This window comes from Syngnathus floridae, chromosome 1 (genome assembly GCF_059516105.1).
Source record: "Syngnathus floridae isolate MCC-2025c chromosome 1, RoL_Sflo_1.0, whole genome shotgun sequence".
NCBI lineage: Eukaryota > Metazoa > Chordata > Actinopteri > Syngnathiformes > Syngnathidae > Syngnathus > Syngnathus floridae.
The window spans coordinates 257,857-385,302 of record NC_142413.1 but is presented as its reverse complement, the minus strand read 5'-3'; the positions used below and the strand labels follow the sequence as shown (position 1 = coordinate 385,302).

Sequence of the window (127,446 nt, the reverse complement as noted above, 5' to 3'; positions counted from 1 at the left end):
AGATGCCACATGAAGAGATTTTTTTTTCCAAGTTACAACAAGAATGACAATAACACTCGAATAGTCTTTTCTCCAGGAAAAAAGAAAAAAGTGCATTTGTTTGATTTTTGTGAGCATTTTGTGTGCGTTTGGCTACATTGCAGGGTCACACCAAGGGTCCGTTCCTGGTCAGCGCCCCGCTCTCCACCATCATCAATTGGGAGCGCGAGTTTGAGATGTGGGCGCCCGACTTCTACGTGGTCACCTACACGGGCGACAAGGACAGCCGAGCCATCATCCGGGAAAACGAGTTCTCCTTTGACCACTCGCTGATGATGAAAGGCGGCGGCGGCGGCGGCGGCGGCAAGAAGGCCTTCAAGACGAAGGCAACGAGAGGCGACGCCGCCCGCCCGTGCGCGGGACGAGATGATGACCATGATTTTTTTTTTGCTCCAGAGAGAGACGCCGATCAAGTTCCACGTGCTGCTGACCTCCTACGAGCTAGTGACCATCGACCAGACGGCGCTCAAGTCCATCGACTGGGCCTGCCTGGTGGTGGACGAGGCTCACCGTTTGAAGAATAATCAGTCCAAGGTGATTCATTTAAAAAGCTGCGTTCTTTTGAGAGAGAAAACCAAACGAAAAAAAGTCCAGCAAAGAGATGCTGGGCCAAAAAGCCAAATAATTGCCAGCGTAGGCCACAAGGTGGCGGCATAGCGCCACTTTGCTCCGAACGAAAAAAAAATGAAAGCGTTGGAATTTGTTGCGTCTTCTTTGCGAAAGCTCCATTCAAAAAAACAAAAAAACAACAGCATTTTTGGGGGGGGGGGGGGGGGGGGTACGCCTCCCTGGTTGTCCTTCTTTGATTGTTTTGGCCTGCGGGCAAGCACAGCCAAGGGGACGGCGTCCAAAACCACCCAAGCAAGCACAAAGCCATATGTTTGTGAAATCAATGTTATTAGCTAAATCAAGTTGCAAAATTGTGACATTAAAGTCCAACTTGATGTCGTGGCAGTTTTTCCGGCGCCTGAACGACTACAAGATTGACCACAAGCTGCTGCTGACGGGAACGCCGCTCCAGAACAACCTGGAGGAGCTTTTCCACCTGCTCAATTTCCTCACACCCAACCGCTTCAAGTAGGTTGCATTTTCTCCAAATGGAAATTTGCCACGTCATTGGGCGCGTGCGTCCCCGCCGCCGCGCAGCAACCTGGAAGGCTTCCTGGAGGAGTTTGCCGACATCTCCAAGGAGGACCAGATCAAGAAACTGCACGACCTGCTGGGGCCTCACATGCTGCGGCGGCTCAAGGCCGACGTCTTCAAGAACATGCCCGCCAAGACCGAGCTGATTGTGCGAGTGGAGCTCAGCCCCATGCAGAAGTAGCAAATTCCCACTCTCGTCCATTGCTTTTTTTCCTTCAAAAATAAGAAAAGTGAATCCCGATGCCGGCCGGGCCTTCTCGTTGTCTTCAAACCCAGAAAGTACTACAAGCTGATTCTAACCAAGAACTTTGAGGCTCTGAACTCAAAAGGCGGAGGGAACCAGGTCTCCCTGCTCAACATCATGATGGACCTGAAGAAGTGCTGCAACCATCCCTACCTCTTCCCCGTGGCCTCCATGGTGGGCAAAGTCCTCAGCTTCCGTCGAGCGGCCGCCGCACGCACGCACGCCCCTCTGGCAACGTGCTACGGTGTCGCTCGCTCGCTCGCTCGCTCGCTCACTCCTTCGGTTGCAGGAGGCCCAGAAAACGGCCAGCGGCGCTTACGAGGGCTCGGCGCTCACCAAGGCTTCCGGGAAACTGACGCTGTTGCAGAAGATGCTGCGCAAGCTGAAGGAGCAGGGACACCGAGTGCTGGTCTTCTCGCAGGTGGGCCCGTTGGGCCTCGGTCCGTTGGGCCTGTTTGCTGACTCTCCTCTTTGCAGATGACCAAAATGCTGGACTTGCTGGAGGACTTCCTGGATTACGAAGGCTACAAGTACGAGAGGATCGACGGCGGCATCACCGGGGCGCTCAGGCAGGAAGCCATTGACCGCTTCAATGGTGAGTCCAAAAGGAGGAGTGAAGAACTTTTTTGCCAGATTGACAAAGGTAAATGACATTCCAAAATATGCAGCCACGATATTGTCAAGTTCAGCATATAATAAATAAGCAACAAGTCTTTTGGATGTTACCTTTGGATATTTCTTTCGTTCTTTATTTATTCATCTTGATCGCTTCGTTTCATTTGGTATATTTTTATTTGGGATTTTGTTGAAGCTATTTTTTATTATTATTTTTCTAATATTGCGTCTGCAGAATATGGAAGGGGAAAAAAAAGAAAGTGCCCTTTTCCATTCCCAAAATACACTCTCCTTTTTTCTGCTCCAAATGTCCTTTGTGCAGCTCCCGGCGCTTGTCAGTTTTGCTTCCTGCTCTCCACCCGAGCCGGAGGCCTGGGCATCAACTTGGCCACGGCCGACACCGTCGTCATCTTTGACTCGGACTGGAACCCCCACAATGACATTCAGGTTGCGGGGGGGGTGGGGGGGTCACGTGTCGGCCGGCCAAAAGCGTTGTTGTCTTTCTCATTTTTGCCCTTCAGGCCTTCAGTCGGGCTCACCGCATCGGGCAGGCCAACAAGGTGATGATCTACCGCTTTGTGACGCGAGGCAGCGTGGAGGAGCGCATCACGCAGGTGGCCAAGAGGAAGATGATGCTGACCCATCTGGTGGTCCGGCCCGGCCTGGGCTCCAAAGCCGGCTCCATGACCAAGCAGGAACTGGACGACATCCTCAAGTTTGGAACCGAGGAGCTCTTCAAAGACAAGGGAGAAGGTGAGCGAGCGAGCGAGCGAGCGAGCGATCGCCAGAAATGGTTACAATGTTGAATCGAATTTTACGGCTTTCTAGGAAAAAGGAAATGATTCTGAAAATGGTCTTTTTTGGATTGCTTCTGAAGAAAACGTTCCCATGCTATTGATTCGATGATATTGTTGTTGTTGTTATTATTATAATTACTATTGGAGAGAGAAAAAGCGGTCACAGTCTTATTTTTGTCACGGAAAAGTCACCATTTTAATACCAACAAGTTGTACTCTTCTTATCTAGAAAATCAAGTTGCAAGTTTAGAAGTTAGTTTTTGGGCATAAAAAAAAAGTCACGATACCGCTTGAAGTCAATCCGATTTTTTGGGGAGCAATAAAACAGCATGACATTATTTCGTTTTTTTGGGGAGCAGTAAAACAATATGACATAAATGAAGGTGGGTTGTTTTTTTTGGTAATAAAACAATATGACATAAATGACATTTTATTTACAGAAACAATCGTTTTTTGGGGGGGAAATATTACAAGACTGAAATTGTCCATATGGGTGGTTCTGTTTCACCGGTCCCCGACAGGTATGAAGAGCTCGTCGGGGGATAAAGTTGAAGACGAGGGCAACGTGATCCACTACGACAGCGTTGCCGTCGAGAGGCTGCTGGACCGAAGCCAGGACGCCACCGACGACTCGGACGTCCACAACATGAACGAGTACCTGAGCTCCTTCAAAGTGGCCCGCTACATGGTCCGAGAGGAGGACAAGGTAAGAGGCCGGGCCGAGAACGTTGAGCAACATGGGCTTGCTTTTGTTTTTTCCCTTGCCTGGATTTCACTTCCAGCGTTACCTTTTTTGGACACTTGCTGGGAAAGGGGGGGGAAAAAAATTGGCAGCTCTGCTACATTCATCTCGCCAAAAAAGCGGTGAAATAATGAGCCGAGAGAAGCGGAATAGCGCTGCCGCCGCCGCCGCCGCCGCAGATAACTGGGCCGATAACTCCCGCTCGCATTTCTCACCGGAGCTGAATAAATATATTGACGGGCGCGGCCGCTTTAATCCGCCAAGAAACATCTGCACTTTGCCACAGCCTTAGCTAGCTAGCTAGCTAGCCTCTAGCACCAAGTATTTGAGCACAAACCACAGAAGAGCACCGATACTTTTTTGGCACCTTCTTGATCATCCATCCGCAAAGAACAACTCAAATGACTTGAGGAGTCGCGATCATCTCCTCGTTTCGGTACGGCCGCAAAATGAAGTGGGGGGAAAAAAACGTTTCTAGTTGGTTTCCGTATTTTTTGGTAGTATGTCCTAACTGCAACGTTTCTAAACGGCGTCTTCCGTTGCCTTTGTTTTTCCTGACAGATTCCTCGTATGAAAGAAAAATCGGAAAACCGGCTAACTTTGAAACGTGTAAACCAAGGATTTTCAGGACAAGCAATGAAAACAAAATCAAAATCAAAAATCCAAGTTAACCGACGTGCTGCGTTTTGTGTTGGTTTGGTTCTCTTCTTTTCCTCACCTACATTTGGTACTCCAGATGGACGAGATGGAGCGAGAGATCATCAAGCAGGAGGAGAACGTAGATCCGGACTACTGGGAGAAGCTGTTGCGCCACCACTACGAGCAGCAGCAGGAGGACCTGGCCAGCAAACTGGGCAAAGGCAAGCGCAACCGCAAGCCCGTCAACTACAACGACGCCGCGCAGGAAGATCAGGGTAAGATGAGGACGAGCAAAACAAGGAGTTGTCTGCCGCCAAACACATTTGTCCTTCCAGAGTGGCACGCCGACATTTCCGACAACCAGTCCGAGTATTCCGTGGGCTCCGAGGAGGAGGACGAGGACTTTGACGACCGTCCCGAAGGTCAGTTCCAAACGTTAGAGCTTCAAAAGCATCCTTCCTTCCTTCCTTCCTTCCTTCCTTCCTTCCTTCCTTCCTTCCTTCCTTCCTTCCTTCCTTCCTTCCTTCCTTCCTTCCTTCCTTCCTTCCTTCCTTCCTTCCTTCCTTCCTTCCTTCCTTCCTTCCTTCCATCCATCCATCCATCCATCCATCCATCCAACTCAGGTGTGCTAGCTTCATGCTAACAAAGCTATCATAGACAGGCCACTGGAAACCAGATGTGCGGCTTTCACACACTCCGAGCACCGTAAAGAAAACAACAAAAGAGAATTAAATCTGGAAATCCCACCAAACCATGTCTTGTCAAAAGCTGGTCCATTTGGTGCAAAGTTACATCAATCAGGCTCAAGGAAAGTAGCATTTGATTAAGATTGGCGCGAGCTACCCTGCAAGCTACGCTGCAAGCTACGCTACAAGCTATGCTACAAGCTACTCTGTTGAGCTTAACTCAACTAAAGCTACGTACCGGGAAAACCGCGTAAGCTAGCTAAGATACTTCTTTCCCCTGTGCTTACTATCGCTAGCTGTTTGTTAAACATGTCATTCACTCCAAACTATTTGCATTTGTTGGATTTTTAAAAAATATGTATGTATAATTCTCAAAGATTTCACAAGATGGCGTCAAAGCCTTGAAAGCGCTAGCAGCGATATTTCAGGGGGGGTAGAAAGTATCTGTCTGGTGTGGAAATTGCTCCTATTTTGCATGCGTGTGTGTGTGTGTGTGTGTGTGTTGAGGGGGTCATTTGGTTTTAATGGGTTTTTACATTATCGTTAGGAACCACACAGTTTGACTATCATCTGACTTTATTCAATCAGCGTATTGAATTGGGCTGTAAATGATTTGCAGCAGCAGCAGCCCCCCCCCCCCCCCCCCCGCGCCAATAAAAAAGCAAATTTTGATTTAGCGGATCCAGTTGCCTGGCACGCTCGCGCAAAGCCCTTTGCCAAAACATACAAATCCAGACGGCCATCTTTGAGAGCAAGGAAGGGGGAGAAAAACTCGCTCGCTCGCTCGCTCGCTCACTCGCTCTCCTTTCCTTACCTCGCCAAGAAGCTCAATGTTTTCGTGAAAGGCGAGCATGCGATACGAGATTGAAACCGTGCCTTTTTTTTTCTTCTTCTTTTTTTTCTTCTTGTTTCTTAACCCGTTGCTTCCCTGCAGGCCGGAGACAATCCCGCCGCCAGTTGAGGACCGAGAAGGACAAACCGCTCCCTCCTCTTCTGGCCAGAGTGGGCGGCAACTTGGAGGTCCGTCCGTCCGCCCGTCCGTCCATCCGTCGGGCCGCACGGCCCAGCCCGCTTTCTTGCAAATGTCCCAAGATGGCAGCGAGCATTTTTGTTTTTGTTTGCCAGGTTGTGGGCTTCAACACACGCCAGCGGAAGGCTTTTGTCAACGCGGTGATGCGCTGGGGGATGCCATCTCAGGACGCCTTCTCCTCTCAGTGGCTGGTCCGAGACCTCCGAGGCAAGAGCGAGAAGGAATTCAAGTAAGCATCGTGAACAAAAGCCAAAGAGGCCTTCGAGTGATTGAACGACGCACTGTCCGTCGTCCGTCCGGGCGGCCAGGGCGTACGTGTCGCTCTTCATGCGTCATTTGTGCGAGCCGGTGGCCGACGGGGCCGAGACGTTCGCCGACGGCGTCCCCAGGGAAGGCCTGTGTCGACAGCCGGTCCTCACGCGCATCGGCGTCATGTCGCTGGTCAAGAAGAAGGTGGCGCTCTTTTCTCTTCTGCGAGTATCGTATTTCCCAGACTATAAGTCGCTCCGGAGTACAAGAAAGGAGAAAAACAAGCTGTATGAGTCGCAGTTTGGGGGGAAATCTATTGGACAAAGTCCAACACCAACAACAGACATGTCCTCTTGACAGGCAATTTCAAATAAAAATAGAAGAGGCAACAACAGGCTGAACGCCACGGTATGCTAAGTTAGCAATACCTTCCCATCACGTCAGCATTGCTAACGTCACATAAACGAGGAACTGAGAATGTGGCTGACGTAACATATTAAGATAACTACAGCGCAAATAACATGCGAACAAGTTTAGCCACGCATCCGCGTCACTCCAAAACGTTAAATCCGACGAAATCTTCATTCTCTGTGGCTCTTATAAACAACTCCGCTAACCCTGAAAGTAGAAGACGCAGTGCTTTTGCTTCTACGCGGCTTACGTCAGACTCATCGTCAGTTGCAATTATTCCATAGGCCTAGAGGGCCTTCTTGCGGTTCAGTGTGAAAGTAACGTGAAATGATACGTGTTCACAATTTCGCACACAAGTCGCTCCTGAGTATAAGTCGCACCCCCGGCCAAACTATGGGGGGGGGGAACAAACCCTGCCACTTATAGTCCGGAAAATACGGTATATGTATTTTGTTTTGCTGCTAATGGCATTTAGCAGCAGCTCTTCCGATGAAGCCGGCAAGTAGCCGCTTGACCTTTGGGCCCAGATTCAGGAATTTGAGCACATCAACGGGCGCTGGAGTCTTCCGGAGCTCAAGCCCGACGTCAGACCGGACAGACGCCCCTCCAGGGCGTCGTCCCCCGGCGGCGCCGAACCAGCCACCCCTGACGCCAGCTACGGCAACACGCCGTGCGCCTCCAAGCCAGGTCGGTGCGGAAAAATGGCAAAGTTGAGCGAGCGAGCGAGCGAGCGAGCGAGCGAGCGGCCAACTCGTGACCTTTTGTCGTCAACAGCGACGCCCGTGCCGACAGACAAGGACAACGGCGGCGGCGGCGGCGGCGAGAAGGACCAGGATGAAGGGGAAGAGGTGGGAAGCCCAAGAAATGTCCTCTCCATCGCACTTTGCTTGTAATGCAAGGTTTGCATTGGAAGTGCCGGCCGGTGGTGGCCCAATGGACATCTGCTGTTTGCCCTTTTTTCAGGCACATTTGAATGAAGCCAGTGAATCTCGGTACTTCTCAAAAGAAAATGCTCAACCTGCGCATGTTTTCTTTTGATTTCACTTCAGCTGGATTTCACATTGAAGTACTTTACATTTTTTAAGCACGTCGACCTTGATAAAATACTTATTTTTATACATTTCAATCAGGTTTATTTCTTTCTTTCTTTCTTTCTTTATGTCTTTATTGACTTATCTATTTATATTATTTATTCGTCAGTCTTGACATTTTTTTCCAAAACTTGAGCTTAGTTGTAAAAATACTTCAAACACTTCTTTTTATACAATTTAGTATGCTTAATTGATTGATATATTTTTGAATTTCAATTCCAAAACTTGAGCTTAGTTGTAAAAATACTAACAATATACAATTTAGCATGCTATTTTTATTTTGTTTTATTTATTTATTTATTTTTATTTTTTATCTATTTATTATTTCTTTTTCTCGAATTTTTTGTCCAAAACCTGAGCTTAGTTGTAAAAGTACTTATTTTGATATGGTTTCTTTTATTTTTAAATCAAAACAAAACATTTTTTTCATTTCTTGTCAGTCTCAACAGGGTTTTTTTTTTTCTAAAACTTCCAATCAAATGTGGTCCTTTGTCGTTTCAGCTTTGCGCAGTGCAAAGCGTGGGTCCCCCCAGTCCCAAAACAGAGGACAAGCGTTCATGTACGGAGGAGAGAGAAGAGGAGGGGAACGGGCAAGCGAGCAGCGCCTTGCCGCAGGAGAGGAATTGGCCAGACAAGAGCGGTGCAACAACCGAGCGTGACGGGAAGGTGCAAGGTGGCAAAACGGGTACCCCCCTCCCCCCCAATCATAATTCACCTCCTTATATTTGATGGAGCTAGTCACATATCGAACTTTGGGCTAAAGCTCTGCGTGGGTCTCTTAGATGGCCAAAAGGTGGATGAGGAGCGGCAAAAAGACACGGCCGAGCCGGAAGCGGCCCGGTCCCAGGAGCCCGCCCAAACCAAGAAAGGTGCAGCGCTCGGCTCGGCTCGGCTCGGCTCGGCTCGGCTCGGCTCGGGGCTCGCCTCGGCTCGGCCCGGGGCTCGGCTCGGCCCGGGGCTCGGCCCGGGGCGCAGCTGAGCCGTCTTTTTCCGTCCTGCGCCTTAACCTGACCTTTCTTGTTGTCAACAGAGGAGACGCAAAGTGAAAAGGACGCTGCCGCCGCTGCCGCCGCCGCCGCAGCCGCCGCCGCAGCCGCCGCCGCCGCTGCTGGCAAAGAAGTGCGAGAGGTGAAGGCGGAGCTGGCTAAGCTGGCTAAGCTGCCTGTGGCGCGACCTCGCTTCATGTTTAACATTGCTGACGGCGGCTTTACTGGTCAGTACGCTATGATGCAACTCTCATTTCAAATAACCTACGTAGGTACGGAGTATATTATATGAACTGAGTGAAGAAGGTACAGTAGGTAGTCGGCGTGAAGAATTTTGTAATGACTTTTTTTTTTTTTTTTTTCGGTCGATATTCTCATTTCATATTTGATTCGTTTCCCATGTACCGTAATTTCCGGACGACAAGTCACTCCAGAGTACAAGTCGCACCAGCCGTCAAATGCATAATGAAGGAGAAAAACACATATCTAAGTTGCACCGGAGTAAGTACAAGTGGCACTTTCATATGAAAATAGAATAGGCAAAAACAGGCTGAGCGCTATGATATGCTGAGTTACCATTACGTTAGCATTGCTAGCATTACATAAACACGTAAGCAAGGAACTAAGAATGTGTCTGACGTAACATTTGATTCAAATAACTATCGCATAAGTAAGTTCATCAAACCGTCTGTGTCACTCCAAATCATTAAATCCAATGAAATCTTCGTCTTCTGTGTCACTTATAAACAACGCCGCTGCTGACTCCGGAAGTCAGTGAATGGATTCAGACTCATTGACAGTTGCAGTTGCAATTATTCCACAGGCATAGAGCGCCCTCTTGCGGTTCAGTGTGAAAATAACATATGAAAAGATATATGTTAATCATTTCACAAATGAGTCGCTCCTGAGTATAAGTCGCACCCCCTCCCCCGGCCAAACTCTGAAAATAAACTGCCACGCGTAGTCCGGAAAATACGGTATATCTTTCTGAGGTGTGTACTGGATGGTAACACCTGCATCGAAACGAATCCCTGTCCCTGCCTCGATTATTTATAGAAAGGGAAAATCAAATGGGGCTCCAAATTGACCCTACTTCCAGAAATGCTCAGTTACAGCTGTCCAATGCGACACGCCGTTGTTGTTGTTGTTATTATTAAGGAAGGAAAGTTCAGTAGAAAGGGAGGGAGGACGCGCTCCATGGTTGGACTTGGATAAATAACCATATATGAACTTGGAAACTTGGAACTGTGTGTGTGTGTGTGTGTGTGTCCCCCGCAGAGTTGCACACTCTTTGGCAGAACGAAGAGCGGGCCGCTATCTCCTCGGGAAAGATGAGCGATATCTGGCACCGCCGCCACGATTTCTGGCTCCTGGCAGGAATCGTCGTGTATCCTTGGCGACGCAGGAAAGCGGCCAGCCCTCTGAAGCCCCCCCCCCCCCCGCTTTTTGACAGCAAACCGAAACATTAAGAACATGTCGTCCTCAGCGTTTAGCGACTCAACGGCATAAATCTAGTTTGATGACGCCCGCCATGCAGACTTCTTCAAAAATCCAATTGCCAATTGTGCTAGCACCTTTCACTTTGACTGCGTGTTGGGTTTAAGAAACCCCTGCAAAATCACTATGATGGCGAGGTTTCCTAAATGTCCATTTTTGGACAGTTTTGTCCTTGACCCGGGCCGGGCTCCAGCCACGGCTACGCTCGGTGGCAGGACATCCAAAACGATCCGCCGTTCGCCATCGTCAACGAGCCCTTTAAGTCGCGGGCCGACAAAGGCAACTTCCTGGAAATGAAGAACAAGTTCCTGGCTCGCCGCTTCAAGGTCAATCTCATTGTGGCCGTTTGAAATGAGCTCTCTCTGTCAGCTGACACACCGGTGGTGACTGACCGCAGCGTTCCTCATCCTGTTTGCTTGCGGCCTGGCGTGTGGCACCACATCCTCATTTACGCAATCTCTTGCATCACTTGCTCGGCGCTCCAGACCAAACGGTGTCGAGTCAATAAATAGCAGCGTTCTTGATGATTCTGCAACCTCGGCGCTCGCTACGTGTGCTGTCGAGGGACCGGTCCGTCGCTTGCTCGCTTCCTCGATACTGCGCTGGGCTCAATCAGCAAACGCGATACGGTTTCTTGTCTTACGCATTGCTTCGCCCCGCTTCTTTTGTGTTTGTTTCTCGTTTTTTTTCTTCTCCAAAAGTTTGCCAAGGACCTTGAAAATAGGATTGTATCATTCTCCCAAATTGTAGCAAGTTAGCATCAACGCTGCCATTCATTCCCTCCCTCCCGCTCCCTCCCTCCCTCAGCTGCTGGAGCAGGCGCTGGTCATCGAGGAGCAGCTGCGGCGGGCGGCCTACCTGAACATGACGCAGGAGCCCAGCCACCCGGCCATGGCGCTCAACGCGCGCTTCGCCGAGGTGGAGTGCCTGGCCGAGGCGCACCGGCACCTCAGCGAGGAGTCGCTGGCGGGCAGCAAGCCGGCCAACGCCGTCCTGCACAAAGGTCCGTGGCGTGAGATCTGTCGCTGGGAACGTTTGGAAAAGGCACGCCGAGGTCCAAGGCGCTGGTGTTGTTGTGCTGGCAGTGCTCAACCGGCTGGAGGAGCTGCTGAGCGACATGAAGGCCGACGTGACCCGGCTGCCGGCCACGCTGTCCCGAGTGGCGCCCATCGCCGCGCGCCTGCAAATGTCGGAGAGGAGCATCCTCAGCCGGCTGGCCAGCAAGGGCACGGAGACGCACGCGCCCCCGGTCAGCCCACTCGCCACGCCAACATGAAGAATGAGGGCGCCGCGCTTGGCCAGTCAAAACGCACACGGCCCGCCCGGCAACCTGCGCTCGCTCTTTCACGCCGCAAGCGTTATGTCCATCAGCGCATTCTCCTCCCTCGCCACCTTGAAGCACTTTACGATCTTCTTCTCGCCGCCCACATCCTTCCGTCTCGGTCGATGCCGTCTTGCCTGAACTCGTCGTCCTTTTTCTTTCCAGCCTGTCCCTCCCGGACCCTACGCCACCCCTCAGCACTACGGCGCCCCCTATGCTCCGGGGCCAATGGGCGGGGCCAACTACAGTCAGATGCCGCCCGGCTCCTTCATATCAGGTCAGTGAGTCTCTTTGAAAGAAGACGAAAAAAGAAAAAAAAAGTCAATCGATGAAGGGCTAAAAATCGCTTTTGGCCATGTGCCAAACTTGTTCTCCGCTGGAAAGTCAAGATGAATCTTTGTCAGCATATTTACATGCTGCATTTGGGAGCCGTTTCGTTTTTCAAACACGAATCATTTGGCGCTTTTCGCGAGGGTCCCCATACGGACGCATGCGGGCACCCCTTGATGATTTCCTGCCACATCTGACCCAACCCCATATCTTGGGTCGGATCGCAATGGAGAACAAACGGCACGGTCCAAAAAAAGGCGAGGGGGGGATTACAGTAAAAACGTCCTTCATTTTTGTTCCGTAAATGAGCCATTCGTTAGACTGTACGGCCGTTGAGCAGAACTTTACCAATGACTCCATTTCAGCCATTTTTATGGAAACGAACAAACCGGCTGGAAAAAGTCAAGCGAATTGAAAAGAGCCAAACAAAACACACCACCACGATATGAGCACGCTGTTCTGGACTCCATTAGCGATTCCACCGTCCGTCGGCGGCCTTGTGCTGGTGATGCGGGCAAAAAGCTGCTTCTATTGCTTCTATTTCAAGACTTCATCTGAGGAATTCCATCCTTATAGCGCGTTCATCACACGGCCACCCAATCTGGACTTGAGCGTGGATGTTGAGGCTCTTTGAACCGAATGACGACTCATTTTGCCACTCGGGAATGTGCACGTTGCGATTTGGCCGCGACGTCCCTCCCGATGCCGCCGCCGCCACTGCTTGTCAATTGCCGTTGAGCGTGTCATGTGCTAGCCAGACGCGCTCTGTGGCTGGCTGGCTGGCTGGCTGGCCGGCTGGCCGGCTGGCCGGCTGGCTGGCTGGCCGGCTGGCTGGCTGGCTGGCCGGCTGGCCGGCCGGCCGGCTAGCCGGCTGCCTGGCTGGCTGGCCGGCCGGCCAACGTGCTGCCCAGATGCGGCAGAGAAAAGTGCAAAAAGATGCTCTTGCCACAACGACTCAAGTTGTGTAATTGGAGAGAGAGAGAGCGAGAGAGCGAAACATCTGTCAAAGGCATTGCACGACGACGCATGGGCGAAAATGTCATTATCCCCCGGGCGGTGCGCCAAGAAAACACGCAGGAGGTATTTTGAGAGGGACGCCAACCGCAGCGCAGATGCGCTCTGCTGGCGTAAATGCGTGACCACGGAAATAGCTGCCAGTTGCCCCTCCGAGCCCGTCCCAGGCCGCGTCGCCGCCCTCGCCCTGATTGGCGTAGCGAGGGAGAAAAGCAACGCAACGCAAAGCAAAGCAAAGCAAAGCAAAGCAAAGCAGCTGGCTGCTGGACAAGAGTTAAAAAGAACAAATCCAAAGAGTTGGCCACCCTGGAATAGCACTGCCTGTCCTCCCAGACATTCCTATGTGCATGAAACGCAAATGCCGAGGCTCCCATGCTGCTCGCCAGCCATCCCACATCTCGTGAGGCGCCCTTTTGTCCAAACCTGTCAGGCCTTCCTCACCTGGACTTGCCACGGGAGAGAGCATGTGGGTCCACCAGACCATCGCCCCACCCCAGTAGCCGACTGATTGAATCCTCCTCGCGGCGAGTGTCCCGTTGCGGTGCTCCCCCCTTCCTTCCTTCCTTCCTTCCTTCCTTCCTTCCTTCCTTGCTTCCTTCCTTGCTTCCTTCCTTGCTTCCTTCCTCGCTTCCTTCCTTCCTTCCTCCCTCCCTCCCTCCCTCCCTCACTCACTCACTCCCTCCCTCCCTCCCTCCCTCCCTCCCTCCGCAAGCCTCGGCTACAGTCTGCCGCTTGTCTGCCCCCACAGAAGCTGCTTGGGGGCCGGCGGGCACCGGCGCGTGCCAGAAGACCAAGGAGCACGATGTGGTGCAGCGCCAGCGGGTGGTGGACCTGTGGAAGGACGGCAAGTCGGAGGGGGCCATCGGCCTGGAGCTGCGCATGCCCAAGTCCACGGTGCACAGCATCATCGTCAAGTATCGCCTCAGTAACACGGTGGAGAACCTGCCGCGCAACGGTCGCCCCAAAAAACCCTGAGCGCCTGCCCGCCCAAAGCCAGGACTGTGCCAGCCGCCGGCCGGGACTGTGCCTTGTGGAATACCCAACCAGAGAGAGACGACTTGCATGGGGGGAGGGGGGAACTACTCTGAGAAGACTGAAGGTTAATCCGGTGGCAGGTTGTCAGGAATTCAGAGCTGCATATAAATTCCTGATTTCCTCAGGTTTTTACACTCCCCCCCACCCCCCCACAGACAAACACACTTTTGGGAAAAAAAAGAGCTCCCCTAGGATCAATTCTTCATCCACCGGCAGACTCAAGGAGCCTTTCTCCTCGCTTTGACCCGATCCTCCCTCATTCCTGCACAGTCTTCCATCTGGACACGCTCGCTGGAGTTCTGTCTGGAGCCCACACAGATTCCGGCAAAGACCTCGCGGTATCTGCGACGGTGACCGAAGTGATCCGGGAAGGGAACGGGGAGCTCCGTGAACACGAGACTCCATTACGTATCTGGCTCCGATTGCATTTTTGGGCGACAAAAGGTGCCGCGGATGCTTTTGCTTCAAGGCTTCATTAAAAGGAAGCTGTGCGTCCTCGTCGGCCTCTTTCTTTTTTTCTTTTTTTTTTTTTTCTCCGTGTTGCATAGCATTGGCCATCAAACACCTTTCCATTTTGCTCGCATGCCTTTCCATAGTCCAAGGACAAACGAGCAACTCGGCAAATTGGCACGTTCCAATATCCACGTCCATTTTCGATCGCAAGTTGGGGCCGCTTGCTGGATTCTATTTGGAGCGCGGTCCGTGCTGCATTCCCAGCAGCAACATTTAGCGTCTGGCTTCTTTTTTTTCTTCTCTCTTTTTTTAGCCGCTAAAGAAGCAGATTTCCTCATGTGGGATTGCTGGCGAGCAAAGGCCCAAAGAATGGTGCTGTTGCTGTTGCTGTTGCTGTTGCCGTGTCATGGATGTGTGTCAAAGTGGCGCTCAGACGCCCGCGCAAATCATTTCCAAGCTCTGATTTGGATGGAGAATGCGTGGCTTTCTGAAAGGCCGGCCTGAGCGACTCTGCTGTTGCACGCGCGCAGGCACGCACGCACGCACGCACGCACGCACGCGGGCCCGCCTGGTCCAGAATAGAAGGCTTCGGCGCGGCTGCCAAGATGGCAGCGTTTTGCATGCTCGAATAGCAGACGGTGTTTTTTATGATCTGTTCGATCCGTCTCGCTTCATCCGCTGCGGTGCCGAGTCGCTGCGGAACAATCCCGACCGAGCTCAAGGGGTCTGTATTATTTCAAAACAAGCCCCCCCTCCCGAACCCCCTTTTGATAAATGCTCTGGTGACTTTTGCTTGGGCTATCCACCCGTCCGTCTGATCCTCGACGTCGTCGCATTTGTCCTCACGAGCCTCCGTCCAAGCTGTGTCAGGCCTAAAGGTGGCCGTTTTGGGGATGGAGAATTTCGCACACGCCCTCTGGTGGAAGAGCGGTGCACCGTGCTGTGCGATTCTCCTGGCCTCCGTTTGTTTTGCTTCTCATGTGATACTCTCCCTTCTCTTTTTCCGTTCCCTCCGCTGGCCCCGCGCTGGCAACAAACTGAGTCAGTCCCCCCCCCCCTTTATCGCAGGGCTGATCTGGAAGTGCTGTTATGACATTTGAGCCGCGGTGCGAGCGCAGCCGTCGTCTATTCCTGTCTTTTGTTTGGAAAAGGTGCTCTTAAACTGGCCCCCGGCCGGCCGGCCGGCCGAGCACGTTTGTGTCAAATGAGCCTTACTTTTGGAGTGCCACAAGGCTCTATGCTAGGGCACTATTGAATGTGGTGCATCTGTTTCACTGCTGAGCACTCCATCCATCCATCCATCCATCCATCCATCCATCCATCCATCCATCCATCCATCCATCCATCGCTTGTCTTTTTTTTCTGGCCGCCTTGCAGTGCTCAACGGACCCCCCTTGTCCTTGTCTTTGTCCTTACCTGTCAAGAAGGAACGGGAAGGAGAGCGGCGACGGGAGCAACGCGGTGGTGAGATCATCTGCATTGACGACTAGACTGGGTGGATACGCACGCACGCACGCACGCACGCACGCACGCACGCACACTCACACGCAACGTATTCAAGCTACAGTGAAAAGTACCAATATTTTATTGAGAATGAAGTCATTGTTTGACTGACTCTGGTCGAGCAGACAATTCTTTTATTTGTTTAAAAAATGCAACATGAGAATGACCAGTTTTGACTTTTTCCAAAGTAAAGGATAACTTATCCCCAAACATAGTTGATTGATCAAAGTTTCATGTTCTCGTTCCAAACATATGAGTCATTTTGGCGAGATAATGCCTTTGATGCTTGAGAAAATGAATATTCCTCTTTTCTTAATGTTTCACAAAAAATCTGTCTTTATTCTCTTCAAATTACATTTTCAAGAAATACAACTTTATTCTCATGAAATGAACACAACTTGATTCTTATAAGATCAATTGTTTTCTCCAAAAGCTCTTGTTTCTTCAGTTTGATCCCAACTTTTTTCCCCAAAAGAATCCGATTTTGTCCCTCCCAAATACTTTCTTCTCCAATGTCTTCATTCTCACAAGACTTTATTCTTGTTCGACATTCTGCAAAACACATTATATTCTCAGTATTTCAATTGAAAAAAAAGAAAGACTGATGATGGCACGACTTGATTCTTGTATACTATTTACTTCTTTTTAGTCTGGCCTTAACACACACATACTTATAATTTATAGACACACACACACACACACACACACACACTTGGAGTTCTCCCAACTTCCCATGCTTGTCTGCGTCAAAGCACACTACTCCTCAATGAACGTCCTCTTCGGGCACGCACACACCTCTCGGCATCCTGAAATTTGCGTCGGTCTCAACACTTTTTTTTTGCTACAAAGCTCCCTATGAACGTTTCTGACATTTTGCAAACAAATCAGTATTAGTCGATGCCCCCCCCCCCCCCCCCCGCCCACACACACACACGTCTTTGTCTTCCATCAAGAAGATCGTAGTAAAATTTCATTTTTCATGCTTCCATTTTAGATTTGCGGATGACTTTAAAGCTTTTAAAACATCTGAAGTTGAAACGGCAGCAGGCCGGTGCGAGCTGCCTGGTTTAACAAAACATGGAATGTGATTGGTGAACACTCGAGCAAGCAAGCACATTTCGTTTGAGTCCCCCTGGCAAAACAATGTTTTGTTTTTCTCTTAAATGGACTTTTTTATATCACAAAACCTGGCATTGAAACAGGGGTGTGTAGACTTTTTATATCCACTGGAATATGCTAGCCAGAAAGCTATACGCAAGTCAAACTAATTAGATTTGTTGAAGACTAGTACAACAACCAAAAACGGACATATTTACACATAAGAATGAACAACGTGAGTAAAAGAAAAAACGTGTATTTCATTTCTTGTTTCCGGGTGAGAATGTAGCCCCCCCCCCCCCTAAAAAAAAAAAAAAAAAAAATCACGTTACTTTATCCTTTTTTTTTCTTTTTTTTATCTTTTGTCACTATGCCTATCAAATGTTGGCTGGCAATGAAAGTATTTAGAAATAACACATCTGTTTATTTTTTGTCTTTGTTTGTAATAAAACAGAACAAAATGAGACACACATTCTATTGGAATACTTTTTGGTTGTTGTTGCCGTGAAAGGACGGGAACCAACACGTAGGCTGTCGACTGGATAGCTAGCGCACTGCCACAAGGCTCAATATTTAGGGTACCATTGCTTCTCGCTGTACTTTGGATATCCTTTCAAGAATGAGAATAATAACAAATCAAGAAATACGTAAATCATTGTGCTCCTGAAAACTTGACACACTAAACCCCGTATTGTGAAAATGATCACGATTCATAGTAAATGTATTTGATTTATTTTCATTTGATGAAAATACCTGATTCATTGATTCGCTGGAATTCATCAAAAACAAAATATTAACCAAGTGAAACTCATACTCCAAAAAAAAAAAGATTTATCATTAGTCAATAAATACATGACAGATTCAATTTAAGTTTATTTAAATCACATATGATACAATCACAATGCATTTTTTTTTTTACATTTTTTTTTACGAATGACTTGACCTGTATAGCCCGTATACAATATCAATGTAACTAATGTATTTAAAACGTTTTGGCTTCCCCAAAATGACCCTGCATTGGCTTATTTCGGTTTGCCTTGCCCTCCCCGAAACGCAAAGCATCCATCCAGGCTCACAAGGCACCGACACGTCAACTTTGACCCTTAGCAAAATCGAAATATGAGCAAGGAAGTGTGTGTGTGTGTGTGTGTGTGCGTGTGCGCGCGCGTGCGTGTGTGTGTGTGTGTGTGTGTGTGTGTGTGTGTGTGCGGCAATGTTCCAGCTTTGCATGAGGAAGTGAAAATGGAGATGGCGGGCGGCTTTGGTGGAGCGAGCGAGCGAGCGAGCGTGTGTGCTGACAAGGGGGAAATGTGAGGCAGCCAGGGGGGCTTACTTCGAGGGGGACGGGCGACGGCGGGCAGGCGGTCGGTCGGTCGGTCGGTCGGTCGGTCGGGTGAGGAAATGAAAAGAGGATGAAAATAGTGCCACGTTCCTTTTTGCAACACGCTGGCAAGAGTTAGGAACCCGAGTGAGTGCCCCAGGCAAAGCAAGCAAAGCCATGCGGCCAGCCCACAAAAACGACTCATAAACAAAAAGGCAACCGCGCGCGGCTGCAAATAACACACTTGTTGGACTTGCGCAAGGCGGGCGGACGGACGGACGGACGGACGGACGGACGGCACGGCCCAGCCCGCTTGGCGCTCGCTTGTTCTCCCATTAGCAATTTTGCCGGGGAAAAACATGATTGGAATGTGGCTAACTCTGTGTTCCAAATTATTATGCAGAGATTCAAGTTCTATGCACGGCTAACTTGTCTTTTTGTCTTTATTCTGACGAGTGTCTATTTTGCTTTAAAACAAATCGTGTTGATTGTAATCTCAAAATGAGACTTTTTTTTTCCTCCTCCACTAATCCACCAATGTCTGGATGCTCAAGCATGTGACATTTTCCTCCAAAATACGACCATTTTCCTAAGCTAGATCCGTTGTTTTTTTTCCTGATAAAAATCGGACTTTATTCTCATTCAAATTGTAGCTTTAGTCAACATTATTCTCTTAACATTGCGAGTTTTTATTTTTTAAACAAATAAAAAGCTTGTTTTGCCAACTTGTTTTGGACACCAATGAATCTTTTGCTGCATATGGGCTTTGACATCAGGCAAGCAGCAGGGTCACCATCCCCTGACTTCAACCCTATTGAGAGTCCATTTAGGAAAACAAGCCACGTCGTATTTTGGAACACAGCGTTCCATGTCTTTGTAGCCCCAATGAGATTTTGAACATGTCAATGATTTTTTTTCCTTTTGTTCCACCGGATGATCCAGACAATAACTCGCGGTTGAGTCTTTGAAACGACAGATAGCAAAAATAGCAAGAAAAAGTACAGAGTGACTACTCCAAGGGGGAACAAAAAAATGCATTAAGCAGTCCATTTTCATGTTACAAAAAGGCTTTTTAAAGAAAAAAGAAAAAAAATCCCATCTTTGCGATGTCCAAAAAGTTCCCAGGTTATGCACAGCACGGCCCAAAACGCGGAAGCCCAGTCTCCTTGCGGTTCTCGTCCGCCCCCTTGGCCGGGTCGCGTCGCCGGCTAAACGGCGTCCGCGCACCGTTGGCTTTGCCCAAAAAAGGATCGTCCGTGGGAAGAAGCGGCGCTGGGGGTGAATGCGGAGGGGCTACAGTCCCCCCCCCCTCCCCCCCTTCGGAGGCCAATGCGGAGGGAGGGGCTACAGTTCCCCCCCCCCCTCTTTGGAGGCCAATGCAGATGAAAGGGCTACAGTTCCCCCCCTTTACAGATGGGCCTACAGTCCCCCCCTGCCCCTTTGCGGAGGGGCTACAGTCCCCCCCCCCCCCCCTTTGGGGGCGAATGCAGAGGGAGGGGCTCCAGTTGCCCCCCCCCCCCCCCCCGTCGTCAGTTGACCTTGAAAATGCTGAAGATGTGAGGCGAGGCCGACGGGTTGCCCAACGTGTGCAGGCGGAAGGAAGGTCCGGTGACGGCGTGCAGCCGGGCGCCCTTGTCCAGGCGCAGGAGCCCCGACACCTGGCAGGGCTTGAGGAAGTGCGATGGGTGCGGGCCGGCCGACGGGGTGGTCCCGTAGCCCTCCATGCACTGCAGCTTCTGGGGCCTCTGGCCACCGGTCACCACATCCAGCTTAACGTACTGCGACTTCTCCTCGTTGAATAGAACCTGCATTTGTATATTATTTTACATGTCACTCTCAACCGCACGGGGGCGCTCCAGGCAACCGATCATAAGTCTGACGGCAGCCACGGAGACGAGAAAGCGCCGCGTCTTCTCCTTGCGGCGTTAGCGGAGTTGTTTGTAAGTGACACCAAGGATGAAGATTTTGTAGAATTGAATGATTTGGACTGACACGGATGCTTGGATAAATTGATTGTAGCTATTTGAATAACTCTTAATATGTTAGCTCACTTCCTTGTTGCCGTGACGTTAGCAATGCTAATGTTATGCTAAGGTAATGCTAACTTAGCATACCGTAGCGTTCAGCCTGTTGTTGCCCATTCTATTTTTATTGTCCCTCCAGTGCGCACTACGCTTGTCGGACTCGCGGTTGAACGTGCGCCTTTGGGGGACTGTTTCAGCTAGGTTGCGGCGGCGGCGGCGGCGGCGGCGTACCTGACAGAAGAGGAAGTAGACGCCCGGCCTCTCCACCACAAAGGTGCCTTCCTCCTTGTCGTAGCTGACGGCTTTGCTCATGTTGAGCGCGCGTTCCTCCCAGCCCTTGATCACGCCGCCTTCGCCCACTGCGGAGCGAGGGAGGGCAACGTGGGATGAGGAATGAGTCGCCCCCCGCCCCGCCCCGCCCCGCCCCGCCCCACCCATGCACCCTTCCTTACCTTGCTGAGAGGAGACTTTGGTGACTGTCAGGAAGAAAAGGCAAAGTCAACGGAGGCTTTTTGGCGGCACGACAGACGCTAAGGTGAGACGAGGCATCTGCCAGGCCACTTACTCTCAAAATGAGACGCCGCTTTCTTGCCGTTTCCGTGCTTCCCGCGCAGCGTTGCCCCTTTTGGTTGGCAGACACAATGTGAGTGCGACAAAGAAAACATTGGTGCGCTTCCACAATCTGTCTCCAAACGCCGCCGCCGCCGCCGCCGCGCTCATTTGCCGCCCATCTCGTGGCTGTCTTAACGGGTTTAGCAGATGGCCAAAGGATTTCCCGTCACGTGCTTTTCATAGATTTCCCTCAAACTGTTCTTTTCATCATGGGAGCGTGCCGGCAGCCGCTCGCAGGGAATCCAAAAAAAAAAAAGAAAGGAATGTGTCGAGGAGACCAAAGCATCCAACATAAACGGAACGAGAGAAATGAAGCGGTGGAAAGAAAGAGACGAGAAAAGAAAGGAAAGGGGGCTGCAAAGGTGCCATCGATTCTCCAGCGCTGCTTTGCCCCAAAATAGAAATATCGATTGACCTCCTCCGCTCGCTTTTGGCTATCAGCAACCTGCAGCTGGCAATGCTAACGTCAAAAGGATGCCGAGTTTAAGCTCGCTTTTGCTAGCACTTAACGTTCGGAGGCTTCCCAATTTATTACCCGTGACTATCGGTGCCGCCGCTGCCGCCGCGCTCGGGAATCTTTTGGTGATCGAAGCCCCCAATTCCACCCCTTCATGCTGAGTGCCAAGCAGGGAGGCAACGGGGGTCCCATTTTTATAGTCTTTGAACCCACAACCTTCCAGTCTCAGGGCGGGCGGACGGACACTCTACCACTAGGCCACTGAGCTGGTTCACTAAGTCAAGTCAAGTGAACCGAGGACGTATTGTCCACAACTCTCACAGGCGTGCTTGGCCTGCGGGTAGCAGATCAACTTCTAGTCCAAAGTGCCGTTTTGCTGACGGTGCCGTTTTGTTTGTCGTCGCCTCGCCTATCGCGTCCGTCCGTCCGTCCGTCCGTCTCTGTCATTGACCCAATTGCATTTGCCAACGGGAGCCGACAGCGTTTGGCAAACTGCCGTTTGTTGAAAAAGCAGCGTGTCAAACACAAAAGCGCAACGCTCAACTTTGCGTCCTCATTGCTGCCGGAAAGTATTGGCGGAAACAAAAGCCATTCAAAACAAAGCCCCAAAGCTCCTCAATTGACAAAGATGACGTTTGCGCTAGAATTGTAGTTGCGGATAGCTATCGTTTTATTTGATACTTTTGCTTTCATTCGTAAACATTTTCTCTGACCCATTTTGTTTTTGTGAACTACAATCATGCGAGCTGGTCAATGATAGTATGGAGCTAGCAGGGGCATCGGTCGTTTCAAACGCCCCAAGTGAAATTGCTTTTCATGTTTAGTTTGATACTAAACATCATCTGGAAGAGGCATTAAAGCAGCTCAACAATTGCCCACCCCGTGGTCCTGAGGCTTCACTCCCGGACATAATCATCAAGCCGCCCGCACGAGGGCTGCCATAAATTCCGCAATGATAGGTCATCAAGTATCCCTGCTTTCACAACAAATCAAAGCCCCCCCCCCCCCCCCCCCCTTGACCCAAAAAAAGAAATTGACAGTGCAGCCAGAAGCGTGCAACAAGGCCCGGTTCCCGAGCCAGATGGTTTTCTAGGCTGTGAGGCCGCTCTGGTCAGACCTGTAATTTGTGCCACAGCAGCCCGGCTGCCTACTGCTTCCTGTGTCGACTTTTAGCTGCAGCCCAAAACGCCGTGCGTGCGTGCGTGCGTGCGTGCGTGCGTGCGTGCGTGCCTGCGTGCGTGCGTGCGTGCGTGCGTGCGTGCGTGCGTGGGTGCGTGCGTGCGTGTACCGTCTCGCTTGACTCTCTGGCCGACCAGCAGCTCCCGCTTTTCCAGTATGAGCTGCACAATGGCCTTCCGCTGCATGTTGACCTGTGCAAACACACGCACACACGTGTGAGATGAACGAGCGTGCATCCCACACTCGGGTGTCCCTCCCCCTCCCCCCCAGCACGTTTTAGTGCTTGGCCTCGCTGGCTGGCTTTCTGGGAAAGAAAGGAGATTTGCGGAGCCAGCAGAGTTTGAAACGCTTGGCGGGGGGGCCCCGCTGGAGGAGAAGCGTGTGTGTGTGTGTGTGTGTGTGTGTGTGTGTGTGTGTGTGCGCATCTGTTTATGCGCGCGTGCTTAAACGGCACGCTACTGTTGCCTCTCCTGGCAACAAATGTTCCAAGCATCAGCACTCCACGTGTCCTTAGCTGCGGGCCACTATCCCCTCCACCCCCCCCCCCCCCCCACCCCACCCCCCCCAACCACCACCACCACCACCGCCACATCCAATTGAACACATTTGTTGATTGGAAAAAAAAGAGAATGCCAGGGCAATGCCAGGGCAATGCCAGGGCAATGCCAGGGCAATGCCAGGGCAATGCCAGGGCAATGCCAGGGCAATGCCAGGGCAATGCCAGGGCAATGCCAGGGCAATGCCAGGGCATCCCTAATTGTGTCAAATCTTCAATGAACTTGGGAAGGCGTCATCATAAAAGAGCAAGGGAAAGAGCAAGACAAAAATGCCCTTCCGGAACATGGAAAGACTTTAAGGACTGAGCATCCCAAAAAATGCCAGAGAAGGAAGGCATAGGAAGGAACCAAGAATCAACAGGCAAAGGCAGCAGGAAAATACTGAATCTTTCCAGACCTCGCTCACAAAGGCGTATTAAGGAGCGCTTTTCTTGCCACGCATGCTCCAATTAAAATTCCCTCTGTTGAGTTATGCCAGGGCGTGATTATTGCAGGAGAATCATCAGAAAGGGACGTTATGGAAAGTTTGCACTTGCCACAGGTGCTTCGTGAAACGGAAGCTTTTCTTCTAGAGAGCAAGGCAGAAAGAAAACCCCAAGCCAATCCGGTCGTCAACTCACATTTTTCACCTCAGTGTGCGTTGACTAATGAAGACGCCACACAAAAGGAAGTAGACAGGGCAAAAATCTCACTTCAGCAGCAATGAATCAATGATTGATTGGCCTGGCCGTGATTCTTGTTCTGGCAAAACATGAGGTTACATTAGGCTTCTTCGTTAAGTTCAAACGTTGGTGGTGGTCGTTTCTAAAATAACATAAAAGCAACGGCTCCAATGTCGCCACGCGAGCGTTTGACAAATGCTGGCTAACTTGCTAGCTTGTAGCGATGGTGCTAACTGTTCCGGTGGTCAAAGCGGGCAACTGTGGCCAAAGCGGACGGACACAAGTATGAGCTCATCTTAGACCTGGATGCAGAGGAAAAATTCAAACAACTTCCTCAGATCAACTCAAATAATGCGCCCGACATCATTCAAGGCAACTACATTTTCATCGATGAAATCAGCATATCAAACAGGGGGGAGGAAATGTTTGTCCTGACTGAAACGGGACTAAAATGCTGCTGACAGTGCCCTTTGACCCAAAGGAAACCAATTCGGACCGGAACGAACGTTCTCCACTTATCCTCGACTAAAACTTGACGAAATGAAATAGGGACGAGGGGTGCTCCAAACTAACAAGCCAGACTGAAAGTACATTCCAAAACGGCTGCTAAAATCATGCCAGTTTGTCAATCGTTTTGGAAAGGAATACGAGGAAAGGTTGCTTGGCGTTTGCCACCGATGCTCCATTCAAAATTACATGTGAGGCGTGAGGAGAGAAAAAAGCAAGAATGAAAGAATTTCAGGGTTTCCAGTAAGCTGCTTGTTTGTTTGTTTGTTTGTTTGTTTGCTTGTTTGCTTGTTTGCTTGTTTGTTTGTTTGCTTGTTTGCTTGTTTGTTTGTTTGTTTGTTTGTTTGTTTGTTTGTTTGTTTAGCAAAAGACAAGAAAAGTGTGGCTTTGAGAGAGAGTGGGAAATTCAGATTTAAACACCACCGCACGTCCCGTCCCCCACGATGATTCCCGTAACCGCATGCACGAGTTAAGTTGCATAACCACATTTCTTTTTTTTTTTTTTTTTTTTTTTTTTTCGGCGTGGGGGTGGGGGTTACTCGTCGTCTTTTTGGTTGTTACTGCTGCTCCGACCTGCTCGAGGCGCTCCTGGAGGATGTGGAAGGACTGGGACAGGTCCCGCGTCTGGCGCCAAGTCCACGCCGTGAAGAGCGCGCTGCAGGCGGCCACGGACAGTGCCAGCAGAGCCAGCGAAGCCCACAGCGCCCGGAGCTTGCGCCGCCGCGGCGCGATCCGATGCATGCTCACTCAGTCAACGCCGCCGCCGCCGCTGCCGCCGCCGCCGCCGCTGCCGCCGCTGCCGATCATCCCACGGTGGTGCGTCTTGGTTGGTAACATCCACGGCGCACTCGAGCCCCCCACCCCCCACCCTGGCCCGCCGCGGCTGCTTAATGAACACGCGCGGTCCGCTAATTGGCGCGTCGCATCTCGCCGACTGTTGCATCCGTCTCTCGGCGTCTCGGTTGTCCCTTCGGGCTTCTCTAGCTGGGGGGGCGGGGGGTGTTCCTCCTCTTGTCTTTATTAAGACTGCGCGCGCGCGCATGAGTACCGAGCGAGCGAGCGAGCGAGCGACCGGGGGGGCTCCCGAGTTGAGATCTGACGCCGAGAGCCTCGTTCTCCCCTCCTGTGTCTCTCTGAGCTGCACTTTTCTCTTTTTTTCTGTTTCCTTTCTGGCTTGTCTTTTTTCTCTCTTCTGTTTAATCATATCAAGCGGTCTCGAGCTGGAGTGTTGGACGTTTCCTGGGGTGGCCACACGAGGGCGACAGAATGCAAGATAAGAATCTCAGTTCGCCCACTTTTCAACGCTCGATTTCTCGTCATATTACGGCTTTTTCATCCAGGTTGAACTCTTGTCCTCGCAAGATTTTAGAGGTCGGAGGACATTTTCTTCGAATACACTTTATCCCTATGAACGTGAGCGAGCTTTAACTTTGATCTTCAAATGTTGGCCTTGAAGTAAATGTTTTTTTTCCCTAAACACTTCGTTTTGTTATAATTCTGTTAAATGTTTTCAAATTCCAAAGTAATCTCTATCATGATAGGACTTCTTGTTCGTTTTTGTGCCCTGCAATTGACTGGCAACCGGTTGAGGGTACCCCCCCGCCGACTGCCCGATGACGGCTGGCCGGGATCGGCTCCAGCACACCCGCGACCCTCGCGAGGCTAAGCGGTTCACATATCATGGACAATAGAACGAGGCGGGAAGGCTTTATTGTAAAAGATCAAGTGCTTAATGTTGAATAGAGGCTGTGATGTACCGAAGTCAAATTTCTTCTTTCTTGGCACGCTCAAACATTGTGTGTGGGACTCTATCCTCGTATTGAAACTTTATTTTGCTTTTTGGGGTTGTATTTTGCATCAACGTAAGATTTCCCTGTGGAACATTCAGTTGAGCTTTTGTAATGCGCAGTAGTTCCGTAGAAAGTGTTGCTGTTGTTGTTTCAGCCGCTAGAGAGCACTGTAGCCGTGGAAACTCCACGTACGCTCAATTGAGCCACGGCATGCGCAGGTTCTACTTGACATGCGTAGGCTTTTTTTCTTTGGTGTCTTTCGCTCAGTCTTTTTGGTCCTCCCAGCCTTGCCTTGCTTCCCACGTTTTTTCCACCTCTCTCTGTACAGGAGTACTTCTCCCCCTCTGTGGCCCCTCTCTCTTTTTCCCGTCTCCCTTTCGCTCATCCTTCTCTTTCCATTCCCCGGGGCTCGCTCCGTGTCTCTTACCTGCCTGCTTGCTCCTCTCTCTCTCTCTCTCTCTCTCTCTCTCTCTCTCTCTCTCTCTCTCTCTCTCTCTCTCTCTCTCTCTCGCTCTCTCGCTCTCTCTCTCTCTCTCTCTCCTGGCCATGTGTGTGACGGAGAGAATGTGTGTGATCGAGTGTACGGCAGAGCAATAGCGGTGTGTGATCATAGCCCCTTTAAAAGGTTAAAAGGTTGAGGTTACAACCACTTGTGCGCGTGCGTATGTGTGTTGCGTGTCGGGCGCAGGAAATGAGAAATTGTGTAAGGCTGCCTTCATTCCTGCCTAACCACTTGCCTGGCTGCTGCGTGCGTGTTGCTATTCATAGCTCGCGTGTGCCTGACTACTGAAGGCCGCCGAAGTTGTTGTTTTTTCTTTTTTTTTCTTTCCCGCCTAATCGGATGTCAGCGATGACGCACGCAGACCGACGCACTCACTCGCTCGCTCACTCGCTCACTCACTCACTCACTCACTCACTCACTTGCCGCAAACGTTAGTCAGACAGAGATTCAAATGACCGTGAGTGATGCAAGCACGAACGGCCGGTCAGCCGGCCGGCTTCGTCAGATCGTGTCGTTGGTTGCCAAGACCTCTCGACGCCTCTTCTTCCTGTTTCGTCTGGTTTCGAATAGCCCCGCCCCCTACGCACAACTCAGCCAGGTGACCTCCATCCGCAAAGGCACCTGCTGCCCTTACCGAAAATGAAGAATAGATAGGATGATGGTTGGGGGCTTCCTTGCATTCCGTGACGTCACTTGTCACGTACAGCCCAGTATGCTTGAGTAAATGTGTTCAGTTGGGCGAAGGTGTGAAATGAGGAAATGAGCTCATGTGATTCTTTTTTCTTTTTTTCACTTTAACGCACTAAAAGAGGGGGTAGAGGCAAGCAGACATGCTGTCACTCTATAGACGCCGCGTACGCCCTTATTTGGACATCTGCGCCTGCCTGTTTTCACTCTCAACCCTGTGTGAGTCATGTGATGCCATGGGAGGAGGAGGGGGAGGAGGAGGAGGAGGAGGAGGAGGAGGAGGAGGAGGAGGAGGAGGAGGAGGAGGAGGAGCACAAGAGGAAACGCCTCATAGGACCACAACCAAGTTGTAGGCCACTTTTCAAGTTCGCTCATCATATGAACTTCTTCCCTGGTGAAATTTAGACGAATTGAAATGGTAAAACTAATATCAAAGAAAACTCGCAAATCTTCAATCAAACCACAATATAACTCAAGTCAGCTAAGTTGATGCTAACATATGACGTGACCATCTGATGGAAATTAGCATACCTTACAGAAATTCTAAGCCTTCAAACAAATGCTTCCTTTCACACACTAGACAATCTAAAAAAGGCAGGCAGGCAGGCAGGCAGGCAGGCAGGCAGGCAGGCAGGCAGGCAGGCAGGCAGGCAGGCAGGCAGGCAGGCAGGCAGGCAGGCAGGCAGGCAGGCAGGCAGGCAGGCAGGCAGGCAGGCAGGCAGGCAGGCAGGCAGGCAGGCAGGCAGGCAGGCAGGCAGGCAGGCAGGCAGCCACGCAGGCAGGCAGGCAGGCAGGCAGGCGTGACGTCCGAAGGCCTCAACTGTTTTGCCGCCGGGAAAAAAACACAGGAGCTCTACTGTTTGACCGCACCAGGCACACAGAAAGGCAGCTCAAATGTAATGCTCATCAAAATGTTTCTCTGGACACTAAATATAGATGGCAATTTTCCCTCGGGTTTGTTTGTCCTCATTGGGGTCATAGGTGAAGTGTAGCCTATCCCAGCTGACTGGGTTAGAAATAGGGTCCGACGTGGACCGGTCAGTCACTGGGAACATACGTATAAAAAACCATTCTCATTCTAGAGACAGTCTTAACTGGCGTAGCCTGCGAGCAGACTTTGGGCAAAGTATTCATGTTGTCAAACAAGGGGCATTACCTTTGTTACAGATAAAAATGCCACCTTTTGTTTGTTCCTTTTTTTCAACACGCCACTTTAAGTATCGTAAAAAAGAGCTCAGTCAGCTGATTCCCCCACCCACCTTGCGTCGTATGCTGAAACAAACGTGCCATTTATAGCTTCGCCGCACCCCTCCTCCCCGCGTCCCCTTGGTTGCGCCCGTCCCTCGTTTCTCTGACGCGGGTGCGCGTCCTCTCGTGACGTGCGCGCGCCCGACGCGCCTGTCGTTTAAAACAGTCGCGAGCGGAACCGAGTCGCACACAGGAGCGTGAAGATGGCATCGCGTTAGCGTCGAAAAGCGTAGCGTGCGTTTGTAACCAGGCCCAAAACGGAATTTTACTGTCCTCCTTCGAGTTTTTCATCGTTTCCTGGCGCGATTTAGCTTGGCAGTGTACTCCACGTTTCAGCTGAGGCGTTCACGGACATCGCTTGCATGAGACTCCTGCTGCCGCCAGGTAAGAGCAACAAAGCAACCGAAGCCAAGCCAATCCAAGCCAAGCTAAACCAAGCCAAGCTAAACTAAGCCAAGCCAAGCCAAGCCAAGCCAAGCCAAGCAAAGCTAAGCAAAGCCAAGCCAAACTGCACGTTTCAACACTTGCTCGCTTGTTTCTCGCACATGTTACACCATTGACTTTTCACCGTGAGCTCTACTGGCTCGATTGTCATAGATGCAACGTGAAGCTGGACTTTGAGTGTATTTAAATTTGTAAGCAATTCCTCAATTTACTGGCACCTAGAAATGACCAACACAGGCCGATTTGAAGCGAACCTTTTGCATATTCTCCGTTCTGCATGAGTTGGAAAGTTAAATCTCGACAAAAGCCGTTCGTTGTTGGCATTTTGTGGCGCGGAACTCTTTGTGAAGTCCGTGTCGGGGCAAAGTAGACCTGGACCCAAGCGTCCTATGCAAGTGAGTTGAGAAACTCCAAAGTTTGTTTGACTTTGCTTCTATCTCAGTACCGAGGTATTGTGGAGAAATGAGCTTGGGTGACCACTGCCTTGACGTACTGAAGAGCAGGAAATGAGCAGCACCACAGCTGTCCTGTTGTGTCCAAGTGTCTTCATGACTCGCAAAAGCACGTCATTGTGCGGGGAACGCAAATATTTCAGGACTTTGGCTAGGGGGCAGGGCCACGCCAAGCTGTTTCCTGCACACACACACACACACACACACACACACACACACACCCCTCTCCACCAACAATGGTCAAAGGCTCGAGTATGTGCTCTCTCTTGAGGAGGGACGTCGGCGGGAAATAGGAACAAATAGGAACCAACGTTACAGCGACACAATGGAGCTGGCCAAACAATAGCCGTGTGATGGCCTGAAAGCGTCATGCGCTCATCAGTTCAGTGCAGCCTCCCCTCGAGTCATTGACGACGGGTTACCATTGCGTGCGTATACATGCAAAGTAGTAGTGTGGGCTGCATGAAACTCCTCCCCTTGAAGACTGTCTCTAGCCTGACCAAGGAACGAGGTTGAAGTAGGGGAGGTAGCTTCAGTCACTCAGTCAGGCCACAACAGACCTCGTCACTCAAACTGCAGTTCCTTTGAGTGAACTTTCTAAAGCTGGAAATGGTTTTGTTTGCTCCCCCAGCAAATGCTGACCGTCGTGTGTTTGAAGGCCGCCGTCGTCGCTCTGCCACTTGAAGGAGACCAATTGGATCTTCCTCCAGAGACAAAGCAGCCAAGGCGACTTGCGCAACTCCGTCCGGAGAAGGAAGGCTGACCACGGGCGGCGTGGACACTTTGCTTGGGGCGCCATGTCGGCGGGCCCCTTCCACCTCATGCAGAGCCTGAAGAACTCGCCGGCCGCGCTGCGCCGCCACTTCCGCCGCGACCGCACCGAGTCGCTGTCCCACGGCGACCCGCTCTTTAAGGTCCACTACCTGGGCACGGAGAAGATCTTCTCCCTGGATCGGGAGCAGGCGCGGGACGCCATCGGCCGCCTGCTGGCGGGCGCGGCCGGCGCCAAGAAGCTGAGCAAAGACCACGCGCTGGTGGTGCGGCCCCGCTACGTGGAGGTCAAGGAGCTCAGCACGGGCCGGCAGCTGGCCAAGACGTACCTGCGGGACATCGCGTACTGCGCCGCCGACGCCGAGCGCCCCAACGTCTTCCTGTACATCTGCAAGCACCAGGGCCAGCAGCTGCAGTGCCGCGTCTTCTGGTGCAAGCGGGCCGAGCGGGCGCGGGACATGACGGGCTGCCTGGCGCGCTCCTTCCAGCTTGCGCTGAGCGACTGCCAGAGGGAAGGCTCGCCGAGCGCCCGCGACGCCGCCCCCCCCGCCAAAAGCTGCACGCTACCTGCCGCCCTGGGCAAAGGTGAGCTGATGTCATTCCTTACAAACGTGGCTTTACCTGCTTGATGGCTTTGGACAAAATTTCATCAAATACGTTTGTCAGGAAAAAAGAAAGGTCTTTTGACGGCAACCCAATTGGAATTAGCGGTCGATTCTTTTCCAAAGGTCCGAGCGCTCTACCGCTCACCCAATCAGTCATAAGTGCCTGTGAGCAGAAGCTAGAGTGGAATTGCAATCTCGCTGGCAGTGTCCCTAATTATCTGTCGTCCGTGTGGTTCCGCACGCAGTCCGCTGGCGGAGAAGCGTGTCCCGAAGCCCTCTCCGAGCCCGAGGCTCCGTCTCTGACAGCTGGAGCTGAAGCCTCAAAGGAGCGCGTGTCCCGAAGCCATCGGAGCTTCCAAACGGGCGCCGGAGCGAGCGCCGTCGTGCTTTTTGCTCCTCCCTCAAAGTGACTTGCGTCGAGTTTTGCCATCCCACCGCCGCCAAATAATGCTCAACAGTCCACATTGCAAATTTGTAAAGAAAAAATTAGCAAGGTTTTTTTTTTTGGGGGGGGGGGGGGTTGTGATTTCCTTCACACAAGTGACTGCTCAAGGGAGTATCTTTTGTATTTTAATTTTTGTACCGCACGTTCTAATGTACGTCTTTAATGAAATATGCATTAAAAGGATTTTACACACATTAGATAATATTGGCTTGGCCTGCCTGCAGTGCGCGCAAAAAAGAAGAAGAAGAAGAAGAAGAAGAAAAAGTTCTCAAAATCCCGCAGCAGTTTTGAACTCTGTCAGCTCCGAAAGCATCTTGTCCCGCCTTTGGATGCAAAAAAATGAACGTCAAAACCAAGTCCCCACCCCCACACACACAAAGTCCTCGCTGAGTTGGCGGCGGACTCCAGTCGATGAAAACGGGGACGGTTGGACATGAGACGGCAAAGCAGAGTTGCTCAATTTCAACCGAGTTCACGGAAGCCGTGTCACCACGTCCACGTCCACGTCCACGTCCACGTCCACGTCCTGCTTTTTCAGCCGCTGTAGCTCCAGAAGGGTTTGGACGTGCAGATGGCGCAGAGGCCGCACTTCCTCCAGCACTGAAGAGGAGAAAGCCGTTACAACCAAAACCAACTCCAGGTCTTTTTTTGGGAGGTGACACCTTTGCCGTAGTGCAGCTCGTCGCGGTTGCCACAGACTGCGTACGTCTCCAGGAAGTTGAGGAGGGCTCCGGTGACCAGGAAGCGCTCCGGCACGGCCAGACTTTGGATGTAGCGCATGTCCAGAGCCAACGGGTTGGAGGGGAAGGGCATGGTGCAGAGACACACCAGCTCGCTGACCACGTCCCACACGCGAATACCTAAAAAAAGGCCACAAGTGATCTCCTGAAGAGACCCTCGCCTCGGTTTCCGTACCTCCGCTCTGCCAATCAGCGATGGACTTGAGCTTCATGGGCGTGTCCCTGACCAGGGAGTGGCCGCCCGGGATGCTGACCAGGCGCTCGTGGTTGGAGCGAATCCAAGCGTGCGGGCGCCCGTACTTGACGTAGCCGGCCACCAAGAACAGGGTGCAGTTCACCTCCTGTTGCGTTGCGCGGGAAGCGTCTGCAAAAATCAACCGGCACGAACCTCCGAGGACCAAGATCTTTTGTTTACTGTAATGTGTTTGTTTCGATCAATGTTTGTTCAAAAACATACTCGGAAAGACAAATGGAATCGCAATCGAATTCAATTGGTCGTGTCATTTTGAGGCTGTACGAAGGTGAGCTCTCGTGCAAGCAGGTTGCAAAAGAGCACCGTGGACTCGACATCGTGCAGGGTATTGCGATTAACGTGCGCCTGGAACTCGAGCTCTCTTACAGGCACTGCCATCTCGCGCTCGCTGGGGGAGGCTGGCAGCAGATGCTCCTCGTCCCTGAGGGCAGCAAAGCACCAAGTGCTCAAAGTGGACGGCTCCAAATGATCAGCAACCCAGGCGGGAATGAGCGCACGCACCCGAGAGGGAGCTGGGCCGCCGGGCCCCGGGGCTCTCCGGGCTGGGGGGAGCCCGCCCGGCTGGCTATGCTGGGGGAGCTGCTGCTGGGCGAACAGATGTCGCTGGTGCTGGAGACGCTGCCGGAAGAGGCTCTGGACACGGCGAAGCCCGGCGAGCGCCATCCCTGATTGGTAGGTAAGGGAAATGGCTACTTGCGCGACGACTCGACGCGAGGCTTGTAGTACGTCCTTCGCGGCGGGCGCACGTTTTCCCAACATTGCCGATGACTGACCAGATCTTCATTGACCACAGTCAGCAGCAGCTCCTCTTTCCCTCTCAACCAAGGCTGGAAGTACTTAAAACCCTAGGAGAGAAGCGGACAAGCGGTCATTTGATGAGCAAACCGCGGGCCCGTGTTTGACGCCATTGCACCTGTAAGGAACCCAGTAAGGCCAGGTCTGCTAAAAATTGATGCAGCTTCCTCCGCTGCTCCCGCTCTCCTTTCTGGACACAGCAATGAAACGGCTCATGTGAAGTCTTTCGGAAATCTGACAACTCACCCCGCAAACTGACTTGGTCTGTGCCAATGCTGTTGACTGAAACTTTATTGATTTGCCCCGAATAAGAGAAAAAAGGATATGAAATATTAGTAGAAAATTCAAGCTATTAAAAAAGTCAAAAAAAGTGTGACTTAAGTCCACCGGCTACCGATCCGTATTTGGAAGTGCTCCGTCAGGTTACCGACCGACGACGGTATATACCCTTCCAAGATGGCGGCCAAAGTACGCATGCGCACTGTGGCGCCGTTGCTTACAGCCGCCCGTCTTTTTCTTGCTTCACAAGGCGTTAAATGCAGAGCAATATGCTGTATGACAGAAAAACTATAATAACCGCTGTAAAATGTACGAAAATCAGGGCGAAGATGCTCGAGTGTCCTGGCAACGCCGCTGCCTCACTTGAGTCATTCAAAATTGCTGCACCTTGCGAGTATTTATCTAAAAAAAAAAAAAACGCGCAAATGTATGACTCAGACTTATAAATTATTTTTCGTGCAATGAGCAAACCATAAATCAATAAATAGGCGACTTACGCTGGCTGTGCTCATCACCGTGCTGCAGGTTGCCGTTTTCAGCTTCCAGTGTAGCGCCCCTAGAGGCCTGGACGGAAACGCGCTTGTTCAAAAGCACCTCCTAGTATTTTGTCTTGAGCACTGCAAGTAAAGTGCTGTTGTTGTTGCAATTAATACTGGCATTACTCGAATGTGAATCAAACAATTTATTAATAATAATGATTACTCACTCCTCATATTGATTGCTTTAATTTATTGATTATATCAACACATTACAGAAGGCTTAGTCGCAAATGCTGCTTCGTCGTTGGTTCATTCGCAACACGGGTACGACTCAAGTTTGTAGTTGGAGGAGTGAATGAAAATACTGTCGGGCAAAAAAAAAAGTCTGAGCGTATTTTCACATATTAGTCCAACGACGATGTATTTTAGGGACACCTAGGGCAAAAAAAAAAAAAAAAAAAAAAGAGACGAGACGACATTAGAAGTCGGCATGACGAGATTACAAGTCATCACAATGTGATTAAAAGTCATCATGCCGAGACGTCCATGTGGGATTACAAAAATTTGGGTTAGGTTCATTTGTATTTGCCAATACATCGTAGCAGAAAATCAAGTAAAATATGTGTAAAAGATGCCTTTTTCTTGATAGATAGATAGATAGATAGATAGATAGATAGATAGATAGATAGATAGATAGATAGATAGATAGATAGATAGATAGATAGATAGATAGATAGATAGATAGATAGATAGATAGATAGATAGATAGATAGATAGATAGATAGATAGATAGATAGATAGAAGCGAGTCCCGTCTCCAAACAGCCCCAATTTTTAGATTATAGAGGCTATGCACTGACGTCACGGAACGGGGCGGCCATTATTGTTTGGGTGGCAACGTTCCATAAACGCGAACCACTACGGAAAGCCAGAAAGGACAAGTGCCGGAGTTGAATCCATTTCCTCTGAACCCGGAAGCAATTGACTCAAACATTGCGGACTTACAGGTGAGCGTAGCGGCTCTCCTCGCCGAACGACCAAGAATAATGTCCAAAAACCACAAAATCGTGTTCATTTTTGGAGGATTCATAACAGCCGTCGCTGCTGCGTTCTACCCCATCTTCTTCTACCCGCTCACTCACAAAAATGAGTACAGTAAGTGGCTAACAATGACACTTTTTGCCCTAAATGTCGAGTTGGTTGCAACGTGTGAATGAGTTTGGCTTTAAAACGTTCCTTCCTCGTGTGTATTCTTAACATTGGGTTCGATTTCCCCGCTCCCCGTCCGGTGGTCCTGATTAAAAACTGAACTGGTCCCAAAACTGCTTTGATTACGCCCCTCACCCCCGCCCCCTCCACTTCAGGAGAAGTCCAGAAGACGAATCGCTCAGGAATCGAACAGGCCGACGTGCAGCCCCTTGGTACGATCTCAGGATCATTCATCCATTTAATGAGAGTCATTTACACAGCCCTGGCACAAATAGGCAAAATCCACCAGGAATTGAGAGTTTGTTTGTTTGTTTGTTTATTTTCTTCCACCACAGGTGTGAAAATTTGGTCCGATCCGTTCAAGAAGTGATTGCCGATGGACGTCGCTCCGCTGGCGTGTGAGTCCACCAAGGATTTGACTTTGTATCCATTATGCGAAGGGGACCCACAATGGAAAAACGACTTTTTAAATATTGACCACAGCACGGCTTGCACGTCTACGTTGTAGGATTGAGGGTTGGAGTCCGGTGTGGAGTTTGCATGATTGACCTGTGCCAGCCATTATAAAATAAACCTACTAAAAATATTTTTAATGATAAAATCTGACTTTTATTCATATATATACGTATATATATATATATATATGTACGTATACATATATATATATATGTATACTTAAAGAAAGGTTTCGAAACAAACGTGCAAATGAAGACAAAAAAATCCGGTTGTCTTCAGACGGTCGTTCTTATCTGTACCACAAGAGGGAGCCCGCGTCTAAGTGAGGCCGAGGAAGCGACGCTTGTCCTCTTTTGTTTTGTCCACTGGGGCGAGCCCTTCTCATTGAAAAACAATAGCTGCTTCTTGGCAACTTGTTGGGTCAAGGCCCCGAACTCTGGTGAGCAAATGTTGTGAATAATCAAGTCAGATTATTTTTTTTTAGATAGTTGAGCAGCCAAAAAGGAAACAGAAGTTTCTCTAAAGGCTCAAAAGACGTTTCACGGTGTGACTAAAGGCAGAAAATTTCCAAAATACCACCCCCCCCCCCCCCTCGCGTTTCTGCTTTTGCGGTTTCCTGACATTGAGCAGCATCCCTGGGAGGAAAGAAGGATTGGAGAGCGATGAAGAAAGTGCTCAAGCATGTGTTTATGTTCCATCTTTCCGTGTAGCCTGTACTTTGGGACTCTCTGGCCGGCCGCCAGCCCGAGCGAGCGAGGCGAAGGAAGGGCCACTGCGCTCCTCGTCGATGGACAAACAGCCCCGTTGTCGATGCGAGCGTGTTATTGTTGGGCCGAGCTCCGAAAGGAGAGAAAACTCCAGAGCCCGGCCTGAAAATTCCTCTCATTCCCCCGCTGGTGTTTTCCAGATTCCTTAAGCGACGGCTCCCGCGAGCCGAGGGGGAAATTGAAGCGAGCGGCCAGAGGAAGGGAAGTGCATTCTTGAGGCCACGCGTCACGCACGCACACACGCAGGCAGGCAGGCAGGCAGGTAGCCAGGCAGGCAGCCACGCAGGCGAGCAGGCAGGCAGGCAGGTAGGCAGGCGAGCAGGCAGGCAGGCAGGCAGCCACGCAGGCAGGCAGGCAGGCAGGCAGGCAGGCAGGCGAGCACGCAGGCGAGCGGCCTCCAGACGCGTGCGCGCTCTCGCCTTCTTGCGATGACGTCCCGCTAGCAGGAGTGACACTTGAGTGAGTTCGAGTAAAGGAGGTCAACAGCAAATGACACAAATCCAACGAGAGCGCAACAGTGTATTGGTTCGGCACCGAAATGGCAGTATCAGACAACGCAATTTCGACATGGTCAAAGCTACGATTTTATTTTATTTGTTGTTTTTTTTTTTAGCCCCCCAAAGAAGCGCTTGGGTGTACGTACAGTCGACTTGTCACCAAAATCTGCGTTGGGGAGGAGAGCCAGGAGAAGGAGACAAAAGAGAAATTTCCCATTGCAATAAAAACCTATTCCGACTGCTACATTGGCAAGCGCCGAAAGATGCTAAATGCGCCAAGTTTAAGCATCTACTCAATCAGGATCAAAATGATTGACATTCAAGCTAGATTTGGTAGGGACTGTTTTTTTTGTACTCTTATGTTTTTTTCCTTCATTTTTTTGGGGCACTTTCTGAGCCTTTCAACTGGAAACATTTGAAAGAGCCAATCAGAAACACTCTCATTATGATTTTTCGACTGGCCATTGCTGTCAGGACCTAAAGACTCAATTGATGGCGTGAACTGAATTTCAGGCCTCCCTCCATCTTTATTTGAAGTCTGCTCATGGATTCCGATCTTTTTTCGTTCCCAAATTTAGCTCGGAAAGCCGCAGTTGTCCGACGCTCTGTCGCGCCGACGGCCGTCGACTATCTTGCACGTGCGTCTCTCAAAAGAAACCAAAAATCTGTGTGGGAGGGAGCAGCGCCTCGCTTACAAACTTTGGCCGCGGTAGAGCAAGCTCCAAATGAGGTGAGCAGGAAATTGCCGAGCACGGTGCGGCCGGAGCTTGCCAGGATCCTGTCGCACGCGGACCCGCCGCCGCCGCCGCCGCCGCCGCCGATTTTGGAAATGTTGAAGCAATTAGTTGAAAATCTTGGAAAGGACTTCTTATTTCCGCCATTTTCTTTGGGCTGTACTCACCGCAGAGGAAAATCTTTGTCCCGCACAGACCTCATCTTCCCAGTCTTGCACAAGCACTCTTGCATTCCCCCCCCCCCCCCCCCCCCCCCCAATCTGGAGGCGCGCACGACGTGGTGCAGAACGTTCTTTGCGTGTTGGCAAAAAGCAGCCCACTCGCGCAGCTTGTGCGGCGTTTCCTTCTTTGGGCTGGGTTCGGGCCTCGGCGTTTGCTTCCTTTTCTCGCTCGCTTGCCAATTTGACTTTGTCGTGTGTTTGTGGCGCTCGGTCTGCTGCTTCTGCTTTTTCCACTTCCCGGTGATCCTCGCCATTGCCCCGGCCGACCTCCTGTCTTCTTTCTCCGGGATGGCCCAGAGCGTGCAGAGGATCGGCGGGATGCCCGAATCGGGAGCACGCGGCCAGATTTGGGCTGGCGTCAGTGCGCCCGCCGAGCGACCAACGTAGTCGCCAAACAACCTTTGAATGGAAATCGAGCGTCGCACCAACGGCCGACTCGATGGATGGCTGGCTGGCTGGCTGGCCGGCCGGCCGGCCGGCTGGCTCGCTCTCTGGCTTTTGCGGTTTTCCTCCAATGAGCTCACCACCCTCTTAAATATAACAGCGGTGACCTCACTGTTTCTGGCCCAGCCGCCTGTCAGCTCGCCATGAGCGGAAAGCAAAAAAACAAAAATATAAGCCGGCTAAGATGGTTCTCATTAGAAGGTAGAAAGGTTGCTTCATGGGCACGGCGGCCAGGGGAAGGAGAGGGCGGGGCCGGACGGCCGGATGGCGTGTGGACTAGCCGCCGCCGCTGCAGATGGAAGCTGGAGTGAAGCTTAACTTCTGCCATAGCGGACCGCTTTTCCTTGCACGTGCGGGCCGTTGGCAGTCTCGCATCATTCATGATGGTCGGCCACCTTTTCACAAGCAGTTTCTTCCTGCGCCGTTGTCAGACGGAATCCCCGTACGGTCCAAATGACATCTTTTCGAGGGGTTTTGTTCAAGTTGTATTGGACCTTTCGTTGCTCATTTGCATCAAGGCAAAAAAAAAAATCCGACACTTGCGATCAAGAAATCGAGGAACCAGCCCACCCAGCCCAAACAAGCGACTGAAATGTGGCCCGTCATTGGCGCCAGAACGAGAACCCCAGGCGACCATTCCGCCACGCGGCTTCCGCAGGAAGTTTGCAACCCTTCTCGAGCGCAAGTTTTGTTTTCATCCCTTCATCAGCCGCTAGGCTGGCCGGGTGTGTCACCAACGGCAACAGAGGAGGGTGAGATCCTATTTGTTTGTTTTGCCCTCCAGACGTGTCCGAGAGCAGATTAAGGGATTTGGCTTGGGGGGGGGGGGGGGCGAAAGATACGGGTTGGGGGGGCTTGAGTCAGGATACGCCCGCTTGACAGTCACGCAGGAGAAAAAGACACGACGAGCGATACCTCGCCCAACCCGTCCGTCTGATCTTCTCACTAATCCCCGACCCCTAAACGTTAGTGAGAGAATTAGGAGCAGGCCACTCTCGCACGCAAGCAAGGGGGGAAAAAAAATAAACAAACGCTTCCTCAAGAGCAGCTTTGCGAAATGCGCTCGCTCGCTCGCTCGCTCGCTCGCTCGCTCGCTGGCTTCTTCATCCGTCGGAGGAAGCAGAAGGCCGCTGGGTCCGAGGTCAAGCCGTGAAAAAAAGCCGTGCCTCGCCGAAGACGCGCCGCCAGAGAATTCAAAACATACACTCGGGCTCCACTCCATGTCTTGTATCGCCATTTGATTTCTTCTTGAGCCAGTCCTTATAAATGCTGTTAAAAATGTGTTTGGACATTTTTCAAATATTTTAGAAGTCAATGTTTCAATCTTTGTTTTTGAAAATGCAAAGCTTGTGAATGACCACGTGAAAATGTTTATAGATTTGATATGTTCTTTCCTTCTTTTTGCTGGAGCGGCCGGCAGTCGTCGCGCTTTCAAGCTCCAATGCGAGCGCCGAGGGAGGGAGGGAGGGAGGCAGGCACGCTGCTGTGGCCCTTTTGTGATGTATATCAAGTTCACCGGGGTCCTTTTCATCTGACAGGCCATTGTTTTGGGGGGGGGTCGCCCGGCGTCGCACTCCCCTCCACACGGGAGCATGTCGGACGGGTGTCTGCCGTGCGAGGCTGGAAGGGCGGGCGGGTTGGGCGTTTTGTGTGAGTGGGGGCGGGGGCGCTTGTGCCATGTGACGCCGACCCCGGCAAACGCTCCTGACCCCGAGCAGATGGTGAGGCAGGGTTTCTCTTCTGAGGCGGAATGAATCGCGTGTGCCGTCTCGCTTTATTGTCCCGAGCCCACCCACCCCAAAACAAACCTCATCATTTCCCCAAATCCCTCCCTTGCTTGCACACCTTGGCTTAGACAAAGAAGAGACATCCATTATTTGTCCTTGACACGCTTGATTTTCTTCTAGAACCATGTCAAGGACGGCTCAAAAATCATGTCAAGAACCTATTCAGCTAGGACTCGGTCAAATCCAACGAGAGCCGAGTCAAGAACGCGTCAGAAGCTAGATCAAAAACCGCTGGAGAATCCCTTAAGCCGTGTTGAAACCATTTAGGGCTCAAGAAGAAAGGAAAGGAAAAAAAAAAAATCACAGTCGCCAACCAAGTCACGGGGCCGTCAAGAACCGAGCCGAGAATCAAGTGACCGTCCCGAAACACCCAATGACCTGTTAAGAACGGAATCAAAAGCAACGGAGAAGGTGCCAAAGACGAAGCAATCGGACTCCAAAAAACAGAAGACAAACAAGCCAGGCGAGAATTCACAGAGAGCCAACCAATCAATTGAGCTTGGTTTGTTTCCTCGCATGGCTTCTTGACTGGATTCTAAAGTGTTGTTTTGGAAGTGCTCTCGCCTTGTGCACATCTGCTGAAAGGCTCTACCACGGCAGTCCATCCGTCTGCCGCTCGGTCCGGTCCGGTCCGGCTTCCTCGTCCTACGCCGGTCGTAGGAGGCCTTTTGCATCCGGGTGGGGTCTCCGACTCCCCCTTCGACCGTTCGGCCCGTCGTTCATTTGTTTGCTCGACCGTTCGTTCATTCCTTCATTTGTCTGTTCATCCGTTCATTTGTTTTGTTGATTCTTTTGTTCCTCTGTTCATTTGTCCGTTCGTTCCAGCATCTGTTTGTTTGTTCGTTCGTTCGTTTGTTCATCCATTTGCTCGTTCGTTCGTTCGTTCGTTCGTTCGTGTGTTCATCCATTTGTTGGTTGGTTCATTCATTCACTGGCGCTTCCATTCATGGCTCCTTTTGGCCGCACGCACATTGAGAGGCTGGCCCACTCGCCGAGGCTTTGTCGGGGGGACAATTAAGGCACCTGCCGCTCTACAGCAAGCCCCGCCCGGACCCTAACCCCCCCATCCGTTGAGTGGCCACCGCCCCGCTTCCGCGCCGCGACGCCATTCTTCACATTCACTTGGCCAAACGCAAATGTAGTGAAGGGAATTGTCGTAGAAAATGCCATTTTCTTTGTTTTAATCCAACGTGAACAACAGTTGAAAATGTGGTGTCATTTCAAAAGTCAAAGTCAGCTTTATTGTCAATTTCTCCACATGCCAAAGACACACAAAGAAAGGGAAATTTCGTTCCCCGCTATCCCACGGTGACAAGACACGGCTCACGATAGACAATCAAGTAACAAGTACACACAGCGTGCTGAATAAATAATGAATAAATAACATAACAAATAAATAAATAAGAGGAGCAAAAAAGGAGCAAGTGACGACATCGCTCGCCATGCCCTGGCTGCCTGCGTGGCTGCCTGCGTGGCTGCCTGCGTGGCTGCCTGCGTGGCTGCCTGCGTGGCTGCCTGCGTGGCTGCCTGCGTGGCTGCCTGCGTGGCTGCCTGCGTGGCTGCCTGCGTGGCTGCCTGCGTGGCTGCCTGCGTGGCTGCCTGCGTGGCTGCCTGCGTGGCTGCCTGCATGGCTGCCTGCATGGCTGCCTGCATGGCTGCCTGCATGGCTGCCTGCATGGCTGCCTGCATGGCTGCCTCAATTGCATCCAGCAGCCGTTTTACTGCAAATGACACAAAAGCAGATGGCGGCGAGTCCACAACGTGATCTGGACGCATCACCCACCCCCAGGGAGCACGCAGACCAAGATTTCAGGGCAGAGGGAGGGGGCACCGATTAACCGCAAGGGTTTGCTGTGTAATCTTGATATTGGTTCTCTCAATCAGTGTGGATCACGCAAGGGTGCACGCGGGGGCAGCCCCCCCCCCCTCTCCTTCTGGACAAAAGGTCAGGGGTGCCCTCCCCCATCTAATCAGCCGTCCTCTTCCTGCGAGAGCGTCATCCACAGCCCCCAGACAGACGGCCCGGAGGGCGGGGAAAGGACTGCACGGAGGGTCACGACCTCAGCGCCGCAGTCACTTGGCCAGAGATAGAGCGTGTGTCGCCATCATCGTCGTCCCTGACACTTCCTCTCAACTCGGGGTGGCCAATTATCTGACATGTAAGTGCATCGAGAGAGAGAAATGCCTTTCGATGAAAACAAATGGAATGGAAGGCAGGAAAGTGTCGGATGAGACAGTTGATGAGTCGGCATTGATCGAATAAGATGGAATCAAACGGCAAGCTTAATTTACGGGTGCAATTATTATTATTATTATGATGATGTTTTTTTTATTATTATTATTGCAATTATCTAACAGGTAAGCATCGCCTTGCAGTTGCATGGCATTTAAAGCAAAGTGATATTTTTAGGAGGCATAAAAGCAGCAGAAGTAATTGTTGTTAACTTTGTTTTTCATTTGATGTTTGACGGTATTTTTCTTTTTGAAAGCACGTAGCAACAAAATGATGCTGGTTTGGGGGGCTGTAAAAGATGAATGACGTTCGAATTCATGTGAGTGGGGCAATGTATTGGATCCAAGTCGGCAAGAAGCGCCGATGTGTGATTTCGAAGCAGAGTACACACGTGGGAAAAGCATCGCGGCCAAGTCTCGCGAGAGCGGGCGACCCCTCAGCGCTGTCCTATTGTGAGAGTTTTTGCAGCTCTCGCGCGATCTCGGAAGTTTCCCACGCCTGTTGTTGTGGCGTCTGCCCTTTTCGCCTCCCCCCTCCCGCGCTCCCTCCCTCCTTCCCTCCCCCCACCAAAGTGTGGCCTCCCTCCCTCCCCTTCTCTTGTGTCTCCTAACCAGCCAGCCAGCCAGCCAGCCAGCCAGCCGAGCAGCCAAGCAGCCAAGCAGCCAAGCAAGCAAGCAAGCAAGCCACCCCCTTTCCCCCTTTCTCCCTTCTCCCTGGTCCCGACACCTCCATTCGGCCTCTTGTTGTCTCGACGGATTGCCGGGGTTGCGGGGAGAGGCGCCCCCGCGGAAGAAAAAAAGGATTTCAAGAAGAAGAAGAAGAAGAGAGAGGAAAAAAAGGATATCGCGAGTATTGGAGTTTTGGTGAGAGTTTGTGGAAGATGGCGCCTGTTGTGACGGGGTGAGTATGAGATTCGGGGATTTGCTGTCGGTCGGTCGGTCGGTCGGTCGGCCGGCCGGCCGACCGGGGTGTTCAAGTGAATCCGAGTCAATAAGCGTGGTTTTGCCGTGCCGCCGCCGCCGCCGCACATTGCCGTGCGATCGCCCAGCTGGCTCCGCGGCCACTTTTTCCGCCGCGACGCGACGCGACGCGACGCGACGCTCACCGCGCAGCCTCGTTTCTTTGTTCCAATGTGTTAAGCGGGTTTCGTTGTGTTTTGTTTTGCTTTGCTTTCTGCGCTGCGCTGCGCTGCGCTGCGCTGAGTTGCCGTCCGTGTTTCGTGGGCTAGCTTCACGCGAGCTATTAGCATGTGTGGCAGCTAGGCAGCTAATGAAAAGCACCACAAAATCGAGAGCAGACTGCGAGCACGCGCACTGGGAAGCGTCCGGACCAAAACGCCTTCTCCTCGGCTTGGTTTTCCGTCATGGGCCGCCGCAACGTAGCCGGGGAGCGAGGGGTGCTCGCTTCGGGCGGGCAGCGAGCTGTCCGATAATGGACGCCGGCTAGCAAGATGCCAGTGAATCACGTTGCCGCTTTGTCAACCTGACAAAAATTGACTCGCACTGTCCAAGAAATAGGAAAGTCATTGCCGCCGCGCTTTGGCAAGGACAAATGGGGCGATTTCACCACAATCGACTCGTGTTTTGTGTCTGCGTGTGTGTAGTTGTTTGTACGTGTGTTTGTTTGACTTTGTGGGTGTGTGTGCGGCGGGGGGGGGGGGGATCTACGACTGAGAATAAAGTTTAACTTCCAGGTGGAAAACGAAATAAAAGTAAACATTTTGAGAGGGTAAAAATAAAACTGCTTTTTCCAAACAAAATAGTCATCTTACGAAGCAAATACACAGCCTCTTTTAATATAGTTTATTTTATTTGTTTGTAAAACACAGCTGCACATTTTAAGACCAAAAAATATCTAATATTTCTTGTGGGGAAAATGCAACAATCTTAGAGAAAGTTTTTTTTTTTCCCCAAAAACAAAAGTCTTCGATTCTTTGTGGGGCGGGATGGAACCATTTTAGAAAAATGAAGTTGTGAGATTAGAGAAGAAATATCTTCAAAGTGAGAGTAAAGTTGTCTTTCTAAAAAAAAAAAAAAAAAAGAGTAGGAATCTGAAATTCATTTTGGAAAAGAAAAGTCGCAATGCTTTAAGAATAATGTGTCTTTTCTTAAAAACAATGATGATATATGGTTGTTTTTCCTCTAAGGAAGTAGTCGAGGTTTTTGAGAGAACGAAAGATATTGTTTTAAAATTAAGTTGTTATTCAAGACTAAAGCCTTATTTTTCGAGGCGAAAATAATGAAGTGATCATGAAAATTTTTTTAAGGAAGGAAAATGTTGCGTTTTTGTGCGTTCAAGCAGTAGAAGGCGAACACATGGGCACAACCACTGTGTGACAAAATTCCTTCTAGGCGTTTGCGCAGACTGGTCGTGGCAACCGTCTCGTCCGGACCATTTCCTTTACCGCTGAATCCAAAGCACGAGCGGACGCATCGCCTAGTCGTCATCGTGAGCTCGCTCGCTGAAAGCCAATTCAAGTTGATTGGAGACATTCAAAGTGCAATCAAAAGTAACGGGCTAGCTATTAGGAAATTCTTTGTCCAGATTTAGCTTCTCGATGAAACACCACACGGATCGACGACTTCGTAGTGCCGGCTGGCATCGATTTGACCGACGTATGGTTACAACCTTTACCAGCCCAAAAATACGAAAGCTACCGGCACTTGACTTCACGCTTTGATGCGGTATCAAACCTGGAAATTGTGGCAGATGCAAATCCGGACATGGGCAACTTTTGCGTGAACTTGTCATCACTTGTGGCATCACCTGTAGTCCCCTTTGTCTTTGGCGCCAGCCGGCCGGCGGTTTTGGCCCACGTGGATGCACGTGGACGAGGTGTGTCGCGGTGTTTACGCGTGCGTTTGGACGTGTGTTTGTGTGCAGAAGGTTTGGGGGGGCAGCTCTTAGCGGTGTGGTGGTATTGTGTTGTTATATTGCAAAAAAAATCCAATGCTATGAGATAAAGCATCAAAAAAGGGAGTTTTTCAGAAAATGGAATCATTTTTCTCCCTTCTCATGTCCCCCCTAATCCAACAAATATACACCAGAACAGCCTGCCTGCCTCTCTTTGGTGACAATGTGTTTGCGTCAAATCTTTCCTTGAAAGGAGCGCTTCTGAGGGAGCGACAGATGTCGCAGCGCCGACCTTTATGGTGGCCCAAAGTTGTTAGGCCCCCCCCCCCCCCAAGTGTTGGAAGACGACGGCCGTGCCCGAGAGCGGCTCCTGCGCTCTGCAAATACAAGACTTGCTTTGTTTTGAAAAGAGTGCCGGTGCTAACGCTAACTAACGTACATCAATGTCAAATCCCATTGGCATGCTAAGGGGGAATTAGCATCAAGCCCCAGGAGCAATAGAAATATGATGCGAGCCCAGATGGCACCACAACAGCCAAATGACTTTTGAATGAAATTTGGGGCTCTTAGTCGGCATGCAAGGCATTGAAAGGTTTCCTGCATTGGCCAATGCTATGGGAGGAAAAACAAAGACGTTGTCTCCGCTCTTGGACGCGCTCGTCTGAGCACTGCGTGCTTTTGTCTTTTTTTGGGAGCCCAAAGGTCTGGATCGGGACGCGCCAAAATGAAAGGGGGGGGGGGGGCTCCGGGAGAGACGCGCCGCATCTTGCGCAAATGGCCTGTCTGGTTTCCAATCGCCACTGTTTCCTTTGCTCCTTCTGTGAATTTGGACGCTCCGGCAAGAACAAGCGGCGTGCCTCTAGGTAGGGCTGGTACTGGCCGCCCTCACCTCATTGGCTGGGTGCAATTTGAGAGACAAAAGATGCAATTGCGAGCGTTTTTCACGGCAGCGAATGTGGCCTTCTCGGTGGGCCAAACGCTGGCACGGACTCTGCGAGGTTCAAAAGAAAGCCCGCCAAGCGTTTGCGACCTTGAACCAAGCCAAAGTGGAAAATGTCCAAATGAGACCTCCGGAGCCATTTGGCCTCCTCGGACTCGTCTCCGCTGTGATTTTCCTCGGCCGTTCAAACTTGCGTCGTCCGCTCGAGTCAAAGTTGCCGACTCGTCAGCTCTTCTCTCGGCTCCAGCCAAAATGCAAAAGGCGAGTTGGCGTCGCGACGGGCCCGCTGGACCGAACGGTGAAGGGCAGCACATCTGAAAGCGGGAACGCGTCTTTTTGGAAATCTGCCGCCTGCCCGCTCTAATGTTTCTCGGGCGCCAGGCGTGCGTCTCTTCCGCTTCCTTTGAAGCAACGTTTGAGCTCCTCCCAATGTTTGGGGCCCTTGAACCAGAAGAGCCGGCTTGTCGGAGGACGTTGCTGCGACGACGCGTCCAAACTTAATGGCAAAGTGGCGAGATTTGTCGGCACGGATTGGGATAGTCGGCGGCCGCGGCGACACGTTTCCGGCGGCCCCGCCGGGGAGCCTCCCGCAAAATCTTTTGCCGGGGCCAAAATCCGAGCACGGTGGATTTTGTTTTCCCCTCCCCTGGGTGCGCTCTGGTTCCAGTGGTGAGTCATCAGTTCAGCCGTGAGCGAGTGAGAAGCGGGAAAAGTCTGGTTCATTCAGGGTTCAAGTCCCCCCTCCTCCGTCTTGACAGCAAAGACGTGCGGCATCTTGGACCCCCAACCACATATTTTCCCCCATCACACGGCCGTGGTCTTTTCTCCCGTGGCGTCTCTCCAATGCCGGCCGGGAGGGCGGCCAAACGTGGGCGAGGAGGAGGGCATAGACGCCGAACGTGCGCCAAGTCCCGCTCAAGGAGTGCTGGTACGCGTCGGCGACAAAGAGAGGCGTCTCGCGACGCGCCCGCTTGGGCTTTTTGGGCTCAGATGCGTTTCGAAGCGTGAATGTGTGCTGCGCTTGAACCCAAAAAAGCCTTTGTGCTCACTCACGTTTGGCTTTTGGGGAGCTGCTGCTGCTGCTGCTGCTGCTGATGATGATGATGGCTTAAGGCTGCTGCTGCTGCTGCTGCTGCGGCTGCGGCTGCTGCTCGCTGGCCTCTGGCTTCTCCTTTACCTAAAATGTGTCCGTCTGGACGCTACCTCCACCCTCAACTCCACGTTGCGTGACGGCGCGTGCCGTTAATGTGTCTGCCCGGTGGCGCCTTGAGCATGTGCCAGGCCCAGAGCAGTCCGTCCGGAGAGCAGATGGCGAGCGCGTGCGGTCGGGTCGGGGGGGGGGGGGGGGCAGAATGGCCAGCCCGGTCTTTGGCTTGTCTGCCTCTGTCATTAAGGTTTCCCGTGTCAAAGCCAGATGGAGCGAGCTGGTGTGCCCACTGCGACCCGCCCAGCGACGCACGCGCGAGTCAGGGCCCGGCCCGGTTCGGTTCGGTTTGGATGGTGGTCGCCTTCTTCTGCCGCTCTCTCTCTCGTCTTTTTTTTTTTTGTCAAGTTGGGTGCTGGCTGGGTGCGGATGTCCAGCCGTACTTGGGCCTAACACTTGATCACATTGAAATTGACTTCAAAGTCCGAAGCAATTTTCAAAAGGCAGAAGCAATTTTCAAAAGGCCAAATGCTGCAATTTGGACAAACGTACGTGTGTGTGTACGTGTGTGTGTGTGCGTGTGTACGTGTGTGTGTGTGTGTGTGTGTGTGTACGTACGTACGTACGCACGCACGTGTTCGCTTCTCTTTGCGGTCGTCCCGTCGCGCCACGTTTTGTTACAGCTGCAGCTGTATTGAATATTTGGGCTGCGACTGATCATTGAAACGATCAATTCATCTGTCAATTTTTTTGCTTTCTTTGATTTCATATGATTTCAAGTTAACAGTGCAGGACGCAGCAATTTCACTCATGCCCAAATGTTGATCATGGCTTGAACGCAAATGTTTGCCCTTGTCTTGCCGCCCCTTTTCACGTCCCTCGCCCATCCTTCGGCATCCGTTCGCTTCCATAGACGCCGCGGGAACCTTAGCGGTCGCCCACCTTTTGTGCCGATTGATTCCGAGCAACGGCGTCTCTTCCCCCGTCGGCTTGGCCCGGTCGGGCGCCTTTTGGCGCCACCTATGTAACTCGGGCGCGTGCGTCCACGTTCCGAACGTGACTCGATTGGAGTCGGTCCTCCGCGCTGGCTCGCCGCTGTCGTCTGCCGCTTTGCCTTTTCCAGGATGTTGTCAGCGTGATTTCTAAGAGCATCCCGCCTTTCTCTTTTGTTTCTTCTGGCTTCAGGAAGTTCGGGGAGCGCCCTCAGCCACAGCGCCTCACCAGGTGAGACACACGCCGTTCCGCTCGGCTCCTTTGCTTCACATTGAGAATTGGGCTTCGTGGGCCGGACTTTGTCTTTTAGCTGCCCGCGCTGTTGCCCGACTGCAAACAGGCCAATTCTAGCTCATTTCCGTGGCGCCGCCGTTTTTCCGTGGCGCCGCCTGCAGGCGTAATCGTGGGCGTGGCACAAACCCGCATGACGTTGCCAAGAGTCCGACTTGGGCCTCGGATGGAATGAAGCGGCTCCACGTTGTCGTAGCGAGGACATGGGAGGAGCTCACAATGACAATGTGAAATATTCTGTTCTGTTGGAAAGTGACACCTCAAGGAAGGCCTGGGCAAGAAATCTATTTTGCAATTTCTTCTCCCGCTTTGCGAACGTGCCGTGCGGGCAATGGCGGCGAGATGGTGAGGAGCAAAAGTTGCATTTGTACCACCAAATGTTTGCTCCAGTCCTGGATCCAAAAACACCTAATGAGAATGTTGCCAACAAGTTGTTCAAAAAGTACTCCAACATGGAACAGCTGCAGGTGCGCCTTGCAAAGTCCGGACGGATATGCCAGCTGGCTTCCGGGTTGGCTTCAAAATGCAAGCCGGTCAAAAGACGCACTGCGCGAGACTGAAAAGGAAAAAGCGTCTGACATTGGCACTAACGGAGGAAGGAGCGTCTTGATTTCAAGAGCACCATGAGGTCGTCATTTGGCTGGTGGTGCATCACGTGTTCACGCTGGCAAGGGGGCGGGGCGGGGCGGGGCAAGGCGGGCCTCTCGCTTAGCATGACCTTGTGGAAGCGTCAGGTGTGACTGGGCCGTGCGCGTGTACGGTGAACCCTGCCGCGCCCCCCCCGATTGTCCGCAATAGCAGGAGTTGGTTTCTCTCCGTCTCCCCTTGTTGTGTTGCCCTTTCAGAGAAGCCATGAGGAATTACCTGAAGGAGCGAGGGGACCAAACCGTCATGATCCTGCACGCCAAGGTTGCACAGAAATCCTACGGCAACGAGAAAAGGTGAGCGAGCGAGCGAGCGCCTGCCTGTGCAGAGTGTGTCCCACCACCACCGCCACCGCCGCCGCCTTCCGGAAGGTGGTTTGTGACAAATGAAGCCCATGGCCCCTGCTCGGTGGAGCGTATGTGAAGAAGAACTCTTCCAAAGTATTTCAAGAATCCAAATGAGTACCGCATTGCAAGCGTGTTTTTGTTTCCTTTCCCCGTCGGTGCCTGGGCGCCCTCTGCTGGCGGCGTTTGAGAGTTTTTGAAGGACGTTGCAGATCATTTTGTCTCTGTTGTCAAGGTTCTTCTGCCCGCCGCCGTGCGTCTACCTGATGGGCAGCGGCTGGAAGAAAAAGAAGGAGCAGATGGAACGGGACGGCTGCTCCGAGCAAGAGTCGCAGCCGTGCGCCTTCATCGGCATCGGCAACAGCGAGCAGGAAATGCAGCAGCTTAACTTGGAGGGGAAGGTAGGAGGGAGGGCCGTGGCCATCGTCGCCGCCGCCGCCGCCAATTGGCCGTCGCGCCTGCCTCAATAGCCTCGTCCTCCCTCGGCCAGAACTACTGCACGGCCAAAACCTTGTACATATCCGACTCGGACAAGAGGAAGCACTTCATGTTGTCCGTCAAGATGTTCTACGGCAACAGCGCCGACATCGGCGTCTTCCTCAGCAAGAGGATCAAGGTCATCTCCAAGCCCTCCAAAAAGAAACAGTCCCTGAAAAACGCCGACCGTAAGTACATGAATGGATCATTCGAGGAAGTACGTTGATTTACAAAGCCAGTATTAGTCTCAAATAAAATTTCAACTTTCATTTTTGACTATGCATCACATAAAGTAATAGATTATTTTTTTTATGTTCAAATCTTTCCATGGTAAAGTTTTCTTTGGATTAATTGAGCATTTTTCAAATAAGTGTCGAGTAGATGTCAAGCTTTTGGGTTTCGACGAAGCCATCATTTCGGCTCATCAAATGAAGATCATAAAGTATCATCAGAATAAAGTATGCTGAGGTCAAATCTCGACTTTTGGAAAGAGAAAGTCAGTTGCGCTGTTGACACCAGCGCCGTTGTCGTTGCCGCCGCCGCAGTGTGCATTGCGTCGGGCACCAAGGTGGCGCTCTTCAACCGCCTGCGCTCCCAAACGGTCAGCACGCGCTATCTCCACGTGGAGGGGGGCAACTTCCATGCCAGCTCCCAGCAGTGGGGAGCCTTCTACATCCACCTACGTAAGAGACTGAGCGAGCGAGCCAGCCAGCCAGCCACTTGCCCCGCGCGCGGCGCCCTAATCCGACCCGATCGCCGCCGCCCTTTGTGTTCCAGTGGACGACGACGAGTCGGAGGGCGAAGAGTTCACCGTGCGCGACGGCTACATCCACTACGGCCAGACGGTCAAGCTGGTGTGCTCGGTCACCGGCATGGCGCTGCCCCGACTGGTAGGCCCCGTCCGTCCGTCTGCCCGCTTTGCTCCCTCCCTGGCTCATTGTGGCCCCGCCTCTCGCCAGATCATCCGTAAGGTGGACAAGCAGACGGCGCTGCTGGACGCTGACGATCCGGTGTCCCAGCTGCACAAGTGCGCCTTCTACCTGAAGGACACGGAACGCATGTACCTGTGCCTCTCCCAAGAGAGGATCATCCAGTTCCAGGTGGGTGACCCCCCCCCCCCCCCCAAGCCGAAAACAGGTGCACACCAACGCTGTTTGCCCCCTCTGCCAGGCCACGCCCTGCCCAAAGGAACCCAACAAGGAGATGATCAACGACGGCGCCTCCTGGACAATCATCAGCACGGACAAAGCCGAGTACACCTTCTACGAGGGCATGGGCCCCGTGCAGGCGCCTGTCACGCCCGTGCCCGTGGTGGAGAGCCTGCAGGTGGGTCCCTCCCTAGCTCCCTCCCTCCCTCCCTCCCTCCCTCCCTCCCGGTCCGCTGGCCGCTGCCGTTTGAGAACCAAGCCATGGCTATTGCGTGTTTGCAGCTCAACGGCGGCGGAGACGTGGCCATGCTGGAGCTGACGGGCCAGAACTTCACCCCCAATCTGCGAGTGTGGTTCGGAGACGTGGAGGCCGAGACCATGTACAGGTGCGCCTTTCGCAACGGGCCGGGATGACTTGAAAGGGGTTCTTCCCTGAGCCTGTTTTCACCCGCAGATGCGCCGAGAGCATGCTGTGCGTGGTGCCGGACATTTCAGCCTTCCGCGAAGGCTGGCGCTGGGTGCGGCAGCCCGTCCAGGTGCCCGTCACGCTGGTCAGGGAGGACGGCCTCATCTACTCCACCTCGCTCACCTTCACCTACACGCCCGAGCCCGGGCCGCGGCCACACTGCAACGCCGCCGGGGCCATCCTGCGGGCCGGCAACTCGGCGACCCTGCTGAGCGGCGGCGGCGGCGGGCCGGAGGCGGCCGTCTACGGGAGCGCCGTCACGTCCTCGTCGGCCACCGCCGCCGTGGTCTCCTAACGCTCGCTTGAAGGTAGCGCCAGCCAGCTCGAGAACAATTTGCAATAGTTCAACAAAACACACACACTAAAATTCTGCGTTTCGGTCAACTGCTGAGATGAAAAATGTTCCGGGCAAAAGAAGAAACGCAGTGAAATTCTGGAGGAGCCGTGTCACACGTCGGGGCGCGCTCCGTGGCCGCCGGTCGGTCCCGACGCCGATGGCGACGGCGGCCGACGTAGCCGCGTTCCAGAAGCCGCTTGCCCTTCCTTCCCCTTTTGCACTGCCCTCCAAATGCTTCCCAATCCCGAGTATTCCTCTGGCCTTAGCCGCGCCGCGCCACGCCACGCCGCGGGGGATGTTTCAAGTTTGGCGGGCGGGCCGGCAGAGGCGGCGCCAGGACGTAAAGGGACACGCCGGCGTGACGTTAACTTAGTTTTAATGGACCAAGGAATTTGTATAAGCTTTAGCAAAGGTACACCTTTTCTCCATACCTTTATTAAACCTATTGTACACTTTTGTTACCAAATACTTTGTATTCCTCCTATAATCTTGTAGCCCCCCCAACTCCTGCCCTTATTTTCCCCTCTCCTGTGAGGGTGGGGGGGAATCTAAAAGCAAATATGTGTGTGTGTGTGTGTGTGTGTGTGTCAGGGCAACCACCTCAGAGGGCCTATTTTTGAATCTCATTGGTTTTTATGAAGTCTTTAAAGGAAAAGCTTTAAGCAACGCCTCTGCTCTGCCTTGCCTGCAATACGTGCGTGCGAGCGAGCGAGCGGAGCGCCGCCGCCGCTGCCGCCGCCACGTCTCCTTTTTGGAGTGCCACTCATCACTGGAGCCTTTGTTTTCACCGACAGAGGACGGACTTGTGAGAGAACCTTCGTACTGTGCAAGAGAACTGTGTATGCAGTCCATATCATCCGGATCACGTGGAGCCACGCGTCTTCCAAGCGAGCGTGACAAAAGAACAAACAAAAGAACGAGTGAGCGAGAGACACTTTTCTCAATTCAATGTGGCCTTACCGAAGACTCCGGAAAACAAGATCACGAAAATCGCTCGTTGTCCAATTTCTCCAGCGGTACTGTCACACAAGAGCCTTGTTTTTTTTCTTTCTTTCTTTCTTAATTTCTTCCCACGGTCGCGGAGCAGCAATAGTGTACAGCTCATCGGCTCGGCTCGGCACGGGCTGATGTTCAAACCATACGCCAAAATCCACCACTCCGAAAGAAAGCGAGCCAATGTGGCTTTCTCATTCGGAGGGAAAGAAAAGACAACCACAATGAAGTTGTGCCCCCTGTTTGTCGTGAAATGTTGTATATTTTAATATTTTAAATTATTGTTCCCCATGTCCAAAAAGTGCATTTATTGCCTGCGCTGCCTGCCAGCCAGCCATTTGTCTTGTCCTCCTTCTCAGAATGGGCACCAAACACAAATAGCCTTTAGCGGCCAGGTCCGGCCGGCCCTCCTTCGCCTCCATCCTCTGGCGGGGAGTTTTTTTTTTTTTTTCCCCTCTTTTCTTCCTCCCTCTCCTCTCTCTGTTTCCCGTCCTTTCTTCCTCCTCACGTCGCTTGGTGCAACTCCGCCGCCGGGCTCCGGGCTTCGTCGACCTTCCTTTCTATGTACAAAGGGACTTTGCAAAAAAAAACATGTTACACGCCTTCTTATCATGACCCCCCCCCCCCACTCTTGTGCAAGCAGCTGTTTTTGTGATTTGTTTTTTCTTTTCACGGTTATAACGAGCGCCGAACAATGTATGTAAGCTCTTTCAAATGCCAAAAGTCTGATAGTGTAATTTTTTTTATTTTTTTTTGGGCGCACTGTGCTGTGAGGGGTGGGCAGCTTTAAACATAACTTTTTAGCAAAAGGTTCAAAAAAGGAAAGGTAGCTCTCAGCCTTACGTGTCACAGCTAACTATTTTCTTATTTAATATCAGCGTCAGCATCCTTGCCTTGCTTTGCCTTGCTTTGCCTTGCCTTGCCTTGCCTTGCCTCGCCTTGCCTCGCCTTGCCTCGCCTTGTGTTCTTCATTGGCCGGCAAGCTTCCAAAGCAAGGGGATGCGCTCTTTCTTTTTCCCTCTCTCTCTCCATTCTTTTTTGGGAATAGCATCGTTTTTGTACATATCGCAGCTCCGGATCATGCTCCAATCTGTATGTCATGGAAAACAAAAAACACGAGGGGAAAATGAGAATTAAAAAAAGTGATATCAAGTCTCCCATTGTATGTTTTTTTTTGTGTGTGTCGATTGGGTCAGCACAAGCACAATAATCAAAAATCTTGCAACCCAAGAATGTCTCCTAGGTGCCACGCACACCGGGACTTCTCTACGTTGAGTCATGTGTAAGGTAAAAGGCCTTGTGCGAAATGTTGTGAGTGACCTCATTCTCACTGCTGTTTGTTTGCAGATTGAGCTGGCGCAAGTTCTGGGAAACCAAAGCGCAGGTGTTGCTGTTCCCCACCCACCCACCCATCCCATCCCACGCTCGCTCGTCCTTTCTCACGTTGCACTTTCTTCACCGCGTTTGCTTTTGGCCTTTGCATTTCAAGTGAGCATACAGATGTGGGCTCCCTCTTTGGCAGCGTGAGCCCCCGATTCCAACGATCGACTGGCTCATCAGCGAGCTCCGCAGCAGCTTGTTAACGACCTGGATCATTTGCATCAGGTGCACGCGTGAAGAAGGTCAACCTTGAAAACGAGCAGGACCTAGTATAAGGAAGAGAGAATGTTGCGGCTTCTGCGGAGCTTTGAAAGCTCGTACCCGGGTGTTGCGCGGCCTTAACGTCCGCGTAGCCTCGGGCCACGTCCCATAGTCCAGAGTTCCCAAATGAAGCAACCTGGGTCACACTCCCAACCCTCCCAAAAACAGTTGCGTGATGACTGAAATCCACTTCAGAGCACCTCCGGCGGCGAGGTGACGCTGGAGGCGGAGCCAGCCGCCGGGCCTCCGGGATACGGATGGACGTAGAGCTCAACGAAGGTTTCGCCCATCTCCCCGGCCGACGGCCCGGCTTCGGGGTGCTGCTCCGCGGGGGTGGGCCGGGGGGCCTCCGGCGCCTTCTCCGCCACGAGTTGCTCGGCGTGCCGCCCCGACCTCCGTCGGTCCTCGGCCCGCCGCTTCTCCTGGCCCCTTTGCCGGCACCTCGGCTCGGGTCCCCGGCGGCATTTGGTCCAAAGGTGGACGGCGGCGCGCGCCTTGAGCCGCAAGGACGAGAAGGTGCTCGCCGCTCCCTGGCGGAAGCGCTTGTTCATGAAGCAGTAGACGACGGGGTTGACGCACGTGGACGTGTACGACAGGAGGTGGATGAAAGAGATGGGCGCGCCCGTCAGACGGGAGACCACCTGATGGTCAAAAGCTTTCCACGCGTTGACCACAAAGATGGGGGTCCAGCAAACAAAGAACAGGCAGACGATGACCAGGAGCATGCGCACCACTCGCTTCTTGGCCAGCAGTTTGGCCGTATTGCTGGAGCGGAGCATTTGCGGCCCCAAATGAAGGTAGCAGCCGTCGCCGTTGCTGGCTCGAAGGCTGCCGAAGCTGGTCGCTCTGTCTGCAAAGAGGATGATGTCATTTGACGGTGGGCAAAACGCTTGCGAGGGACTAAACCCGTTTCCTGTCGCAAAGGGCTCGGTCGGGGCTGTGGCGCCTTAACGGCGGTCAGGCCTCACCTCTGGCGCGTGTCCCGTCGGACAACTGGATCCTGAGCCCCTTGTAGAGCTCCAGCGAGATGAGTGCGTAGGCAGTCAGCATGACGGCGCCGGGCAGCAAGAAGAGCAGCAGCAACAAGGACACGTACCTGGGTTTCGAAGCAAAGGCCCGCAATGGGCGGGCGGTCGGTCGGTCGGTTGGTGTCCACCCCACGCCCTTGGACCTCCTTCCACCCAACCACCCAACCAACCAACCAACCAACCAACCAACCAACCAACCAACCAACCAACCAACCAACCAACCAACCAACCAACCAACCAACCAACCAACCAACCAACCAACCAACCAACCAACCAACCAACCAACCAACCAACCAACCAACCAACCAACCAACCAACCAACCAACCAACCAACCAACCAACCAACCAACCAACCAACCAACCAACCAACCAACCAACCAACCAACCAACCAACCAACCAACCAACCAACCAACCAACCAACCAACCAACCAACCAACCAACCAACCAACCAACCAACCAACCAACCAACCAACCAACCAACCAACCAACCAACCAACCAACCAACCAACCAACCAACCAACCAACCAACCAACCAACCAACCAACCAACCAACCAACCAACCAACCAACCAACCAACCAACCAACCAACCAACCAACCAACCAACCAACCAACCAACCAACCAACCAACCAACCAACCAACCAACCAACCAACCAACCAACCAACCAACCAACCAACCAACCAACCAACCAACCAACCAACCAACCAACCAACCAACCAACCAACCAACCAACCAACCAACCAACCAACCAACCAACCAACCACCCACCCACCCACCCACCCAACCAACCAACCAACCAACCAACCAACCAACCAACCAACCAACCAACCAACCACCCCCCACCCCACCCACGCGCCTTGTTTTCAGCGCACCAATATGCCAGCAGCTTTTGGTTCTTCCACGTCATGCGGCACATGAAGCCGTCGGTGTTGTCGCGCCGATTAAAGGCCATCAGGGAGCTGGAGTAGATGTAGGGCACCATGAGCGACAGGGACGTCAGCCAGGTGGCGCCGATGACCTTCATGGCGTGCGATTTGGTCTGCCACGTCCTGGAGCTCAGCGGTCTGCAGATGGCGCTGTAGCGTTCCAGCGCGATGGCCACCAGGTTGTAGGTGGAAACGCTCACGGAGACCGCTGCATGCCAAAAGAAGAGCAGCAAACGTTCAAGTTTGCGCATAGACGGCGGGGCTGGGTTAGGGTTAGCGCCATACCCATAAAGTACATGACCATCTTGCACGTGCCGTCGCTGAAGATGAAGGTCCGCATGAGGTTGGGAATGAGAGTGAAAGGGATGCAGACCAGGGAGACCATCAGGTCGCTGACGGCCAGGGAGAGCAGGAACAGGTTGGTGACGGTGCGCATCCGCCGGTTCCGAGAGAGAACCGCGATGATGAGGCTGTTGCCCGCCACGCCGATCAGGAAGATGACGCAGTACAGAAAGACCCGCACGCCGTCGCCCAAATCTACAGCGACGAGACGAGACGAGACAGGACGAGACAAGACAAGAAAAACACTCCAACGGGGACAAGGGGGGGACGCAGCTTCCGCTCCGCTCTCAAAACGGCCCTTGATCAATCGTGACCCAAATGGACTTTCTATTCTGAACATATCAGACCATAGCACTTGACCGACATGTCGTCTTTTCCTCACCAAGCTGCTGTGGCTTGGCTGCAATGTCCACGACACGATTCTTCTCATACGAGCAGCGCTCGCTCGTTCGCTCGCTCGTTCGCTCGCTCGCTCGCTCGCTCGCTCCGACATAAATGACGGCGGTGTCGATTGAGCCCCAAGTCACCCAGGTGACTCGAAGCTAAGCCGCGTCCATCAAATCCAATACTGGATTGCTGGCGTCATTCTCAGATTTTCAGACCTTGAGAGATTGGCCGCGCGCAACGTTGACCAGCACATTTGACTAGACTGCCCACCCAAGTGAAACACCAGGGAGGCTTAGTGGTGGAGGCGCGCCAGCGTGCGCAATGCGCAATTACGCGGAGGGTACGTCTATTCCAGGTTGAATAGGCGACAGTTGGAAGGCGGCGAATGAATAGTCAGTCGATACCTTTCACGCCGACGTCGGCTGCTGCGACTCTCCAAGGCTCACAGTCCGAAAAGTTGCTGACGCCCCATTTGCACAAAAGCGCGCTCATTTCCGTGGAGTTGAGCATTTCGTGCACGGCGAAGGCGGCCATGGTTGGAGAAGAAGGGGACGAAAAGCGAGACAGAGACAAAAACACGCAGCGATGTATGATGGCCCCTTCCGCACGACCTTGCGCTCCGAACTGCACTGCTCTGCTCTGCTCTGCTCTGCTCTGCTCTGCTCTGCTCTGCTCTGCTCTGGTGTGTCTTGTGGCTTCAACTGGCCGCCTCGCTTTGCACGACCCCCCCGGGGCTCGTCGTTGGTGATTCGTGACGTCACACGCCCGTGTATTGCCACTATTTTCAGGGTAGGACCACAGTATGTTTTCTTTTTTGTTTTCATTCTGTTCCGTATTTTCACAGTGACATTCATCAAAGTGTCACGAATCCAAAGTATAGCTTTTCCTTCCATCCGTCCATCCGTCCATGCGTCCATCCGTCCATCCATCCATCCATCCATCCATCCATCCATCCATCCATCCATCCATCCATCCATCCATCCATCCATCCATCCATCCATCCATCCATCCATCCATCCATCCATCCATCCATCCATCCATCCATCCATCCATCCATCCATCCATCCATCCAAAGTATAGCTTTTCCTTCCATCCATTTGACATTTGAGAAATATTACAAAATAAATTCTAAATAAGAAACCTTTAGCAAAACACGCTGAAATAGAAACAAATAAGTGACAAGTTGTTTGGCTCGTGGAGCGCGTTTCCCAGCAACCTGGCGATATCGTCGACAGATTGTTCAAGCGGACTTGCCGTAGCAACCTCGGCTCGGCTCGGCTCGGCTCGGCTCGGCTCGGCTCGGCTCGGCTCGGCTCGGCTCTGTCATTGCCGATTCAACGTCTATTTGGTGCTTTCCGACGCGACGCGGCTCCGTCAAAGAAACATGGACGACGAAGGCGCCGAGTCGTCACTGACGATTGTTCAGCTCGTCCAACGCCTGAAAGGAAGCCATTTGCACGCTCAGATGGAGCGAGAAGCTCGGGTGAGCATGCTAGCATTAGCTGCAGGCTACCCCCAACGCTCAACCAAGCGAACCCCAACACGAAGAAACGTCCTGCAACCGGCATCTTCTCCTTCATTCTTTTTCTTTTCTTTTTGATCGCAGGAGTGTTTACATCAACCCGAGATCCGTCTGGACTCAATAAAGGACGACGTGCGGAGTTTCCTCCGAACTTCAGGTGCGGCAAGTTTTGGGGGTTTGTTTATTTTGCTTTGCCTTGACGTTGTTGTGCTCTTTACAGGCTGGGAAAGAAAACTCCAGAATGCCGTGTATCGAGAATTACAAGTGTAAGTAAGTAAAAACAGGGACTACTGCTGCACATTCCTCAGAAAGGACATTTGAGCCCACTTGGACTTTTTCCAAGCATAGCTTTGTGGTAATCCTTAGTTTCTTCTCAAGGTTTGACACCTGGAGCCCGTTTTTGGGACGAAGGGCCATAGAAATAAAGTTGCGCCGACCGACTCCAATGCAAGCCAGCGTGCGGAGCTTCGGTTCAAAAGCACAAGCACAAAGGCCACTTTTGATAGCACCTTTTCTTTCTTGCTCATTTGTATACAAGTGGCGCGAGACTTTGCGAGGATGAAAAGAATCCCCCGACGGTTTGGGTTTACATCCGATAAACCTTATCAGTTACTTGTCAGTGACGGAGGCCGTAGCTAAGCGAGCGTCCTCAGCTGTCTCCCGGATGAGGACGCTGGATCGAGTGCCTCCTCCTGCTCCTCCTCCTCCTCCTCCTCCTCCTCCTCCTCCTCACTTGGGATGAGCCGTTGTCGTTAACCACCGCCCAGCCCTCCCTTTGAGAAGAAAAGGTTGACGGCGGGCGGGTGCCTTTGTTTGATTCCAGCCAGCGACTGGCCTCGAGTCTCACGGCGGCGGCGGCGATGCCGCTGGAGCATGTCAAGGAGCCCTTGGCCTACATGCGCAAGGCCCAGGTCAGCTTCTGAGCCGCCGCCACCGCCGTGGTGTCCATCCGGTCAGTCTCTTGGAAGCTTTGTGTGTGCCACAGGCCGGCTGGGAGCGCCGCATCTTGAAAAGCCTGAACGGCATGAGCACCGAGCTGGGAGTGCCTCTGGCCCGGATGGTAAAAATCCACAATTGGCGGCGGGCGGGCGGGCGGGCGGGCGTTCAGGCGGGCGGGAGAGCTGCGCTAAGCGATAAGCCATGAATGTTTGTGCCGCAGAGGACGGCGGCCGAGCAGCGGGAGCTGAGCAGCAAATGGAACGAGATGGGCACGGACGAAGCGGGTATTTCTCGCCAACGGCGTGCTGACTTTGTTCTTTCCATTGGCCTTTGCGTGTCTGGCTAATGTTGGGACACCGCCGTCCGTGCCTTGCAGATTTGAGCGGCTTCAGGCCCATCTACGCTGCCAAAGACTTCCTGGAGGTGAGTGCGCGGCGGCGGCGGCGGCGGCGGTCGCGGACTGCGCTTGATGACCTTCCGTGGCGCAGGTGGTGGTGGCTTTGCGGAGCCCCAACCACAAGTGCGGCGGCGGCGGCGACGACGAGGAGGCGGGCACCAGGAGCCACTGGGGCCTGATCCAGGTGCCCCTGGACGTCCAGGACATCCAGCAGCTGGTAGGCCCGCTCCGCCCTGCCCCGCCCCACCCGGCAGCTCTGTCTTGACCTTTGACCTTTGCCTTTCTCTTCTTTCAGAGAGGAGCCTACGCCGAGCTAAACCTGGCCGCCGGCCAGCTGGGCATCGACGACGATGCGCACATCCATCCAGGGAGGCGCTTTTTTAAAAAAAAAATTCCCTGTCACCTTTATCTAAGCGTCGGTCGGTCGGTCGGTCGGTCGGTCGGTCGGCCGGCGACAGAAGCTTGACGACGCCGGGGCCGTACGTCGGAATAGTCGAGGCGCGGACCCTCTTCTCATTTCTGCCTCCTTCACCTCTGTATGGCTTTGCAGATTTCTTTGAGAGGGACTACGTGGAGACGGCAAAGAAAGGTAGGAGAGCACGGCCCGCCTGTGGCCCGCCTGTGGCCCGGCCGCCCGCTTGTAGCCCGGCCGCCTCCTCCTCATCGTCCTCCATCTTGTGCCACCGCAGTGCTGGGCGGGCAGGACAGCGCAGCGGCGCAGCAGTACAGCCGTCGGGGCTGCCCCACCGGCCTGCGGGCCGACCTCTGGGCCCTCATCCTCAATTCTGTGGACCGGCCGCAGGTTGGAAGGCTGTGCGCCGCCGCCGCCGCCGCCGCCGTGTTTGTCTTTGAGCGGATGAGCCCAAAACGCGTTTCGGCGATCCTGGTTCCGGCTGTCCAAAGAGAAGATCCAGACTCCCGCCTCTGACATCAAGCGGGCCATAAAAGTGCCAGATGGCTGTCTGGAGCGCGTCTCAACCGCTTCATCCCAAGCCAACAGATGAGATTCTTGTTTGGCAGCCAGCGAGCCGGCCCAACTTCCGCCGTCCGTCCCGCTGGCTTTTGCGTGCGCGCTTCCGCCGTGCCGATCCATCAGCTCGCGAGGGCGACACTTTTACACTCGTCGACACGTGCTCACCGTGCCCTTTCTTTCTTTCTTTCTTTCTTTCTTTCTTTCTTTCTTTCTTTCTTTCTTTCTTTCTTTCTTTCTTTCTTTCTTTCTGGGCTTGGGTCGAGCGATGCTTCCAAGCGTGCTTTCGATCCTGTTTGATGTTCCTCCCTCTATTTTAGGACGCCATGCATTTTGAGCAGCTCAAGGCGGGAGTCCTCCAACACGACCTGCTGGTGGACCACTTGATCCGCAAGGTAAGCCGCCTGGCCCGGCCCGATCCGGTCCGGTCCGGTGAGCTTCTGGGTGACGTGCGGCCGGGCGCCTCGCCTCCTCCTTGCAGGATGTCAAGCTGACGGCCAGTAACGACGACTACTACTTTGTCTTTGAAGACTTCGTCTACCAGGTATTTGCTCACCAGCCTTCCCTCCCTCCCTCCCTCCCTCCCTCCCTCCATCCATCCTTCTCCTCCACCTGACCTCCAAATGGCTCGCTCCGCAGGTCTTGTTGTGTTTCTCCCGGGACGCCAGCGTCTTGGAGCACTTCAAGTACAACAGCGCCACGCCGCCCAAATCCTACATCCGAGGTGAGCAGCACCTGCCTGGAAGCTCAAAAGCCGCCCGCCCTCTACGTCTGTCTATCTGTCTGTCTGTCTGTCTGTCTGGCAGGCAAAGAAGGGGACGAGGCCTACGCTGTGGTCTATCCTCCCAACGGTGAGCCTCCATCTTGAGCATGCGTCTACGCTCGCATTTCACCCAGACAAACAAACGTTGACAAATGACGCGGTCCGTTCCGTCGCCATTGTTTTCCTCCATCTTGACCGAGGAAGGAAGCTTGATTTTGACGCCGCCATTTATGAAGCCAGAGTCCGGATGAGTCGGTCATCGTTTGGTGAAACGTTGACGCGATTGGGCCGCATTTGGTTGCTTCGTCCAATACGTAGAGAGCCTTTCTTGCTCTTTTGTTCCCCCCCCCTACCGTTTTTCCATTTTAAGGAACGGGCAGCTAACACAAGAACCATTTTTTTTTTTGCAACAGGCGTGATTCCCTTCCACGGCTTCTCAATGTATGGTGAGTCAAAGGGCCGCCGCCGCCGCCGCCGCCGCCGCCGTGCACTTGTGGAACGCTCCCGAAAGCAAGCCAGCTAGCTGCCCACCCGCGCCTGTTCCAGTGGCCCCGCTGTGCTTCCTGTACAAGGAGCCGTCAGAGCTGTACAGCGTGTTCAGGGAGATGTACACCCGCTACTTTTTCCGCCTACACTCTGTGTCCTCGGCGCGCTCGGTAAGAAGGCGGCGCCGGACGCCCTCACCGCCTCCGCCGCGGCGCCTCATTGGCCTCCCTGGTGTTTGCGTCTGGCCGGCAGGGTATCGTGTCGCTGTGTCTGCTTTTGGAGCGGCTCCTGCAGACGCACTTGCCGCGACTCTTCCACCACCTGCGACGGATCGGAGCTCAGCCGTAAGTTGTCCGCCGAGCTGAAATGTCGTCGAGCGAGGTAAGCCGCCGCCGCCGCCGCCGCCGCCGCCCGGGTTGGGATTTGCCTTTTGAAAAGCCACGGGTCCATGGAAAATGAAGTTTTAAAACAACCCAATGAAACTGACTAGGGCCCGCCCGGTCAATTCAGTGTTCTACCGATCAAACATCAGTCCACGTTTGCGCCCACTATGATCTCGTGCTGCCACCTTGTGGCTGATGCTCTCACGACAAGAGCAGCACCTTGGGCTTGAGCCCGATTTTGTTGTTGTTTGTTGCGGCTAGGTTACGCATCGCCTTTAAGTGGCTGCTTCGAGCTTTCTCAGGTTATCTCTGCACCGACCAGCTGCTTTTCCTTTGGGACCGAATCCTGGGCTACGACTCCCTGGAGCTGGTGGCGGGTAAGCTACGCCGCCGCCGTTTGGTGCCCGCTTTCTCGACGCCGCTTTCTCGACGCCGCTCTCATCCCGGCCGCTGGTTCACTAGTCCTGGCGGCCGCCGTCTTCGCCTTTCGGGCCGACAACCTGATGGAAGTGACGTCTCTGGCTTCGGCCGAGGTACGGCTCGTGCGTTCCCCGGAGATCCATTTTGAAGAAGCAAACATGCGCGCGAACGAAGTTGCCGTGTGTTCCGCTGCAGGCCGTCCTCGCCGACCTTTCCACCCTCCGAGTCATGCCGCTCATCCAGAGCTTCCTCTTCGCCATCTAGCGACGAGTCCATTTCACATTTCACACTGTGGGCCACTCAGGGCCTCGCGAGATGTCGAGTGGCCCGGATCATTAAAATGATACCATACTCTGCTGTAAATAACCAAAATGTCATGTCTTTCCTTTTTTTTGGTGTAAAGACGCTTAAAGATTATCCTGCGGGCCTGATCGAACCTCCTTGGGGGCCTGTTCCGGCCCGCGGGCCGTATGTTTGACGTTGGATTCTTTATTTAAGTGTTTATGATTAAATCTGTTTATTTAATTGGATTAGATTTAGACTCCTTCACGAAAAGCACAGTTCCCTACATCCTTTTCAAATTTCGTCTTCAAACATTTCTTGATTGGGTAAATATTACTGATCATTTGAAATGGAAGTTCCTTGGTTTTTGGTGGGACCGGAAATTTCAAATACTTGCATCTAATCACTTTTATATCTCCTGAGCTGAAGCCTTTCAAAATATCATCCCCACCAGCCATCAAAGCAGCAGAAAAAGAGTTTTCCAAAAAACAGCCTCGAATCAACTTGTTGGCTGGTGTGTGCTCACATATAGTGAACAGATTTTTGAAGGATTCACTGTGCTTCTTGATTTTTTGATCTATCATCCTCAAAATCAATCCCATCAACATGTAGCAGCCTTCATACATTTGATCTTGTTTAACCATGTTAATCAGGGATAATGGGAATGTTTTCACCATTTGTTTATACTTTTTGGGAGTCCAATAAATCATAGATCTATCACAGAAGTCAGTATGACGCAAGATTCCTCCCTCCTCGTCGGCCCGGGTAACACGCGAGAGCTTTCAAAATCGGGCAAAGCTGACGGTGGTGGCTGAGTTCCACCCCGCGTCCACTAGACGGCAGTAGAGAGTCACTGCTATCAAAATCGGGCAAAGCTGACGGTGGTGGCTGAGTTCCACCCCGCGTCCACTAGATGGCAGTAGAGAGTCACTGGTTAAAACCTTCGTAAGGCAAGGCACGCCAATAAGCTCTTTTCACTTCCGGTCGATGCGTGACGGAAAGATGGACAAAATAAAAATGCTCACTAGAATAGTTGTAAAATACAAATGAACGTTTTTGTAGGCCACCGTGCAGAGGCGCCTCGAGAGCGAGCAAATTTGTTTTGAACTCTTAATATTCCAAGGTCGTAAAACTGCTGCTTTTTGTTGTTGACACCTCCTTCTTCCGCCCGCCAGCCCGCCAGCCCGCCCACGGAGCAACAAGCGTCTGTCCTGGGTAGTTTGCTGAACTTTCTCTCGACTCACACACAGTTCGCTCCCTCGCTCGCTCGCTCGCTCGCCCTCCCTCGACTTTCTCAGTCGGCCGGTCGGTCGGTCGGTCGGTCGCTCGGCCTGTGCTGGCACTTTTTCCATCGGCTGGACGTTGCGGGAGTTTTTGTTTTGCCCCGCGTCGAGCTCCCGAGAAAGCGTTCAAGGGCAAAAGTGACCAGGAGCACAGCGAGAGAGCGAGACAGAGACAGAGAGAGGGAAGGAGGGAGGGAGGAAAGAAAGGCGGCGTTCTCTCGCTTCAACAAAAGTCACCATGGAGGTTCCTGGCATGCAGGTAAGTAAGCGCGGAGGTGGACCGGCCTTTCAAAAGCCAACTGAACCAGTTGATCAAGAAGCGAGGCGAGGCGAGGCGAGGCGAGGCGAGGTGGCACTGCGCGAGAGCCACTTTTGAAATGGGACTTGCCATACTCGAGAGTCGAACGACTTCCGCACGTCGAGCAACAAAACACGCCGCGTTGCGTTGCGGTGCGTTGCGTTGCGGTGCGGTGCGGTGCGGTGCTGCCTCTTTGCGGCGGCTATTTGCGTGGCCATTGGATGTTGGTTGACAGATGCAACAAGTTGCACTGTGAATGATCGCAATATGTTAACAGATGTCTTAGAATGTGCTATCGTTTTGCACTTTCACACAAACGAGCGTACATATCATTCATTTTTCAGTCGTCTTCAATGATTGCACTTAATAGTTTAATGACTCGTATTTCTAGTTGTCATTGGCTGGCTGGCTACGTCTGGCTGTCTGTCCGTCTGTCTGTTGGGAGGCTCCTGCCTGCCCGCCCGCCCGGCCAGCCAGGCGTGCCGACCTGTGTAACCTGCCTGCCTGCCTGCCTGCCTGCCTGCCTGCCTGCGTGGCTGCCTGCCTGCCTGCCTGCCTGCCTGCCTGCGTGGCTGCCTGCCTGCCTGCCTGCCTGCCTGCGTGGCTGCCTGCGTGGCTGCCTGCCTGCGTGGCTGCCTGCCTGCGTGGCTGCCTGCCTGCCTGCCTGCCTGCCTGCCTGCCTGCCTGCCTGCCTGCCTGCCTGCCTGCCTGCCTGCCTGCCTGCCTGCCTGCCTGCCTGCCTGCCTGCCTGCCTGCCTGCCTGCCTGCCTGCCTGCCTGCCTGCCTGCCTGCCTGCCTGCCTGCCTGCCTGCCTGCCTGCCTGCCTGCCTGCCTGCCTGCCTGCCTGCCTGCCTGCCTGCCTGCCTGCCTGCCTGCCTGCCTGCCTGCCTGCCTGCCTGCCTGCCTGCCTGCCTGCCTGCCTGCCTGCCTGCCTGCGTGGCTGCCTGCCTGCCTGCCTGCCTGCGTGGCTGCCTGCCTGCCTGCCTGCCTGCCTGCCTGCCTGCCTGCCTGCCTGGCAGTGCCTGCCTGCATGGCTGCCTGCCTGCTACCTGCCTGGCTACCCGCCCGCCCGCCTGCCTGGGTGTGCTCGTTGTTTTGTTTTCGGAGGCGCGGGAATGATCGCTCGGGCTTCTTTGCGGTCCGTCGAAGGTTTAGCGTGCCTTCTTCTGCCCGTACGAGCCGGGATCCAACCTGCCTAGCAGTAGTTGCGTGTCCGAATGGATGCTTGCAACGCTCATGATTGGTGACGACTGAAAAATGATTAGACAGCCGTCGTGCGCGCGGCGTGAGGGAGGAAGGAACACATGCATGCGCCCGTCTTTTCCTTCAACGCGCTCAAGGGAAAATGGCTCAAATTGGAGGAGGAGACCACTGGCGTTCAGATCGACGGCTGCGTTGTGATGTGTTTCCTTTTCTCCCTTAGAGTTCTCAGATCGATCCGGAGGCGTTGTTCACCAAGCTGGAGCGCATTGGCAAAGGATCCTTTGGAGAGGTGAGCTTCTTGGCTGCCTGTTGACGAATATTCATTTCGGAGATGCGTTCGGAAAGTCCGGTTCCTCTAAGGCGCGTTTTTTGTTCTCCTCAATGGGCGCTCAATGGGCCATTCCAATTTCCATCTAAATTTGACGCCTTGCGTTCCAAAACAAGCCATTTGTTTGTTACGTCAAATGATGGAATTCTTTCACGTTTTGAACATTTTATTTGCGAATGAATCGGCGCAATGGTTTTCAAATCACTTTGAATTGCGTTCCTTTGCAAAAGCCATCGGCCGCGTTTGAAGCCGATGAGAAAGAATCGATTTGTTCCTCGCTTCATTCGGATGTCGTCGAGCTCCAAGCGCTTTGCCGCGTCTCTCCGCCCGCCAGGTGTTCAAAGGCATCGACAACCGCTCGCTCAGCGTGGTGGCCATCAAGATCATCGACCTGGAGGAGGCCGAGGATGAAATCGAGGACATCCAGCAGGAGATCACCGTGCTGAGCCAGTGCGACAGCCCTTACATCACCAAGTACTACGGCTCCTACCTCAAAGTGAGACGGAAGACTCGGCGGCGGCGCTCGCTCGGCCCGCTGACGCCCCGCTGACGCCCCGCTGACGCCCCGCTGACGCCCCGCTGACGCCCCGCTGACGCCCCGCCGCCTGTCTTTCAGGGCAGCAAACTGTGGATCATCATGGAGTACCTGGGCGGAGGCTCTGCGCTCGACTTGGTGAGCCTCCTTCCTTCCGTCCGAGGAAATGGCTTGGGAGCGCAAACTAATGGCTTCCAAAAGTTTGCATTTTGGAATGTGAAATGGACAAAAAAAATGTCATCTTTGAAACGCAGCTCCACGCGGGTCCCTTCGATGAGTCGCAGATCGCCACCATGCTGAAGGAGATCCTGAAGGGGCTGGACTACCTTCACTCGGAGAATAAAATCCACAGAGACATCAAAGGTGGGCTGTCGCAGCCCAACAACAGGGATGGATGGATGGATGGATGGATGGATGGATGGATGGATGGATGGATGGATGGATGGATGGATGGATGGATGGGTTGGATGGATGGATGGATGGATGGATTGTAATGTGGAGCTGTCCCCCCCCGCCCTTCTAGCCGCCAACGTCCTTTTGTCGGAGCACGGCCAGGTGAAGCTGGCCGACTTCGGGGTGGCCGGTCAGCTGACGGATACGCAAATCAAGCGGGACACCTTTGTGGGAACGCCCTTCTGGATGGCACCGGAGGTCATCCAGCAGTCTCCGTACGACTTCAAGGTCAGATTATTGCCACACGCGTCGTCGCTCGCCCGGGCTCCGACTCGGCGCCCGGGCTCCGACTCGGCGCCCGGGCCCTGACTGCTCCGACTCGTGGCGCCAGGTGGACATTTGGTCGCTGGGCATCACCGCCATCGAGCTGGCCAAGGGGGAGCCGCCCAATTCGGAAATGCACCCAATGAGGGTGCTCTTCCTCATCCCCAAGTCGCCGCCGCCGACGCTGACGGGCGACTTCTCCAAGAGCTTCAAGGAGTTCACCGAGGCCTGCCTCAACAAGGACCCTGGCTTCGTAAGGCGCCGCTTTGTTCTTATTGTTTTAGTATGTTTTATTATTGTTTTATTGTTGACTTTCTCGCCTCGACGTTTGACTTGGCCTTCCTGGGAAAAAAACAATTGCGTTGGTCTGATATCTCAATTGGACGGCGGCGAGCCGCGCCGGCCGGGCTCACGGCGTTGTCTCCTCGTTCAGCGTCCCACCGCCAAGGAGCTGCTCAAGCACAAGTTCATCATCAAACACTGCAAGAAGACGTCCTACCTCAGCGAGTTGATCGACAGGTACCGAAGGTGGCGGGAGCAGGGCCACAGCGACAGCAGCCCTGACGACTCGGACGACGGGTAAGTTGCGCAGCCTAGCCGAAAGCTTCCAGCCGCCTCCCTGGTTTGACCGGCCTCGCCTGGCCTGGCCTGGCCTGGCCTGGCCTGGCCTGGCCTGGCTGCGTTCAGCGAGTCCGGCGACGGGAAGGACGGAGAGCCCCCCAAATGGAGCTTCACCACGGTGCGCAAGCGCAAGACGGACCAACGGCCCTCCGGTCTCGCCGCCGTCATCTCGCCCGTCTTCTCGGAGGTGGGTCCGCTCGTGGCTGCGCCCACCCGTCGTCGCTCACGACACGGTGCCGGCGCGCTGTGCGCTCTCCTTTCTGCAGTTGAAGCAGCGGCACAAGGAAAAGCCGTCGGCCATCGAGGAGCTGGAACGTAACGTCCGATCGGCCGAGGACACCTGCCCGGGCATCGCGGACCAGATGGTGACGCACATCATTGCCAGGTAGGCCATTTTCTTGTCTGGATGGTGATGGGGGTGGGGCGGGGCGGGGCGGGGCGGGGGGGTTCAAAGCCCCATCTTCATCGTGTCTGACACCAGGACGAGATTGTCCTCTCCTCACCGAGCTAGCTCCCAGTAAAACAAAGTCGCCTAAGATACGAGAGTGTGTAGCAGTACCACCTAGTGGCTGTGAAATAGAACTGCGCTTGTGACGTTGTGCAAAAGTTTGCCCTTTGGTCCGCTTTCATCTTGGTGTGGTCCCGCTGTCCTCAGGTTCAACGGCAACTGAGGACAGGCGGAAAGAGGACGCGGCGATGCGTGTCAAAGCGCCGCCGCCACCGCCACCCAAGCTTGCAATTTGGAGATCTGCTGTGCAACGTCTCTGCACCTTCACCACTGCTGGTGGTCTTTTGCGCTGGTTGTCATCCGGCAGCGCCGCTTTAGCTTTTGTAGATATTTGCTGGGCAGCACTTGACAAAGATGACATGCCAAAATGATTCTTCTGGTTCTGATGTTTTGTTGTGCTCCGTAAGAAGCCGTCAGCGCCTCCCTCCCTTTCCCTCCATCCCTCCATCCCTCCCTCCCTCCCTCCCTCCCTCCCTCCCTCCCTGCCTGGGGTCGGTGGGAGCGGCGCGCTTCTCCAGTTTTACTCACCAAAGACAATCTGCAACTTGGCTATCTTATTGCAATATATCATAAGGGATGTTTACTCAGAGGGAACCAGCAACCAAAAAAATGTTCGTCTTTAGCGGGACGTAGAGTTTTATGAATAAATATTTAAGATGCATTCCAAACGTTGTTTGTCCGGGTTTATTCCACTCGAGTCTGGGCTAGAGCGTGACCTCGGCGGCGCCTTTCCTCTCCTCTTTTGTCTCGTCCTCCTCGTCCAGCTGGAGGCTGCCGGAAGAGAAGCTCATCCGGGCGGCTCCGCCGCCGCCGCCGCCGCCGGGCCTTCCGTAGCACGGCCGCCCAACTCGGGGCTCGGAATCACTGCGGCTCCGCGCGGGGCCTCGAGGCAGAGGGGAGGCGGCGTTGAGCGGCAGGTACGTGGGCCTGCTTGGTCGCGTCAAGTGGGGATAGTAGCCCAGGGGACGCAATTCGCACGATGGCAGGCGAAACTCGCCGTCCGCTTGCCGTCGGCGAGGCAGCCCCGGGAGGAAGTTGCAGTCGTCGCTGTAATGTCCCGCCTCCGTGCCGACCGGCGGGTACAAAGACGGCCGCCGTCGGCCGTCCCGCCTCCTCGGCTGCGGCAAGCACTCCAGCGAGACGGCGCAGTCGGAGGAGAAATAGGGCTGGGGGAACGTGGGGAGCACCGGGTGGTACTGGTAGGCGGGAGTGTGGGGGTAGAGTAGAACCAGCTGCTGCGCCACCTGCGGGACGGGCCGGCGGCGTCCGACGGCGGCCGATATTCGCGCTCGCTCGTCCGCCTGCTGCGGCCGGAGGGGCGTGACCCGGGCCAGGCTCCGACACCTCGGGGGGGCGGCGGCGTAGGGCCGGTTGAGCTCTGAGGAGCGAGCGGGCCGGGCAAAGGCGTCCTCGTACTGCTGGGCGACAACGGCGCAAAGCCATGAAAAGAGCGAATGGAATGGAAATGGATCGGGTTTAGGTTTCGTGCACACCTGTTGGGAGGCGGCCAGGAGATCGGGGGAAGATCGGCACTGGCGGGAGTCGGATTCTGCCCGGCGGCGAGTGCTGCGTGGAAGAATAGCTCGAGTTGGAAAAAAAAAAAACCTCCTGTTGGCTGAACCCAAAATTTGAAAGCATTTCAAGTCGGCCAAATGGAGCAAACGTCTCTGAGTTTGTCTTTTGTGCATTTCAAAACAAGAGCACAACCCTTTTCTTCAAGCTCAACTTGAAGGTAGGTAAAACCAACTTGGAACTGTATGTTTTGCGGTTGTTTTTTTTACAATGTCGGATTTGAAATGAAACCCTAATCCCTGAACCCCAACCTAGTTTGAAACCCCAATTGGAAACTGTAATCCAATTCAAAACACGGTCATTGTTTTTACAACATTTTTTTTTTAAAAGTCTTACCATACGCAATTTGAGATTGATAGAGCAACGTTTTTTGATTGGCTTTTCATCTTTAGAGCCATAACCCTAATTTCAATTAGGAAGTGAACAAGTTCATTTTAAAATGTGTGAACTGAACTTGGAACTAATTTGTGTAGTAAATGAACTTTTCCAACAACCCTACTTTGAATCGTTAAGTCTAATGGTCTCATTTGAAAGGCTAAACCTAATTTAAAGCACTCATTAGAAAATGTTAACTGAATTTGAAGTCCTACTTTAAAACCTGTTTTGCAACATCCGGACTAGTCGCAAGCAGTGGCGGTTTGACACGGAGTTTACTCCCCGGCTGACTATTTCCGAGCGCCCCTCCCCTCCCCTCCCCCCCCTCCCCTTCCCTGTTTGTGTGACTGCTGACGAATGTGCGTCGGCACGTGTGTAAAAACACTGGCTCTGATTGGCTCCCATGACGCTCCCTTAGCCAATCGCTCAGTGGCTTGTTACGTTGGCGCCACCTCGGGATTTCATGGAACCCACCTGGCCGATCGCTGAGGCTTCTTCTGGCTGGATCCCAAACATTCAAGCAGCTGCTTCTGTGTGCGCCCGCTGTCCACGTTCCAAAAGCAAAAGTCAGCCTCCTCGGAGAATGCAAAGAAGAAAACGTGCGAAGAAAGTCGTGGTCACCTGTATCGGAAGCCAGAGCCTTTGGTGGACAGCAGCGCGCTCCTGGGTGCTTCCCCGGGCTCCTCGGCCAGCCGGAAGAAGGCGTGGTATTCCACGCACCTTTTCCAGAAGGCCTTGCACACGTCCCGAGTGGCCATGCAGAACTCCAGCGTGTCCTTGCGGGACGGCTGCATGGGCGGGGCGGGGCGGGGCAGCAGAGCGCAGCGCAGCAGAGCAGAGCACAGCGCAGCGGCCAGCTTAACGTGAGCCCCCCAAAGTCAATGCAAACAAAGAAAAGCCTTGGACTCTGACCCCAAGAGTGGCATGCAGCTTGATGAGGAAATGTTTGCGCTTGAAGCTCAGCTTGCGAATCTTGGCCCAGCTGAAAGCGTTGATCCTGGCGTTTCCCTGAGCAAAGGCGTGCAAAGTCGGCGTCTGCTACAGAGGCTCGTCGGAAGCCCCCGCTCGCCCGCCGGCGGCTACCTGGAAGACCAGCACGCCCGAGTGCGTGACGGCCAGATTGATGCGCGCGCCCTCGCCGTCGCTGGCCGACTGCGGCCGGATGCCGTACATGTCCAGCTTCCTGGCCAACTCCAGCAGGTGGACGTCCGACTCGGCCGGGGACAAGCCTCTGCCGGGGCCGAAACAAAACCAAAAAAACAACAACCAATCATAAAAAATAAATAGGAGGAGTACCATGCTGCTATTTGGGGCCATCTTGGTGCCCCCAACCAAATGAATGGGCCGGGGAGTTGTTTGGGATCAAAAATTGTGCTTTGCTGCCATCTTGTGGCATCCATAGGCAACTATCAAGATTTTCAATGGGAAGGCAGACTGGGTGGGATTCATTGTACCGGAGTTTCTTGTGGAAGCCGAGGATCTTGTGCTCCAGGTACTCCTGGTTGGGGACGTAGCGCTTCATCTGTAGGTGCTGACAGTCCAGCTCCTCATCGTAGTCCCCGAGTTCTGCTGCGAGGAGACACTGTCGGCTGGTAAAACTAGGAGTGTACGACAATGAATCAATCCCATGTTTGTTTGGTCCTTACACTGCAGTATGTGGGAGACCAGCAGGGCGGCGCTGTTGTCATTGCAGGTCAGACTGCCGTTGGTCAGGTCCTGCTTGACCTGCAGGGCGAAAAGGTACCTGTAGGCGCACAACATAACGGCATCTGTGACAGAACGTATCCCTGCCATGCGATCAGATGAGATGAGATGCGATGCGATGCGATGCGATGCGATGAGATGAGATGAGATGAGATGAGATGAGATGAGATGAGAAACGGCGCCGTACCGAGTGAGGCCCCTTTGTAGTTGGCTGGGGTCCGGAGTGAAGAACTTAACCATGAACCTGAAGAGCAGATCGGGGGTGTCTTCAAAAAAAAAAAAAATCAATCAATCCCACTTGTTTTGCTTTGGATGACACTCTCCCAAATGGCTTTGATAAATAGATAAATAAAGAATGGACACCATTTGTTGCGAATCCATAAACACTTACCTTTAATCTGCTTTGCGAGCGGCTTGAGCAGCTCCAGCCAAACCTGCCAAAGAAGCCCGAATGAGCCCAAAGCCATCAGGCGTGCGCGCATGCGCCTGATGAGACCGACTCACGTAGTTGCCGCCCTGGTGACGGTACTCCAGTCCGAAGTATTCCTTCTCCAACAGCGTCAGGTGAGCACACACTTTGTTGAAGAAGTGGCAGCCCAAAATGTTTGCCTAGCAAATGGAAGCGACACTTTCAACACGTTCCTTCCCGCATGGAGGGAGGGATGGATGGATGGATGGATGGATGGATGGATGGATGGATGGATGGATGGATGGATGGATGGATGGATGGATGGATGGATGGATGGATGGATGGATGGATGGATGGATGGATGGATGGATGGATGGATGGATGGATGGATGGATGGATGGATGGATGGATGGATACTCAGTGTCAAGTGGCGCTTGTCACACGTACTTTGACAAATCAAATAACGCCAGTGGAACGAACTCACCTCCACCTCGAAGGTGCGTTCGCTGTCATCCAGGAAAAGCACGCGCAGTCTCAATTTAGTCTCCTTGCACACTTTGCGCCCCGTCCATGAGCACGCCGGCCGCTCGTCCATCTCGTGCCGCGCGTGCCACACAGATTGAGCGGAGAAATAAAGGAGGTCCGTCCGTCCGTCCGTCCGTCCGTGTTGGCGACTTTTCATTCAACGCACGCACGCACGCACGCACGCACAGCATCGGAGTGTATTCAAGCGCGTGTGTGTCGCTTGGAATATAATAAAGCTTTCACCGTGGCTGCCGCTGGATGCTTTCACGGAATACACAAGTGACCCACCCGTCTTTGAGGAAAGTAGGCTAGTAGTGCAAAAGCATCCCGTAGCCTCCAGCGCCTATTCTGTGTGTGTGTGTGTGTGTGTGTGTGTGTGTGCGCGCGCGCGTGTGCGTGAATGAGTGCGTGAGTGAGTGAGTGAGTTTTGTCATTTTAATTTTCGTGCTCAGGCCAGACCAGTCACCGAAGAAGCAAAAAAAAAAAACAAAAGCGCGAATGATAGTCAAGACAATTTAGCAATGCACGGAGGCTTCCATGCCATGCATGCGAGCCCAGCATCCCGACCGTCGCTGTGCACAAGGGGGTAGGTAGCTAAGAGGGAGCCGTGGATGGACAACTGAGAGAATACACTTCTTCCTTAGGTTAGGGTTCTCACCCTTTTGCCAAAGCTGATTCATTGCAGTTGCCCCCTCCCCCTTACTCTCTTTTGATTCAATGCGCCTCTCTCACTGTCATCTATTTAAATCAAAGCTAATACTCAACTGTTCAAAAGTTACATTTATTTGGTTGTCTTTTTTTTTTCCCATAGGTTCAAATCCATCCCATCTCAATTGTCAAGAAATAAAAAGAACACGTTCGCTCACACAGTGGGTCGAGAAAGAGCCCTCCTGACACAAGACAATAAGATGCCCGGCGCAGGCCACATTTCTCAAGTTCTCTGAGGCCGAAATGCAAAGATGGAGGGCAAGAAAAATAAAAAAGGACAATAAAAACAATCATTTACATGATCCTGCAAACAACACACAACCAAAGGCTAAACAAGAGATAAGGACAATCCAATCCAATCCAATTCGATTTTTGTTTTGTTTTTGACAGAAGCTGTCACAAAGCCTTTCACGTATCCCGACGGCACACAAGCAGAGACGCTGAAAACGCTCCATCGAGGTACACAGTAGCAGAACAGTAAGAGTCGCAAATCAAGTTGAAAAATACAAAAGGCAAAGAAAAAACATCCTATTCATGATTGGAGAGATTGTCATGGTGAAGATGCAAAGCACCCGTACAAACATGTTCAAATAGTCCAGTGGAACTTTGTTTTCATGCTCCTGATGTCCCAACATTTTCATCCAGTGTGTGACCGACCGCCGAAGCCATTTGGAAATAAGCCCCCCCCCCCCCCCCCCCCATACGCAGACACGCAAATGTGCCCGTCCGCGCTAAAGTCCATCGTTTGGGCGGCTGCCGGATATTCACAAACGCATCGGTCGCTCGGGACCCGCCGGTCACGTGACCCACAGGCCAGCCGGGAATTTGGACTCGCGCTTGGCACGGAAGCGGGTCGGAATGGGGGCAAATAATGCCCCGTGTTGTCACAGTGGCACTCTTTGGCGTTTGGAATCGCCGCCGTTGTGCTGGAATGCGAGCAAGACGTACGTTATGTCCGGGCGGGCGGAATGCGCGGCTCGCGGGGGTGCGCAAATCAGGCGGTCCCTGAATGCGGCAAAAGCAGGCGCTCCGCACACAAAGCGGGAATCGCAAAATGTTCGTTCAAGAGTCCCTCATCTGCGGCCCGCCGGGACGTTGCCTTCTTTGCCAGAGCCATCCCCCCCCGCCGGCCGTGCCAAGGAAGGCGTCCACGGGAATGACAAGGAAGCCTTAGGCACGGCACATTTTCAAATAAAACACTCACTCACTTTGGTTCTGAGCCTGATAGGAGAAGTCAAATGTTCTGGACCAGAATACTCACATTGTGCCCGGCCGGCCCCCTGCGCTCGCTCTAAAGACGCCACTCGGCTCAATATTGTCTTAGTGGGATACCAGTCAAGCAGCGAAGTGGACCCGTTTTCAATCCATGGGGATGGGGAGCAGGCATTTTACTACCACTCACCAGTGGCTGAAAATGATATTTGCCGTCAAGACCCTTGGCAGTTCAGCTTCAGCCGGGACCAGTCGGGACAAATGTCATTTTCAGTCAAGTGGCCTGTTTAAGATTTCATATTCGGCAAACAAAACATGACTCAGAACCGTCTAATTGGGCTGCAAAGAACAGGGTTTAATTCTTTGAAGGGGGCCTCCGAATGCTTCTGGTCCAGAGCGCCAGATCAAGTTGGGGAAAAAAAAAAAAAAAAAAAAAAAAAAGGCCCTCCTGAAGTTCAAAGGGCTCAAAAGCAAAAAAGGAAACATCAAAACGAGACCTGGACTTTCAGGGGGGCAAACCGGGCAAAAAGGTCCTCGGAAGGCCAGAGCGGGTTTTTGTGGACTTCAGAAGCGGTCGTCTCGGAGTTGCGTCGGCGACTTGAAGGGTTTGAGCCCCAGAGTCCTTCGGGGGCGGACTCTCTCTTTGGTTGCGTCTGGGGTCTTCCCCCCGCACGCCGCCCAGCCCAAGTCCGCGAGCGACGAGTCGGGCGGGTCGAGCGGCGCCGCGCGGAACGACGGCAGCGTGGGCGAGCCGCTGGCGGAGCACGGCGCCGAACGCGAGGTGGGGAAAGGCGGCGAGAAGGGGTCAAAGGGCGACGCTTTGTCCCAGGCGCCCGGCGGGAAGGGGTCAAAGGGCGACGCTTTGTCCCAGGCTCCCGGCGGGTCGGCCCTGAGAGCGAAGGGATCGCAGGCGGGCGAAGGGAAGGGGTCGCAGTTGCCGAAGGGGTTAGTCGGGGAGGGGCGGAACCCCGCCGGGACGCCGTCCGGGCGGCTCCAGTTACGGCCGGCGCCTGCCGAGACGAAGCTCCACGCGTCGATGCGGGGCCGGATGGGGGAGGGGCGAGGGCGGGGGATGACACTGACCTCCAGGCGGCAGCAGGATTTGGGGCTCCAAAGGGCAGCGTCCAGGCCCAGTGAGCCGGCCGCAGCGGCGGCCGGCTGTTCTTCGGCGTCCGGCGTGTCTCGGCACAGGGGCAAGTCCAGAACTGCAAAGAACGCAAACGAGTCGCTTTCAAGCGGCCATAAATGTGCCGGCGCATTTGAATTTTTTCTTTTTTTTTTTCTTTTACGCACCGAGCCGGGAGCTTCGCAGGCCCGGACTGGACCTCCTCCTCCTCCTGTCGCCCGCACGGTCCGAAGCGACCTCGGGGAAGCCGGGCTCGGGTTCCCCCGGCTCGGGTTCCCCCGGCTCGGGTTCCCCCGGGGGCTCGGTCGGATCCAAAAGCGGCCGGGAAACGGGCTCGACGGCGGCGGCGAAAGTGATGAGGTCGTCCACGAAGCGGGGCGGCTTGGCGGTGCACTCCTCCAGGGATGGGGGCTGAGTTCGAGGAGGCACTTTCGGGGAGACGTCCAGGCATCGACCTAAGCCCACAGAAGCCAGGAGAGCGCCGCTGGCCAGCAGAGCGCGGCGGCCGCTCTTGAGAGAAGAGCCTCCTTCTTCGCCGCCCGAATCGCCTTGCTGAAGCCGCCAGGTGTCGGGCTTCAGCCAGGAGCCTGCCAAAAACATTAGTCTTTTCATTTGGTCTTCTGTGATAGCTTTGGATATTTCAAACGTGTCTCTTTGGCTTTAGATGTGAGCTGGCTGTACTTGGTGCTGCATGCGCACAACAAAGGAAAAAGAACGGACCTGCCGTTGTTGTCTGAGCAAATCATGTCCAAACATGTAAGTGAAATGATCACGGTTGAAGAACCTTTACAAAATTAAAGCAAGCGAGGCTCGGTTACCGTCGTGAGGCGGGCTCGGCGGGGCTGTGTACTCCTCAAAGTCGTCGGCGTCTTCTCCATTGTGGTCGCGCTGGGACACCAGCAGCTTGGCTCTCATGGACAAACTGTGAGAGCAAACGGCAAGGCCTGAGCAAAAGCCGCTGCTGTCGCCGCGGTAACTCGGGCGACGTACCTGCTCTCCTGAGGGCTCAGGCGCAGGACTTTGGGGCTCTTGGGACTTTTGGGGCTCTGGGACTTGAGCTCTCCGTTGGCCTGCTTAGGGGACGGGACCTCCAGGGGCCACGCCGGGCTCAGACCAAATGCCCTGCCTCCGCTGCTGCCGCCACCGCTGTCGCCGGGACTGACTACAGGCAGACGAGAGCGTCACAACAAATACGACTCAACGGCGCTCTGAGGAAGCGCAAGAGCGACTGGTGAGGGTCATTGGTGGCGTGAGGGCGACGGGAAGTGGAAAGGGGGGGGGGCACGCACACACACGCTCGGGGAAGGAAGGACACAAGTCCAATCCACTCACGCTGGATGGCGCGGAAACGCGGGCCGAAGGAAGGCGAGGAGGCCGAGCCCAAATCGGGCGAGTTGCGTCTCTTCTCCAGGCCGGGAGATGCCTGCACCGTGATCTTGTGGATGAAATCTGAAAAGACGGGTCCAGCCGTGAGTCCACTTGCGCACAATGGTGGAAATGCGAGAAGCTAGCTACCTTGGGGCATGCTGATCTTTTCGCCGTTCTTGCTCTTGAGCTTGTGCTTCTTGAAGGTGCCCTTGCGCTTCTTGACGTTGGGCTTCTCCTGGTTCTGGTTCTGGTTGAGGTGCAGGATGAGGAGGCTGAGCTCGCGCTCAAACACGTCCTGTTCCCACTGGGCCAGCTGCTGCTCGCGCTGGCGCAGGAACTCCTCGTGGGACTTCTGCTCCAGCGCCGCCCGCTTCAGCTCCTCCTCGCGACAGCGCAGCTCCTGAAAAACGGGGGTGAGGAAAAACAGTCAGGACCCAAGTGGTTCATTTGCACGCCAAGTCCGGCCTACCTTTTCCTTGGCGCGCAGCTCGTCAAACATGTCCTGGATCTCCAGCTTCCAGTCCTCTTGCAGAGAGTGGAAGGAGTCCTGCGGCATCTCCTCCTTCACCTGCTGCTCCAGCGCCGTCAGCTGAGCCAGGATGGAGCCAAAGTTGGGCCTGCGGTGGGGGTCCTGGTCCCAGCATTCTGCGGGACAAAAATCCAATCTGCTGGAGCTGGGGGGGTGGCGCCAACGCGACGTTGCGTACCTGCCATGAGCTGCGCGAAGGGTTGGGGGCAGGTGGAAGGGATGGGCAGCGTCAGCTTGTTGACGGCCACGCCGTAGGCCACCGCCAGCCCGTCGATGCCTTTGTAGGGCGCCTCTCCCGTCAGCAGCTCCCACAGCAGGACGCCGTAACTGCGCAAGCAACCACACGCGCAACGGCAGGCGCGGCTCACTCCTCTGCGGCCGGCCAGCGCTCGTATGGGACGACTCATCGTTGTGCATTTGCGGAAGAGGAGAAATGCCGCGTTCCATTGCGGAAGAGGAGATATGACATTGAGCCGCCGGGTTCAATTGCTAACGTTGCTACTTTGGTTTTTCATGGCAACTGGATCCAATTGCAGCCATCAAAACTTGGATCTCGCACACCGTCAATTAGCTTTTGTCCCAGCACGCGGGAGGTGGAACTCAACTCCAGGCCCAAATCCCCCCCCCCCCCCCCCCCCTTCTTATTTTGCGCTTTAACAACAACTTGCGAGGCGGCGGCGGCGGCGGCGGCAAGCGCAACGCGCTGTTCGCTAAAGCAGCGGATGGAGGCTGCAGAAAAATCCCACCTCCAGACGTCGCTGCCCTTGGAGAAGGTGGAGGACTTGATGACCTCGGGGGCCATCCAGGCGTAGGTGCCCGCCGTGCTCATCTTGGTGGTCTTGTGCCACTCCCTGGCAAGGCCAAAGTCGGTGATCTTGAGCGTCAGCGCCTCCATGCGTTCGTTCTCGATGGGCTGAGCCAGAAGGACTGCGGAGAAAGCAGATGTCAGCAACGAACGAGCGCACGAGGACGCTCAGGCTCCGCCCCCGCCCGTGCGTAGCTAGGACCGCGAAGATCAGCTAATTGCTCGTCAAGAACAATCGATCGTGCACTGGATGGACAGGCTGAACCCTTTCGGTCCATTCAAAATGGACATTGCGAGCGTGACAGAGTACGGATGGACGCTTCGTCAAAAATGAAAAGTGAGGAAGCCACACGTGGCTTTGCGTTTGACCGAGGCAGATTTCCGCAGGCCCTGGGGATGACATTCTCCCAATTGCATAAGAGCGTGATCATGAAGAAGGGAAGTGTGGCGTCATCGCCGCCGCCGCCGCAATGGAGGAAGTGGAGCGCAAAGCCGGCAGGGCGCCGCCCCAATCCGTATGGCGTCTTCTCTCCGCCTCAAAACCTTTCGCCCGTCCACGTTGCGTCGTTAGTTGTCGCCGAGACTGAGAGGAGCCTCTTCCCAGCTTGAGGCCATCACGGCACGGCACGGCACGGCACGGCACGGCACCTGAGTCAGTCCCACACGTTTGCCCAAACAAAAGGTCGTGATGTAGAATGGCAAAATGAATTCTAAGAAATGTCTGTGGCAATCATCATGTTCAAGAGGGGCAAGCGGACCAGCCAGGACAGTCAGCGGAGACAAAACGCAACCCAAAGAGGCATCGCAAGCCACCCCAAAAATAATCAAATCAATAAACAAATAAAGAGAGTAAGGCTTTGGCCGCCCGCCCGCCCGCCACATTTTGTAACGTCTCTTCTCAGACAAAAGGTACTCTGTCCCAATACTTTTGAAGGACAATTATTATTATTTTTTTGCCTGAAACTCATTTACACTACATTGATGTTCCAAGGAGCTGGAAAGGCAGGAACTGGGTCAAATGGTTTTTGCACAAGGTCACCCCGGACCGCACGGAGTACTCGGCACTTGACATCATGGCCAAAGGCAATGACGTGCATTTAACCCCCCGTAGGCGAGTGGCGCATTCCGGCAGGGTGGGGGCGGGGCTCTCCCCGGGAAGAACGGCAGCTTTGTCCACGGGCTGACAGAGGCTCGCTCGCTCGGACGGACGGACGGACGGGCCGGCAACCTTTGCCCGCCGGCGCCAAAGTCTATAGACGTTGCCGTGATTCCCGAGCGCCGCACCAACCATCCAATTTCATTTCATTTCATTTCATTACATTTGGATGGATGGAGCCTTTCAAGCGATGGCACGAGTACCCGACAGCCACCGTAACAGCATGGGTGAGTGTCATTCCTTGCCGCTGGCACTACAATATATTGAAGGATATGATATGGTGAGGAAGGCTCCTATTAATGATTCGGGCTGGGGCGAGGTTGCCTTCCAAATGCTCGGTTACTTATTAACGAGCCCGTGAGCCCAAACATAAGCTTTGCTGGAGACTCCCCCTCGCTGGGCAAATGCAAGACTGCAAAGAGCGGAAAGTCCCTCCTTTGCCACATCTGAAGAAGCAGAAGGCCGCTGGCACGCTGGCACCAGCTCCTCCTCAGTTGCTCACATAAAAAAGGAAGCGCCACGGAAGCAAGCAAGCAAGCAAGGAAGGAAGGAAGGAAGCGAGCAAGGAAGATCAGTAGGAGGAAGTCAAAGATGAGGCCCGCAAACAAAAGGCTCCTATTTTTTTCCTGCTCATGATCAATTAGCAATATAAAAGTCACGCTAGGTCAAATTACAAATGAATATTTTGCTACACATCATGTGTGTCAGAGAAACACTTTTTTTTAACAATCCAAAATTACTAGGGAAAGAGTGAGGCTCGGTCGCAGCTCTGGAAGTCGGCACGCTTCAACGTTAACGCACGCACGCACGCACATGCACATGCACATGCACATGCACATGCACATGCACATGCACATGCACATGCGGGGGATGTTTGCAACTGCTGAACGAAAACATGCGGGCGGAGGCAAGGCTCATGCCTGTCCAATCGCGGAACAAGTCGAAAAGAACACCCCCCCCAGCCCAAAACAAGGCGCGTTGATGGCCAGCATCCAACTGACAAAAAAAGAAAAAAAAAAAAGGGGGTCACTGAGTGCTTAGCGTGGCTTCTTTTTTTTAGCAATGAGCTATTTGGGGCTTCAAAGAAGGTTTCGCAACGCGGTATCTGACTCGACTTCTCGTCTTGTGCTCAGAAACGCGCCGAGTCGGCACAGGCAGGCGCGCCTCCGCCACCTTTTTAAAAAAGCCAAGCCAGGGGCGGCCACGGCACGGCGGCCGTCGCTTGTCTCACCTCCTGGAGGAGGACGTACTTTTGGTCCATTTCCCGAGTCTCCTTTTTCAGGCAAATAACATGTCATTTGGAAAGCGGCGGGCGGTGGAAAGAAACCTGCAATTTAAGCAAAGTCCAGCTTAAAATAAGATCGGATCCTTTCGCTCGGGGAAGACACGAGATGCCCGAGCACGACCCGGATGGGACTTTGGATGGCGAGAAGCCACGTGACTGTCAAGCTCAGGTCTCAAAGGGCGCAAAGAGACGAAAGACGGCCGGATGGGAACGACCGGACGCTTTTTTCTGGCTGTTTGGGCACGCTCGCCGCTGTCTATTCTCTTGGCTTTGGTTCGATAGCGCTTCTCGCGCGACGACCTGCTCCGGGATCTGGCCCGACAGACGTGTCGTGGCAGGCCCGCAACCAGAGGAGAAAAAATAGGAAATCAAAAGCATGCAGGTGATAGGATCTGGCAGGCACCCAGCACAGAGAGGGATTGTGTTGGCCTACGGGCCGGCCTACGGGCTGGCCTACTTACTGTTGTTGGACTTGAGGTCCCGGTGGATGACGGGGACGATGGCCTGGCTGTGGAGGTAGAGCATCCCGCGGGCGATCTGCACGGCCCAGTCCACCAGGACGTGAGGCGGGATGCGGCGGCCGGCCAGAGCCCGGCTCAGAGGCCCGCCCGAGGCGTACTCCATAATGAGGCAGAGGTTGGGCTCCTGCAGACAAACGCCTTTGAGGGCGATGATGTTGGGGTGGGTGAGCATGGCAAAGAGTCGGGCCTCCTGCCGGACGTTCTGCGCCGTCACGCTGATGTCCTCGTCGGGGTCCTGGCGCGCCGCCTTCACCGCCACCAGCGCGCCCCGCCACGTGCCGCGGTACACCTTGCCAAAGCCGCCCACTCCGATCACCTCCTGGAGGCTGAGTTCGCGGAAATTCACCACGGCGGGTTCCGAGGCACCCGCCGCCACGGCGGGGCCCAGCTCGCCCGCCGCCACGGCGGTGGCGCCGCCGCCGCCGCCCGGGAGCTTCCCGTACGCCCCGGGCTTGAAGGAGCCATAGTTGGAGGGGAAGATGCCCACCTTGTTGTTAACCTTGCCCGCCCACCAACCCTCATCGCCGGAGATCTCAGCGTCCAAGGAGAGGACTTCCACCAGGTCGCCCTTCCGTAGGGTGAGCTCGTCTTTGCAGGCCGCCTCGTAGTCAAACAAAGCCGTCCACACGGGGTTGCTGAAGCTGCCTTTCTGCGATTGCTCAGAGTTCTTCCAGGCGGACAGCGGGCCTCGGCTGAATATGTTCTTCAGCGGCTCCATGGAGCCTCCGACGCTCGCTTTGACCCGACGGGACCCCGACCGAGGCTTTGAAAATCACGTCCAAAGGCGTAGCGGACGGCGCCTCGCTCCTCTCTTGCCCTTCCGTCCCGCTGGGTCATCGGGGATGAGTGGAACGTTCGCAAGGAAGGAACGGCGGCGGGGCTGATTCCACTGGAGGGGAAACAAAGGCGGGTGGCATCTTGGTGTCGGGGTGACCGGCAGGTCGGGGCGGTGGGAATTCGGGTCCTTGCCAACTGGCTCTGGAGTCATGCGCCGTGCGCTTTGTCAACAGGTGGTTCGAGCTCAATCAAACGTCACGAGAGCATCGCGGAGGGCACCGAGCGGCTCGCCGCCGCCATCCGAACCTCGCAGAGACGAAAAGCGCCTGTCCGGCTTTTCTGACTTGCGGGTCAAATGGATTGGAGTTTAACGTCGTGCCGTGACACGCACAAATCAATCTCACCAGGCCAAAATAGTCCAGGTGCTGACTACGGGTCAGCGAGGGAGGCTTCCTGACTGGACTCTGTTGTCCAGACCTTTTAGCCATTCGCTAGAGTCCAAAAGCGCCATTGGCGGCGAAAGACAAGAAGCTGGCAAAGTTCCTTTAAGGCTTTCGGGCTGGATTTGAACAACTGCCTTTGCAGCCATGAAGGAAGTCAAGTCAAACGCTGCGACTGAAGAAGCATTCCAACGACGAGAAGCTGACAAAGGCTCATCCGGGCTTCCCCACCGGACCCTCAGCTCTGTTTTTAAGTATTTTTAGCCATTAAGTAGAGTGGGCCAGCACAAGCAGGAAGCGCAGAGGAGTGCGGAGAAGAATAGCAGGAAAGGGAGCATTGAGTCGAGCCGGCCCGGCCCGGCCCAGTGGTTCGGGACTGACTGACTGACCACCGCTGCGCATTCCGTAAACTCCGAGCAAAGCGCTCAAAACTTCAAGAGAGATCCCACAAGAGACACACGAGCAAGCCAACTCTTTCCGAGCAACGTCCCGCCGGCCGGCTGGCCGGCCCTTAGCGGCCCAAAGTAGTGGTCATGGTTCTCGCCCTCCTCGTCGTAGTCGTCGTCGTCGTCGTCGTCGTCACGGCGTCACGGCGTTGGTTCCCGAGCAGTTTCGAGCGGCGGCGAGTCCGCTCCCTTGCGTCACTCCGACGGACACGAAGGGACTTTCCCGTGTCGAAAAGAGCGATATTCCCATCGAGCGCGGGCTATTAGATTCCGTTTCCTCGTCCTCGGACCTCGAAACAACTTCTACGTCCGTACTGGAGACAGAGGGGTTGGGTGCGTGGGGGTGTCACAACTTTTCCTCTCCTCTTCCCGACCGGAAGTCAGGTGACAAGACGTACGTCAAGTTGAGCGTGCTTAAAAAGAAAGCCGCGCTTCCGTCGCCGCCTCACAAAATAAAAGACAGCAACGCAAAGAAAGCGCTCAAACGGAAGTCCCGCCTGCAAGTTACTTCCTGCGGCTGCTGAACCACAAAAGGAAAGCAAAACATCCAAACATTTGGCTTTTCAAACTGTTGGAAGACAAAAACGTTACAAAAAGGATTCGGAAAGGTATCCAAACAACTATCAAGTTGTTGTTTTGATGGAATTTCACCACATTGGTCCTAAAATGGCAAATAATGTTGCTTTCTTTTTCTTTTTTTTTTTTAAATCCGTCTATCCCATTCCGGTGACACAACCAGTAACGGAAATTGCCATTAACGTTTGCATCCCCCGAGTGTTCAGTATACAGGCGTCCCTTGTTATCAATTATTTCACCTTTATTTGGCCAGTTTTGATTTGCAATTTCTTGCTTGCAACAGGGAGCAAAAAAAGCAGCTTCCCCTGGAAAGACAAATGTTCCCTTTGGCCCCGCCGGCTGCCACTGCGCGTTTCCTCGCAGAGGCCCCTTGCCGGTGTTGTGCTCGATTTGGTTCCCCCGTGAGATTTTGTTCCCCCTGCCGCGGGAGCGCGCACAGCTTGTTTGGAAAGCGAAAAACCGATGCCGTACGGCGTCGTACGGCGTCAGCACTATGTTGTTTTCAATAAAAACATGAAGAACTCACGTTTGCGTCAGTCAATTTTAATTTTTATAAGGGATTATTGTCATTTGATGTCTTTAAATTCATCCGCGTTCTGCCATTGAAGCGGGGTGCATTCAAAGACCAGTCGTAAAGACGGAACACTCACTCACTTCACCAAAAAGCAAGGATATAATTACGTGAGCTCTTTGCATAAACCTCGATGCAAAGAAACTCCTCCTTTTGGGTACCGTTACATGCTACAAGGAGTATATATTACAAAGGAGACTTTATTCTTAATTGTAATCATCATTCATCCATCCATTTTATTACTCAGGTATTTTCAAAGCAAATTAATATTGTTGCATTTATTAATTTGCTTTAAAATGACAGCGCAATATAATTAAAAGCTGACACTCTAGCAATGTCAAACGTGTTAGTTTAAGAAAAAGCCAAGATTGTGATCAAATCTTTCATAACGACAATGATTTGAGTGAATTGATTTGAATGAATAATTGAGAAGACATTTCAGTTCTGAAGGCTCCTTTTGTCCCAAGCAAAGTGAAAGGTGGTGGGATAAAAATTGTAACAGGAACGCTATAAAAAATGTCAAGCCGTGAATATTTGTGCCCCCCTCCCATTTTGAGAACGGTGAGTCCTGGACATCGACTGGCTTTTTTTCTGTCTTCCTGGGGGTCTGCTCAGGTAGTGTGGCAAATTTGAACAGGTTCCCTCATTCCTGGCCCAAGTTACAGGGGGGGAACAAATCCTCACGGGTGCCCCGTGAGGATATGTTCCCCCCCCTTATTTTGAGAACGGTGAGTCCTAGACTCCAGCTGTTTTTTTTCTGTCTTCCTGGGGGTCTGCTCAGGTAGTGTGGCAAATTTGAACAGGTTCCCTCATTCCTGGCCCAAGTTACAGGGGGGGAACAAATCCTCACGGGGCACCCGTGAGGATTTGTTCCCCCCCCTTATTTTGAGAACGGTGAGTCCTAGACTCCAGCTGTTTTTTTTCTGCCTTCCTGGGGGTCTGCTCAGGTAGTGTGGCAAATTTGAACAGGTTCCCTCATTCCTGGCCCAAGTTACAGGGGGGGAACAAATCCTCACGGGTGCCCCGTGAGGATATGTTCCCCCCCCTTATTTTGAGAACGGTGAGTCCTAGACTCCAGCTGTTTTTTTTCTGTCTTCCTGGGGGTCTGCTCAGGTAGTGTGGCAAATTTGAACAGGTTCCCTCATTCCTGGCCCAAGTTACAGGGGGGGAACAAATCCTCACGGGGCACCCGTGAGGATTTGTTCCCCCCCCTTATTTTGAGAACGGTGAGTCCTAGACTCCAGCTGTTTTTTTTCTGCCTTCCTGGGGGTCTGCTCAGGTAGTGTGGCAAATTTGAACAGGTTCCCTCATTCCTGGCCCAAGTTACAGGGGGGGAACAAATCCTCACGGGTGCCCCGTGAGGATATGTTCCCCCCCCTTATTTTGAGAACGGTGAGTCCTAGACTCCAGCTGTTTTTTTTCTGTCTTCCTGGGGGTCTGCTCAGGTAGTGTGGCAAATTTGAACAGGTTCCCTCATTCCTGGCCCAAGTTACAGGGGGGGAACAAATCCTCACGGGGCACCCGTGAGGATTTGTTCCCCCCCCTTATTTTGAGAACGGTGAGTCCTAGACTCCAGCTGTTTTTTTTCTGCCTTCCTGGGGGTCTGCTCAGGTAGTGTGGCAAATTTGAACAGGTTCCCTCATTCCTGGCCCAAGTTACAGGGGGGGAACAAATCCTCACGGGTGCCCCGTGAGGATATGTTCCCCCCCCTTATTTTGAGAACGGTGAGTCCTAGACTCCAGCTGATTTTTTTCTGTCTTCCTGGGGGTCTGCTCAGGAAGTGTGGCAAATTTGAACAGGTTCCCTCATTCCTGGCCCAAGTTACAGGGGGGGAACAAATCCTCACGGGTGCCCCGTGAGGATATGTTCCCCCCCCTTATTTTGAGAACGGTGAGTCCTAGACTCCAGCTGATTTTTTTCTGTCTTCCTGGGGGTCTGCTCAGGAAGTGTGGCAAATTTGAACAGGTTCCCTCATTCCTGGCCCAAGTTACAGGGGGGGAACAAATCCTCACGGGTGCCCCGTGAGGATATGTTCCCCCCCCTTATTTTGAGAACGGTGAGTCCTAGACTCCAGCTGATTTTTTTCTGTCTTCCTGGGGGTCTGCTCAGGTAGTGTGGCAAATCTGAACAGGTTCCCTCATTCCTGGCCCAAGTTACAGGGGGGGAACATATCCTCACGGGTGCCCGGTGAGGATATGTCCCCGCCCCCACTCATTTTGAGAACGGTGAGTCCGAGACTCCAACTGTTTTTTTCTGATGATTTGTGCAGTGATACTGTTATTAATGCACTTTATCAATGTCTTTGGCCTTATTTTGGTCAAACAACTTTGTTTCGTTATCATATAACATACATCAAAAATAATGACTTTAAACTTTATTAAAAAACATTATTATCTATTTGTTTATTTATTTATTTAACATCCAATATTGTAAAGTTATCAGTGCACAAATCATTTATTTACATTTACACCGTTTTAAATGGGGGGGAACATATTCTCACAGGGCACCCGTGAGGATATGTTTCCCTCCCTGTAACTTGGGCTACAGACTCAAGGTCTGTCTGTATTAGTACTGTTTATTGAATTATATCTTGCAAAATTATCAATGAAGTTAAGACGTTGAATATCTTAATATTGTTGTCGGGCCAATTAGTGGCCCAACAACGTTATTAAGAGATTATAACTGGCATAACTCAATTGGCATTAATTTTGTTCTTTACACATTTTATTGAAATTATTGAAGTTGTCAAAGTTGTTTGACCCAAATAAGGCCAAAGACGTTGATAAAGTGCATTAATAATAGTATCACTGCACAAATCATCAGAAAAAAAACAGCTGAGGATATGTTCCCCCCCTGTAACTTGGGCCAGGAATGAGGGAACCTGTTCAAATTTGCCACACTACCTGAGCAGACCCCCAGGAAGACAGAAAAAAATCAGCTGGAGTCTAGGACTCACCGTTCTCAAAATAAGGGGGGGGAACATATCCTCACGGGGCACCCGTGAGGATTTGTTCCCCCCCTGTAACTTGGGCCAGGAATGAGGGAACCTGTTCAAATTTGCCACACTTCCTGAGCAGACCCCCAGGAAGACAGAAAAAAATCAGCTGGAGTCTAGGACTCACCGTTCTCAAAATAAGGGGGGGGAACATATCCTCACGGGGCACCCGTGAGGATTTGTTCCCCCCCTGTAACTTGGGCCAGGAATTAGGGAACCTGTTCAAATTTGCCACACTACCTGAGCAGACCCCCAGGAAGACAGAAAAAAATCAGCTGGAGTCTAGGACTCACCGTTCTCAAAATAAGGGGGGGGAACATATCCTCACGGGGCACCCGTGAGGATTTGTTCCCCCCCTGTAACTTGGGCCAGGAATGAGGGAACCTGTTCAAATTTGCCACACTACCTGAGCAGACCCCCAGGAAGGCAGAAAAAAAACAGCTGGAGTCTAGGACTCACCGTTCTCAAAATAAGGGGGGGGAACAAATCCTCACGGGTGCCCCGTGAGGATTTGTTCCCCCCCTGTAACTTGGGCCAGGAATGAGGGAACCTGTTCAAATTTGCCACACTACCTGAGCAGACCCCCAGGAAGACAGAAAAAAAACAGCTGGAGTCTAGGACTCACCGTTCTCAAAATAAGGGGGGGGAACATATCCTCACGGGGCACCCGTGAGGATTTGTTCCCCCCCTGTAACTTGGGCCAGGAATGAGGGAACCTGTTCAAATTTGCCACACTACCTGAGCAGACCCCCAGGAAGGCAGAAAAAAAACAGCTGGAGTCTAGGACTCACCGTTCTCAAAATAAGGGGGGGGAACAAATCCTCACGGGTGCCCCGTGAGGATTTGTTCCCCCCCTGTAACTTGGGCCAGGAATGAGGGAACCTGTTCAAATTTGCCACACTACCTGAGCAGACCCCCAGGAAGACAGAAAAAAAACAGCTGGAGTCTAGGACTCACCGTTCTCAAAATAAGGGGGGGGAACATATCCTCACGGGGCACCCGTGAGGATTTGTTCCCCCCCTGTAACTTGGGCCAGGAATGAGGGAACCTGTTCAAATTTGCCACACTACCTGAGCAGACCCCCAGGAAGACAGAAAAAAAACAGCTGGAGTCTAGGACTCACCGTTCTCAAAATAAGGGGGGGGAACATATCCTCACGGGGCACCCGTGAGGATTTGTTCCCCCCCTGTAACTTGGGCCAGGAATGAGGGAACCTGTTCAAATTTGCCACACTACCTGAGCAGACCCCCAGGAAGACAGAAAAAAAGCCAGTCGATGTCCAGGACTCACCGTTCTCAAAATGGGAGGGGGGCACAAATATTCACGGCTTGACATTTTTTATAGCGTTCCTGTTACAATTTTTATCCCACCACCTTTCACTTTGCTTGGGACAAAAGGAGCCTTCAGAACTGAAATGTCTTCTCAATTATTCATTCAAATCAATTCACTCAAATCATTGTCGTTATGAAAGATTTGATCACAATCTTGGCTTTTTCTTAAACTAACACGTTTGACATTGCTAGAGTGTCAGCTTTTAATTATATTGCGCTGTCATTTTAAAGCAAATTAATAAATGCAACAATATTAATTTGCTTTGAAAATACCTGAGTAATAAAATGGATGGATGAATGATGATTACAATTAAGAATAAAGTCTCCTTTGTAATATATACTCCTTGTAGCATGTAACGGTACCCAAAAGGAGGAGTTTCTTTGCATCGAGGTTTATGCAAAGAGCTCACGTAATTATATCCTTGCTTTTTGGTGAAGTGAGTGAGTGTTCCGTCTTTACGACTGGTCTTTGAATGCACCCCGCTTCAATGGCAGAACGCGGATGAATTTAAAGACATCAAATGACAATAATCCCTTATAAAAATTAAAATTGACTGACGCAAACGTGAGTTCTTCATGTTTTTATTGAAAACAACATAGTGCTGACGCCGTACGACGCCGTACGGCATCGGTTTTTCGCTTTCCAAACAAGCTGTGCGCGCTCCCGCGGCAGGGGGAACAAAATCTCACGGGGGAACCAAATCGAGCACAACACCTGGTCGGTCGGTCGGTCCCCTTGCTCTCTTGGCCCTCCCCTGCTTCCTTTCTCCGTCACGTCCATCGAAACAGCAAATCAAAGTGCGTCCGCCGCGGTAGCAAAATAACAAGACACCGTCAAGGCACTTCAAAATGGACGAGTGCAGAGATAGATAGACAGACAGACAGACAGACAGATAAATGAATAAATCAAGTGCAGTTCAGTTCAATACGTGAAATCGGTACCTTACTGACATGCAAGGGAACAAAAATAACGTGGCACGGAATGGAAACGACTTTTCTTTTATTTAATCCGTACAAAATAAAAAGAATGTTAAAAAGTTTACAATGCAACTTCCTTCTACCTATTAGGAAACATTTGATATGGACATCGAGGGGAACCCGTCTACTTCAAATTAAATCATTAAAAGTATCTTGGGAGGGGCATACGCAGGATAACAGGAAAAGAAGTCAACAAGTTGAATGTGGCCTCAACAGAAATTTGTTATCATAACGGATTTAAAAACAAAGCCAGGGTTGATTAAAAAAAAAAAAAAAAACAATTAAAAAAACAAAAAAAAAAACAAGGAGCTGTCTGTAGTCTTGGGACTTTCTTTTAGGGTGGGGGTAAAAACATGAATTAAAAGAACTAAAGACAAGTGAGAGAAAAGCCACAAAGCAACACACAAAGCACACCTATCCTGTCTGTAGGCATTCAAAGAAAAAAAAAAAAGAAATCAAAATCCTCATCAAAACGGAACTCCTTAAAACGATCTTGGTTGGATTCTCATCTCCAATGAAATAAAAGCCCAAGTTTAAAAGAGAACACAAAATTAAAACGCAATGTACAACCAGATTTTTTTTCTTTCTCCGATGAAGAGTCTCTTGCTCCGAGTGACCGCTGTGAGAGCAACTTAAACGACAAAAAGTCAGTGTGTGTGTGTGTGTGTGTGTGAGCGTATTTAGGCGAGCTAAGAGTCATAGTCTTCGTCGTTGTCGTCGTCCTGGCTTTGTTGTAGCGCGGGAGCTGGCGGTGGTGGCACGATGCTCATCATGGAGTGGTGCGGGGCGAAGGCCACAGGGGGCTGCACCGGGGCTGCGCCGTCCCCCGGGACCACATTTGCCCCCTGCGGGTGCTTCGGCGCGTCGCTACGGGGGACACACATTCAGAGGCACAAAGCAGAAGCACAAACACGCTGCAGAAAGCAGTGATGCGAGCACCCTCTAGTGGTAAGTGAAAGAACTTCAAGCTAAGTACAGTTCAGTTGTATTTACCTTTTATATGCAACATATTTGCATTTCATCCTGAAAAGAACTTTATTTTTGAACCTTGAATGCTGCATTTTCAGTCCTGGTTTTCTTTCATTTTCTGAATACTGAATGTTCAAACTGCATTAAAAGGCAGAGCGGGCCCGGCCCGGCCCGGCCCGGCCCGGCCAGCGACGTGAGCTCTGTCGGGTTAGCTCCTCCCAATGATGTTTTTGGGGGCGTACCTGTGGAACTTGGTTGCAGCCTGCAGATTTGTGCTTGACTGGGAGCCGTCCTCTCCGTCCCCGTCCGTTTCGCTGTCCTCAGAGTCCTCCTTAAGCCCGAAGGTCCGAGCGAGGACACAAAGGGATTACACACGATAACGGAAGCGAGACGGCTCACTCGGCGCCAACGGCTTCCCACCTCGAGCTCCGACTCGGTTCCGGACAACTTCTTGTCCTTGGCCTTTGAGCCGGCGCCTCCGTTTTTGTGAGCCGAGCCCAGCTTTCGACCCCTGGGTTGAGACGAGCGGCGGCGTGAGCGCCAAGAACAAACCCGCCGCACAAACACGAGCTCGGGTGGAGCGCGTCCATACCTGCGCGGCGGCACCTTGTCCCCCGCCGGCTCGCCGTGGTTCTCGTCGCCCTCGCCCTGCATGTCGGGCACGGTCGCCACCAGGTCTTTGAGGAAATCAAACTGCTGCTCCAGCTCGATGCATTGCTTTCTATCCACGCACACGTAGACGCAGTCCAGCAACACGCAAAGAGGCGAGAACACGCAAAGAGGCGAGAACACGCAAAGAGGCGAGAACACGCAAAGAGGCGAGAACACGCAAAGAGGCGAGAACACGCAAACGCCACAGAGGGTCAAACTTACAAGTGTGACGTCGTCATGGTCTTGGCGTTCTTGGACTGGGTGACGTGGCAGGCCTTAGTGAGCAACGACTCCAAGAAAAGCTCCAGGGCTCTCGCTGATGTCGCTCGCGGTAAAGGAACCTAGCCTGGTAATGCGGACTCAAACGGTTCCGGTGCCGTCGGCACACAGGAGTGTGTTTACGCTCCTTTCAAGCGGCGAGTCATGCTGAAAGAAACGCACCGTCGGTCGGTCGTCCCCCCCCTCCCTCCCGCGCGCCATTTTGAATGTTATGAGGATGGACGTCCTCCGACGGCGGGCGAGCCACGTCGGTCGCCGAGACTACACGGCGGGGAACAACCAGATTTGATCGTCTGGAAGCGGGTCGAGGACGAGTCGTCCACACCCCCGTCCTCCAACGTGGCTTTGAAGAGGACGGCCCCGAATTTTCACTCGTGGGCCAGAGCTAAGCCATTGGGCACCACCGCGCTTGCATGAAATCTGCTTGTTTGTGTCCAACACCTTTGGAAATTCTGCTTTCATTCCCCAACTTTGAAAATGCAATTTAGACAAAAAGGATACAAATAATAACAGGCACTGCAGCAGCCACTTTGCCTATTTCTTCATCCGTCTGCATAATTTTCTTGATTCTTGCCTGAAAAAGAGGGGGAAAGCAAGTGTTTGCTCTGACGGCAGACGTGAACGAAGGCTACCTAGCAAAAAGGCAGCTCGCCATGCTAAAAACAATGCGAACTATCGGCGGACTTGAGCTAGCTTACGTCACACATTTGGACTGCGTTTCAACGTCTTTTGACTTTCAAGTGTTCAAGTGTGCTAGTCGGGCTAAATGAAGTTTACAATGGCAAGTTAGCATTCTCAAAGCGTTAGCCGGACCCACCGACCGACCGACCGCCCGCCCGCCCGGCCGGCCGGCCGGGCGCCGGCGGCGGTAAACACTTACCGGTGGAAATCTCGCGTTGTATTTCTTCTTTTTGCTCGGCATTGTGAAGTAAAGCAGGCGGTTGACACGCCCGCACGCCCGCGGGCGAATCAAGTATGACTCCTCCGGAGTAGCGAAAAGGTCCACCGCCGCGCAGGCACCAAAATTGATGCGCGACGGACGGTCCCGGCCGGGGCTAAGATGTTAGCTTAGCACGTTAGCACGCCGTGACGGTGTCGTCACTCCGTCCGCTGCGAGTTGCGTAGTACGGTGCCCCCAGGGTCTAGACGCCCGATCATTTCCACCACCATCATTTATCGCCAAAATATCAAGCAAAAATGAGCGGGAGGCGGGCGAGGCGAAGATTTGCACTGCTTCTCTGCTAAAAGGCCCCGACACGTCATCACCATCGACAAATATTGAAGCGATTGTCGAGGTTTATTTTCAAAACAGATTCTGCTCATTTGCCACACTTCTCTTCCGATTTGAAAAGGATCATCTCGTTTCCGACAATGTCAGGAGCAATTTGAGCCATTCCTCCACTTTGACCTCCTCGATTGCACACTTTCGTTGAAAGTAACTGTCAACTCAAAGCAGACCAAGTCTCCCCACATTTCTCGACAGGTTCAAGAATACAGCTGTGCACAATTGTTGATCGTTGTCCCTCCCTCAAAGTTGTCGCAAATAAAGTCCCGAACGAAGATCTATTTTTGGGTAAGGGCAATTGCGGGGAAAGGCACCACTTTCCACAGGACGTCAAAGTAGCAACGTAACCATTTGTACCGATGGTCCGACGGCATTGACGGTGCCGCCGCCTTCTTTTACAAAAACACAGACAGCGCCCCTTAGAGGCCGGAGGCTGCAGTGGGAAGCTAAACCGCTGTTTAATTTGGAAGACTCTTTGGCTCGGCTCGGCTCGGCTCGGCTCGGCTGCTCACCGCGTCTGTCAAAACAGGTAGCACTTTACACTTTGCATTCGTCAATGTCGCAGTACGACCTGGCTCTTCTTCATTTCAATCTGACAACGGCCGCTGCTTTCACGCCAAACGCGGCCAGCTGCTGTGGCTAATGGAGCTAGCAACATCGAAAGTGAGTCCACTCTCGTTTGCGATCCCCAAATGAACGCTTATTTCCCGAGTTCTAAATGTTAGCAAAGCTCTGTGTGTTTGCGGCTAGCTGGATTCTTTCTTTAGTTTGTTTTTCTGCAAAGTAATGCAAAGGTTGAAAAGGTACGCCCGCGCTGTGCCTCAACCCAAGTCCACATACACAGGCGTGGGCTACTGCTGGAAGTAGCTTCAACGCTTTTACTCAAAATGACACAACCATACAGTAATAAAGTACATTTTCATAGAGTCATAAAGTACATTTTTAACTCAAGCATATACGTTGTATACTTGAAACAACTTTTTTTGGGGGGGGGGGGGTTTAGGTTCAGACGAGAATTTTCCAACCCCGACGTGTGATCAAACAGGACCGTTATGGAGGAGGAAGCGGCATCCCCGACAGGAGGCGACGCGGAGCGCCCGTTTGCGGCCGACACTTACGCCGCCGAGTCCATGGCAGCGGACATGGACCCCTGGATCGTGTTCGACTCCAGAAAAACCCCCAGGTCGGAGTTTGACGACTGGCTGGAGAGCAACAGGCCTTCGCGAGTGAGCAGATACGGCGACGGGGAGCCCGGCGCCAGTCCCGTGGGCTGGATCGCCGTGCGGGGCCCCAACTACCGCCCTCATGACGGCGACGTGGAGGCCCTCCAGGAGAGCTGGGAGAAACTGGTGGCCAGCGGGCGAGCGGTCAACTTTGAGAACGTCAAGGAGCTGGCGCTGAACCACGGCGTCCTCTCGGGCAAGTGGCTCATGCACTTGGACGCCGGCTTCAAGGTGGATCGCGCCTGGGAGTCCGTGGCCAGAGCCACGGCGGACGGCCAGATCTCCAGCGTCAAAGTCAGCCCGTACGACCCCGTCAAAGGAGGCAGGCACGTCATCTGCGTCTACAACGACGACTTCACCGACGAGGGCCAAGTGGTCCAGCTGGACGCTTGCATCCGAGCTTCGGGCGTCAAGTGTCCTCTGGCCTACAAGCCGGACGTCTACACGCACCTGGGAATCTACCGCAGCAACCGCTGGAGGCTCTGTCCCACCATCTACGAGAGTAAATTCAACCTGGAGTGCGTGCCCAGGCGCTCGCGCATCATCAACAAAGTCACCAACTTGGACGTCACCTAAGTTTGACGAGAAAGCGCAACAACAAAAGAAGAATCCAGTCGGGCCCGAAATTTTGCAACGGGGAATCCGTCCGCGCTCTTCGCGCTGTCGTCCGAGCGAGTTGAGGCGTTCCGTTGGATCAGGAAGTGACATTTGCGGCAGGGTCTCCTTCCCTTCCCGCCTTGCCAACTCCACAAAGAAGCCGCTGGGCGGTGTTCACAGCCTGCAGATTTCGGTGCATTTTCAAAGCCAAAGCATTTGTTCACGCAGCAGCTTTTGCCAGTTGCCAAATAAAGTTCTTGCGGAGACTCAGGCTTGTGCTTTGACAAATTGACCATCACGCAAGTGCAAAGCATCTTTTATTTCCTTTGAAGAAATGAGCCATTTGTGTTGCGGCTGCATTGGGCGGCGCGCGGCCCAGGCACCAAAGGTTTTGCGTTCGGGAGCGCACGGAGAGAAAAAAAAAAGACATTGGTCCAGCATAAAACGGACACAAAGGGCACGCTTGACTTACCTTCAAGTCCGAGTCAGACAAAAGACCCGTCGGTATCGCTCGCAAGACAAAGCCAACGGTCGACGTCTGTCCGTCTGAGAACTCGGCATGACGATTGGCTTTGTCCTCAGCTTGCGAGCTAGCCCGTCCATTTCAACGCACTCGTCCGTAAGTGTTTTTTTTTTTTTGGGGGGGGGGGGGGGGGGGTCCTTTGTCAATGTAAGGCTCGAAGCGATTGAATGACGAGCATTCCTTGCAATGACGGCGTGGCTTTTTTGTCCAGGTCCGCACGGTGCCCCACGAGCGCAGCACGCTACTTTACGGGTGCACGCTTGCGCACGGCTATGGAATAAATGGCCAAAGGCATCTTTTAGGCGGGGTGGCCCGAAACAAAGCCGGCTTGGCTTCCGCTGTTAAAAATGGAAATGAGCTGATCCTCGTCCACCGAAATCAACTCGTCAAACTCGTCCAGCACGGCGGGCCGCTGCTGGTTGTTGCCGCCGCCACCGCTGTTGGTCAAGACGTCCATCATGCTCTCGTTCTGGAGCAGGTTGACGATGCTGTTGGGGTAATTCATCCAGGTGCTTCCCGGATTGCCGGACGGGTCCAAAGTGTTGTGCGCCGCCGCCGCCGAGGAGGCGGCTCGCTGGCCGTTGCCGCTCTCGTCCGGCGGGTTGAGGAGGTCCACAAAGTCGTCCATGTCGAGGCTGTCCAGGGTTCCCGAGCCCTGGGCTTCGGAAAAGCTGGGGAATTGCGGGATGCCCTCCTCGGCCGCCGCGTCAGCCGGGAACTGAGAGCCCGGTAAGGAGAAGAAGCCGACGGACTGCGCGCCTGCGGCGGCGGCGGCACCGCCGCAGGCGCTCCCCTGCGAGGCCGACGGCTCCTGGCTGATGGCCGAGGTGATGCCGGGGAAGAATTCCTGAAGGTCTGACAGGTTAACGGTGGGGTAGTCCTGGCTGGAAACAGTCGGGCGGTTGACGGCGCAACTGGAAATCCTGGCGGCTTGCGGCTGCGGGCCCAGGTTCAAGCTCTCCAGGATCTTCCACGTTTGGCTGCTGGCCGGGGCCGAAACGGAGGAGGAAAAAGTGGATTGGGGAGCGGAGAAGGCCGAGGAGGGGAAGGGGGAGGGGGGGAAGCAGGAAGCCTCCGCCTTGCTCGGGCCCGGGAACTTGTGGCCAGGCTGCGCGTGAGCCAAAGAGCTCTGTGCTTTCGAGGCAACTGCAGCACAAAAGCAAGCGGCGCCGGCATGAGCAAAACCCGCAAAGGACTCGAGAGAGCCGCCGCTCGTGTGACACTCACAAGCCGGCGCCATGGCCGCCGCCGCAGCGGGCTTGCTCGGGGCCGTCCTCCTGGCGGGGCTGAAGTGGCGTCGATCGGGCGGCACAACGGACCCTGAAATCCCCACAGCTGTTAATCTCACGCCACAGAATGGGAGACGGACTGCGATTGCGCTCTTACTTGTGGAGAGCAGAGGTCCCAGGTTCAGACTTTTGAACATGTCGCTGGTGCGTTTCCGCTTCTCGTTCCAGCGGTATTCGTCTGGAGGGGGGGGGGAACACATGTGAGAAGACAGCAGCGGCGGCAGCGGCGAGAGTCAGGGCTCCAGGTCGTACCCCTGTCGGCGGGCAGGTACTGGAAGTCCATGGGCTCGCTGACCTCGCGGTCCGAGGGCCGACGCAGCTGCAGCTTGACGTAGACGGGCTCGTTGAGGTCGGTGTCGCGGTAGGGCGGCGTGCGGAACACGATGGCCACCTGCCTGTGGACGTCGGCCTGGGAGAACGTGCCCTTGCCCTCCCATGAGTCCTGGAAGAAGCGCACCTCGATGTCCTCTGTGGGGAAAGGGGAGAGGGGGGGGGTCTCTTCACAGGAACTTTGAGCGAGCCGTATCCAACGGCCGTCACCTTTTTGAACTTTGTCGCACAGCAGAAAGATTTCGTCGCCGCCTTTGCAGCTGCCCGAGTTGCGGTTGACTCTGCAGATCTTCAGCTCGGCCGTGTTGGGAGCCCCTGAGACGAGAAGAACGGGCGAGCGGCTCAGAGCGCTTCCTTTGGATCCGACCTTTTCAATGTTGCTTTTCAAATTGCATTTTTAGAGCAAGCTTTCTTATGCTTTTCAATTTGGTCCACTTGGCGTGCGTGACTCACGGTTGTCAAAGATGGGCTGCGAGACCACCGGCTCCAGGTGGAAGAGTTCCCCCGTGGGCAGCGTGATGGAGGCCTGGAAGCAGAGCCGCACGGAATTCAGGTCAAATTCCTCCTCCCACACCTTGGCCTCGTGAACTGCGGGCAGAGAGAGGATTGGGGGGGGGTGAGGCTGGGCTGGGCTCAAAGAAAAGGGACCGGCCGCTCACCGTTGAAGGGGTTGTTGTTGGTCTGCAGCCGGCAGGTGATGGCCTCGATCACGTCCTTCTTCTTCACGCACTGAATGCCCAAGTTCTGAAAGCTGAGAAAACGCAGCAGCGTCCACACGGCTCACTTTGGGCTTCTGCCGGCAGCCCATCCCATCCCATCCCATCCCATCCCATCACATCCCTTACCATCCCATCCCATCCCATCACATCCCTTACCATCCCATCCCATCCCATCCCATCCCATCCCATCCCGGCGTACCTGTGTACGCGCCTCTCCTGCAGGTCGGCCTCGTAGTAGCCGTGCTTGCAGTCCTTCCCGACCAGCTCGTGCGGATGCGGCTTGTACGGCGTGTTCTTTGTCACCAGCGAGATGCGGACGCGCAGGGGGCCGCTGTAGTTGTGCACCTGCCCGAAGGAAGGCGGTCAAAGCGGCCTTTTCTGGACTGCGCGTGCCGAGACAGTCGGTCGGACAGCTGCAAGTTTCTTAAAATTCACATCTTTCTCCGACGTGGATTTTCACGGGAGAGAGAGCAAGAGCGAACGAGAGCGAGATCCCTTGGAGGACTTAGAGGAGCGAGGCGACTCACCTTGATGGCCGGGTGGGTCTTGGTGGTGTCGTTGCTTTTCTCGCCGGGGATGCTGCCCGCAGAGCGCCCCTCGCACTTATAGCGAAAGCGCATGCCGCGCTGCTTGGGCTGCTCGATGATCTCCACGAAGGGGCTCGCCGTTTGGACTTGATGGAGAAAGGACACGACAACGTGTATTAAATTGCGCCGCCGCCGCCTGATGTCGTCGCTCGGGTCCGTCCGACTCGTACCTGGGTTGGGCGCGTTCATCGGCCATCCGTACACACCTGCGACGGACGCGCGAGTACACAACACAGAAAGACGACACGTTAGAAGCCGTTTCAGCCCATCTTTGCGGCTTGGGCTCCCAGGAGGTCAAAGGTTACTACCGAACAAGGCCGACAAAAACAGGCAGTCAAAGGACTCCGCTTTGGACACGCCGAATGAGGCGTGGGGATTGATAATATGAAGTGACGTGTGACGCAAGTTGGAGCAAAGGTTTTGCCATTTGGGGCCGTTGTTATGATGCGACGACGACGGCGACGACAAAACGCCAGCGGAAAGAAACTAACTGCAAGTTGGAGCAAAGGTTGTGCCATTTGGGGCCGTTGTTATGATGCGACGACGACAAAACGCCAGCGGAAAGAAACTAACTCCTGGTGCTGCACTTGGCCCAATGAAGCAGTGACGGCACACATTGCACTTTGATTTCACTTTCAAGTGTGATCTGCAATCCTTGTCGTTCTGACACCCACCGTGCGCATTGTTAGGACTTTTCAGGGATAAAACCTTTGAGTTTGGAGGAGTTGGAGAGCCATCGATGGATGTCATTTGACAACGCGACGTCGGATCGCAAGATGGAGTCCATACTCCGAGCAGGACCGGCACCGCACCTGACAGCTTGAAATGACGACGAACGACCGAACTGGAGTTGCATCGCTCGCTCGCTCGCTCGCTCACACGCAGCTCGGAAAACGTCGACACGCGAAATGAAATGACCTCGTTTTCAAACGCCGTTCAGGGCCTTGACAAGCGCAGTAGGAAATGCGTGACCCGCCCGACCCAACCAACAGGCCCGTCCCTGCGCGGCACACGCAACAGGCAACTTCTTGTTCTTTTCGAGACAACTCGAGACTTTCGAGATCATCTTGACGATAGATAACACACGCGGACGCGAGAAAGGAATAACAAACTGGTGGCGGGGGGAATTCCACCTGGCGCAAAACAACACCCCGTCCGTCGTCCACTTTCACCCCCCCGCCCCCGCCGCATTCCGCGCTCCAAAAACTCAGCAAACACGCAGCAAAGCGGGCGAAAGCGGCTCCACTTACCGGCCATGGCTCCCGCTGTACTTTCTGGGCTCCTTTAGGCAATGTTGCGAAGGCCAAAACGTGCGAAGGCTTGGCGAAAACACGTTTCGAGTAGGAGCTACTCGCTGCTGTGGCTCTCTCCGAGTCACCGCTCGCTCGCTCGCTCCCTCCCCCAAACGACCGCCCGCCCGCCCGCCCGTCCGGCCCGGCCCGGCCCGCCGGCCGGATGCGGGCCTGCGCAGCCTGCGACGCAGCGTCAAGCCGCAATCGACGACAACACGTGCATTTTCCGGTAGGCAGCAACACTAGTGTTCGGAACTCGAGGACGCCACATCGATTTATTTGTTCGAATGTTCCATCACGACCACTCATTCAGTTTTCAAGAAAGGAAAGCCATTCTGGTAAGCTTTGCGACATGAACCAGTCACCAAATGTGATTGGAGCTTCCACCCTCTGATCAAAGCAATAGCATGAGAAGAAACAATTGAGGTCACTCTTAAAACTTAATTGGAGACTTTTTACTGTCCAACTTGTCAGGGAAGACAAACTATCCCCGAGAGCGAGATGTCGCGCAACCCAAAGTCTTTTATTTGATGAGACACCAAGTGGTCTTTTTCCGCTTTCACTGTCGACCAGCTTGACGCAAAAAAAAAAAAATGGCTCGACCGTCCGTCACCACCCACTCACACTGCGCGGAAATACCCACATGACGCACTTGGAGGTTCACAAAAAGAGCGCGTGTGCGTGGGTGCGTGCGTGCGTGCGTGCGCGGGAGAGGAGAGAAGAGGCTCAAACCGCAACTCCCGATCGAATTACATCGTCTGGGTGAAACTTCCGCAGTTGCTTCGCTTTTTCTCGACACGCGGCAGGCACCAAAATAGTGCGTTGGGAGGACTCACATTTCATTTGCCGTCTGCATCGGGCCAAGGGGAAGGGCGACGAACGAACGCCTCCACGTTTTGTCCACGAGATGGCGGCGTAGGCGAGAAAACGTCATCTGAAAAGCACAACAGGTCAAGATCGTCCACATTTTGAAAGGGACTCTAAAACGGAAAGAACTGATATCAAGAACCCTGCTAACGTTACACAGTATGTCTGGAAAAACAAAACTACGCTTCAACAATTCCATACATCAATGCGTGCGCGCGTACAGGAAGTGAAACGACATGCGTACACAAGTGTTCAAAATGTTTATAAGACGATTTTAAAACCGTACAAAAACGACTTTTAAAAGATTAGAATCTTGATCGTAATGGTCAACTCCAACCAACGCGTACCTGGATTAACTGTTTCTATTCTATTCTGTTCTATTCTATTCTATTCCTTTGGAACAACGCTGCGTTTTGATAAAGTACCATTCTATAGGATGCAGGTTTTCTCAACTCGGTTTTGATTTGATTGTAGTGTTTTGTTGTTGTCTTTTGGGGCTTGGAAGGGATTTCCAGCGAACCACCCAAATGTCAGCTAGCGCCCAATTGTGTCTCTCGACTAGCATGTCGTCAGTCAGTCGTTCGACAAGTGCGCAATGATGTCACACCAAAGTGGAGGGGGGGAAACGTCACTAGCGGGGAAGCCGTGGACACATGAAACATGGCGGAGAAGCTGACGTATCTCAGCACAATGCGGCCTCTATGTATGTTTGATGTCTATGCTTGCCAAGGCAGAAGCGAGAGTGATGCCTTCGCGGGCTCACTTCAATCGTCGGAAATACGCCTTTTTCATGTAACGATCACGTACGCGTGGAATCAATACGTACGTCATCTCCAAACTTGGATCACTCCCGATCGACTTGTGGCATATTGATTGAATCGACGTCCTCGTCGCGTGAGCGCGTATTGATAGGCAAGGGACTTTCAAGGGAGCGCGCGCGAGGCATGTCATAAACGCTCGGGCTCGGGTTGGTGGTGCGTTTGGGGCCAGTGAGGCGGTACCTTCGGAGTCTCCTTCACTGCGGCGCAAGCGAGCTCTCCGGAACACAAATGGCGGAGGGGGAGTTGGACGTGGACTCGTTGATTTCCAGGCTTTTAGAGGGTGAGTACGACTCTTTATTCAGCGGAGTGCAGGCGTGCGGTGCGCTACGTGCCACTGCGTCGTTGCCCTGTTTTGGGCCATCAGCTTGTAGCTTTGCTCGACTTGCTCTCGGGGTGCTGGTGGTGGTGGTGGTCTTGTTGGGGGGGACAAAACAACCGCACCTTTCAGCTCACTTCGCCCCTTGCCTCTCTTTACCCTGTATTTGTTTATTTACACGTTTCTGGACGGGCTCTCACACCTTGGCTATCGATGTGTGGCGTTTACGTGGCTTCAAAAACTTGTCGTCCGGAGTCAACGTCGTTCGTTATCAACGCCCTGACAATGCCTTATTACAAGCGCATCGCACGTCATGGAATGGCATGATTGATGATGATGATGATGATGATTGGAGCGCGCCGAAATTAACGCAGCAACATCGTGGTTGGACATACTGCTGGTGTCCCTTGAACGCAGCACGGTGGCGGGCGGCACGTTCACCTTACTAGCACAAGTCGGCGTTTTCTCCCCCAAATACAAACGTAACTTGGTCGATAACGAAGGACTCAACCGCCGAAACATGTCAGGTGATGAACCTAAAACAATTTGTTTGATAGAAAAGAAACCAGTGAAGTGAAGGACGAACGTGTTTGGTTCCGCTAGGTAGGAAACACTCAAGGTTCGGCGAGCGCCTGTTGAATTTTCCCGCGGGCCTAAAAAGAAAGACAGTTTTGCTGCACAGAGCGTTGACAGGCGAATGTTGAGTCAAGAAGTCACGGGACGAATCCAATCGATCACTGTACGGCTTTCTCCTCTATGCTGCCCTTTGAGACACTTGGGGTAATGTCGCGCGAGGGCTGCTGTCGACCACAGCTCGCACGCAAACACTCACCGGCACGCAGACACGTGGCGTTCTTGGCCGTAGTGGCGAGCCAGGCGTGGCGCCGTCTGGTGGCTGGAACCACGCCGTTCGGTGATCGGAACGCCGAGACGCGGCCGAGACGCGGCCGAGACGCGGCCGAGACGCGGCCGAGACGCGGCCGAGACGCGGCCGAGACGCGGCCGAGACGCGGCCGAGACGCGGCCGAGACGCGGCCGAGACGCGGCCGAGACGCGGCCGAGACGCGGCCGTGTCTCGGCCGAGACGCGGCCGAGACGCGGCCGAGACGCGGCCGAGACGCGGCGCGTTCCGTAATGGACTCTCGAGCGTTACCAGCAGATGATGCGGCGAATGGTTCGTTGTCGGCGAGTGGCTCGTTGTCCTCGCCTCTCTTTGGACCCACCTAGCGACCGTGTGCTTCTTTTGTAACGTTGGAACGCTTTATGCGCAATCCAGTAACAAACATGGTTGTGAGCGGCGAGCGCCTGCCGAGGGATTACAAATCGGCGGTCGGCGATGTAAAATTAGCGAACGACATTCACTTGGCAGAAGCTCCTCAAATCACTCGCACGTGATTCGTTGGCGCCAACAAACTGCACGAGGAGTTCATCATCTGTAAAACAAAGAAAAGCAGAAAAGATCAACGGAAAGGGTCACTTGAAAATGCGCCCACTGTCGGCGGACCAAAATACATTTTGCTATTTTGTTTCAGCCATGACGGATGGGTGCACGGAGACTCACGGCTGGCGAGATCTCTGATTAAATGTCAGCGGCCGCAGCTGTCTGGGACACCAATAAAGCAAGCCGGGGGGGGGGGGTCATGTTTAGCAAGTTACAAGCGGCAAGCAGAGCACAAGTCCAAACGTTGATGAGCAAAAGCTCTCATTTGGAGTCTTTGGGGAGCCTTGACGGTGACAACATTTTTGGAGCTACGGCACGTTTGTGGAAACAATGGCGGAGGGGGCCTGCGCGTTTAGAAGCGAGCGCCGGCCGGCAAAGGGGGCTTCTTTTGGATGGACGGCGCCTCGCCTGTCCCGCGACAGAACCGCCCCGTCCCGTGTTCTCTCCATTTCTTCGGCCTCACAAAGACGCTCATTCTTCTGCAAATGTCGACGGCAGAAGAAAACACGGCGGCGCATTTCGTCCCTCTCGGCCTATTTGACGGAATCGGGAGGCAGACAACTTGATTCTGTCAGATTCCCTCCAGAGGTGCGCTCAACATCGCCCACTTTGCGTACGTCGCAAATGTGGAACTGCTGAGCTCTGAGCATTGTTTGGAGCGAGAGAAGAAGAGGCAGAGAAGGTCCTCAACAATTGGCAGATTAGGTGGGATAATAACTTCAATGCGTCGACGGGAGTTTCCGCTTCATCACGCAAGGTGGTCCCGTGCGGCCGGCGGCGTGAAAAATGTCGGTCACGTGCGGACGCCGACCGCATCGTCGTCTGACGCGTGCTCGGCTCAGCGTTTATCGGTTCTTCGGTCGGGCAGGGCCGAGAGAGGAGCCTCGCGGCGCTCCCTCTTTGTCCCGACAGGGGGCTTACTCAAAGCCGCCGCGCGGCGATGCCCGTATATGGACCGGTTACTGCTCCTAAATGTACAAGGGGGAGGGGGGGGTTCAGCCTCAGTGAGCAGTCAAGCAAGAGGAAAAGTGTCCGTTTGGGACCTCGCTCTGTCGCTGATGGAAATGTGCAGCAAAGCGAAAGCAAAATTGAAATCAAAGTCAAACAACAAAAGGGGGCGCTTCCTTAATGGGCCTAAAACACTTTGCCTTCACGTCCGTCCGTCCCCAGTGCGAGGATGCCGTCCGGGGAAGATCGTCCAGATGACGGAGGCCGAGGTGCGGGGCCTCTGCATCAAGTCCCGAGAGATCTTCCTCAGTCAGCCCATCCTTCTGGAGCTGGAGGCGCCCCTCAAAATCTGCGGTGAGTGCCGGCTGGCGCCGTCCGTCTCCATCGTCCGTTCCCCTCGTCTCCATCGTCCGTTCCCCTCGTCACCCTCCCTCCCAGGTGACATTCACGGGCAGTACACGGACCTGCTGAGGCTCTTTGAGTACGGTGGCTTCCCCCCGGAGGCCAACTACCTGTTCCTGGGCGACTACGTGGACCGGGGGAAGCAGTCGTTGGAGACCATCTGCCTGCTCCTGGCCTACAAAATCAAGTACCCTGAGAACTTCTTCCTGCTGCGGGGCAACCACGAGTGCGCCTCCATCAACCGCATCTACGGCTTCTATGACGAGTGTGAGCGCCTCGGCGGAGCGAGGGGCCGGCCGGCTGCCCGGCCGTAGCGGCTTACCCCGTCCCGTGTGCTGCGTCTTCTAGGCAAGCGGCGCTTCAACATCAAGCTGTGGAAGACCTTCACCGACTGCTTCAACTGCCTGCCCATCGCCGCCATCGTGGACGAGAAAATCTTCTGTTGCCACGGAGGTACGCCGCGGACGAGGAGCGCCGTCGGCCTTCCGGCGGGTCTCGGGCCACCCGTGACGTGGTGTCGCGCTCTCGCCCGCAGGTCTATCCCCTGACCTGCAGTCTATGGAGCAAATCAGACGCATCATGAGACCCACGGACGTGCCCGACACAGGTCGGTTTGAGCGAGGCGCCGCCGTGAGGATGTGAAGCGCAGCAAAGCGCCGAGCCCGGCGACCCATTGGGCGTTGGTAGCAAAGCGCATTTGCCACCAGCGCTTGGGGGGGGAAGCCGGCAAAAAGCGGTTGCACGATGATGAACGACAGTTGCGTAACAGCTTCCTTAAAAAAGCCGCCCTTAGCGTCATCGCACAAAATGACTCGGCCGCATCTCGCGACGATCAATTGTCCCGAGGCCAATTGAAAAAGCGCTTTGCCTGCCATCCTGTGGATGTTCAAAAGAAGAAGAAGAAAAACATTGATTTCTTCACGCAGGAGGTGGCAAAAGAAACTGGAGTGAAATGAATGGATTTTTGGCACATTCTATTGAGAACGCTTAGACAATTCCAATGGACTCCAGCCAACTCTCAGAATATATTCGCACTCGCCGGCCGGTGTCTGTCTCCGTGTCACAGCAGCCCACCGGCAAGTCGTGCCTGGGCCTTAAATGTCGGACGGTCACAGTCAATTAGCCAGCTGATTCAGTTGAACTCTCCGTCGTGTAGTACGCTAACTTTCTCGTTGGAGTATGATGATTGACGAACCTGAGAAGGAAGACCTTTCCAAGGACGGTGGACGACTGGATTATAAATAAGGACGGCAACATTTCTTCAAGTTCCCATCTGCCATTTCCATTGCAATCGAAAATGCGACAGCTTAACCACGGTCTCTTAAAAGCTCGGCTTGGAGTGATCCCACTCGCCTGTTGTCATGAAACCTGCTTCTTCTCCTTTTAAGGGAGTCAGATGCTCTCGCTGCCTTTTTTTTTTTTTTTTTTGCCCACATCCTCTTATGGTCTGCGGCGTTGGGCACTGTGTGCACGTAACGACACTGACGCACGCGCGCGCGCGCACACAGTGGAAAAGTTCAAAGGCGTCTTATACCATCTTGCAGGCCTCCTGTGCGACCTCTTGTGGTCGGACCCAGACAAAGACGTGCAGGGCTGGGGCGAGAACGACCGCGGCGTCTCCTTCACATTCGGAGCCGACGTGGTCAGCAAGTTCCTCAACCGCCACGACCTGGACCTCATTTGCAGAGCCCACCAGGTTGGAATCATGCCAGTGTCAAACGCAGCGGGTCCTCGACGTGCATGTATTCGCTCCTTTTGTCATACTCACCGCGTGCCGGCCGCCGCGTGGGGCCCTCCTTCCCTCCTCCTCTCCCTCCCTCCCTCCCTCTCTCCCTCCTCCTCTCCCTCCCTCCTCCTCTCCCTCCCTCCCTCCTTCTCTCCCTCCCTCCCCTCAGGTGGTGGAAGACGGTTATGAGTTCTTTGCAAAGAGACAACTGGTGACGCTTTTCTCGGCGCCCAATTACTGCGGCGAGTTCGACAACGCCGGCGGCATGATGAGCGTGGACGAAACCCTCATGTGCTCCTTCCAGGTGCCTGCTCAAAAATTGCAAACGGGAAGTTGCCCGGAAAACAATATTTGATTGAAAACTGCCTGCCGCGTGTCATTCAGATCCTGAAGCCCTCGGAGAAAAAAGCTAAGTACCAGTACGGCGGCATGAACTCCGGCCGGCCCGTCACTCCTCCCCGCACGGCGCAACCTCCCAAGAAGCGATGAGGAAGGACGGGACGAGACGAGACGAGAGGAGCGGAGCGTCGGCGTCGTCTGCTGCTTCTCGCGCCCGCCACGTAGATCCACCGACTAAAAACAGAACAAAAACACGCAGCCCACTTTTTCTTTACCTCCCGCTGAACTGCCCCTTGCATCGACTTAAACATTAAAGAAATATATATAAAGTACATACATTGTGGGGGTGTTGTTGCATTTCGTTTCTTTATACACACGGAGGGGCGCACCCTGGCAAACAAACAAACAAACAAACAAACAAACAAACAAACAAACAACCGGCCCATTACCACCCGCACGCCACGAACTGATGGTGGCCGGATGTAGCTAAGTTTACTGCCGCCATCTACCGGCGGGCGCGGTGTGCACAGACAGGCATTTTATTTCATTTTAGACAGTCACCCCTGGTTTATGGCGGCGAATTGCTTCCAAGAGCACCCGCGATAGGTGATTAAGTAGTGTCACCCTCTCATTTTTAACATGCATACATTTTTGGGTGTATATGGAACCATATAAGCGCATGTGTTATCATTAGAATACTTTCAAACATGTAAATACTGGATTAATAGTATAAATGACATACAGAAAATCATGTATAAATAATATAAACGATACGTGTGTGTAGATGTCGCCAAAGTATACATTTGTTTTTAGAACTCTTATTATAGAGAGAGAGAGAGAGAGAGAGAGAGAGAGAGAGAGAGAGAGCAAGGTACAATACTGTGTGTTTTTAGAACTCTTATTATTCCAACAACGTTTTGAAGAACAAGGTACAAGCGTACGTACCGCAATTGTGTGGCCACTCCCTGCTTGCCTTCTGCTGCCAAACTTCGTGCCATAATTGCTCAATTTAGAATTTCAATTTTGAATGTTTGGTTTTGTTTTAGGGGGAGGGGCGGAACCGCGATGTACTGAAGCCGCGATTAATGAACCGCGACGTATAGTGCTGTATTTGGTGTAGAATTGGGTTAAGGGATCAATATTGGTGCTGGTGAGTATTTGATAATATGACCGTCCCTGACCGCATTTTGACGGCGAATAGACGTCTATATGCTAGCTAGCGCGACGTCTCGGCTAAAAAAAGGTCTGAAAGTGAACGTTTTGTAGACGTCTATCCCGTCGAGAACACTTGTCCAATCAAGAATAAGTCCAAAATCAATCTGTACCTGGTGGAGTCCGGTCCCCTTTTAATACAGATGCTCCTCTTTTCTCCAGGCTTGGAGTCTGTGCTGTTCGAGGGGGAAAGGAACATTCCGGATTTGACCATTGACCGATGAACCGCTGCTCATCACATGGCAATTTCAACTTTTGAGGTGTTTCGCCTTCGAGCTCCAAGCCCTGTTGAGCGTAAAACAAAGTTAGGTGCACATTTGAATGACATCAGGAGATATCAACCTACCTTTCCACGTGCCACTCCGTGAGCTAAACCTGGAGTCACAAATGGCTCAAAAGGGGAATGACATCTTTGCCATGCCGTCACAACAGCTCAACTTTGTGATCGACACTTACCGTTTGATTTCGTGTTATAATAGCCATGGCGATCTTTGAAAGTGAGCTGTTGACTTGGACAAAAGCAATGCCATTATTAACATTAGTTTTGAATTCACATTTGAATACACTTATATACTTTCAAAAAGATTTTATTCATTCCCAAGGTCAAGTAAAAATTCGGTACATGGACACAAGCACCGCTGCGAGCGAGCGAGCGAAGCTGAACGTCTTTTCAGCGATGTTGCTGAAGCAGGGACGTGATGCACATTCTTGACGTCAGCGCGACGAATGGACAGTTGGATCTTTTCACCCTACGGGCAGAGGTGTCGAACTCAAGGCCCGGCCGGGGGCCGGCGGCCCGCCGAGACAAATTGAGGATCAACTTCATGTGTCAATAACGAAATTGCAACTTGTCTTCACTTTTCAAAACTACAGCTATTGCTAGGAATTTCTACCACTATTTTCAAATATTTGAACAGTCTTTCCTCGTGTCTGATTTCAGAGCGAGTTCTTCATCACTTAGCTTATACTGTACATCATATATGGCGTTGACATCATAATGGCCCTCCAAAGAAAACTATGAGGACGATGCGGCGCCCGACAAAAATGACTGACACCCCTGCACGAACCGAAAAGAGAGTCCCCGGAAGAAGAAAAACAACAGCAACCCCACATTGTGGGTCCATTCGAACAGAGAAAGGCTGCTAGGCACCGGTCTGTCTATGTATGCGAGGCACAGTGCAATGGTAGAAATGAAAAAAAAGAGAAGAGGAAAAAAACAAATACGACGACGACGACCGATGAACATTGGCATCAGTCCAACGTAGCTGAAAAATCAAGAAATGTAGAGCAGCAACATAGAAATGCTCTTCCTATGAACACAAGAAAGATTTTGCTCAAGAAAATTCCTCAATGAACGCCAGATCTAACTGAATGAATCTTTGTTCAGGCGGCGGCCAGGGCGAACAGCGAGATGGCAGAAGGTGCCTGTTTGGCTTGAATGTGGCAGGGACGATGAAAGCCCCCAAGCTCATTCGAACACGCTCCACCAGATGGAGGCATTGAGGCAAATGGGCGAAGACTCAACGTGGCTTCTTGGGTGGGCTCAGACGCTTGAACGCGCATGAGCAAAAGACATCCCTTCCTTGACATGCCAACTTTCCCTTGTCTCGTCTTTCCCTTGTCTTTTCAAGCAAACAAATGTCAAACAATACTACAAGAGCGTACGTTCCCTATGTTCGTCATTCCAATTGCATTGCGGCGGTCGGGGCCTTGACTTCAAAGTGGCGTTTGTTCACTTAACGAGCTTGCGACTCAATTTGCAATTCCTCGGTTTTGGTGGCAGAAAAATAAAACAAAACTGATGAACAAGCGCACACTGTCGGATGAAACACAAAAAGTAGATTGACTTGCACGCAAGCGCACGCACGCTTTGCGCACGCGTGTGTTGTTTTTGCACGTCAATCTCGCTCAGTCAACGTCCCAAAGCGCACGGCGAGCGCGGCAAAGACTCTTAAGTCAAGGCACCCCACCCAGGGCCGAGCCGAGCCGAGCCGAGCACCACTACACCAGCCTTCGCAGCAGGAAGGAGAGCGCGGCGCCGATGGACAGACCCAGAGCCAAGAAAAAGGTCATCAGAGATCCAGCCGTCTCCGCGTCCTTGGCCTCCACCAACCTGAGCACAAAAGAGCCGAGCGAGCGAGCGGTTTGAGCGGCGTTTGGGCTGGCCCGCGTCGCTCACCGCTCGCGCTTGGCTGGCTCACTCACTGCGGCGCGTACGACATGGACAGACAGACAAAGTATCCGCTGGAGATGGAGAAGAGAGCCATGATGACGGCAAAGACGGCGTCGGAGGCAAAGTAGACGGGCAGGAAGACGCGAGGCTGGACGTTACACAGCATCAGGAGCGGGATGAAGACCACGCGGGAGACCACCAGCAGCGGGAAGAGAGGAGACTCCTTGCGAGGCTGACAACACAGCGACGACATCCTCGAAAGGCGCTCTCGCTCCACACCGAGTCGCTTTGTAAACAAACGCTTTGCTTCTCGGCACTCACCCAGCGTATCAAGGTGGTGACCGTGCGGCCCAGCCAGTCGTTGATGTTGAAAGTCAGGAAGCAGCACACGATGATGAAGTAGTCGTCTGAGGGCGGGAGCCAGCAAGGGTTAGGGTTAGCGGAGCGCCGACGTGCCGCGAGGGCAAAGCCGAGCACCAACCCCATTTCCCCGGCAAGGCGGTCGTCCTGACGTCCACGGTGACGGTGGGAAACACCGACAGAGTGACCGTGAACACAAAGGTCACGCAGAAGGCCATCACCCAAATCTGCACACAAAAGAGGGGAGGCAGGCTTTTATTAAGCCAGCGTAAACTCTGGCCTAAGTCGCCAGTAGGAAAAGCGCCGACGCCGACGACACGTACGCTAGCCGGCGCAAGCCGCATCGAGTGGGCCCGCTGGGGCCAAGATGGCCGCCGCGTGCTTGGCCTGTTGCCGTAACGATCCATCCAAGCGGCAAATACTCTTTTGCTCGGTGCTGTCAACGCTCCAGTCTTTTGCCTGCTGGACCGTTTGTTTGCTTTTAGAGCAGGTCGGTTAGTTGGTTGGTTGGTTGGTTGGTTGGTTGGTTGGTTGGTTGGTTGGTTGGTTTTGAGTTTGATTCCGTTTGATTGCTTTTAGTCGTCATTCCAATACGTTTCCTCATTTCAAAAGTCACGACGCAATCAGCCAAAGTGCGACATTTCGAGGACGAGAAGAAAAGGGTCACCTTCTTGAAGACCGCGACGATGGAGGCTTTGGCTTGCTTCTTGTCCGCCTGCCCCAGCGCCAGGAAAGCCTCACGGCTTCGGTCCCGCCGGGCCTCGGAGCCCTCCGCGCCATCGCCGTCTTTGACGGGCGCCGAGCCGTTGGCGCGACCGTTGAGCTTGCCGCCGTCCGCTGTCAAGCTCTCTGCTTGACACACACGTGGGCGCTGATGGACTGCGAGTGCATACAAAGGGCGCCTTTGTGTGAGCGCCGGCCGCCACCACTCGCCGCGGATGAATGGAGGCCAAACGAGATAATGATAATGAATAAATTGATTGAATTGAGCCACGCGAGCGAGCGAGCGAGCGCTCCTTTGGAATTGCACACGCGTCAAGTCGCCAGCCAAAAGGCTCTCCCTCTCGCTCTCTCTCTCACCTGCGAGCAGCTCATCCGTGGCGCCGGGCTCGTATTTGGCGCCCTGGCCGAGGTAATGGCGGGCAAACTCCTGCAGGCAAGCAAAAAGCTCGTTGATGCAATGGCGCCCGAGCCGCTCTGGCCGGGAGTACCCACCAATCGGGGCAGGAGGAGGTAGCACGCTAGGGTCGCCAGCGTGCCCAGGCACGGCGTGATGAAGTAGCCCAACGCCGCCGACTCGGGATGCGCGTCACCTGGCCGGGAGGGAGGGAGGGAGCAGGTTGTCTGACACGTCGGAGCGAGCGGTGGGATTCGTTGGCACTGTCGCTTGCGCACTTACTGGCGGTGGCCAGCAGCATGGCCACGGCGGCAAAGGTGCCGGCCAGCCCCTGGCCGCTCATGAAGACGGCGCTGTACTTCTGGGGGAGCATCCCCACCAGGCCGAAGAGACTCCCTTGCAGCACGGCGCCGAACGCTGCGGGAGGGAGGGAGGGAGGGAGGACCAAAGGGCTCAGCGGCGAGCCCGGCGGCGGCGGCGACGACGACGGACGCCCACTCACAGTTGATGAACCAGATGGTGGCCATGGTGACGGAGAAGAAGCGCTCGGTGTCCATTTCCACCTTGACCAGCGCGGCGGTGAAGACGAAGAGAAGCAGGATGAAGATCAAGCTGCCGGCGATGCGCACCGCCTCCGATATCCTGGGTCACAGGTGTCAAAGCCCAGGCCCGGCCGGGGGTTAGGTCCGGCCGGTCCAAAGGGTCCCGTCGGGTGAAGGGCGGCATCCAGAGGAGCCAAAAACAAAGATGAGCAAGCGGACGGCGGCCCGCAGAATGCATCCAAGTGCGGCCAAAGGAAAACAAATATCTCATTTACTGTTTCTATTTTGGGAGTCGCAACTCATTTGAATGGCCGCTTGTCAGGAAATGATGGCACGTGACACCGCTGGACCATTGGCCCAATCGGATAAGACCCCCCCCAATCCAATCTTGATCAATCGACACCACTGCGGTCCAAGTGACCGACTCGTACGAGGAGACGCCAGTCTACTATGACTTTTGGCGTCTGACCGAGTTAGACCTTTTCTCAACCTTCTCGACAGTCCAGTCCCGGGGCACCTTGCCGTTTGTTGTCCGGCAAGACGCCCGAGGCCCAAAAATCCGTGCGGGACTCTTTCCCAGAAAGGGTTGTCCCCAAAAGGTCGGGCGCACGCTGGATACGACTTTGCCACGGGGATCAGAGACCTCTGGTAGAGGATGGAGTTGAGCAGGGTGAAGAGCAGCAGGGGCAGCTGGGACAGCAGGGTCATGCAGCTGTTGAAGTACTTGCTGTAGCCGCCGCCGCCGTCGTCGCCATGGCCGCCGTCCGTGACGTTGGACGCGTTTGCGCTCAGCCGTCGCTGGAAATACTGCACGTGGGCGAGAAGGTGTGGGAAGACAGAGGGAGAGAAAATGTTTGCCTGTGAAAAGCTTTCAAAAGATGGCCGGGAAAAAAAACGGCGTCTCGTGATGACGCCTCCGGCCGATGACATCATCAAAATGCAAAAAAACAACCCTTGCGGACGCCCAACAAAAACAAGCCGACGGCGAGCTGCTAAAAAGGGCTCTCTGAACCTCGGCGCGTGATCACGAGTTTGCGCATGACTCACCTATATCGGTCACAGGGTTAGGGGCTACGTGTGCGTGAGCCAGCCAGCCGGCCGGCTGGGCAGCCAGCCAGCCAGCCGGCCAGCCAGCCGGCCGGCCGGCCGGCCATCCATCCATCTGTCATCCATCCATCTGTCATCCATCCATCTGTCATCCATCCATCTGTCATCCATCCATCTGTCATCCATCCATCTGTCATCCATCCATCTGTCATCCATCCATCTGTCATCCATCCATCCGTCATCCATCCATCCAGAGAAAAATAGCAGCACGTGTGACATGTCAGCTTCCCCGACCGACCTTTGGCACATATACCCACCTCACGAGAATGTTCATTCACCGGGATTCCGTTCACTCACAGTGTAATCGAAGACAGCAAAATTGTTCCTTTTGCTGTCGCTACACCCGTCGCCGTAGACACGGCCACCGACGCGGCTCCAATCTAGCGGCCGCTCGCTCGGCTCGAATCGCAAACACTCACTCGAGCGAGACGAGGACTTGCCTTGAGGCAAAAGTCCGGCTTGACCTCCAATTTGTACGGGCAATTTGAAATCTTTTTGGGGTGGGCTGATCTTTATACATTGACTTTCATTTACCAGCGACGCAGTCATGAAGAAGTTCCATGGCAGCAGAGTTCCCAAGCCCAGGATGAAGAAGCAGATCCCAACCAAGCAGCCCCTGAAATGATGACGACAGACCACAAGGACGGAATAAGTCGCAGAGCCCACCGCAGCATCGGCCAAAGCGCACGCGCGGCTCACCGGTCTGAAGGAGCGGCTCCGAGTCGCTTCATCTTAAGAACACCGGGCGGGAAAAGTCAGCCACGCCGTCGAGGGCAAGTCAGCCGCAGCAGCCTCAGCGAAAAAAAAAAAAAAAAAAAAAAGGAGCCTCTGCTTTTTCACGCTGCGCTGCGAGAGCACAAATCGCAGCTCAGAATGTGGGTGCGCAGAAAAGCACAAAAAGGATAAGGAATCTTCCACGAAATTCATGGCCCATAATTGAGGATCCCTCAGACTCACTCATGGGCAAGATGTAATACATACATACTCATATCAGCTCTTTTTGAAAGAAAAAAATAATAAAAATCCAAACTATATCAAATATAGTATCAAAAAATAAAACCATAAGCTGACCAGAACACATCAAGGTGCGATTGTTTCCATCATGGGCAATTGTTTAAATTGCAAGATCTAAAACCTAGGTGCCCATTTGGTTTCCTTTTGTAATGAAAAAATAAATCAAGTTTTAAAACTAGATCAAATAAATGTGTGTGACGTTTGCATGTTCTCCTCGTGTCCGCGTGGCTTTCCTCCTCCCACATCCCAAAAACATGCTTGGTAGGCCCACTCTGAATTGTTGTAGAAAATATAAAAATGAATGAGACAAGTGGGAGGGGCTGCCAGCCGTTTTTCCCAGATATCGGGAAATAGATATCACGGAGATAGAGTGAAATATATTATATTTGTTGGAATATCGGGCGGGGGACGGCTGAGCACAACACAATATGTATGGGGGCGCGACCGCTACCTGCAGCTGCCGCCGCCGCCGCCGCAACTCCCTTTGCGGCAAATAAGCGATCGAATGACGGACGAGTTTCGGTCGAGGCTATCGCGAGTCGTGGCGACCGTCGCAAGGAAGGACATTTGACGGACGTTCCGTGGGCTGGCTGATGTCGAATTGGAAAGAAAGGTGCTTACTTGAATGGATGGGAGAAAAAGCGCGTGTTGACGCTCATACGTAGCCTTCCCGCCAGCGCGGAAAAAAAGCAGCTTTCTCTCCTCTCCTCTCCTCTCCTCTCCTCAGCTCGCTTCCTCGTGGTTGCCGCGGCGGCGTCGCAGGTGGCGGCCCGCCCGTTTCTTCTGCGTGCGTGGCTTCTTCACTCTTCAACTCACATCCACAAAAGGCTGGCTGGCTGGCTGGCTGGCTGGCTGGCTGGCTGACCGGCTGGCTGACCGGCTGGCTGGCTGGCTGACCGGCTGGCTGACTGACTGGCTAGCTGGCTAGCTGGCCGGCCGGAGTTTTTTGGAAGGAAGCAAGGGCGCCGCGCCAAGCACTTTCCAGCAGTAGTACTTCCTGTATGACGTCACCTGCGTCACTGTCATGTCGTCACGCCGTCATCTCTCTGTCTCTTGCGCCGCCGTCCACACGGCATTTTGACGTCCATTTCGAAACGGGACACGCTATGCGTGAAAATGCCACATTTTCATGTCGTCAATATGAATGATGACTTGCTCGTCATTCAAGTTGTTATTTTCCTCTCCCAATTTTGCTCGAGTGTCAAACTTCGAACAAGAATGACGGTTCAAAGCAGCCAATACAAAACGACGAATAGATGGCCGGGTTAACTGGCAACAAGCAAAAGGGCGACGCTCTTAACTCAATTGAGTTGAATTGCATTCGAAACAGCGCATTGAGCCGCGATTTGTGACCTTGACGGACGTGACGTCATCGCCGAGCGATGCGAGCGCCCCATTGTATGCGTTGCTGCTCCGTGGTGTAGTTTATGTTGAATTGAAACTCCCAGGAAAGGGATGTGAATTTGCGAACGGTCACATTTTCAGAAAATGACTCGCTAGCGTCCCGACCACGGCTTTCCGCAACGCGGCCAGTGCAGCTTCCGTTGCATTCGCGTAGGGAGGGGCCGGCCGGCCTGCCTGCCTGCCTGCCTGCCTGCCTGCCTGCCTGCCTGCCTGCCTGCCTGCCTGCCTGCCTGCCTGCCTGCCTGCCTGCCTGCCTGCCTGCCTGCCTGCCTGCCTGCCTGCCTGCCTGCCTGCCTGCCTGCCTGCCTGCCTGCCTGCCTGCCTGCCTGCCTGCGTGGCTGCCTGCCTGCCTGCCTGCCTGCCTGCCTGCCTGCCTGCCGGCCGGCCGGCCTGCCTGGCAAAACATTTTCAACTTGACATGTCTTGGCGGTCTGTCGTGCCCCCTACATTGGTTGAACAAAAATCCCGTCTCCGTACGTTTGGCCTCGGACTTTTGTTTTTGAACCCAAACTGGACTTTGCCCTGGGAAACGTTTGGGGTGCGTAGGAAGAGCAAAAGTCTTCTCGCAAAACAGGCCAAATTTGACACAGAGAAAGGAAATAATCGCTCAGTCAAATGATTTGATCAAAATCTTTGGGATTTTCTTTTCCTTTTTTCACCCTTTACTGACGTCTGGCGTGCAGTCACGCGAGTCTTCTCACGGAAAGCAAAAGTTGCCAACGGCTGCTTGATGATATTCATTCATGTCATGTCGAGCAGTTTTGAAAAACAACAACATGGAAGCATGCAGTCAGCCGGGCCGGGGCGAGGCGAGGCATGAAAACGCTTCCGACCGTCGGCCCCCTGCCCCGCCCCCCTCCCCTTCAGGAATCCCAAGTCCACGTATGTGAGGCGCGCGCAAAGTACGTGTGCTCCGGCGAGACGCTGGCGTGCGCGTGGCGCAGGCTGCCGCCGCCCGTCTTCATCTGCAAGCGCCGGCTGGCGATCATCTTGTCCAGCAGGACCATCTCCTGCTTCTGGTCGGTCATGCAGCGCTTGATGGTGACCAGCGGCGCGCCGTCCGACACGCTGCTGTTCCTCCGCTCGGTCTCGCGCTTGACCCGCTTCAGCTCGTCGTCCATGTCGGCCAGGACGCGCGCCTTCTCCGTCAGGCCCTCGCTGGCTCGCCGGTACTGCTCCTTGGCCCGGCCCAGTTGAGCCTGAGCCTGGCGGTAGTCCTGGATCAGGTGCTCCAGCTGATTGTTGACGTACTTCTCCCGGCTGCGGACTTTCTCCAAGGTCTTGCCGATGTCCTCCCGCAGCTTCTCCAGGTAGCCCTCGGCCTCTCTGAAGGAGGACGAGATGCCGTCCCGGTGCCGGTGCATCTGCTCCACGTGGATCCTCCAGTCCTTGTTGTCGTTCTTGACGGTGACCTTGAGGCGCGGGAGGGCGCGCTCCACTTCCAGGTACCATTCGGCCGCGTCCACCATGGACTGCAGGATCTCCGTGTTGACGCAGGGCACCTTGGCTCGGGGGCGAGCGCTTCGTAGCTTCAAGGCCTCCAGGTCCGGGGTTTGCTCCTCGTCCTCGTCGTCGGCCGCCGCCGCCTCCTCCTCCTCCCGGCGCCACTCACCTTCCTCCTCCTCCTCTTCCTCCTCCACCACGTTGACTCGGGCGTCCTCGTCGGCGGCTTCCCCGGCGGGGCCTTCGGCCGGGTACTCGGGGCTCCCGAAGGAGAAGCCCCTCTTCTTGAGCGCCTCCTCGGCCAGCCTCTCCAGCACGAAGCACACCTGCTCGCCGGAGCCCGACAGGAGTTTGGAGGGCGGGAAGTCCACCCGCACACCCAGCGCCCGCAGCTCGGCCAAGATGTCGGCCACGGCGGCGCCGGGCTCGCCGTAGTCGGCGCGCTCGTGGAAGGGCCTCCCCGCCGCGTTGATGAGCCAGGCGGCGATGATGCCAAACATGTAGAACTGCTCGCCCGGGTTGGACTCCACGTAGGGACTGGACACAAAGTAATGCCTGCTCAGGTTCCTCATGTTGTGCTTGGCCAGGACTTGGTCTTGGTAGTTCAAAATGTGCAGCTTGTCCAGCAGGCGCTCCATGGCCACAAAGGGCCGGTAGGCCGCCCCGGGCCCGCCGCGCTCGTCCTCGTCACCGCGCCGCTGCTGCTGCTGCTGCTGCTGCTGGGCCATGTGCGCACCGCGGCTTGGCTCCGGCCCACCGACTGGAGGCCTGTCATCTCTGGCCAAGAAGCGGCTGGCGGGCGGGCTGGCGGGCGGGCCGTCCGTCCGTCCGTCGCCTTGTGGCGATGTTTACACAGCGCTTGTCGTCTCTGTGGAGGGGCGCGGCGCCGTCGGGTGGCCGTGTCATCAAAGCGCTTGTCGCCTCTGTTGAGCGCCGTTGCGCGGGACGCTCTCTATGATGTCACCGCGCCGGCGAGTGACGCGGCGCGCCCACGCTCCGGAGCAGAAAGGCAGCGGACGCCGCACGTGTTAGCCAGGAGGCCTTTATTCCGGGGAGGGGCGCTCCCCGACCGGGACCCTCCCCGACCGGGACCCTCGCATCAGATCGGCTCGCCCGCCGACAAAGAAAAGGGCCATCCCATCCGAGCGTAGGAATGATCGCGACCGGGGAAAACCGCTGTGCCATCTGTGCTCGTGTGAACGTCTTTCCCGGCTGGGTCGGTGACAAAGGGCAAAACTACGGCCAAAGGGCGAGCGGAATATATACAAAAAACATGAACGTGAAGCCACTCTCGGGAAGTCTCGGGACGCACGTTCCTCAGCTCCGACAAAGTGGGATATCCCGCAGGTGTCCCGATACATTTGAGCAGAAAGTCTCCAAAAGGATATGGTGAGCGTATCAAAAATAGTCACATTGCTATTTGCTGGAAATGTATCAAAAAGGGAGGGAGGGAGGGAGGGAGGGAGGGAGGGGGTAAGGGACCACGTTGTTCCCACGTAAAAATATTACTGAGTGCAAAACAAAAAACACGTGAAAAAGGAGGTACAGAGCAGCCCTCGTCTGGTTTTGACGAGGCTTTTTAAGACCCCCCCCCCCCCCCATCCAAGGCCTGCTACTCTTTCTTCAAAAAACAACAACACCAAAACAACACGGTTGGCGTGAAAAACACCCGAGTGAAAAAGAAAGCCGACGTTCCCGTGTACACTTTTACACCACTGCGCTGATGCTCCACCTAATATAGGCTGTCTGGAAGAAAAAAAAAATATACCAAAAAATTCCCTCTGTGCCCCCGACTTTCATTGGTTAATGATGGTGGGGAGGCGTGGTGAGAAGGGGGCAACTTATGGGCAAGCCTGCCGTCCTTCGGAGGAGAGCGTCCGTCGAAGCGGGTCGCCGCCGTGGCTTCGAGGCATGGGGGTGCGCTTAAGGGAAGGCCGAGTGAAATCCGGCTCGGGTAACGGCCGCCGGCCGACTTCTCCGGAGCCACCGCTGAAGGTTGCCTAGCAACAAGAGGTAGGAAATGTGTTCCTAGGTGTACGTAGACAGCGCCCGGCCCGGCCCAGTCCAAACATTCCAATGCATTGCCGCTTTCTTCTTTCGTTTCAGACACTAGCTGCCAAAAGAGGGCGGCAAAGCACTCTTTGTCTCCGTATGAAACTCAACTCACTTCGACCTACTGAGATGCCTGCCACATGTCGGTCCGCGCAAGCTTTCGCCGGTCAAAAATACATCAATGAATTAAATAACGGAAGGAGCAAAACCCTCGGTACCTTGTGTTTGAGTGGCGCCGACCGAGTTCAGTAGCAGCGGTTAGCGGTGGTCCGTATGAGGGAGCGGACGGCGGGGCTCGCTCCCGCGCGACCCAGCGAGTCGGCCTCGTCGTCCTCGTCGCCCCGGATGATGTGCTGCGTGTCCTCGCTGTGATTGACGGGACTGGTCATCTCCTGCTCCTTCTCGTCGCGCATCTGGGCGTAGACGCTGCGGCTGCCGGCCGGAAGCTTCCTGAAAAGCAGCCCGAGCTGGTCCTCAGCCACGCACGCCAGGAGTTGGCTCGGCTCGGCTCGGCCAGCTTTGCACCCACCTCTTCAACTTGTGGAGAAGGAAGGAGGCCGTGGCCGCCACGCCGATGAGGAGAACGACGGCGAGGGCCCAGACGCCGGGAGCGCCGGCGACTCCGTAACCTGCGGTCGTGACGCCGCCGTCAAACAAGAAAGGGGAGAAAAGGGCGCGGCCGGAGCAAGACGGGCGCGGCCGGAGCAAGACGGGCGCGGCCGGAGCAAGACGGGCGCGGCCGGAGCAAGACGGGCGCGGCCGGAGCAAGACGGGCGCGGCCGGAGCAAGACGGGCGCGGCCGGAGCAAGACGGGCGCGGCCGGAGCAAGACGGGCGCGGCCGGAGCAAGACGGGCGCGGCCGGAGCAAGACGGGCGCCGCCGGAGCAAGACGGGCGCCGCCGGAGCAAGACGGGCGCCGCCGCGCGCCGCCTCCAACGGGCCGCTACCTGCGCTCGGCTCGGCCGGCAGCACCGCAACCCGGAGACCTCCTCGCAGCGTAAAGCTGACGTTGTGGTCTTTGAAGGCTCGCTGGATGGTGGCGAGACGCTGCGGAGCACAAAGTCAAACGTCATGCCCGCAAAAGCTGCAGACCATCGACCGAGGAGCGTTCACCTGGTGGTGCGACGCGCTGGTCTCCGTCGGGAGGACGTACAGGTCGGCGGCGGTGGGCAGGCCCGCCTTCACCACCGTCACCAGCGACTCCTGTGGAACGCCTGTGGCCTGACGGAACAAACAAAATCAACCTGCCTTTCCAGGCGGAATGAATACATAAATAAATAAATAAATAAATAAATAAATAAATAAATAAATAAATAAATAAATAAACGATTAAACAAAATAGATCAATAACAAAACAAAATCAAAATAATAATCCATCAATAAAAATAATAGATCAATAATAAAAGAAAAAGAAAAGAAAAAGAAACATGAATAAAGCGACCAGCGCCGACTCGTGTCATCATCGTCATCGTTTGAGGAGCACCGATTTTTCTCCTTTGCGTTTGGCGTCAGGCTGCGAGTCGGCCTCGGCCCAGAGGGCCGCCTCAAGCGCCTTCATTTACCTCAACCAGCGTCTCGGTGAGCACCCGGCCCACGTCCTCCCGCCACTCGGGAATGTCAGGATTGAAGCGGTCCAGGTGCGCGCTGAAGCTCAGCGGGATGACGTGGAAGCTTTCTGCCGGGGCGGGACGAGCATTTGGACCCCAAGCGCCCGCAGTGCCTGCCGCCGCAAGCGTCAGAAGGCCGCTTACCTAAGACGCGGACCGTCCTTGAATCCTGCACCGCTGACCTCCCGTTGGTGGCTTGGACGCTGACTGAGATGCGGCCCTCCTTCGGGAAGCTGGTCAGCAAGCTGCTGCGCAGAGTCAACCTCGGCTGCCGGCCGGCCGGCCGGCCGGACGGACGTTAGCGGCGTCAGCCCGAAGCGCCGGCGCGTCTCGCTCGCAAGGACGCCTTACGTACCTGCGGGCTGTCTCCGATCCACCAGTAGAAGACGGTCAGGTTGGCGTCGGCGGGAAGGACCGCGGCCGTCAGGTTGATCTGCTGGTTCCTCCTGGCCACGGGGACGGCTTCCAGGCGCACTTGTTGCAGAGGCGCTGCATTTGACCAGCGTAGAAACGCCAAGTTTACTACGTGCAACGCCGAGTTACGTGCCGCTAGCTAGTAGGGCCACTAGAGGGCGCCAGAGTTTGCAAAAGCGCCCTTCCCTAACCTGCGACCTGGATGTAGACGCTGGCCCGGTCGCGACCCGCCGCGTTCTCCGCCAGCACGGAAACTTTGTAGACCCCCGGGCTCTCGTAGCGGTGGCGGATGGGCTCGTCCGTCAGCGTCAGGTTCCGGTAGATGGCCCGGAAGCCGTCGCCCAGGTCCACCTGGTACTTGGTGCCGCCAGGGTCGCCCTGGGTGAGGATCGGATGAGGAAGACTTGTAATTGAATTGGCTTTTTTCATCGGGTCCATCCCAGAGCCGTACCGCCTGCTGGCGGACGACGAGCGTGACGTCGTCGCCCGGGGCCACGGCCGGCGTCTGTCCTTTGACGGCCACTCGCAGTCCTCTGGGGGGCAGCAGAGGGCAGTGACTTTGCCGCCCGCTCCTGTTCAGGCCCCCCTGGCACACATTGGACTGCACCTTGCGATACCTGCAACACAAAAAAAAGCCACGCTTGACAAATGGCCACGCTTTTGACAATTGCGGCCACGTGACGGCGGTCAGGAACGAAGACGGATGTTTTTGCGTGTTTGGCGCAGACCCCGTGCTGGACTGGAAGGTTTGCCCCGGGCGGCAGTCGTCCGGCGGCGACTTGGGACGGTGCCAAAAGTCGGCCAAGCACTGTCCGCTTTCCGCGTGGGATGGCTCGAAACCGTAGTCGCTGGAAAGAGAAGGGAGCAATGAGGCCGCCGCCGCCGCCGCCACCGGCCTTTGCTTGCTTGCTTGCTCGCTTGCGCCCTGTCCGGCTGGCTCTCACCAGGCGTAGTCTCGTTGGCTGCAGCGGCAGGTTTTGGTCCCCAGGGCCGAGGTGTAGCTTTTCCCTTTGACGCAGAAGGCGGCCTCCTTCCTCCTGCGGAAAGTCTGCTCCTGGCCCATGATGCACTTTTCGCCCTGCGGGGGACAGGACACGGCTGCTTCAGTAGCTTACGGTGGGAGCGAGCGCCTGCCCTCCTGCGCCTGCCCGCCCGCGCCTGCACCTGCAGGTCTGTGAGCTGCCAGGATTCGTAGTCGGCCTCTGCGCACTGGCGAGGGAAAGACTGCCGGAAGTCCACTTTGACCAGCTCCCAGTCGGACCTGTAGCTGATGTGACCGAAGACGCTGCGGGCAGAGGACACCCAAGCGCAAAGATGGCCTCCCACAAAGTGTGCCCCGTTTTGCTTGCGCGCCGCACCGTGGCGCGTCGTACCGCCGCCACCTTTTTTCTAAAGTCAAACATTCGGCCGTGGCAACCGAGGGCAAACAAAAAAGGGACATCTCTGCCAGCGACCTTCGGACGACTCGTTTCACCTCGTCTGTCGGAGCTCGCCGTCGGAGTTGACGGGATGGCAGATTGGAGTGTGTGCGCGCGCCTGTTTGCGGCGGGAAGAAAGAAGCGCCACGGCGAGCCACTCACGTCATCACCAAGGTCTGGTCTCCCGGCTCGCTCAGGAGTCCGTCCACGAAGACGGAGGTGGCGGTGAAGTTGTGGACCGTCCACGTGCGTCCCTCGTCCGTACTGAACCTGCGCGGAGAGTATTTGGCACTGTACACGGAAGGAGCTCTTTTAAAAGAGCTTTTGTCTTGCGAGTGCATACTTGAGTATCTTGAGCGGAATGGAGGTGTCCTTGATGGCCACAATCACGCCGCCGTGGTCCAGGTACAAAATGTGGTGCTCCTCCTCAAAAACCTTGACATGACACCAAAGTCACAGTTTTCACATTGGCCAGGTCAAATTCATCCTGTAGGTAGGTAGCTAGGTAGCTAGGTAGCTAGGTAGGTAGGTTAGGTAGGTAGGTAGGTAGGTAGGTAGGTAGGTAGGTAGGTAGGTAGGTAGGTAGGTAGGTAGGTAGGTAGGTAGGTAGGTAGGTAGGTAGGTGGGTAGGTGGGTAGGTAGGTAGGTAGGTAGGTAGGTAGGTAGGTAGGTAGGTAGGTAGGTAGGTAGGTTTAGGTAGGTAGGTAGGTAGGTAGGTAGGTAGGTAGGTAGGTAGGTAGGTAGCTAGGTAGGTAGGTAGGTAGGTAGGTAGGTAGGTAGGTAGGTAGGTAGGTAGGTAGGTAGGTAGGTAGGTAGGTAGGTGGGTAGGTGGGTAGGTAGGTAGGTAGGTAGGTAGGTAGGTAGGTAGGTAGGTAGGTAGGTAGGTAGGTAGGTAGGTAGGTAGGTAGGTTTAGGTAGGTAGGTAGGTAGGTAGGTAGGTAGGTAGGTAGGTAGGTAGGTAGGTAGGTAGGTAGGTAGGTAGGTAGGTAGGTAGGTATGTAGCTAGGTAGGTAGCTAGGTAGGTAGCTAGGTAGGTAGCTAGGTAGGTAGGTAGCTAGGTAGGTAGCTAGGTAGGTACCTGTCTCCAGGTCTTGCCGCAGTCGGATGTGATGTACATTTCTTCCTTGTACTCCACCAGCTTGGAGCCGAGGTTACCTGAAGGAGCACGGAATGAGGAGGGAGAAGACCGCCTGGCGGCGGCGGGCCAATCCAACTCTCACCCGCTCCCATGACGAGGCCCGGAGCCGAGTCTTTGGTATGGACGGTACCGGACACGTAGGGGTTGTCCGCCCAGCGCAGGTGCAGGTGCAGCTGGCACTCAGGCTAAAGAGAGGACAGACGGATGGACGGACGGACGGACGGACGGACGGTCGGAGGGAGGGAGGGAGGGAGGGAGGGACGGACGAGGAGGCGGGACTTGAGATGCGTGCAAATACGTCTTGCTTCTGGAACGTTAGCGTGAAAAAGGGGAGACGGGACGCCTTTGCCCGCCCGCTCTTACCGCTTTGCAGCTGATGGCTTTGCCGTGCATGTCGGTGGCGGGCGGGGCCAAGGGCTGCCAATCCCGTCCGTTGTTGTGGGTGATGAGAGTCCGCACCTTGCCGTCCAGCCTCTGATTGGCCAGGAAGACCCCTTTAATGCCACGAACCTGCACGGAAAACATTGGTCACGCAGAGCCTCCCTCCGAGCGTCAGCGGCGGCGTCTCACCTCCAGGATGTCGACCAGGACGTCGCCCTCCGGCTGCCGGGCGCTGCGCACGTTCTCCAGCACCAGGGAGTAGTAGACGCCGCGCGCCTCCGACTGGTACAGGTTGTACGAGTCCGTCTGGTGCCACTCCTGCAGGGCCAGGAAGACCTGCCGCTCGTCCGTGCTCACGATGCGGACATCCTGGACGGAGCAAAGCCGAGAAGGGGGCCGGCTGGCCGTCACGGAAGACGCGACCCGACCCGACCCAGGCATCCGCGGAAATGGCATCCGAGAAGATTGCCTGCCTGCTCAACTCGCCTCACCTTTGCCAAGGCGTACTTGGGAAACTTCATCTGGACAAAGTCGGCGCGGCGATACGAGACGTAGTGCTCGGTGCGATTCCCCGCCGTCACCTGGGAGCCAGCGCGAGGCGAGGCGAGGCGAGGCGAGACGTGACGTGACGTGACGTGACGTGACATGACATGATGCGACTGGGCTCTCCTGACTGCGGAGGGAAGTTTCTTGTTGTTTGCACTGCGCTTTACCTTGAGGAAAATGTAGTCGCCCCGCACGGACAGAGAGTTGCGGTCGATGAGACCCGGGAACCCAGCGCTGGCCGCCGCCGAGCAGTTCCGGATGATGCAGGTGACGTACAGGTGACCTGCAATGACCAAAAGGCTGGAGCACCTCTGGCAAATAAATGCCATTCCAAAAATATTCCACTGCTTTAACCTTGAGCGGCCTTTTGCTCTCATGATGAGAGAGACAGAGAGATGGATGGATGGATGACGGATGGATGGATGACGGATGGATGGATGGATGGATGGATGGATGGATGGATGGATGGATGGATGGATGGATGGATGGATGGATGGATGGACGGACGGACGGATGGATGGATGGATGACGGATGGATGACGGATGGATGGATGGATGGATGGATGGATGGACGGATGGACGGATGGACGGATGGATGACGGATGGATGACGGATGGATGGATGGATGGATACACTTCCCTGGCGGGATATTTAGAAGCCAGCAGTTATATACACAGGTTGATAAACAAATAATAAAATAAAATAGCGTAATATTAAGAAATAACAAATAGATCAATAATAAATAAATAAATAGATGAACAATTAATGGATGGCAGCACAAAAAAACAAAAGAAGGGTGTACCTCCACTTGTGTCCTGCATCTCCATGTGCACCAGGTCAGGATCCACATCCACATCGGGCACTGCCCTGGGACCCAAAAAAACAAAAGAAAAAGAGAATGAAGCCTCCCTCCCCCAGCACCCCAAATGCGAGTTTCAGGAAGTTGCTTCAACTGACCAGAATGCTCGGTCTTTGGTCACCCGCTCCTGAAGCAAAGTCCACGTGCGGCCCAAGTCGGCAGAGGCAAACAGCTGGCGCCATTACACAGCCAGCCAGCCAGCCAGGAAGAAAAAGACAGACAGACAGAACGTTGATTTTGTGTGGGACACATTTGGAGCTGACGGTGTCCGGTGGCGCACCCGCCCGTCCTTGCAGTAGGCCAGCAGCTTGTCCTCCTCCTTGGGGTGGAAGAGCAGCACGTCCGGGCTGAAGGATAGCGAGCGGCGCTGGAAGGAGGAGCCCTCGTCGACGCTGATGAACAGCATCTGCTCACGTTGGTACACCGAGGAGCCCACCAGAAGCACCTGCCATTTGCATCGAAAGAAAAGAAGGAAGGAGCACGCCCGGCCGGCTGTCATCATCGCCCCGCCAACCATCAAGCAGTTCTGCAAAATGTGCGGCCCATCTCGCTCCTCTGAAGGCCGCACGCCAGCTCTGGAATGACACCCCCCATCTCCGCTCAGCCAGGGGTGCCTGCGTGAAACCGAATCCCCAGTGCGCTGGCGGCGGCGAATCATGGATGCGCTCGGGCGGCGCAAAAAAAAAGAAAAAAAAAAAGAAAACAAGCGTGAGGTTTTGTTCAAAGGAAAATGATTCATGACTAAAGGGGTCAAACTCAAGGCCCGCCCGCCACATCATTTCATGTGGCCCGCCAAGACTAATTTTGCATCCACTTTGTGTCATTAGTACAATTAGAAATTGTCTTCACTTTAAACTTGGGCCTCCTCTCTGGAATGATTAGGGGGCAGACAGCAAAGAGGTTGGTTCACTTCAAGTTCAGCTTTGGCGCTCCTGAATTATTGAACACAAGGCAGCCGCCGCCGCCGCCGCCGCCGCCGCCGCTTGCCCTCAAAAGCAAAAACCAAAGCAGGAACAACAACCACTAAGTGTTGTTGTTTTTTTTCCTGGGCTCTGCATGAAGGAAGAGCTGAAAATGGCGTCCTGATTGGGGGGGGCAGCACACGCGTTTAGGATTTGATGTTCCTTTTCAAAAAACAGCAAAGGCATAGCATAGGCAAATTGCATCAAAGCATTTTTGCTATGTGCTAATGGCAGCTTGACATTGCCGAACCAATGCTGCCATTTGTCCAGTTCAAGCCACTAAAATGGAAAATGTTCACTTTGATTTGTCTCGACGCCTCGTTTATCGGCCAGCCGTCAAAGCGTTGGCGTGTGTCGATGCGGGTTAGGGTTCGTTCGTTCGTTCGTTCGTTCATTCGTTCGTTCCTTCCTCCCTCCCTCCCTCCCTCCCTCCCTCCCTCCCTCCCTCCAAGCGCATTTGGCACAAATGATGGCGCCAATTAGCCGGCGTTAACGAGGCCTCCTTAGCCTCGGCGCGCTTTTCCTCCGGCGCCTCCGACTCCTCCTTCTTATCCGTCAACTGCGAGCGACCTTACAGAGCGGCGCCAGCTCATCGCGGCTTGGACCGCCGCTCGGGTTGCCGTGGCAACTGCCTCCTCCACGTTGTGCTTGAAGACCGCCTCCGCTCGGGCAATGCCTAATTCAATGTCTCGCGGTGGCCGGGCAAATGTATCCATTTAGATGCAGAAACACACACACACACACACACACACACACACACACACACATGCGTGAGCGAGCGAGCGAGCGAGGAGAAGAGAAGAAAAAAAGATCCATTTGCCACTTTTTGCCCTTTTACGGCTGGCTCTCTTCCCGTCCGTCACACTCGCACACGCCGACCGGCCGGCTGGAGAGAAACGGCTCGCTGCGAGTAGACCTTCTGCTCACGTTGGACGCCTCGCACGCAAAAAGCGCCAGAGAGCAACGGTAAGTGTCTTCTTGAACTACGTGCGTG

General features: G+C 53.9%; 17 protein-coding genes, 2 long non-coding RNA genes and 1 pseudogene across 47 annotated transcripts in view; 8 read left to right on the top strand and 12 right to left on the bottom strand.

Moving 5' to 3' along the window:
* The window catches only part of chd3 (chromodomain helicase DNA binding protein 3), a 20,425-nt gene extending 6,058 nt beyond the window's left edge, over positions 1-14,367 (top strand). Inside the window, 26 exon segments of the mRNA XM_088387834.1 lie at positions 144-365; positions 436-573; positions 995-1,116; positions 1,186-1,359; positions 1,459-1,600; positions 1,716-1,847; positions 1,904-2,021; positions 2,364-2,488; positions 2,563-2,794; positions 3,360-3,544; positions 4,317-4,494; positions 4,555-4,641; positions 5,840-5,925; positions 6,031-6,164; positions 6,244-6,388; positions 7,123-7,282; positions 7,370-7,443; positions 8,188-8,371; positions 8,469-8,555; positions 8,717-8,899; positions 9,951-10,059; positions 10,363-10,495; positions 10,977-11,172; positions 11,255-11,418; positions 11,656-11,767; positions 13,583-14,367. Of these exon segments, the coding sequence (XP_088243960.1) occupies positions 144-365; positions 436-573; positions 995-1,116; positions 1,186-1,359; positions 1,459-1,600; positions 1,716-1,847; positions 1,904-2,021; positions 2,364-2,488; positions 2,563-2,794; positions 3,360-3,544; positions 4,317-4,494; positions 4,555-4,641; positions 5,840-5,925; positions 6,031-6,164; positions 6,244-6,388; positions 7,123-7,282; positions 7,370-7,443; positions 8,188-8,371; positions 8,469-8,555; positions 8,717-8,899; positions 9,951-10,059; positions 10,363-10,495; positions 10,977-11,172; positions 11,255-11,418; positions 11,656-11,767; positions 13,583-13,809 (3,849 nt within the window). The 3' untranslated portion in view covers positions 13,810-14,367.
* On the bottom strand, positions 2,149-6,100 carry LOC148403085 (uncharacterized). The gene is made up of 3 exons (XR_015861023.1): positions 5,720-6,100; positions 4,299-4,430; positions 2,149-2,774 (listed from the first exon to the last, which is right to left on the bottom strand). It is a non-coding gene; the product is annotated as an uncharacterized LOC148403085 (long non-coding RNA).
* A 3,405-nt stretch (positions 14,368-17,772) lies between the features above and the next one.
* tnfsf12 (TNF superfamily member 12) lies at positions 17,773-25,273 on the bottom strand. Its single transcript, XM_088387923.1, has 6 exons — positions 24,816-25,273; positions 22,626-22,707; positions 20,834-20,890; positions 20,721-20,744; positions 20,500-20,627; positions 17,773-20,049 (listed from the first exon to the last, which is right to left on the bottom strand). Exons 1-6 carry the CDS (start codon positions 24,981-24,983, stop codon positions 19,774-19,776), a joined length of 735 nt encoding a protein of 244 aa, XP_088244049.1. The 5' UTR covers positions 24,984-25,273; the 3' UTR covers positions 17,773-19,773.
* A 2,250-nt stretch (positions 25,274-27,523) lies between these two features.
* Positions 27,524-31,380, top strand: LOC148403082 (low density lipoprotein receptor adapter protein 1). The gene is made up of 3 exons (XM_088387937.1): positions 27,524-28,853; positions 29,997-30,721; positions 30,987-31,380. The coding sequence occupies exons 2-3, from the start codon at positions 30,163-30,165 to the stop codon at positions 31,055-31,057; spliced, it is 630 nt and encodes a 209-aa protein (XP_088244063.1). The 5' UTR covers positions 27,524-28,853; positions 29,997-30,162; the 3' UTR covers positions 31,058-31,380.
* On the bottom strand, positions 31,299-33,870 carry LOC148403081 (uncharacterized). 6 transcript variants are annotated; one of them, XM_088387869.1, is made up of 9 exons: positions 33,751-33,780; positions 33,641-33,655; positions 33,093-33,164; positions 32,953-33,024; positions 32,681-32,844; positions 32,546-32,600; positions 32,102-32,267; positions 31,849-32,046; positions 31,299-31,786 (listed from the first exon to the last, which is right to left on the bottom strand). In XM_088387869.1, the coding sequence occupies exons 1-9, from the start codon at positions 33,763-33,765 to the stop codon at positions 31,659-31,661; spliced, it is 885 nt and encodes a 294-aa protein (XP_088243995.1). In that variant the 5' UTR covers positions 33,766-33,780; the 3' UTR covers positions 31,299-31,658. The 6 variants fall into 6 exon arrangements, with proteins under 6 accessions (XP_088243995.1, XP_088244013.1, XP_088244020.1 ...); XM_088387887.1 differs by lacking the exon at positions 33,641-33,655 and having other exon boundaries at positions 33,751-33,870; XM_088387894.1 differs by lacking the exons at positions 33,641-33,655; positions 33,751-33,780 and adding an exon at positions 33,234-33,415 and having other exon boundaries at positions 32,102-32,314; positions 32,681-33,024.
* An 804-nt stretch (positions 33,871-34,674) lies between these two features.
* smim20 (small integral membrane protein 20) lies at positions 34,675-36,795 on the top strand. Of its 2 annotated transcripts, none has more exons than XM_088387970.1 (4): positions 34,675-34,886; positions 35,096-35,152; positions 35,276-35,338; positions 36,777-36,795. In XM_088387970.1, exons 1-3 carry the CDS (start codon positions 34,778-34,780, stop codon positions 35,308-35,310), a joined length of 201 nt encoding a protein of 66 aa, XP_088244096.1. In that variant the 5' UTR covers positions 34,675-34,777; the 3' UTR covers positions 35,311-35,338; positions 36,777-36,795. The 2 variants fall into 2 exon arrangements, with proteins under 2 accessions (XP_088244096.1, XP_088244086.1); XM_088387960.1 differs by lacking the exon at positions 36,777-36,795 and adding an exon at positions 35,424-35,526.
* Positions 36,796-42,673: 5,878 nt separating this feature from the next.
* LOC148403079 (suppressor of hairless protein homolog) lies at positions 42,674-53,865 on the top strand. The gene is made up of 11 exons (XM_088378766.1): positions 42,674-42,979; positions 48,202-48,240; positions 49,146-49,241; positions 49,525-49,690; positions 49,780-49,954; positions 50,312-50,449; positions 50,544-50,656; positions 50,726-50,866; positions 50,937-51,092; positions 51,197-51,300; positions 51,369-53,865. Exons 1-11 carry the CDS (start codon positions 42,960-42,962, stop codon positions 51,673-51,675), a joined length of 1,455 nt encoding a protein of 484 aa, XP_088234892.1. The 5' UTR covers positions 42,674-42,959; the 3' UTR covers positions 51,676-53,865.
* LOC148403078 (uncharacterized) lies at positions 52,953-54,113 on the bottom strand. The gene is made up of 2 exons (XR_015859345.1): positions 53,604-54,113; positions 52,953-53,285 (listed from the first exon to the last, which is right to left on the bottom strand). It is a non-coding gene; the product is annotated as an uncharacterized LOC148403078 (long non-coding RNA).
* A 14-nt stretch (positions 54,114-54,127) lies between these two features.
* Positions 54,128-57,753, bottom strand: LOC148403077 (cholecystokinin receptor type A-like). Of its 3 annotated transcripts, none has more exons than XR_015859045.1 (5): positions 56,592-57,429; positions 56,253-56,514; positions 55,320-55,447; positions 54,412-55,201; positions 54,128-54,338 (listed from the first exon to the last, which is right to left on the bottom strand). XR_015859045.1 is itself a non-coding variant. In XM_088378632.1 (5 exons), the coding sequence occupies exons 1-5, from the start codon at positions 57,567-57,569 to the stop codon at positions 54,543-54,545; spliced, it is 1,431 nt and encodes a 476-aa protein (XP_088234758.1). In that variant the 5' UTR covers positions 57,570-57,753; the 3' UTR covers positions 54,128-54,542. The 3 variants fall into 3 exon arrangements, 2 of the variants coding, with proteins under 2 accessions (XP_088234758.1, XP_088234641.1); XM_088378632.1 differs by adding an exon at positions 57,440-57,753 and having other exon boundaries at positions 54,128-55,201; positions 56,592-56,843; XM_088378515.1 differs by having other exon boundaries at positions 54,128-55,201.
* A 544-nt stretch (positions 57,754-58,297) lies between these two features.
* Positions 58,298-63,922, top strand: tbc1d19 (TBC1 domain family, member 19). Of its 3 annotated transcripts, none has more exons than XM_088378326.1 (21): positions 58,298-58,518; positions 58,642-58,714; positions 58,778-58,823; positions 59,381-59,468; positions 59,543-59,617; positions 59,717-59,780; positions 59,873-59,919; positions 59,985-60,110; positions 60,189-60,261; positions 60,444-60,482; positions 60,583-60,695; positions 61,184-61,258; positions 61,345-61,407; positions 61,503-61,587; positions 61,670-61,714; positions 62,040-62,072; positions 62,150-62,282; positions 62,365-62,456; positions 62,757-62,872; positions 62,958-63,028; positions 63,111-63,922. In XM_088378326.1, exons 1-20 carry the CDS (start codon positions 58,420-58,422, stop codon positions 62,997-62,999), a joined length of 1,527 nt encoding a protein of 508 aa, XP_088234452.1. In that variant the 5' UTR covers positions 58,298-58,419; the 3' UTR covers positions 63,000-63,028; positions 63,111-63,922. The 3 variants fall into 3 exon arrangements, with proteins under 3 accessions (XP_088234452.1, XP_088234368.1, XP_088234523.1); XM_088378242.1 differs by having other exon boundaries at positions 58,299-58,518; positions 62,173-62,282; XM_088378397.1 differs by having other exon boundaries at positions 58,444-58,518; positions 58,778-58,827; positions 62,173-62,282.
* Positions 58,309-95,369, top strand: c1h11orf68 (chromosome 1 C11orf68 homolog). Of its 4 annotated transcripts, none has more exons than XM_088379941.1 (3): positions 58,309-58,356; positions 93,786-93,812; positions 94,287-95,369. In XM_088379941.1, the coding sequence occupies exon 3, from the start codon at positions 94,336-94,338 to the stop codon at positions 95,080-95,082; it is 747 nt and encodes a 248-aa protein (XP_088236067.1). In that variant the 5' UTR covers positions 58,309-58,356; positions 93,786-93,812; positions 94,287-94,335; the 3' UTR covers positions 95,083-95,369. The 4 variants fall into 4 exon arrangements, with proteins under 4 accessions (XP_088236067.1, XP_088236164.1, XP_088236078.1 ...); XM_088380038.1 differs by having other exon boundaries at positions 58,316-58,356; positions 94,329-95,369; XM_088379952.1 differs by lacking the exon at positions 58,309-58,356 and adding an exon at positions 93,914-93,946 and having other exon boundaries at positions 93,588-93,812; positions 94,329-95,369.
* On the top strand, positions 64,419-69,358 carry LOC148403075 (serine/threonine-protein kinase 26-like). The gene is made up of 11 exons (XM_088379527.1): positions 64,419-64,739; positions 66,202-66,270; positions 66,644-66,805; positions 66,926-66,982; positions 67,099-67,207; positions 67,368-67,525; positions 67,629-67,814; positions 67,995-68,140; positions 68,249-68,369; positions 68,449-68,567; positions 68,838-69,358. Exons 1-11 carry the CDS (start codon positions 64,719-64,721, stop codon positions 68,851-68,853), a joined length of 1,164 nt encoding a protein of 387 aa, XP_088235653.1. The 5' UTR covers positions 64,419-64,718; the 3' UTR covers positions 68,854-69,358.
* On the bottom strand, positions 69,309-73,397 carry LOC148403074 (FERM domain-containing protein 7-like). 4 transcript variants are annotated; one of them, XM_088377437.1, is made up of 12 exons: positions 73,235-73,396; positions 72,846-72,950; positions 72,733-72,775; positions 72,529-72,607; positions 72,284-72,381; positions 72,092-72,206; positions 71,721-71,868; positions 71,550-71,645; positions 71,259-71,425; positions 71,112-71,180; positions 70,184-70,256; positions 69,309-70,108 (listed from the first exon to the last, which is right to left on the bottom strand). In XM_088377437.1, the coding sequence occupies exons 1-12, from the start codon at positions 73,343-73,345 to the stop codon at positions 69,395-69,397; spliced, it is 1,818 nt and encodes a 605-aa protein (XP_088233563.1). In that variant the 5' UTR covers positions 73,346-73,396; the 3' UTR covers positions 69,309-69,394. The 4 variants fall into 4 exon arrangements, with proteins under 4 accessions (XP_088233563.1, XP_088233411.1, XP_088233481.1 ...); XM_088377285.1 differs by having other exon boundaries at positions 72,284-72,607; positions 73,235-73,397; XM_088377355.1 differs by having other exon boundaries at positions 69,309-70,105; positions 72,284-72,607; positions 73,235-73,395.
* LOC148403073 (mitogen-activated protein kinase kinase kinase 11) lies at positions 74,041-84,040 on the bottom strand. The gene is made up of 10 exons (XM_088378276.1): positions 81,926-84,040; positions 78,965-79,145; positions 78,397-78,545; positions 78,159-78,334; positions 77,837-78,089; positions 77,654-77,770; positions 77,312-77,483; positions 77,140-77,243; positions 76,489-76,908; positions 74,041-76,400 (listed from the first exon to the last, which is right to left on the bottom strand). The coding sequence occupies exons 1-10, from the start codon at positions 82,701-82,703 to the stop codon at positions 75,760-75,762; spliced, it is 2,991 nt and encodes a 996-aa protein (XP_088234402.1). The 5' UTR covers positions 82,704-84,040; the 3' UTR covers positions 74,041-75,759.
* Positions 90,105-93,686, bottom strand: drap1 (DR1-associated protein 1 (negative cofactor 2 alpha)). Its single transcript, XM_088380162.1, has 7 exons — positions 92,879-93,686; positions 92,500-92,572; positions 91,942-92,035; positions 91,661-91,789; positions 91,489-91,579; positions 91,311-91,399; positions 90,105-90,966 (listed from the first exon to the last, which is right to left on the bottom strand). Exons 1-7 carry the CDS (start codon positions 92,918-92,920, stop codon positions 90,789-90,791), a joined length of 696 nt encoding a protein of 231 aa, XP_088236288.1. The 5' UTR covers positions 92,921-93,686; the 3' UTR covers positions 90,105-90,788.
* A 34-nt stretch (positions 95,370-95,403) lies between the features above and the next one.
* On the bottom strand, positions 95,404-101,863 carry rela (RELA proto-oncogene, NF-kB subunit a). Of its 4 annotated transcripts, none has more exons than XM_088378028.1 (12): positions 101,712-101,863; positions 100,680-100,777; positions 98,722-98,757; positions 98,492-98,637; positions 98,164-98,309; positions 97,905-97,996; positions 97,699-97,833; positions 97,456-97,560; positions 97,168-97,383; positions 97,013-97,093; positions 96,854-96,946; positions 95,404-96,772 (listed from the first exon to the last, which is right to left on the bottom strand). In XM_088378028.1, the coding sequence occupies exons 2-12, from the start codon at positions 100,684-100,686 to the stop codon at positions 95,925-95,927; spliced, it is 1,905 nt and encodes a 634-aa protein (XP_088234154.1). In that variant the 5' UTR covers positions 100,687-100,777; positions 101,712-101,863; the 3' UTR covers positions 95,404-95,924. The 4 variants fall into 4 exon arrangements, with proteins under 4 accessions (XP_088234154.1, XP_088234071.1, XP_088233987.1 ...); XM_088377945.1 differs by lacking the exon at positions 101,712-101,863 and adding an exon at positions 101,136-101,270; XM_088377861.1 differs by lacking the exons at positions 100,680-100,777; positions 101,712-101,863 and adding an exon at positions 99,802-99,972.
* On the top strand, positions 99,992-107,035 carry LOC148403069 (serine/threonine-protein phosphatase PP1-beta catalytic subunit). 3 transcript variants are annotated; one of them, XM_088379643.1, is made up of 8 exons: positions 99,992-100,181; positions 104,459-104,590; positions 104,675-104,905; positions 104,987-105,091; positions 105,174-105,245; positions 106,183-106,334; positions 106,534-106,668; positions 106,749-107,035. In XM_088379643.1, the coding sequence occupies exons 1-8, from the start codon at positions 100,007-100,009 to the stop codon at positions 106,851-106,853; spliced, it is 1,107 nt and encodes a 368-aa protein (XP_088235769.1). In that variant the 5' UTR covers positions 99,992-100,006; the 3' UTR covers positions 106,854-107,035. The 3 variants fall into 3 exon arrangements, with proteins under 3 accessions (XP_088235769.1, XP_088235845.1, XP_088235917.1); XM_088379719.1 differs by lacking the exon at positions 99,992-100,181 and adding an exon at positions 101,437-101,811; XM_088379791.1 differs by lacking the exon at positions 99,992-100,181 and adding an exon at positions 102,223-102,374.
* A 1,446-nt stretch (positions 107,036-108,481) lies between these two features.
* LOC148403068 (equilibrative nucleoside transporter 2-like) lies at positions 108,482-116,105 on the bottom strand. Of its 6 annotated transcripts, none has more exons than XM_088379217.1 (13): positions 114,850-116,105; positions 113,914-114,060; positions 113,749-113,830; positions 112,751-112,914; positions 112,068-112,207; positions 111,848-111,982; positions 111,664-111,761; positions 111,529-111,598; positions 111,116-111,327; positions 110,570-110,675; positions 110,410-110,495; positions 110,095-110,320; positions 108,482-110,028 (listed from the first exon to the last, which is right to left on the bottom strand). In XM_088379217.1, exons 2-12 carry the CDS (start codon positions 113,943-113,945, stop codon positions 110,117-110,119), a joined length of 1,329 nt encoding a protein of 442 aa, XP_088235343.1. In that variant the 5' UTR covers positions 113,946-114,060; positions 114,850-116,105; the 3' UTR covers positions 108,482-110,028; positions 110,095-110,116. The 6 variants fall into 6 exon arrangements, with proteins under 6 accessions (XP_088235343.1, XP_088235021.1, XP_088235269.1 ...); XM_088378895.1 differs by having other exon boundaries at positions 110,121-110,320; XM_088379143.1 differs by having other exon boundaries at positions 110,121-110,320; positions 111,116-111,297.
* Positions 116,106-116,251: 146 nt separating this feature from the next.
* On the bottom strand, positions 116,252-117,958 carry LOC148403067 (intraflagellar transport protein 57 homolog pseudogene; annotated as a pseudogene).
* Positions 117,959-118,101: 143 nt separating this feature from the next.
* sorcs2 (sortilin-related VPS10 domain containing receptor 2) overlaps positions 118,102-127,446 on the bottom strand; it is a 16,457-nt gene continuing 7,112 nt past the window's right edge. Inside the window, exons 4-26 of one of the 3 annotated variants that reach the window (XM_088377147.1) lie at positions 125,771-125,935; positions 125,589-125,662; positions 125,434-125,498; positions 124,799-124,914; positions 124,577-124,666; positions 124,275-124,454; positions 124,068-124,214; positions 123,787-123,889; positions 123,645-123,721; positions 122,910-123,001; positions 122,729-122,836; positions 122,313-122,433; positions 122,093-122,226; positions 121,600-121,996; positions 121,340-121,526; positions 121,090-121,223; positions 120,879-121,002; positions 120,690-120,802; positions 120,241-120,348; positions 120,075-120,174; positions 119,657-119,756; positions 119,346-119,577; positions 118,102-119,075 (exon numbers count right to left, since the gene is read on the bottom strand). In XM_088377147.1, coding sequence (XP_088233273.1) covers positions 119,373-119,577; positions 119,657-119,756; positions 120,075-120,174; positions 120,241-120,348; positions 120,690-120,802; positions 120,879-121,002; positions 121,090-121,223; positions 121,340-121,526; positions 121,600-121,996; positions 122,093-122,226; positions 122,313-122,433; positions 122,729-122,836; positions 122,910-123,001; positions 123,645-123,721; positions 123,787-123,889; positions 124,068-124,214; positions 124,275-124,454; positions 124,577-124,666; positions 124,799-124,914; positions 125,434-125,498; positions 125,589-125,662; positions 125,771-125,935 — 2,940 coding nt within the window. In that variant the 3' untranslated portion in view covers positions 118,102-119,075; positions 119,346-119,372. Of the gene's footprint in view, positions 119,076-119,345; positions 119,578-119,656; positions 120,349-120,689; positions 120,803-120,878; positions 121,003-121,089; positions 121,224-121,339; positions 121,527-121,599; positions 121,997-122,092; positions 122,227-122,312; positions 122,434-122,728; positions 122,837-122,909; positions 123,002-123,644; positions 123,722-123,786; positions 123,890-124,067; positions 124,215-124,274; positions 124,455-124,576; positions 124,667-124,798; positions 124,915-125,433; positions 125,499-125,588; positions 125,663-125,770; positions 125,936-127,446 lie in introns of those variants that run through there. The other 2 variants (XM_088377065.1, XR_015858771.1) reach the window with 2 other exon arrangements.

Bases quoted from the DNA above. Each gene is read 5' to 3' on its own strand.
- tnfsf12 (XM_088387923.1), bottom strand. From the start codon at position 24,983: ATGCATCGGATCGCGCCGCGGCGGCGCAAGCTCCGGGCGCTGTGGGCT. The intron at 20,628-20,720 runs GTAAGGAAGGGT...CTCGCTCCGCAG, and splicing joins CAAAGTCTCCTCTCAGCAAG to TGGGCGAAGGCGGCGTGATC. The intron at 20,050-20,499 runs GTACGCCGCCGC...ATACAAATGCAG, and splicing joins TCTACTTCCTCTTCTGTCAG to GTTCTATTCAACGAGGAGAA.
- LOC148403082 (XM_088387937.1), top strand. From the start codon at position 30,163: ATGTCGGCGGGCCCCTTCCACCTCATGCAGAGCCTGAAGAACTCGCCG. The intron at 30,722-30,986 runs GTGAGCTGATGT...TTCCGCACGCAG, and splicing joins ACCTGCCGCCCTGGGCAAAG to TCCGCTGGCGGAGAAGCGTG.
- LOC148403081 (XM_088387869.1), bottom strand. The intron at 33,025-33,092 runs GTGCAATGGCGT...CTTCTCTCCTAG, and splicing joins CCTTACTGGGTTCCTTACAG to GGTTTTAAGTACTTCCAGCC. The intron at 32,268-32,545 runs GTAAGAGAGCTC...GCAACGCAACAG, and splicing joins AGCGCGAGATGGCAGTGCCT to GAGGTGAACTGCACCCTGTT.
- smim20 (XM_088387970.1), top strand. From the start codon at position 34,778: ATGTCCAAAAACCACAAAATCGTGTTCATTTTTGGAGGATTCATAACA. The intron at 34,887-35,095 runs GTAAGTGGCTAA...CCTCCACTTCAG, and splicing joins CACTCACAAAAATGAGTACA to GAGAAGTCCAGAAGACGAAT. The intron at 35,153-35,275 runs GTACGATCTCAG...CTTCCACCACAG, and splicing joins GGCCGACGTGCAGCCCCTTG to GTGTGAAAATTTGGTCCGAT.
- LOC148403079 (XM_088378766.1), top strand. From the start codon at position 42,960: ATGGCGCCTGTTGTGACGGG. The intron at 42,980-48,201 runs GTGAGTATGAGA...TTCTGGCTTCAG, and splicing joins ATGGCGCCTGTTGTGACGGG to GAAGTTCGGGGAGCGCCCTC. The intron at 51,301-51,368 runs GTGCGCCTTTCG...TTTCACCCGCAG, and splicing joins GAGGCCGAGACCATGTACAG to ATGCGCCGAGAGCATGCTGT.
- LOC148403077 (XM_088378515.1), bottom strand. From the start codon at position 57,141: ATGTCGGAGCGAGCGAGCGAGCGAGCGAGCGAACGAGCGAGCGAACGA. The intron at 56,515-56,591 runs GTATGGCGCTAA...TTTGGCATGCAG, and splicing joins GATGGTCATGTACTTTATGG to CGGTCTCCGTGAGCGTTTCC. The intron at 55,448-56,252 runs GTGCGCTGAAAA...TTCGAAACCCAG, and splicing joins CAAAAGCTGCTGGCATATTG to GTACGTGTCCTTGTTGCTGC.
- tbc1d19 (XM_088378242.1), top strand. From the start codon at position 58,420: ATGGACGACGAAGGCGCCGAGTCGTCACTGACGATTGTTCAGCTCGTC. The intron at 59,920-59,984 runs GTGAGTGCGCGG...TCCGTGGCGCAG, and splicing joins CTGCCAAAGACTTCCTGGAG to GTGGTGGTGGCTTTGCGGAG. The intron at 63,029-63,110 runs GTACGGCTCGTG...GTTCCGCTGCAG, and splicing joins CGTCTCTGGCTTCGGCCGAG to GCCGTCCTCGCCGACCTTTC.
- LOC148403075 (XM_088379527.1), top strand. From the start codon at position 64,719: ATGGAGGTTCCTGGCATGCAG. The intron at 66,271-66,643 runs GTGAGCTTCTTG...TCCGCCCGCCAG, and splicing joins GCAAAGGATCCTTTGGAGAG to GTGTTCAAAGGCATCGACAA. The intron at 66,806-66,925 runs GTGAGACGGAAG...CCTGTCTTTCAG, and splicing joins ACTACGGCTCCTACCTCAAA to GGCAGCAAACTGTGGATCAT.
- LOC148403074 (XM_088377285.1), bottom strand. From the start codon at position 73,345: ATGGACGAGCGGCCGGCGTGCTCATGGACGGGGCGCAAAGTGTGCAAG. The intron at 71,646-71,720 runs GTAGCCGCCGGC...GCCTTTGCTCAG, and splicing joins CGGGCGTGCTGGTCTTCCAG to GGAAACGCCAGGATCAACGC. The intron at 70,109-70,183 runs GTGTGCACGAAA...GTTGTCGCCCAG, and splicing joins TCCTGGCCGCCTCCCAACAG to CAGTACGAGGACGCCTTTGC.
- LOC148403073 (XM_088378276.1), bottom strand. From the start codon at position 82,703: ATGGAGCCGCTGAAGAACATATTCAGCCGAGGCCCGCTGTCCGCCTGG. The intron at 78,546-78,964 runs GTGGGATTTTTC...TTGCTTGCGCAG, and splicing joins AAGGGCAGCGACGTCTGGAG to TTACGGCGTCCTGCTGTGGG. The intron at 77,771-77,836 runs GTAGCTAGCTTC...CCGTCTTTTCAG, and splicing joins AAAGATCAGCATGCCCCAAG to ATTTCATCCACAAGATCACG.
- drap1 (XM_088380162.1), bottom strand. From the start codon at position 92,920: ATGCCGAGCAAAAAGAAGAAATACAACGCGAGATTTCCACCG. The intron at 91,580-91,660 runs GTATGGACGCGC...GTCTCAACCCAG, and splicing joins GACAAGGTGCCGCCGCGCAG to GGGTCGAAAGCTGGGCTCGG. The intron at 91,400-91,488 runs GTGGGAAGCCGT...TTCGGGCTTAAG, and splicing joins GAACCGAGTCGGAGCTCGAG to GAGGACTCTGAGGACAGCGA.
- c1h11orf68 (XM_088379941.1), top strand. From the start codon at position 94,336: ATGGAGGAGGAAGCGGCATCCCCGACAGGAGGCGACGCGGAGCGCCCG.
- LOC148403069 (XM_088379643.1), top strand. From the start codon at position 100,007: ATGCGGGCCTGCGCAGCCTGCGACGCAGCGTCAAGCCGCAATCGACGA. The intron at 100,182-104,458 runs GTAAGCTTTGCG...GTCCGTCCCCAG, and splicing joins AAGAAAGGAAAGCCATTCTG to TGCGAGGATGCCGTCCGGGG. The intron at 105,246-106,182 runs GTCGGTTTGAGC...ACCATCTTGCAG, and splicing joins CACGGACGTGCCCGACACAG to GCCTCCTGTGCGACCTCTTG.
- rela (XM_088378028.1), bottom strand. The intron at 97,561-97,698 runs GTGAGTCACGCA...TTCTCGTCTCAG, and splicing joins GCAGCCCATCTTTGACAACC to GGGCTCCCAACACGGCCGAG. The intron at 96,947-97,012 runs GTAAGAGCGCAA...TGGGGATTTCAG, and splicing joins GGGACCTCTGCTCTCCACAA to GGTCCGTTGTGCCGCCCGAT.
- LOC148403068 (XM_088378895.1), bottom strand. From the start codon at position 113,945: ATGAAGCGACTCGGAGCCGCTCCTTCAGACCG. The intron at 111,983-112,067 runs GTGAGTGGGCGT...TCCCTCCCGCAG, and splicing joins CACCATCTGGTTCATCAACT to CGTTCGGCGCCGTGCTGCAA. The intron at 110,029-110,120 runs GTGAGTGAGCCA...TTTTGTGCTCAG, and splicing joins TCCATGTCGTACGCGCCGCA to GTTGGTGGAGGCCAAGGACG.